Source organism: Papio anubis, unplaced genomic scaffold (assembly GCF_008728515.1).
Source record: "Papio anubis isolate 15944 unplaced genomic scaffold, Panubis1.0 scaffold202, whole genome shotgun sequence".
Taxonomy (NCBI): Eukaryota; Metazoa; Chordata; class Mammalia; order Primates; family Cercopithecidae; genus Papio; species Papio anubis.
In genome coordinates this window covers 1-144179 of record NW_022162044.1, presented here as the reverse complement: position 1 = coordinate 144179, position 144179 = coordinate 1, and the positions used below count along the sequence as shown (strand labels likewise).

Below are 144179 nucleotides of genomic sequence, written 5' to 3'. Positions count from 1 at the left end.
GCAACTCAAGAAAACTACACAGAAAGCTGAGAAAGTACTGGAGCATCAAGGCCAGGCAAAAACCCCTGATTTCATGTTCTTGGCCATGTTAGCCATAATGTCCTGTGCAGTATGTTTTTCCTGTGCAGAGGGAAACATATTGGGCATACGTTCCTGATCCCCCAGTAGTACAACCTGTACTTTGGAGTGACACTACCCCTGAGATCTATCATGATCAAGGAGTATGGGCTCCAGGACCCCTATCTCCCCCTGACATAGAACAATTAGACTCTCAGAACAATGTCATTAGTTTTACCACCCCACTGGAAGGACTCCCCTTGTGTATCACTACAAATATGTCGCTCAACTGTAGCTGTCTTATAATTCAAGCTCAAGAATGGTTGAGTCACTATGGAAAAGTCATGTACCTTTTAAGTCTTGGTTGTATTAATGTAACTGGTATGCTAACCAACCATTCCCGGTCCAATTGCCCCAATAGTGCTGACTATATGAAATGGATTCCCTTTGATAGTTTCTACCCTGCTCCGTGGAACCAGTGTCTTGGCCCACTGCCTAGAAAACAATCTATGTTAACTGGAGACATTGTGGATTGGGGACCTAATGGTCAACTATATGGAAAAAATGAAAATCAGAAATCATGGTACAAACTTCACTGGCATTGGTGGCAAACTTTTAATGCATGCATCTTTATACTACATCGGGATCCAATCCCAGTCTGCTGCCCAGATTGCTTGGCATGGAGAAGGCTTTAGCCCGCTTCTTCCTCAGTGGCATTATCTAGGGAGGAAAGGACCAGTTCAAGAGATATAATGGAAGGCAGCACTCCCATTTATGAATGGCAGCATCTGGGTTAGGATACTATCCAATAATAGCAATAGTAAGCAACACAGTCTTAACCTTACATTTGTAAAGAGTATCACCACTCAATTTATGATTTTTGTTTTTAATCCTTATGTCTTTTTGGCAGCTAAGAAGGACCAGCTCCAGGTAAACAATACCCAATTGAACTATAAATCTTGCCAGTTATATCTCTGCATTAATCTTAGCACATTGCAAACACATAATATCTCTACTTTGATAATTTTGGGTTGCATCCCTGAGCTATGGATTCCAATTAATCTGTCCAAGACTTGGGCTGCCACCCCTGCTTTGCACTTCATGAAACAACTTCTAACTCAGCTTTCTCATCATGCCCGTAGAGCCTTAGGAATGATAATATTTGCTATTGTTTCCTTGTTCACACTAATAACTTCTGTTGTGATGTCCTCTTGTAGCTTTGCATAGTTCTGCTTAAACGGCTCAGTACATTAGAGAACTGGACACATACAGCCAACCAAGCATGGCTACTTCAGAATAAAATTAACACTGAGTTACAAACTGAAATGGCTATGTTGAAATCCACAGTTCGATGGTTAGGAGAACAAGTACAAACCTTACAATTGCAACAACAATTGTGCTGTCATTTTAATCACACTCAAATTTGTGTAACCAACTTAGAATATAACAAAAGTAAGTATCCATGGGACCTTGTGAAAGCCCATTTGCAGGGAGCTTTCACATCCAACATCATCCTTGATATTGGCAAATTACAAAACAGAATTCCTTATTTAAATAAGCAAACTCAAGAGTTTAAGCCTTCTTTAGAAGACTGGATAGAATTCCAGCAAAGACTGGAGAGCCTTAATCCTTGGACCTATATAAAGCACCACATTAACATCTCATATGTAGTTCTTGGAAAAATGCTGTTCTGTCTCTGTTTTCTGTTCGTAGTCTGTAAAATCAGATGGACTGCCAATCATAAAATGAGAGCTGTCCAGCCTGGCCTTACATTCATTCAATTAATACATAAACAGAAAGGGGGAAATGTAAGGAGCTGAAGACCTGTGGGTCATGATCAACTCATTGTTCCACTGGAGGCAAAATGATCAAACAGCAAACTGTTTATCACTAATGAAGGATGTAGGCAAACTCATGACTATTCCTGCCACCAGAAGGTATGCTGAGTGCAATCACTCCCTGGAGCCATGCTCCTTCAGGTTATCTACTGGAATATCTGGAGACTACTGTTCAGAGAATGAGCCATGCAAGCCTGCACTGAATCAAGCAGCTGTCTGACAACCATCCCCTTCTCCCTATCTCCTTTACCCAATAGATACGAAGGGAGTAAAAGCTCAGGGCCCTTGTTCACTAGAAGCAAGGAACCCCCTGATCTCTTCTTCCAAATATATTCTTTTGTCTTTTATCAGGAGAACCCACTCCTGATGTTTAACATGGGTTCTTTTCTATTTCCCAAGTGTCTCAGCTGGGTTGAGAAATAAAGGGAAAGAGCACAAGAGAGAGAAATTTAAAGCTGAGTGTCCGGGGGAGACATCATATGTCGGCAGGATCCGTGATGTTCCCCGAGCCGTAAAACCAGCAAATTTTTATTAGCGATTCTCAAAAGGGGAGAAGGGAGTGCACGAATAAGGTGTGGGTCACAGAGATCATGTACTTCACAAGGTAATACAATATCACAAAAGCAAATGGAGGCAGGGCAAGATCACATGACCACCAGATGAGGTGAAATTAAAATTGCTAATAAGTTTCAGGCACGCATTGTCATTGATAACATCTTATCAGGAAACAGCCTCTGAGAACAGATAACCTGTCTGACCAAAATTTATTAGGTGGGAATTTTTGTCCACCTGATAAGCCTGGGAGCGCTATAGGAGACCGGGACTTATTTCATGCCTTCGGCTTTGACCATAAAAGATGGGACGCCTTAAAAAGGGGCCATCTATAAGCCTACCTTCAGGGCACATTCTCTTTCTCAGGGATGTGATAAGTGTCCATGAAATTTTCACAATTCATGTTCAGAGGTTACAGTAAAGACAGGCATAAGAAATTATAAAAGTATTAATTTGGGGAACTAATAAACGTCCATGAAATCTTCACAATTTATGTTCTTCTGCTGTGCCTTCAGCCGGTCCCTCCATTCGGGGTCCCTGACTTCCCACAACAGTCTTTAACTTTATTCCCGCATTTGCCCACTTTGTTCAGTGCAACAGGGATTGGGTCCACATGATGTCTCTTTAATATACTGATTTTCTTTCTTTTGGATATATACCAGCAGTGGAATTGCTGGATTATAAGGTAACTCTATTTTTAGCTTTTTGAAGAATCTCTTTACTGTTCTCTATAGTAAGATACATTCCTACCAACAGTATATAAGGGTTCCTCGTTCTCCACATCTTCACCAGCATCTGTTATTACCTGTCTCTTAGATAACAGCCAGTTTAACTGGGGTGAGATGATATCTTATTATAGTTTTGATTTTCATTTCTCTGATGATTAGTAACGTTGAGGACTTTTTAATATACTACTTGATCACTTGTATATCTTCCCTTAATAAATGTTTATTCAGACCTACTTCAAATTATACTACAAAGCTATACTAATCATAACAGCATGGTAACATAAAAACAGACACATGAACAGAATAAAGAACCCCGAAATCTATGCATTTACAGTGAACTTATTTGTGACAAAAGTGCCAAGAAGGCCAGGTGCAGTGTCTCACACCTGTAATCAGCACTTTGGAAAGCCAAGGTGGGCAGATCAGGAGATTAGGAGTTTGAGACCAGCCTGATCAACATGGTGAAACTCTGTCTCTACTAAAAAATATAAAAGTGATGGGCGTGATGGTACACGCCTATAATCCCAGCTACTCAGAAGTCTGAGTCGGAAGAATAGCTTGAACCCAGGAGGTGAAGGTTGCAGTGAGCCGAGATTGGGCCATTGTACTCCAGCCTGGGTGACAGAGTTAGATTCTTTAAAAAAACAAAAAAAGTCCAAGAAAATTCACTGGGGAAAGTGTGTCCAGAATTGGTGGATTCTTGGTCTTGCTGACTTCAAGAATGAAGCCACTGACCCTCGCAGTGAATGTTACAGTTTTTAAAGATGGTGTGTCCGGAGTTTGTTTTCTCAGATATTCAGATATGTCTGGAGTTTCTTCCTTCTGGTGGGTTCGTGGTCTCGCTGGCTTCAAGAGTGAAGCTGCATACCTTAACAGTGAGTGTTGCAGCTCTTAAGGCCGCACCTCTGGAGTTGTTCGTTCCTCCCGTGTGGAGTCGTTTGTCCCTCCCAGTATGTTCATGGTCTCGCTGGCTTCAGGAGTGAAGCTGCAGACCTTCGCAGTGAGTGTTACAGCTCATAAAGGTGGCACGGGCCCAAAGAGTGAGCAGCAGCAAGATTTATTGCTAAGAGGGAAAGAACAAAGCTTCCACAGCGTGGAAAGGGACCCTAGTGGGTTGCCACTGCTGGCTGGGGCAGCCTGCTTTTATTCCCTCATCTGACCCCATCCACATCCTCCTGCTAGGTCCATTTTACAGAGAGCTGATTGTTCCATTTTACAGAGAGCTTATTGGTCTGTTTTGAAAGGGTGCTGACTGGTGCATTTACAAACCTTGAGCTAGACACAGAGCACTGATTGGTGCATTTACAATCCTTTAGCTAGACATAAAAGTTCTCCAAGTCCCCACCTGACTCAGGAGCCTAGCTGGCTTCACCTAGTGTATCCCACACTGGGGCTGCGGGCAGAGCTGCCTGCCAGTCCCGCACCACCCGCCTGCAATCCTCAACCCTTGGGTGGTCAATGGGACTGGGTGAGGCAGAGCAGGGGGATGCTTAGGCTACGTGGGAGCCCATCGGGGTTGGGGGTGCTCAGGCATGGCAGGCTGTAGGTCCCGAGTCCTGCCCTGTGGGGAGGCGGCTGAGACATGGCAAGAATTCGAGCACAGCGCAGGCAGGCCAGCAGTGCTGGGGAACCTGGTGCACCCTTCACCTGGTGCTAAATCCCTCCCTGCCTGGGGCCAGTGGCACCAGCCACTGGCTCCAAGCACGGGCCGCTGAGCCTGAACCCACCCAGAACTCGTGCTGGCCCACAAGAGCCACACGCAGCCCCAGTTCCTGCCTGCGCCTCTCCCTCCACACCTCCCTGCAAGCAGAGGGAGTGGGCTTTGGCCTCGGTCAGCCCAGAGAGGGGCTCCCACAGTGCAGTGGCAGGCTGAAGGGCTCCTCAAGCATGTCCAGAGTGGACACTAAGGCTGAGGAGGCGCTGAGAGCAAATGAGGGCTGCCAACACATTGTCGCCTCTCAAGAGGACAGTCTCTTCCACAAATTTTTCTGGGAAAACTGTCTATCCTTATGCAGAAGAATGAAACTAGAATCCTATGTCACGCCATGTAAAAAGGTCAAAGCAAAATAAATTAAAGAGTTAAATCCAAGGATTGAACTTATGAAAACACTAGATGAAAACTTTGTAGAAACACTACAGGACATTGGTCTTTGCAAAGATTTCTTGAGTAAGATCTCAAAAGCTCATGCAAGCAAAGGAAAAATGGACAAATGAAATTATATCAAGCTAAAAACCTTCTGCATAACAAAGGAATAAAAACAAAAAAGCAAAGAGACAGCTCACAAGGTGGAAGAAGTTATTTTCAAACCATCCATCTTATATATCAAGCTAAAAACCTTCTGCATAACAAAAGAATAAAAACAAAAAAGCAAAGAGACAGCTCACAAGGTGGAAGAAGTTATTTCAAACCATCCATCTTATAAAAGATTAATAATCAGAATATATAAGAAGTTCAAACAACTGAACAGAAAAAAAAAAAAAAACAATTAAAAAATGGGCAAAATATCTCATTTTTTTCCTTTTTTATGGATCACGCTGCATTTGGAATCATGTTTAAGAACTCAATGCCCAGCCTCAGATTTCAAAGATAATCTTCCATCACATTATTTCTAGACCTGTGGGCCTGAAGGGAACCCAGTGCCCTGAAGGATGAGTCCCAGGCCAAGTAGAATTCACCGCAAGCTGACTGAAGAGTCTTTGGGCCTTAGAGGAATATTGGCAGTAGTCTCATAGTACTCTCTGTGGGTCTGTGACACAGAGAGTACTCTGTGGCTAAGGGGTGAGGCTTCTCTGCCTTTCAAAAGGGGAGGAAAGTGTGGGAAGGACTCTGTCTTGTGGTTTTAGTGACAGCTCACCCATAGTATAATTGAACATCAAGGAGACGTCTATGGATATAGACTATACTCATTGGCTCCATGACAGCACCTCTGGACCTGCTCAGTTCCTTGGGGAGCTCACTGCCCTAAATGGAAGGACACAGGCCTGGCTGGCTTTACAACCTGCAAAGATTGTAGAGCCCCAGGGCGTTGAATAAACATAAGCAGTAACCAGAAAGTGGTTACAGCAGGCCTTGGACAAGACCCAGTGCTGTGCTGGCTTTAGATCTAACCAAGTGAAATTCTACTGCAGGTGGCCACAGGGATGCTTGTGTTACTCTAGCTCCAGTTTCAGGTGACTCAGAACAGAGAGAGAGAGGCTCTGTTTGGAAAAAAGTAAGAGAAGGAACAAAGGTCTTTGCCTGGTAATCCATATAATTCTTCTGGATCTTTTTCAAGGCCATCAAGGCAGGACTTCTATGAATTGGCAAGAACCACAGTATTACTAGGCATAGGTTAAACCCTAAAACAGATAGAGCTTAGAATACAACTCTCAAGTCAATTTGAATATCTGAAAAGCCTTCCCAAGAATGACCAATACAAACAAACCCAGATTGAGAAAAATAAAATAAATGTCTAACTCTTCAACGATGAGAAACAGACAAACATCTGTAAGTATCAAGACCATCAAAGGAAACAAGACTTCATCAAATGGACTAAATAAGGCACCAGAGGGAGAAGCTGAGATATGTAACCTTCCATACAGAGATTTCAAAATAGCTGTTTGGAGGAAATTCAAATAAATTCAAAATAACACAGAGAAAGAATTTAGAACTAAATCAGACAAATTTAACAAGAAATTGAAATAATTAAAAATAATCAAACAGATATTCTGTGGCTGAAAAGTGCAACTGGGATACTAAAGAATATATCATAGTCTTTTAACAGCAGAACTGATCAAGCAGAAGAAAGAATTATTGAGTTTGAAGACAGGCTACTTGAAAATACAATATCAGAGGAGACAAAATAAAAAAAGATTAAAAATGAAGCACATCTATAGCATAGACAATGCCTTAAAAGGGCAAATCTAAGTTATTGGTGTTAAAGAGGAGGTAGAGAGATAGGGGCAGAAAGTTTATTCAATGGGATAATAAGAGAGAACTCCCCAAACCTAGAACAAGATACCAATGTTTAAGTACAAATAGGTTATAGAACACCAAGCAGATTTAACCCAAGAAGACAGCCTCAAGGCATTTGATAATCAAACTCCCAAAGGTAAAAGATTAAAAAGGGATCCAAGAAGCAGCAAGGGAATGGAGTTCCAATACTTCTGACAGCAGATTTTCCATAGAAGAAAACCTAACAGGCCAAGAAAGAATGACATGACATATTTAAAATGCTAAAGGAAAACAAATTAAAAGCTCACCCTTGAATAATATATCAGGCAAAAATGTGCTTCAAACATGAAGGAGAATAAGGGCTTTCCCAGAAAAACAAAAGGTGAGAGATTTAATCAACACCAGACCTGTTCAACTAGATATTCTCAAGAGAGTACTTCAATCAGAAAGGAAAGGACATTAATGAGCAATAAATAAATCATCTGAAACTCACTGCTAATAGTAAGTATGCAGAAAATACAGAATATTATAACACTGTAACTGTGGTGTGTAAACTAATCTTAAGAAGAAAGACTAAAAGAACAGTTCTAAAATAATAGCTACCATCATTTTTCAAGACATAGACCATAAAATAAGATATAAATAGAAACAACAAAAAGTTAAAAAAAGTGAAGGATAAAATTAAGATGTAGAGCCTATTAGTTTTCTTCTTGCTTGTTTGTATGCTTGTTAGTATATACAAAATATTTTCAGCTGTAATAAGCTTAAAATAATGAGTTATAACATAGTATTTGCAATCCTCATTTTAACCTCTAACCAAAAAACATATAGCAGGTACACAAAAAAATAAAAAGCAAGAAACTAAATCGTATCACCAGGGAAAATCAACTTTAGTAAAAGACAGAAAGAAAAGAAAGGAGGAAGAGAAGGCCAGAAAATGAATAACAAAATGACAGGAATAAGTTCTTACTTATCAATAAAATAGCAGGGATAAGTTTTTACTTATCAATAATAAAAGTTCTTACTTATTAAGTTTATTATTAATACATTTAATAATAATTTAATAAGTAAAATGTAAATGGACTAAACTGACCAATCAAAAGACATAGTGTGACTCAATGGATGAAAAAAGAAGACCCAATAATCTGTTGCCTACAATAAATATACTTCACTAAGGAACACATAGACTGAAAATAAGATGAAAAAGATATTCCATACCAATGTAAACCATAAAAGAGCAGGAATAGTTATACTTATGTCGGAGAAAGTGGATTTCAAGACAAAAAGTAAAAGAAAAGGAAAAGAAGGTCACTGTATGATATAGTTTGGATGTGTGACCCCACTCAAATCTCATATTGAAATATAATCCCTAATATTGGAGGTAAGGCCTGGTAGGAGGTGAGTGGATCATGGGGGCAGATTTTTCTGAATGGGTTAGCACCATTTATCTTGGTACTGTCTTGGCAATAGAGAGTGTGTTCTCATGAGATCTGGTCATCTCAAAGTGTATAGCATGTATCCCCTTGCTCTCTTGCACCTGCTCTGGCCATGTGACATGCCTGCTTCCTCTTTGCATTTGCTATGATTGTAAGTTTCTTAAGGCCTTTCCAGAAGCCAAGTAGATGTCAGTATCATGCTTCCTATGCAGCTTGCAAAATGGTTAGCCCACTAACCCCCCATTCTTTATAAGTTACCCAGTCTCAGGTATTTCTCTATAGCAATGCAAGAATAGCCTAACACAGTATATAATGATAAAGAGGTCAATTAAGCAATAGGATAATAACAATCATAAATATATATACACCCAACACTGGAGCACCCAGATATATAAAGCAAATATTATCAGAACTGAAGAGAGAGATAGGCCCCAATATCATGATAGCTGGAGACTTCAACACCCCACTTTCTACAATGGACATATCTTTCCAACAGAAAATCAACAAAAAAAATTGGATTTAATCTTCACTATAGACCAAATAAACCTGATATTTACAAAACGTTTCATCCAATGGCTGTAGAATACACATTCTTTTCCTCATCACATGGATCATTCTCAAGGATAGACCACATGTTAGGTCACAAAGCAAGTCATAAAACATTCAAAAAATTAAATAATATTGATCATCTACACTGACCACAATGAAAATCAATAACAAGAATAATTTTGGAAGCTATACAAATTCATAGAAGTTATACAATGTGGTTCTGGATGACCAGTGGGTCATTGAAGAAATTAAGAAAGAGATTGAAAAGTTTCTTCTAACAAGTGATTATGAAAATGCAACAAACTAAAACCTATGAGATACAGCAAAGAAATAGTACTAAGAGGGGTGTATAGTCACAAATGCCTACATCAAAACAAACAAACAAACAAACAAAAAACTTCAAAGAACCAATCAACTTATGTGTCCGAAGGAACTAGAAAAGCAAGAGGAAACCAAACCAAAATTAGTAGAAGAAAAGGCATAATTAAGATCAGAGGATAAATAAATAAAATTGAAGAAAAACAATACAAAAGATAAATGAAACAAAAAGTTGGTTTATTTCAAAAGTTAAACAAAATAGACAAGCTTTTAGCCAGACTAAGGAAAAAAAATACAGAAGATTAAAATAAATAAAATCTGAGATGAAAAAGGAGACATTACAACTGATACTGCAGAAGCTCAAAGGATCATTAGTGAATACTATGAACAACTATATGCCAATAAATTGAGAAAAAAAAAATAGAAGGAAATGAACAAATTGCTGTATACACACAACCTACCAAGATGGAACCAAGAAGAAATCTAAATTCTGAACAGACCAATAACAAGTAACAAGATCAAAGCCATAATACAAAATTTCCCACTAAAGAAAAGCCTGGGTCCCAGTGACTTCACTTCTGAATTCTACCAAATATTTAACTAATAACATCCTACTTAATCTATTCCAAAAAATAGAGAAGGGAACACTTTCAAACTGATTCTATGAGGCCCTGACACCAAAACCAAAACAAACAAAAAGATAAGAAAAGAAAAGAAAACTACAGGCCAATATCCCTAGTGAATATTGATGCAAAAATCTTCAACAAAATGCTAGCAAACCAAACCAAATTCAACAATATATTAAAAATACCATTCATTATGACCAAGTAGAATTTATTCCTGGTTTGCAAGGATTCTTCAACATACGCAAATCATCAATGTGATACATCATATCAACAGAATGAAGGACAGAAACAATATAATCACTTCAACCGATGTTGAAAAAGCATATAATAAAATTCAACATATTTTTATGATAAAAACTCTCTAAAACTGGATATAGAAAAAATATATCTCAGCGTAATAAAAGTCACATATGACAGACCCACAACTAGTGTAAAACTGAATGGGGAAAAACTGAAACCCCTTTCTCTAAGATCTGGAATATGTCAAGGATGCCAACTTTCACCACCGTTACTCAATGTACTACTGGAAATACTAGCTAGAGCAATCAGATGAGAGAAATGAATAGACAGCATTCAAATTGGAAACGAAGAAGTCAAATTATCCTTGCTTGCAGGGATATATTTGGAAAAATCTTGATTCCACAAAAGAACCATTAGTACTAATAAACAAGTTGAGTAGTTGTGGGATACAAAAGCAACATTCCAAAAATCAGTTGCATTTCTATAAGCCAATAGTGAACAATCTGGAAAAGAAATAATAAAAAAGCAATCCCACTCACAATAGCCACATATAATATTAAATACCTAGTAATCAACCAAAAAAGTAAAAGAACCCTATAAAAAAAACTATAAAACACTGATGAAAGAAATTGAAAAGGACAACAAAAAATAAAAAGATATTCCATGTTTATGGATTGGAAGAATCAATATTATTAAAATGTTCATGCTATCCAAAGCATTCTACAGATTCAGTGCAGTCCCTATCAAAATGCCAATGATATTCTTCACAGAAATAGGAAAAAAAATCTAAAATTTATATGGAAACACAAAAGACCCAGAATAGGCAAAACTGTAGGAATCATGTTAGCTGACTTCAAATTATACTACAGCGATATAGTAACCAAAATAGTATGGTACTGGCATAAAAACAGACACATAAACCAATAGAACAGAATAGCGAATCCAGAAACAAATCCACACACCTACAGTTACCCCACCTTCAACAAAGTTTCCAAGAACGTACATACAATGTAAAAAAAAAACCAGTCTCTTTAATAAATGGTACTGGAAAAACTGAATATTTCTATGTAGAAGAATGAAACTAGAACTCTATCTCTTTCTGTATGCAAAAATCAAATTAAAATGGATAAAAGGCTTAAATTCAAGAACCCAAACTGTATAACTACTATCAGAATATATTGAGGAAACTCTCCAGGACATTGGTCTGGGCAAACATTTCTTGATCAGTACCTCACAAGCACAGGTAACCAAAGCAAAAATGGACAAATCAAGTTAAACAAGATCACATCAAGTTAAACAAGACTGCACAGCAAAGAGAAACAGTCAACAAAGTGATGAGACAACCCATGGAATGAGATAAAATATTTGCAAACTACCCATCTCACAAGGGATTAATAACCCAAATATATAAGGAGCTCAAACTCCAACAGGAAATATTAATAGTTAGATTTTAAAAATCAGTAAAATATTTCAATAGTTATTTCTCAAAAGAAGACATACAAATGACAGGTATATGAAAAGACATTCAACATCATTGGTCATCAGAGAAATGTAAATCAAAACAATGAGATATAATCTTATTCCAGTTAAAATGGTTTATATCCAAAAGACAGGTAACAAATGCTGGTGAAGATGTGGGGGAAAAGGAGCCCTCAAACACTGTTGGTGGGAATGTAAATTAGGACTACCACTATGGAGAACAATTTGGAGATTCCTCAAAGAAACTAAAAGTAGGACTACCACAGGATCCAGCAATTTCACTGCGGTGTATATACCAAAAAGAAAGGAAACCAGTATGTTGAAGAGACATCTGCACTTTCATGTTTGTTGTAGCATTGTTAACAATAGCTAAGATTTGGAAGCAACCTAAGTGTCCATCAGAGATAAATGGATAAAGAAATTGTAGTACTTATACACAATGGAATACTGTTCAACCATAAAAATGAATGAGATCCTGTCATTTGCAACAAGATGATTGGAACTGGAGGTCATTATGCCAAGTAAAATAAGTCAGGCACAGAAAGACAAACATTGCATGTTATCACTTATTTGTGGGATCTAAAATTCAAAACAATTGAACTCATAGAAATAGGGAGTAGAAAGGTAGTTATCAGAGACTAAGAAGAATAGTGAGGTGATGATGGAGAGATGGAGATGGTTAATGGATAGAAAAAAATAGTTGAAAAGAATGAGTAAGACCAATTTAATATCACATTAGGGTGACCATAGTCAACAATAATTATAGGTTTCAAAATAAGTAAAAGAGTATAATTGGATTATTTATAACACAAAAGATAAATGCTTGGAGGGGATGAATACCCCGTTTTACATGATGTGATTATTATGTATCGTATGCTTGTAATCAAAGTTTGCAGGTACTTCATAGATATAGAAGCCTACTATGTACCCACCAAAATTAAAATTTGAAAAAATGAAAACAAAAATATAAATGATAAGTTTCTTTTTTTCTTGTTTTACAGTTTTATATTTCATATTTTAGTCAATCATCCAGGAAGAGTTAATTTTGTATAAGATATGAGATTTAGCACAAGTTTTATTTATTTATTTGCAATTGTTGGGCTATCTTCCTCAATTGGATTTCTTTTGTGCCTTTATCAGAAATGTATTGGGCATATTTGTGTCTATTTCTGAGTTCTCTATTCTATTCCATTGATCTATTTGTCTAGTCTGCCAATACCACACACAATGTTGATTACTATAGCTATAGAAGTCTTGCAAACAGAAAGAGCAGTTGTTCCACTTTATTCTTCTTTTTTCAAAATTGTTTCAGCTATTCTAGTTGCTTTGGTTTTCAATACACATTTTAAAGTAATCTTGTACACACCTGCAAAAAAATCTTGCTTGAATTTTTATAGGAACTCAATTAAACTTATATATCATTTTTTTTTTTTTTGGAGAATTGGGAACTTTATTGATACTTCAATATATGACCACAGTATTTCTCTTCATTTTTATAAATAACCTTTGACTTTTTCCATCAGTGTCATGTAGTTTTCAGCTTGCAAGTCCTGTACATGTTTTGTTATGTTTACACATAAATATTTTATTTTTAGCAGTTATAAATGGTACTGTATTTTCAATTCTGATGTCTATGTGTTTATTGCTAGTATACAGCAATAGATTGCTGTATGTTAATCGTGTATCCTTCAACCATGTTGAATGCATTTATTAGTTCAAAATTTTTTACTTTTTATTTTTGCAGATGCCTTTGGGATTTCTACATAGACAACCATCTTATCTGCAAATAGGAATGGTTTTATTTCCCCTTTTACAATCTCTGTCTTTTTGTATCTCTGTATTCTCTTTTCTTGTAAGGACTCCAGTCATCTTGGATAAGAGTCCACCTTAATCATGTATAAACTCAATTTAACTTGAATTCATCTGCAAAGACAATATATCCAAATAAGAGCACATTGTGAGGTTCCAAGTAGACATAACTATTTGGGAATCACTATTTGTTCTGTTACACTTGGGTTTTCTTTCTGCATCATATACTCCAAACTTGGAGTTGAAGAAGCAACCCAGAAATGCCAACAGACATGGACATAAAAAGTCTAAACAAAAGCTTATTCTCTCTACCTACAGGACCAGAAAAGGAGAAGCCTAGCAAGGCCAAAAATTTTTACATAGTAACTGCACTACTCCAACTGAAAACGTGTGGTGCCACCTTATTGAAATCAAGAAAGAATCAGTGAGGATCACACACTTCCATCCTTGTGAGGCTGTAAAAAAGCTCCCTACATCCCTGCAAGGATGATAGCAGAGAAAGCAATTGAAGATGCTGAGACTTTCATTTCCACTGTTGGCAGTGAGCTCTTCCCTCTGTTATCAATAGAAACCAGTGGGAAGTCTAAACTTTTGCCCCTAGTTGGCAGGAAAGTAACAAGACATCCCCTTGTCTCTACTGGAGTGGTGGCAGAGGCCCGTTAGGAAGTCAAGACTTTTACCATTGCCCAGGAGTAATCAGGTTACTCCCGCTGTGGTGTTAATGGAGACTTGGTGGGGAAAGCCAAACCTCATCCGTGCGGTAAGGACCCCCACTTGACTGATCTGCCTTTTTCTTTTGACTTTTCAGAATCTACTTATGTTTGTTTTATATACTGAGTCCAGGGTTTTTCAATAGTACTTCATGGGAGGAATAGGGGAATTATATCTACTCTATCTTCCTAGTGGCAGAAGTCACCGTAAATTTTATCTTAAGAAGAGTTTTAAAAGGCTTTCTTCTTTATCCAACTTCCCCTCCAACATGTTCAATAAATCTTTAAAGGGGACATAGTAAAAAATAAAATGTAGTGAACTGAATGTAACATCCTTTCTAGATCAGCACAGGTGGTTGTGTGAGACATGATTCCAGTCCAAAGGCACAATCCTCAGAGACAGCCCTTGAAGCTCAGTGTCTCAGAGTCTAGGAGCAGTCAGTTTACATACTGTGCTGTTGTCTGTATTCTTATGTTCTTGGACAGCCCAGCCCTCCGGGATGATGGTAAGGACAGAAAGAGTAGTCTGAGCAGTTGTCTCTAGATTGCTTCAAACCCTTATACAGGAATCCAGGAAAGTGAGCGTCTCTCTGCTTTATTTCAGGGCTGAGCTCCAGATTTCAGAGGCTTCTTTATAAACATCAGTAATTTTTTGAGTTTGACAAGATCACAGCAGTGCCATGAAGCCATCTGAAGCATCGAGGCTCAGGTTACCCCTTGGGCATGTAAGTCAGATGTTCTCCTTCATGATGTTGTTATTTGCCTCTGACACAAATTTTTTCCACATTCCTCTTCAGACATTTAATGTGGAGCGATCTCAACCAGGGATGAGCCATCCTCAAATTATTAATAACTTCTTTTGCAAAATATGTTTTCTTTATGATGCCGTTGTATAAGATCAAACCAGACAGGAGACTCTAAATACAGGTGAGCTGTGATAAAGACTTTACTTTGACAGCAACTTCACTTGGTTCTTGACTCCCTTCATTATTCTGGTTGAAAGAGTGTAAGCTATCCCATAATATAGCCTGTTTTACCTTTTTGTTGTTTCAAGTACTTCTCATGAGATCTGACTCCCTTTCCATAATAACTGGCTGATCTGCCCAATTTCTACTGGATTTATTAATCTATCTCTTACAACTTCTGCTTTTCTTTTGGAAAACAAATTTCTTCTCTGATCAATATTTCTTTTCTTTCTTTCTTTTTTTTTTTTTTTTTTGAGACAGAGTCTGGCTCTGTTGCCCAGGCTGGAGTGCAGTGGCTGGATCTCAGCTCACTACAAGCTCCGCCTCCCGGGTTCACGCCATTCTCCTGCCTCAGCCTCCCGAGTAGCTGGGACTACAGGCGCCCGCCACCTTGCCCGGCTAATTTTTTTTTGTATTTTAGTAGAGACGGGGTTTCACCGTGTTAGCCAGGATGGTCTCGATCTGCTGACCTCGTGATCCGCCCGTCTCGGCCTCCCAAAGTGCGGGGATTACAGGCTTGAGCCACCGCGCCCGGCCAATATTTCTTAATATTTACCCTCTTTTGCTTTTTTTTTTTTTTTTTAATATTAGTCCTCTGTTTTAGGGCTCAAATGCCTAGAAGGACCAATCAAAATAGAGCGAACCAAATATAAGCAAAACAACAGCGAGTACAGGAGGACACAGCATGTTACAGAGTGCATGCCCCTATCTAACAGATGCGGTGGGCACTTTTCATTTTATCAGATTCTCCAGATTTTCAAGAGAAGCCAGAAAGTCAGGCTTTCAGAGGTTTGCATCTAATTAAAAAGTTAAAAATATAAAAGCTGTATGTGACCAAACAACATAGATCTGGAGCCAGATTTGGCTCTTTAGTCATCAATTAAGGACTTATACTATATTACAATCCCTTTAATGATTTCTACAAAGGGTTCTAGGGGTTTTCATGCAAATCATTCTCCTGTGGCTTATAGTAATATCCCTTAGTGGCTTTGAAAATTAGAACAATTTAAGGCCAACTTATGATGGAATCATGTCTCATGTATTTTTTCAGCTCCATCTGGTAAACAGCTCCCCCGGCTCAAATAATCATTGTCCAGCTGACTGCTGGCCATAGGGCATGACTCTCTCAAAGAATAGGACATGGGATATCTGCCCAAATCACTCTGTCTTGGGGATAAGTCTGTCTATACTGAATAGTTTATTATGCCACAAGCTGGTATATAGCTGTGCAGCTGCCTCTGCAGTGGCAGCTGAGTGCATCTGTCATACAGAATCTGCAGACATTAATACTATTGCTATATTGGGCACTGGGATTTTATTTTCCACAATATTTTATTTATTTCATTAAACAATATTGAATTTTCTTCTGCCCAAGTTGAGTTGTGAGACTAAATTATCAACAGATGCTTTAAATTGTTCTGTTGATGATAGCTTGTTTCTCTTTCTGGTATTGTTTTATCTGTGAAGTACTGCTTTGGGTTTTCAATTTTGGTGAACAGACCTATGTTTCTCTTCACTGCTGAACTTTAAGGAAGTCTCTAAGGCATGTCTTACTATTTTATTTCTTGTTCCTAATGTGTCAGTCCAGGTTGGGCAGCAGCCTGCAGGAGCTGCAGTCTGTTTAACAGAAAGTTTCAGAACTACACTACAGAACTTTTTGGTGTGGTGAGACTAAGAGGAAAAAATTCTTATAGCAATACTCCCCCGCCCCCCCAAAAAAAGGAAATTCGAAATTCTACTCAGACTTTTTGTCTACCATGATTTTTTTCCACTAGATTCATGATGTAATCATGATCTTCCCTTTCTTCATGCACTTTCTCTCTCTCACTGCCATTCAGATGGAAATTTTCTACATAACTTGGGGGGTCTCAAATTGAAGATCATTTACCCACAGACACCTTCCTGGGCTCCTAATGAACATTAGAGCCATTGCCGTAAATTGCCTCATGTCCTTATATGTGTTATATCATAAGTGTTATATTGAGGCTATGTGTTATATGATAATTCATTATTATTCTTGTTATTGTTATTATCGATGTTGTTGTTATTACTGATATTTTATTTCATTAACACCTGGCTTACTTTTTTTATTTCTTATTCAATGTCTTCTTCAACTTTCGTTTTAATTTGAGGGGTACATATACAGGATACGCAGGTTTGTTACATAGGTAAACGCATGCCAGTATGGTTTGCTGCACAGATCATCCCATCACCTAGATATCAAGACCTGCATCCATTAGATATTCTTCCTGATGCTCTCCCTTCCTCAACCCCTCACCCAGATAGACCCCAGTGTGTGTTGTTCCCCCACATGTGTCCATATGTTCTCATTATTCAGCTCCCATTTATAAGTGAAAACATGTGTGTATTAATGCATTTTTCATGTTGCTGATAAAAACACACCTGGGACTGGGCAATTTACAAAAAAAAAAAAAAAAAAAAAAAAGAGGTTTACTGGACTTACAGTTCCACATGGCTGAGGAAGCCTCACAATCATGGTGGGAAGTGAAAGGCACATCTCACATGGTGGCAGACAAGAGAAGAGGGCTTGTGCAGGGAAATTCCCATTTTTATATAGCCATCAGATCTCATGAGACTTATTCACTATCACAAGAACAGCATGGAAAAGTCCTGCCTCAATGATTCAATTACCTCTCACCAAGTTTCTCCCATGACACATGGGGATTGTGGGAGTTACAATTTAAGATGAGATTTGGGTGTGGACACACAAAACATATCAATGTGGTATTTGATTTTCTGTTCCTGTGATAGTTTGCTTAGGATAATGGTTTCCAACTCCATCCATGTCCCAGCAAAGGACATGGTGTTGCTCTTTGTATGGCTGCATAGTATTCCATGGTGTATATGAACCACATTTCCTTTATCTAGTTAATCACTGATGGGCAATGAGGTTGATTTCATTTCCTTGTTATTGTAAATACTGACACAGTCAATATATATATGCACATATCTTTATAACAGAATACTTTGAATTCTTTTGGATATATATCCAGCAATTGGATTGCTGAGCCAAATGATATTTCTGCCTCTAGGTCTTTGAGGAATTGCCACACTGTCTTCCACAATGGTTGAGCTAATTTACACTCCCACCGACAGTGTAAGAGCACACCTTTTTCTCTACAACCTCACCAACATCTGTTGTTTTTTGAATTTTTAATAATAGCCATTCTCACTGATGTGAGTTTTTATCTTATTGTGGTTTTGATTTGTATTTCTCTAATGATCAATGATGTTGAACCTTTTAAAAAATATATATTTGTTGGCTCCATGTATGTCTTATTTTGAGAAGTGTTTACTCATGTCCTTTGCTAACTTTTAATGCTTTTTTTTCTTGTAAATTTATTTAAGTTCCTTGTAGGCTCTGGATATTAGACCTTTGTCAGATGGATAGATTGCAAACATTGTCTCCCATTCTGTAGTTTGTCTTTTCACTCTGCTCTGATGACACTTTCTTTTGCTGTGCTGAAGGTCTTTAGTTTAAACTCAATTTCTCAATTTTTGCTTTTGTTGCAATTGCTTTTGAAGTTTTTGTCATGAAGTTTTTACTTGTGCCTATGTCCTAAATAGTATTGCCTTGATTTTCTTCTAGAGCTTTTATAGTTTTGGGTTTTATATTTAATTCTTTAATCCATTTTGAGCTAACTATTGTATATAGTGTAAAGAAGGAGTCCAGCTTCAATTTTTTGCATATGGTTAGCCAGCTATCACAGCACCATTGATTAATTAGAAAGTCTTTTCCCCATTGCTTTTGTCAGGTTTATCAAAGATCAGATGGTTGTAGTTGTGCATTCTTATTTCTGAGTTCTCTATTTTGTTCCATTGGTCTATGTATATGCTCTTGTACTAGTACCATGCTGTTTTGGTTACCGTAGCCTTGTAGTATAGGCTATAGCATGATGCCTCCAACTTTATTATTTTTGTTCAGGATTGTCTTGACTACATGAACTCTGTATGCTTATATATGAATTTTAGATAGTTTCTTCTAATTCTGTGAAGAATATTAATGGAAGTTTAATGGTAATAGCGTTGAAAGTATAAATTACTTTGAGTAGTATGGCCATTTTCACAATATTGATTCTTCCTATTCATGAGCATAGAAAGTTTCTTCATTTGTTTGTGTCCTCTCTGATGTTTCTGAGCAGTGGTTTGTTGTTCTCCTTGAAGAAGTCCTTCAATTCCCTTCTTAGCTATATTCTTAGGTATTTTATTATTTTTGTAGTAATTGTATATGGGAGTTCATTAATGATTTGGCTCTCTGCTTGCCTGTTGTTGCTGTATAAGAATGCTAGCAATTTTTGTACATTGATTTTGCATCCTGATGCTTTGCTGAAGTTGCTTCTCAGCTTAAAAGCTTTTTTTGGGGGCGGAGCAAGATGGCGAATAAGACGCTCCTGTCTCCAACTCCAGTCTGTGACACAGAAGACCGGTGATTTGGCATTTTCAACTGAGGTACTGGGTTCATCTCACTGGGGAGTGCCAGGCGATTGGTACTGGTCAGCTGCTGCAGCCCGACCAGCGAGCTAAAGCAGGCGAGCATTGCCTCACCTGGGGAGGCGCAAGGGAAGGGAATCCCTTTTTCTACAGGGGAACTGAGACACACACAACACCTGGAGGAGATGCGAGATTGCTCCACCCGATACTGGCTTTGAGCAATCAGGCACACCGGGAGATCATATCCCACACACGGCGGGAGGTCCCACACACCCGCAGACTCCCTCATTGCTAGCACAGCAGTCTGTGATCTACCAGCAAGGCAGCAGCCAGGCTGGAGGAGAGCGCCCGCCATTGCTGAGAGCTTAAGTAGGTAAACAAAGCTGCTGTAGGCTCGAACTGGGTGGAGCTGCAGCAGCTCAAGGGAAACCTGCTACTCAGCCTCTGTAGACTCTCCACCTCTGGGGCAGGGCACAGTAAGCAATAACAAAGCAGCAGACACCTCTGCAGGCATACTTGACTCTGTCTGACAGCTTTGAAGAGAGCAGTGGATCTCCCAACCATGAGTTGAGATCTGAAGGGACAGACTCCTGCTCAAGTGGGTCCCTGACCCCTGAGTAGCTAACTGGGAGACATCCCCACTAGGGGCAGTCTGACACCCCACACCTCTGAGGTGGAGTACACCCCTGAGAAGAAGCTTCCAAAGCAGAATCAGACAAGGTACACTAAGCTGTTCAGAAATATTCTATCTTCCTGCAGCCTCTGCTGCTGATGAGCAAACAGGGTCTGGAGTGGACCCTCAAGCAATCTCAACAGACCTACAGCTGTGGTCCTGACTGTTAGAAGGAAAACTATCAAACAGGAAGGACACTACCTAAAACCCCATCAATTTTATCCTGCATCATCAAAGACCAGGAGGCAGATAAAACACAAAGATGGGAAAAAGCAGGGCAGAAAAGCTGGAAATTCAAAAAAGCATCTCCCGGCAAAAGGGCGCTTATCCTCGCCAACAACGGATCAAAGCTGAATGAGGAGAATGACTTTGTGAATGAGAGAAAGCAAGTCCATCAAATTTCTCAGAGCTAAAGGAGGAATTACGTGCCAGTATAAAGAAACTAAAAATCTTGAAAAAAAGTGGAAGAATTGATGGCTAGAGTAACTAGTAAGAGAAGGTCATAAGCGATGAAAAGTGAAAACCATGACGAAAATCGTGACAAATGCAAAACTTCAGTAACCGACTTGATCAACTGGAGAGAAAAGAGTATCAGCGATTGAGGATCAAATGAATGAAATGAAGCAGAAGAGAAACCAAAAGAACAAAGAAGAAAAAGAAATGAACAAAGCCGCAAGAGGTATGGGATTCATGTAAAAGACCAAATCGTCGTTGGTGCCTGAAAGTGGGGAAAATGGAATAGGTGGGAAAACACTCTTAGGATATCATCCAGAGAGAACTTCCCAACCTAAAATGGGCAGGCCAACATTCAAATCCATGAAATACAGAGAAGCATACAGATACTCCTTGAGAAGAGCAACTCCAAGACACATAATTGCCAGATTCACCAAAGTTGAAATGAAGGAAAAATCTTAAAGAGGGCAGCCAGAGAGAAAGGTCGGGTTACCCACAAAGGAAACCCATCTGAACTCTACCGCCAGATCTCTAGAAACTCTACAAGCCAGAAGAGAGTGGGGCCAATATTCAACATTCTTAAAGAAAAGAATTTTCAGCAGAAATTTCATACCCAGCCAAACTAAGTTTCATAAGTGAAGGAGAAATAAAAATCCTTCTGAATGAAAAGCAGAAATGCTTAGAGATTTTGTCACCACTAGGCCTGCCTTACAAGAGAGACCCTGAAGGAAGCACTCAACATGGAAAAGGAACAACCGGTACAGCCATCTCAAAACATGCCAAAATGTAAAATACATCGAGGCTAGGAAGAAACTGCATCAACTAGCGAGCAAAATAACCAGTTAATATCATAATGGCGGGATCAAGTTCACACATAACAATAATAACCTTAAATGTAAATGGACTAAATGCTCCAATGAAAAGACACAGACTGGCAAACTGGATAAAGGTCAAAGCCCATCAGTCTGCTGTATTCAGAGAGACCCATCTCACAGAGAGACATACATAGGCTCAAAATAAAGGGATGGGAGGAAGATTTACCAAGCAAATGGAGAACAAAAAAGTGGGATTTGCAATACTAGTCTCTGATAAAACAGACTTTTAAACCATCAAAGATCAAAAGAGACAAAGGCCATTACATAATGAGTAGGGATCAATTCAACAGGAAGAGCTAACTATCCTAAATATATATGCACCCAATACAGAAGCACCCAGATTCATAAAGCAAGTCCTTAGGAACTTACAAAGAGACAGAACTCCCATACAATAATAATGGGAGACTTCCAACACTCCACACTGTCAACATTAGACAGATCATGAGACAGAAAGGATTAACAAGGATATCCAGGAATTGAACTCATCTCTGCAGCAAGCAGACCCTAATGAACATCTATAGAACTCTCCACCCCAAATCAACAGAATATACATTCTTCTCAGCACCACATCGTACTTACTCCAAAATTGACCACGTGGTGGAAGTAAAAGCACTCTCAGCAAATGTACAGAACAGAAATTATAACAAACTGCCTCTCAGACCACAGTGCAATCAGAAGCTAGAACTCAGGACTAAAAACTCAATCAGCAAGCCAACTACACTTGGAAACTGAACAACCTGCTCTGAATGACTATGGGTACATAACTTGAAATGAAGGCAGAAATAAAGATGTTCTTTGAAACCAATAAGAACAAAGATGCAACATACCGAATCTCTGGGACACATTTAAAAGCAGTGTAGAGAATTTATAGCACTAAATGCCCACAAGAAAGCAGGAAAAGATCTAAAATTGACACTCTAACATACTTAATTAAAAAGAACTAGAGAAGCAAACAAACACATTAGAAAGCTAATAGAGAAGGCAAAGAAATAACTAAGATCAGAGCAGAACTGAAGAGGGAGATAGAGACACAAAAAACCCTCAAAAAATCAATGAATGAGTTGGTTTTGAAAAGATCAACAAAATTGACAGACCACTAGCAAGACTAATAAAAGAAGAAAAGAGAGAAAAAGAATCAAATGCGGCCATAATTAAAATGATAAGGGTATATCACCACCGACCCACAAATACAAACTACCATCAGAGAATACTATAAACACCTCTCACGCCAAAATAAACTGGAAAATCTAGAAAAGTGGATAATTTCCTGGACACTTACACTCTTCAAGACTAACCCAGGAAGAAGTTGAATCCCTGAATAGACAACAGGCAAAATTAGAGCAGGACAGATGGATTCCATAAAGATCTTAGAGGTAAAGGAAGGTCGTTATTATGAAACAATTGTTCATCATCCTGATACAGAAGCCTGGCAGAGATACAACAAAAAAGAAATTTTTAGACCAATATCCATGATGAACATCGATGCAAAAATCCTCAATAAAATGCAGCAGAAGCGGATTCAACAACACATCAAAAAGCTTATCCTGATCAAGTGGGCTTCATCCCTGGGATGCAAGGCTGAACAACATTAGCAAATCAATAAACATAATCCAGCATATAAACAGAACCAAGACAAAAGAACCACATGATTATCTCAATAGATGCAGAAAAGGCTTTTGACAAAATTCAACAGCCCTTCATGCTAAAAGCGCTCAATAAATTAGGTATTGATGGAGCGTGCCTCAATAATAAGAGCTATTTATGACAATACAGCCAATATCATACTGAATGGGCAAAAACTGGAAAAATTCCTTTGAAAACCCAGCACAAGACAGGGATGCCCTCTCTCACCACTCCCTATTCAACATAGTGTTGGAAGTTCTGGCTAGGGCAATCAGGCAAGAAAGAAAGAAATCAAGAATTATTCAGTTAGGAAAAAGAAAGTCAAATTGTCCTCTTTGCAGATGACATGATTGTATATTTAGAAAACCCCATTGTCATTTAAAATCACCTTAAGCTGATAAGCAACTTCAGCAAAGTCTCAGGATACAAATTAATGTGCAAAATCACAAGCATTCTTATGCACCGGTAACAGACAAACAGAGAGCCAAATCGGAATGAACTTCCATTCACAATTGCTTCAAAGAGAATAAAATACCTGGGAATCCAACACAAAGGGATGTAAGGACTTGCCTCTTCAAGAGAACTACAAACCACTGCTCAGTGAAATAAAGAGGACACAAACAAATGGAAGAACATACCATGCTCATGGATAGGAAGAATCCAATATCATTGAAAATGGTATACTGCCCAAGGTAATTTATAGATTCAATGCCATCCCCATCAAGCTACCAATGAGTTTCTTCTGGGAATTGGAAAAAACCTTTTAAAGTTCATATGGAACCAAAAAGAGCCATCTCAAGACAATCCTAAGTCAAGAACAAAGCTGGAGCATCCGCTACCTGACTTCAAACTATACTACAAGGCTACAGTAGCAAAACAGCATGGTACTGGTACCAAAACAGAGATATAGACCAATGGAGACAGAACAGAGTCCTCCCAGAAATAATACCACACATCTACAGCCATCTGATCTTTGACAAACCTAGAAACAGAAATGGGGAGAAAAGGATTCCCTATTTAATAAATAGTGCTGGAAAATTGGCATTTAGCCATAAGTAGAAAGCTGAAACTGGATCCTTTCCTTACTCCTTATCTGAAAAATTAATTCCAAGATGGATTAGAGACTTAAATGTTAGACCCTAATACCATAGCAAAATCCTGAGGAAAACCTAGGTAGTACCATTCAGGACGCCAGGCGTAGACCAAAGACTTCATGTCTAAAAACACCAAAACAACGACAGCAAAAGCCAAAAGAATGACAAATGGGATCTCGGTAAACTAAAGAGCTTCTGCACAGCAAAAGAAACTACCATCAGAGTGAACAGGCAACCTAGAGGATGGGAGAACATTTTGTAATCTACTCATCTGACGAAGACTAATATCAGAACCACCACAAAGAACTCAAACAAATTTACAAGAAAAAAACAAACAACCCCATCAAAAGTGGGCAAAGGGATATGGTGGACATTTCTCAAAGAAGACATTCATACAGCCAACAAACACATGAAAAATGCTCATCATCACTGGCCATCAGAGAAATGCAAATCAAAACCACAATGAGATGCATACACCAGTTAGAATGGCAATCATTAAAAGTCAAGGAAACAACAGGTGCTGGAGAGGATGTGGAGAAATGGGAACACTTTGCACTGTTGGTGGGATTGTAAACTAGTTCAGCCATTATGGAAAACAGTATGGCGATTCCTCAAGGATCTAGAACTAGATGTACCATATGACCCAGCCATCCCATTACTGAGTATATACCCAAGAGTTATAAATTATGCTGCTATAAAAGACTTACATACACCGCGTATGTTTATTGCAGCACCTGCTATTCTAATAGCAAAGACTGGAATCAACCCAAATGTCCATCAGTGACAGATTGGATTAAGAAAATGTGGCACATATACCATGGAATACTATGCAGCCATAAAAAGGATGAGTTTGTGTCCTTTGCTTAGGGACCCATGGAATGCAGCTGGAATCCATCATTCTTAGCAAACTATCGCAGAGCGAAAACCAAACACCGCATGTTCTCACTCATAGGTGGGAACTGAACAATGAATCACTTGGACTGGGAAGGGAACATCACACACGGGGCCTATCGTAGGGGAGGGGGGAGGGATTGCGCAGGAGTTATACCTGATGTAAATGGCGAGTTGATGGGTGCAGCACACACCAACAGGGCACGAGTGTACATATGTAACAAACCTGCACGTTATGCATGTGCCTACAACTTACAGTATAAAATAATAAATAAATTAAAAAAAAGAAGCTTTTGGGATGAGATGATGAGGTTTTCCAGATATAGGATCATGTCATTCTCAAACAGGGATAGTTTGACTTCCTCTCTTCCTATTTGAATACAATTTATTTATTTATCTTGCCTAATTGTCCTGGCCAGAACTTCCAATACTATGTTAAATAGGCTTTGTCTTGTGCCAATTTTCAAGGGGAATGGTTCCAAATTTGTTCACTCAGTATGATATTGGCTGTGGGTTTTCATAAATGGCTCTTATATTTTCAGGTATGTTTCTTTAATACCTAGTTTATTGAGAGTTTTTAACAGAAAGATATGTTGAATTTTATCGAACGCCTTTTTTTCATCTATTAAGATGAAAATTAAGATGCGGTTTTTGTCTTTAGTTCGGTTTAAGTGATGAATCACATTTATTGGTTTGTGTATGTTAAACCAACCCTGTATCCTGGGAATGAATTCAACTTAATCGTGATGGACAAGCTTTGGGATCTGCTGCTGGATTTGGTTTGCAAGTAGTTTTTTGAGGATTTTGCATGGATGTTCATCAAGGATATTGGCCTGAAGTTTTCTTTTTTGTTGTTGTTGTATCTCTGCCAGGTTTTAGTATCAGGATTATGCTGGCCTCATAGAATAAGTTAGAGAAGAGTCCCTCCTTTTCAATTTTTTAGTATAGTTTTAGTAGAAAGGTCATCAGCTCTTCTTTGTACCTCTGGTAAAATTCAACTGTAAATCTATCTTATCCTGGGCCTTTTTTTGGTTCATAGGCTATTTATTACTGCTACAATCTCAGAACTTGTATTGGTATATGCAGGGATTCAACCCCTTCCTAGTTCAGCTTTGGGAGAGGGTACATGTCCAGAAATTTATCCATTTCTTCTAGATTTTCTAGTGTATGTTGATAGAGGTATTTATAGTATTCTCTGATGGTTGTTTGTATTTCTGTGGGGTCAATGGTGATACCCCTCTTATCATTTCTGATTGTTTACTTGACTCTTCTTTCTTTTCTTCTTTATTAATCTAGCTAGCAGTCTATTAATTTTATTAATTTTTCCCAAAAAACTACTTCTATATTCATTGATATTTTGGAATGATTTTCCATGTCTCTATCTCCTTCATTTCAGCTCTGATTTTGGTCATTTCTTGTCTTCTGCTAGCTTTGGGATTTATTTGTTCTTGGTTCTCTAGTTCTTTTAGTTGTGATGTTAGGTTGCTAAGTTGAGATCTTTCTAGCTTTTTAATGTGGGCATTTACTGCTATAGATTTCCCTCTTAACACTACCTTTGCTGTGTCCCAGAGGTTCTGTTATATTGTATCTTTGTTCTCATTAGTTTCAAAGAACTTCTTGATTCCTGCCTTAATTTTATTGTTTATCCAAAAGTCATTCAGGAGCAGGTTGTTAAATTTCCAGATAATTGTGTGATTTTGAGTGAATTTCTTAATTTTGAGTTCTAAGATTGTTCTTAGATTGCTCTGTGTTTATTATTATTTCCGTTCTTTTGCATTTGCTAAGGAGTGTTTTACTTATAATTTTGTGATCAATTTTACAATAAGTTACATGTGCCAATGAGAAGAATGAATATTTTATTGTGTTGGGGTGGAAAGTTCTGCAGATATCTGTCAGGTCCACTTGATCCAGAGCTGAGTTCAGGTCCTAAATATCTTTGTTAATTTTCTGTCTCGGTTATCTAATATTGACAGTGGGGTGTTAAAATCTCCCACTATTCTTGTGTGGGGGTCTAAGTCTCTTTGTAGGTCTCTAAGAACTTCCTTCATAAATCAGGGTGCTTTGCTGTTGGGTGTATATATTTTCAGGATATTTAGGTCTTCTTGTTGAATTAAACCCTTTACCATTATTTATTGTCCTTGTTTGTCTTTATTTTTATATTTGGTGGTTTAAAGTCTGTTATGTCAGAAACTAGAATTGCAATCCCTGCATTTTTCTGTTTTTCATTCCTTGGCAAATTTTCCTCTATTCCTTTGTTTTCAGCCTATATGTATCTTTGCAATGTGTGACTGATCTCTTGAAGAGAGCATATTGATGGGTCTTGGCACTTTATTCAGCTTGCCATTCTCTGTCTTTTAATTGGGGGATTTAGCCCATTTACATTTAAGGTTAGTATTGTTATGTGTGAATTTGATCCTGTCATCATGATGTTAGCTTGTTACTTTGTAAACTTGTTTATTTGGTTGCTTCCTAGTGTCACTGATCTGTGTATTTCAGTGTATTTTGGTAGTGGCTGGTAATGGTATTTTCTTTCCATATTTAGTGATTCCTTCAGGAGCTCTTGCAAGACCAGCCTGGTGGTGACAAATTCCCTAAGCATTTGCTTGTCTGAAAATGATCTTATTTCCCCTTCACTTATGGAGCTTAGTTTGGCCAGATACGAAATTCTGGGTTAGAAATTCTATTATTTAAGATTATTGAATATTTGCCCCCGAGTCTCTCCTGGCTTGCAGAGTTTCTGCTGAGAGGTCTGCTGTTAGTCTAATGGGTTTTCCTTTGTAGGTTACCTGGCCTTTCTCTCTGGCTCCCCTTAACATTTTTTCTTTCATTTTGACATTGGAGAATCTGATGATTATATGTGTTGGAGGTGATCTTCTCATGGAATATTTTACTGGGGATCTCTGCATTTACTGAATTAGAATGTTGGCCTGTCTTACTAGGTTGGGAAGTTCTGCTGGATGATATTCTGAAGTATGTTTTCCAACATGGTTTTATTCTTCCCATCTCTTTCAGGTACCCCCATCAGTGGTAGGTTCAGTCTGTTTACATAATCTCATATTTCTTGGAGGTTTAGTTCATTTCTTTCCTTCTTTTTTTCTATATTCTTGTCTGCCTATCTTATTTCAGAAAGATAGTCTTCGAGCTCTGAAATTCTTTTCTCCACTCGGTCTATCCTGCTATTGATACTTGTGATTGCATTATGAAGTTCTCGTTTTGTGTTTTTCAGCTCCATCAGGTCAGTTAGGTTTCTTTCTAAACTGGCTATTCTGGCTATCAGTTCCTGTATTGTTTTATTATGATTCTTAGTTTTTTTTGCATTGGGTTACAACATACTCCTTTAGCTCAGTGATGTTTGTTATTAACCACCTTCTAAAACCTACTTCTGTTAATTCAGCTAACTCAGCCTTAGTTCAGTTCTGTGCCCTTGCTGGAGAAGTGTTGTAGTCATTTGGAAGAGAAGAGACATTCTGCTTTCTTGAGTTTTCAGCATTTTTTGTGTTGATTCTTTCTCATCTTTGTGAGCTTTTCTACCTTTAATTATTGAGGTTGCTGATCTTTAAGCAAATATTTTGTGGGGTCCTTTTTGTTGAGGTTATTGTTTTATGTTTGTTTGCTTTTCTTTTAACAGTCAGGTCACTCTATCGTAGGGCTTCTGTGGTTTGCTGAGTATCCACTCCAGATCCTAATTTCCTTGGGTTTTCCCATATCTGTAGGTATCACGGTGAAGGCTTCAAAACAGCAAAGATGCCAGCTCCTTCCTCTGGAAGTTCCATTCCAGGGGTTACTTACCTGTTGCTGGCCTGAATACACCTGTAGAAGATGCCTGGAGACCGCTGTTGGTAGGTCACACCCAATCAGGAGGAACGGGATTAGGGACCCAATTAAATAAGCAGTCTGTCTGCTTTTGGGTAGAACAGGTGTGCTGCATTGGGTGGGGTCGTGGGGGTTGGGAGCTTTCCTTGTCTGGACTGTTTGTATTCTCCAGAGCTGACAGACTGGAAAGACGGAGTCAACTGAACTACAGAGGTGGTGGTCATTCCTTCCCACCAGGAGCTACATCCCAAGGAGTGATTAGATCTCTGTCTGTAGAACCCTGGCTGGTCTGGCCCAGTGAGGAGGAATAGATTGAGGTCCCATTTAAAGAAGCAGTCTGGCCACAATCTGGTAAGGCAGCTCTACTCTTTTGTGGGGGACCCTCCCTCGTTCAAGCTATTTGTATTCTCCAAAGCTGGCAGGTTGGAACGGCTGAGTCTACTGAACGGCAAAGATGGCGGCAGTCCTACTTCCAGGAAAGTGGAACCCTCTCAAGCAGATTTCAGCCTGTTGCAGTTGGCTGGCTGGAGTTTCAAGCCAGTGGGTCTTAACTTGTGACATACAATACAAGTGGGGTCTGCAGAATAGCCCTGCTTGGCTCCCTGGATTCAGTCCCCTTCTTAGGGATATGTATTGGCAGATTTCCTCCCATGCCAGAGAACCCAGGGGCAGAGTATGTACAACTCCTGGGTCTCTGTGTGTGCCCAAGGGGCTGTATGCCAAGATTCCACCCAGCTCTGTGTATTGGACCCAAAGCACTGGTGATGTGGGCTCATGAGGGGATCTCCTGATCTGTGGGTTGCAAAGATCCTTAGAAGAAGCATGGTTTCCAGAGTGGGGTCACACTATTACTCACCACTTCCCTTGGCTTGGGGTGGTGGTTCCTTGGGCTCTGTGCCACTCCTAGGTTGTTTGTCACCCCCCCCTCCTTTTCTTTATTTTCCATGGGTCAAGTTGTTCGCCTAGTTATTCCCAATGCAAGAACATGGATATTTCCATTGAAGGTGTTGAATTCACTCACCCCTTTTCATTTCTCTTTGTGAGTGCTGCAGACTGCAGCTGCTTCTAATCAGCCATCTTTGTTCCTATGTCTGGCCTATCTTTGAAGTCTCAAAGGTGAGGAATTAGGTCGGTCTCATCCACCACCGGATATCCAAAAAAAGAAGTAAAAAAGCATGTCTTAGCTACATCCATACACTTTTATGCACTCTTATGCCTATTTTATTTTTAATCTCATATACTTCATTAACATTTAGCACCTGTTTGTCAATCACCATTTTATAGTTGCACAGAGCAAAACAATCCACTTTACTCTCCAAATTTAATGATTGTTAGTCACCTTTTTCTTTCCTGCTGCATGTGTTTCCTCTCCTCATATTCCAAGAAATAAGAATAGGGGACATAACTGGTTCACTGGTTACTAGCTTAATTCTGAGCGATACACACTGAAAGCAAAATCTCTTGTTTAATGCATCTGGAATGTGAGATCCAAAACCTTTAAGTTCCTAGCAATTTAATAAAACTCTCTATTTTCTAAGAATGTAGGATTATTGCTTAATACTAATACATCTTTTATCTACTCAAACAATATTTACTTAATACCTAGTTTTCTAGGCCTGCTGTAACAAAGTACCACAAACTGAGGCACTTATACAACAGAAACTTGTGTGTTTTTTTTTTTTGTTTTTTGTTTTTTGTTTTTTTTTTGAGACAGAGTCTCGCTCTGTGGCCCAGGCTGGAGTGCAGTGGCCTGATCTCAGCTCACTGCAAGCTCCGCCTCCCGGGTTTACGCCATTGTCCTGCCTCAGCCTCCCAAGTAGCTGGGACTACAGGTGCCCGCCACCTCGCCCGTCTAGTTTTTTGTATTTTTAGTAGAGACGGGGTTTCACCGTGTTAGCCAGGATGGTCTCGATCTCCTGACCTCGTGATCCGTCCGTCTCGGCCTCCCAAAGTGCTGGGATTACGGGCTTGAGCCACCGCGCCCAGCTGAAACTTGTGTTCTTACACTTCTAGAGGATAGAAGTTGACACTTGAGATATTGACAGGCTTGGTTCCTTCTGAGAGCTGTGGGAGGAGGATCTGTTCCAGGCCTCTCTCCTTGTTTGTAAATGAGTGTCTTCTTCCTGTGTCTCTTCACATAGTTTTCCCTCTATGTGTATCTGCCTCTGTGTCCAAAGTTCCTTTTCATAAGGACTTCAGCCATAATGGATTAGGGCTCACAATTATTACTTTGTTTTAACTTGGTTATCTCTTTAAAGACCTTGTGTCCAAATAAAATACATATGAGATACTGGGATTAAGACTTGGATATATGAAATTTTGTAGGATACAACTCAACCCTCAACATACCTATTATATAATTAGAAGTGATTTTTAAGCTGTGAAGGATGCACATTTGTACTCGTTCTGGGTAGACTAAACTAACATTCATTAAAGAGCAGTATATGACACAAACAGCTATGCGACCAAGGGCTGAAATTAAGTGGACTTCATGTTTGTACTGTAGGAGTTCAAAAATAAAAATAACAATATGCATTGGAGTAATCAGAAAACATTGGAGGCTTCAATAAACATAAAGGTTTAATAGAAATAAAGTTGAATAATAAAAATAGAATTTTGATAAGTATAAAAAAATTTTAAAAAAGCATTTAAGTTAGAGGATATGAGTGAGAGCACAGAACTAAAATGGAAGGCATATTCATGTCAGAGTGAACAGATGCTCTGACTCAGGGAGGAGAAACACATTGAGGAGAAATAGAAAAGAAGATTAAAAAGAAGAAAAGCTTAGGCCAGAAAGAAGCAGTTTTTGTATATTAAATAAGTAAAAGTTCTTTGAGTATGAGATTGACAGAGATTATGATAGAATCCAGATATCATCACAATCTTTCACTCCTTCCTATATTCATGCATTTTGCAATGTAACTTTTCAGCTCCTCCCATTCAGAGGTAGAGATTATTATTTCTTTTTTTCTAGTGAACATGATAGCCTGTGACTTGCTTTTCCAATAGAAAGTCTCCTAATTAACAGCGAAGCAGTTTTGACCCTTTTCCTCAAATGAATGGCTGTGTACGTGTCTCCTTATCTTTCTCTCTCTTCCTTTCTCTCTTTACCCATTGTGATACCATTTGAAGAGATGTGGTCTAGCATGCTGCCATGTGAAGGAAACCCACACAGGCAAGGTCATTCTTTATTGCCAGACTCCAGTTGGCCAACCAATTGCCAGCAAACACATGAACAAGCCAAAGCAAGATCAATCTAGTCTAGTTCAGGCCAGAACAGCCTCCCAACCATCACAAAGACTTAATATTTAAACCACAAAGTTTTTCAGTTGTTCGTTAGGTAGCATTATTGTGGTAGAAAAGAAAACAAACTGTAACATTTTGTTACAGTAGGTAGATAATCAGGCATGAGAAGAGAGCAGGAGAGGGCTCCTCCCTCACCAGCCTCCTCCATCCAACCAGTCACACACACACCAGGAATGTCAGTGGACCATTAGGTGATGCTCAGGCAGTTGTTAAACTGTCTCTCTAAAGTAATAATTAGTCGCAGCTGGTGCCAGGGAACGGCAGTCTCCCAGTTGATAAGAAACACTTGAAACTGTTTATCAGCACCTTCCCAATAAGATCTCAGGAATTGGGCATGTTGACACAAGCATGTGCACTAAGAGGCAAAAGAGTGAAGTTTAATTGGTCTATGACCTTCCTCTAGGAATGGTAACTGGTAAGGGAAGAATGCTTCAAGTGAGTATGCACACAACTCCAGTAAACAAATTGTTCATGTTGCCCCTCCCAAGTGCTAACAGGCCACTGTGTTTGTGGACAGCCCACCCCAAGGGAAGAATCAGGCGAGAAGGGACACAAGACCCCAGAAGCATACCAACATATAAAACCCTAAGTCAAAGGTCAAAGTGTGCACAAGTCACCCACTTGTCCTTGTTCACCATTTTACAGTTGCACAGAGCAAAACAATCCACTTTACTCTCCAAATTTAATGATTGTTAGTCATTTTTTTCTTTCCTGCTGCATGTGTTTCCTCTCCTCATATTTCAAGAAATAAGAATAGGGGACATAACTGGTTCACTGGTTACTAGCTTAATTCTGAGTGATACACACTGAAAGCAAAATCTCTTGTTGTTGCTTTCAAGTGTACTTTACTTCCTTTCAGTCCTACTCTAAAGTTTGTTAATAAACTTTCACTCATGTTGTGAAAGATGCCTTGGTCTCTCCTTCTGCCTTCTGCCCCTCAGTCAAACTCTTTTCACTGAGGACCAAGAATTGAAGTTGCTGCAGGCCTATATGGGTTTGCTGCCAGTAACAATCTGAGTAATTAAAGGAAAATAGATCTGACAGCAACAGTGGTGTGCATTGAAGTATTTGTGAGCCTATTTGGAAGTGAAAGTGATGATTAAAATAAGGAAGAATATTTGGGAAATTGATTTAAGAATGAACTCAGACTAGATTACTAATAATTTAGTTTTACAATGAAAGAGTCATAAAAGTATTATGAAGAGAAAACTGAAAGACCTTGCAAATAAAAAAAGGAGATGGGGAAAATTAAGAAATTATTTGGCTTTTTGTCAAGTATTATAGCCAACCTTTTGCAACTTTCTTTTAAAATATTTCTAAAGTGATTTGTATGGTTCAAATAAGCATTTTTTTAAACCCATTCCTTTCATCAGTTTGTTAGTCATTTGTGGTGCTAAGAATGGGAAGTTTGAGAAACATTTCTGTAAACTGTGTGGTCACTTTTGAAATATCAGAAAAAATGAAAAGGCTTTGCTCTGAATGATTGGTTAAAATGTGAATAACAAAGCACCTTAGATTTTTGATAAGAACTTGCATTTAGATGACTTTGGTCTTTCAGTTAGTAAGATTTTCTACTTGCTCTAGTTCCATGGTATATCAAGGACAAAGTCAAATTGAATATTTTCCTGTCCTGCTCCTTGACTTTCTACCAGACTCATAGTGCTTCATTACACCTATCCTCTATTTTAAACTAAATTCTTCCCACATTGTTTTACAGGATGTGCCATCTGAGCAGGGAAGGATCTTTAAAATGAGTGTAAAAGGCACACCCATATATATAAAAACTATGAAAATATGGATAAATATACCAAGTGTAATTTTTGTTTTACTTTGTTATGAGTACCAAGAATAAGATAAAATTTTGAATATTCGAGTAAATTAATGGTCATGGGTATATGTTTGTTAAGAATAGAATAGGCCGGGTTCAGTGGCTCACGTCCGTAATCCTAGCACTTTGGGAGGCCGAGGCAGGTGGATCTCAAGGTCAAGAGATCGAGGACCTCCCGGCCAACATGGTGAAACCCCATTGTATCTACTAAAAATACAAAAAAAATAGCTGGGCGTGGTGATGCGTGCCTGTAGTCCCAGCTACTCTGGAGGCTGAGGCAAGAGAATCACTTGAACCTGGGAGATGAAGGTTGCAATGAACCAAGATCGCACCACTGCACTCCAGCCTGGGCAACAAGAGTAAAACTCCATCAAAAAAAAAAAAAAAAAAAAAAAGAGTAGGAGAATAGTAATCTTAGGTCATTTTTAAAACAATTCTCATCAGTAATCAAGTAATTTTCTTTTAGGTCTATATTCATGTATATAATGCAGCTTTCACTAAATTTTCTTGGAAGAAAAATCTATTTTGCTCACAGATAAGCAAAGCATCCATTAAAACAGAATACGTTAATTTTAGGTAGAAATTAGTGAGTAAAGAAGAAAATAGAAAATATGAATGGTGTCTACCTTTTCTCTGTTGGGCTCTTTAGTTGTGATTCTTCAAAGATCTGTACATCTGCACATCATTTTCCCTTTGTTACACAAATGTGTTACTTAAAGACAACGTAGAGACTTCAGTAATACTAATGCTTCTGATGACAAGGCATATAATTTTGATACAGATTTGTATTACTGTGGACGATTCTTGCTGGGAAGGCTTGCATAGTAACTGATGCAGTATATGATACTAACCTACCACTGAGCCTGCCTCCAGCTGCTCTATTTGAATGAAGTTAACTAGAATTAGCCTGAAGATTCTCTGTTTTTAGTTTTTTATTTAACGATTCATCTCTTCTTTTATGTTACAAATGAGAATTTAATATGGAAATAACTAATTTCCATGACAAGGCTAGGGTATTTGCGTAGCTTGTTCCCAGTGACTTCAAATGATTTTTAAAAAAAATACAAAAGGAAGCAACATTTGTCTTCAATATATGCAAAATCACTTATGAAACTCAAAGTTTCCTAGACTTTTAGATTTTTTTTGCACTGAAAAGCACATTACAAATAGCATCTCATGTCATTAAATTTACTAAACCTGATTTTTTAACAACTTTATTATTCAAGCTACAAATGTACCTAACCTTTTTGTAAACCAATGTCATAATAGCACACATTTCTATTCTTTTCATTTTTAACTGGTATTGGATAGACAATTGCAATGAACATATTTTAGGTAAAATCTATCTACATGCAATAGGGTCATACAATTCAACTAGCATCACAATGCCAAATTGCACTGTACTTAAACATAGGAGACCAGAGTGAACCAACTTGGACAGAGGCAGAATAGGAAGGAATGTCACTCAGGTGGCCTTACTCAACAATGTAATGTGTTTGACATCTATTCCTTTGGCCAGTGTTTTCTAGATTAAGTAACTGATCATTCTAATGAGTACAACTAATATCTTCTGAAATAAAATACAATACTATAAAATGGAATATTACATACCATGGTGAATCACAATCAATATATTTGAAAATATTATTTCAATTTTGTGTGGAGTGCCTATAGATAAGAGAAAGAGTGAAGGAGTGGTTGTGAAACGTATGTTTTACACATGGTAAAACAGAATAAGTGAAAGTCAGTGTGGTAGGTGATAGGAAGCCATTGAGGAATTTCATATGTGGGAGTGAACTGTGTGTGGAAGTTAGATTTGGAAATAAGGAAAGTAAAAAATATCACATAGCAAGCCTTTTAAAATTGTTTAGTGAACAATCATCACTACACAAACTTGGACAGTGCTGTAACTGCCGAATGGCTTCTTCTCACCTGCTGCCTGGATAGAGCTGATTTATCAAGACAGGGGAATGGCAACAAAGAAAGAGAGTTTAATACATGTAGAGCTGGCTAAAAGGGAGACTAGAGTTGTATTATTACTCAAATCAGCCTTCCCAAAAATTTGGAGGCTAGAGCTTTTCTAAGATAGTTTGGCAGGCAGAGGGCTAGGGTATGAGTCCTGCTGATTGGTTGAAAAATGAAATCGTAGTGGTGTGGAAATGGTCCTTGTGCGCTGAGTCCCTTCTGTGTGAGTGTCACAGAGAAGTCACTGGCCCTCTTGGGACCATCTGGTCATCAGAAATGCAAAAACTTGAAAATACATCTCAAAAGGTCAGTCTTAGGTTCTACAGTAGTGATGTTATTTACAGAAGGAATTAGAGAAGTTACAAATCTCTGAAGTGACCTCCAGAATAATGGCTAGTAATCATTTTATTATGCCTGTATCTTGGGCAGATATCAGGCCCTTCTCACCCTCCTAATCTAGTGATCTTTAATGAGTTTTACAAAGGTGGTTTAGTTTTCGGAAGTACTATTATTAAACTGTAGACTAACTTCCTTCCAAAGTTAGCTTGACTAGTGCCCAAGAATGACCAAAGGCAGTTTGGAGGCTAAAGGCAAGATGGAGTTGACTAGGTCAAATTTCTTTCACTCTTATAATTTTCTCACTGTTATTTTAGCAAAGGTGATTTCAGTGGTAATGAAAATAAAGGTGAAGGAACAAGTCTGAAAGATATATAAGTATAATTGACAGAAATGGATGACTGATTTGAAAGAACAGCAAGCAACTGATAATTACTCCAAATGTCTTTGGCTCAGGCAAAAGAGTGGATGGTAGTGCCATTAAGTGAGATAAGGAGCACAGGAAGGGGGAGCAGATTCTGACATGATAAATTGTCATCTCTGAAAATATGCATATTGGATTAGGTAAATATTTTATTATTTGTGATATCAAAAACTTTTAAAAGAGTTCAGAAGATAATTTAAATTACAGTAGATTAAAAAGTAAATCTTGTGTAAGAAAGTAGAGACTGGGTGCAGTGACTCATACCTATAATCCCAGTACTTTGGGAGGCCAAGGCAGAAGGATGGCTTGAGAACAGAAGTTGAAGACCAGTCATTGTCAACATAGCAAGACTCCCATCTCTATTAAAAAAGAAAAAAAAAAAACAGTTAGTGGCTATAATGCTCTGATCTTTTTCAAACCAGATAATTTTATTCCTATAAATTATTCATAATTATGCCCAAGGCTTACAGTCTATTTAGCTATTCCTTCTGTGCTAGTGTTTACTTAGGAAAATTTTAACATTAGCAGACAGAAATATATAACTAAATTTTAGCAATTAATTACTCTATAAATGTACCTCTTCTACGGTTGATAAGGTACACAAACTTTTATTTATATGAGGCAAACAACTGGCCTGAAACATTGTAAGTATGTATTGTTTAAGTAATTGCAAGTTATTTTCATATGTAATTTCTACAATAGTAAATGAGATACAATGGAAGATACAAAGTCAAGCAATAGAGTTATTCCAGATATCATTTATTTCACTGAGACTTGTTGGCTTTTCAGATTTTAGTAAAAGTAAGATTTCTATGTTGTTATAAGTTCTTAAAGGCTAGGTAACTATTTTAAGATGTGTCTGGTGAATGACCCTGGGATATTTGTAAATTTTTTAAAAAGTAATTTTAAAAATTTTATTTATGGCCAGGCGTGGTGGCTCATGCCCGTAATCCCAGCAGTTTGGGAGGCCGAGGTGGGCAGATCATCTGAAGTTGGGAGTTCTAGACCAGACTGACCAACATAGAGAAACCCTGTCTCTGCTAAAAATACAAAATTAGCCATGTGTGATGGCACATGCCTATAATCCCAGCTTCTCCGGAGTCTGAGGCAGGAGAATGGCTTCAACCTGGGAGGCGGAGGTTGCAGAGAGCCAAGATCACACCATTGCACTCCAGCCTGGGCAACAAGAGAGAAACTCCATCTCAAAACAAAACAACAACAAAAAAGATTTATACTTCTTTCTTCATTTTAAGTAATGCATGTATGGTTACTGTAATACAAATTTTTCTTATCACCCACTTAAATATCTTCAACAATCTCTTGGCACTTGGTCTTCATTATCTGACTCATCTCACAGATTCATTCAATATAGATAGAATATCTAGTAGGTAGATTCTGAAAAATCTGCCAACATTGTCATTCTCAACACGACTTCCATTGTGACTTTGTCCTACTTAAGAACTAACATTCATTCTTCATTATATGTTGCATACTATCCAGACTCTTTTGTGTGATTTTAAGCCATTACAACCCAACCGTAAATACAGATCTTGGCAATCCATCACCTGTGTCCATTCACTGACAGCTATTTCATCAAAGTTCTTGTCCTTTTCATATGCTATCCCTGCTTATGCTTCTGGAATACTTTCATGGATTTCCTATTCGAAGTGATCTTCTTTTTCTCCTCCACACTCACTCATCTAAACCCTACAAATACTTGGGGACCTACCATCATCTTTACAATGTACACTTACAAACTGACTGTTATTCCTTTTCCAGTTCTGTGAATCTCTGTATAGTCAGAAACTTGATAATAAGCTTTCCTTTTAGATGGGATGGATGCATCTCTTCCATTAGGCTGTTATTAAGGATATAGTATAGACAACTTATGACATAATTATTTTGTGAACTTCTTTCTAGTAGAAACCTGGACACATCACAATGCTAAATCATATAATTGATCATTGATTAATTGAGGAATAAGTGACTACCATATTTTCAGGCATTGACATTCCATTATTCCATGATTTGAAACCCATTGAATATATTTTTAGAAAATATTTACATGAAAATTGTGAGAGACTTTCAAGAATTTAATCCGAAATCTACAATGAAAACTTAATTTGCCCTAGTTACATTGTTTTTTTACTTTTAGTTAAACAGATAATACTTTAAGGGTTGGTGTTATTATTATCATTTTTTTTTTCATTCTTATTTCTTTCACTAGTGTGTTAGTCCATTTTCATATTGATATGAAGAAACATGAAAGACTGGGTAATTTATTAAAAAAAAAAGTTTAATGGACTCACAGTTCCGTATGGCTGCAGAGGCATCACAATCATGGTGGAAAGCAAAGGAGGAGCAAAGGCACATCTTACATGATGACACACCAAAAAAAAAAAAAAAAAAAAAGAAAAATATGTGTGCAGGGGAACTGTCATTTGTAAGACCATCGGATCTCATGAGACTTATTTACTATTATGAGAAGAGCAGGGGAAAAACCCACTTGCATGATTCAATACCTCTTGCCAGTTTCCTCCCACAACATGTGAGGATTACGGGAACTACAATTTAAGATGAGATTTGGGTGGGGATATAGCCAAACAATATCATTCTGTCCTTTTCCCCTCCCAAATCTCATGTTTTCACATTTTAAAACCAATTAAGTTCTCCCAACAGTCCTCCAAAATCTTAGCTCCTTTTCGCTCTAACTTGAAAGTCTATAATCAAAAATCTCATCTGAGAATAGGCAAATCTGTTCCACCTATGAGCCTGTAAAATCAAAAATAGGTGAGTTACTTCCTAGATTCAATGAGGCACAAGAATTGAGTAAATACACTCATTCCAAATGAGATTTGTGTTGGAACACAGCCATACCACATCATTCCACCACTGGCCCCTCCCAAATCTCATGTCCTCTCATTTCAAAACCAATCATGCCTTCCCAACAGTCTCCCAAAGCCTTAACTCATTCAGCATTAACCCAAAAGTCCACAGTCCAAAGTCTCATCTGAGAATAGGCAAGTCCCTTGTTGCCTATGTCTGTAAAATCAAAAGCAAGTTAGTTACTTCCTAGATACAATGAGAGTACAGGCATTGGGTAAATACAGCCATTCCGGCCAGGCCTGAGGTCTCACACACTTTGGGAGTCTGAGACAGGTGGATCACAAGGTTAGGAGTTTGAGACTAGACTGGCCAATAAGGTAAAACACCGTCTCTACTGAAAATACAAAAATTAGCTGGGTGTGGTCGTGTGCACCTATAGTTCCAGCTACTTGGGAGGCTGAGGCAGGAGAATCGCTTGAACCCAGGAGGTGGAGGTTGCAGTGAGTTGAGATTGTGCCACTGCACTCCAGCCTGAGTGACAGAGTGAGACACCATCTCAATAAATAAATAAATAAAATAACTAACAGATAAAGCTATTTCAATGGGAGAAATTGGCCAAAGGGACTATAGGTCCCATGCAAATCTGAAATCCAGCAGGGCAGTCAAATCTTAAAGTTTTAAAATGATCTCCTTTGACTTTGTGTCTCACATCCAGGTCACACTGATGCAAGAAGTGGGCTCCCATGGTCTTGGGAAGCTCCAACCCTGTGACTTTGTAGAGTATAACCCCTCTCCTGACTTCTTTCATGGGCTGACGTTGAGTGTCTGCAGTTTTTCTAAGCACACAGTGCAAGCTGTCGGTAGATCTACCATTCTGGGGTTTGGAGGACAGTGGCCCTCTTCTCATAGCTCCATTAGGTGGTGCCCCAGTAGGGACTCTGCATGGGGGACTCTGACCCCATATTCCCTTTCTACAGTGCCCTAGCAAAGGTTCTCCATGAAGGCCCCACCCCTGCAGTGAACTTCTGCCTGGGCATCTAGGAGTTCCCATACATCTTCTGAAACCTAGGCAGACATTCCCAAACCTCAATTATTGACTTCTGTGCACTTGCAGGCTCAATACCACATAGAAGCTGTCAAGGCTTGGGGCTTGTACCCTCTGAAGCCAAGGCCCAGTCTCTACATTGACCCCTTTCAGCCACAGCTGGAGCAGCTGGCTCTCAGAGCACCAAATCCCTAAGCTGCACACAGAATGGTGACCTTGGGACTGACCCACAAAACCGTTTTTCCTGCTTGGCCTCTGGGCTTGTGATGGGAGGGGCTGCCATGAAGATCTTTGACCTGCCCTGGAGACATTTTCCCCATTGTTTTGGGGATTAATTTTCCTCTCCTTGTTACTTATGCAAATTTCTGCAGCTGGAATTTCTCCTCAGAAAAGGGTTTTCATTTTCTATTACATTGTCAGTTTGCAAATTTCCTGAATTTTTATGCTATGCTTCCCTTATAAAACTGAATGCTTTTAAAAGCACTCAAGTTACCTCTTGAATGCTTGTTGCTTAGAAATTTCTTCTGCCAGACACCCTAAATCATCTCTCTCAAGTTCAAAGTCTCACAAATCTCTAGGGCAGGGACAAAATGCCACCAGTCTCTTTGCTAAAACATAACAAGAGTCACCTTTGCTTCAGTTCCCAACGAGTTCCTCATTTCCATCTGAGACCATATCAGCATTTTGCTCAAAACCATTCAACAAGTCTCTAGGAAGTTTCAAACTTTCCCACAATTTCCTGTCTTCTTCTGAGCCCTGTAAACTGTTCCAGCCTCTGCCCGTTACCTAGTTCCAAAGCTGCTTCCACATTTTCAGGTATCATTTCAGCAGTGCCCAGTTCACTGGTACCAAGGTACTATATTAGTCTGTTTTTACCATACTGATAGAGACCTTCCCTAGACTGAGCAATGTACAAAAGAAAGAGGTTTAATTGGACTTACAGTTTCACGTGGCTGGGGAAGCCTCACAATCATGGTGGAAGGCAAGGAGGAACAAGTCACATCTTACATGGATGGTGGCCGGCAAAAATGAGAGAGCTTGTTCAGGGGAACACCTCTTTTTAAAACCATCCGTTCTCATAAGACTTATTCACTATCATAAGAACAGCATTTGAATGACTTGCTGCCATGATTCAATTGCCTCCCATCAAGTTCCCACACAAGAAGTGGGAATTCAAGATGAGATTTAGATGGGGACCCAGTCAAACTGTATCCCCGTGGTTTTGTTTAGCTCATACCTATAGTATTATAGACAGAACTACCATTATAATGTTATTGTAAAATAAATCACAGTTACTATAGCATGAAGCATTTCTGAAATTATTTCAAAATGTGGTTTTAGGACAGAGTTAACAGTGGATTTGTAAATTTTTTTTTCTATTGTTTTATTTTTACCCTGAACCATCTCCTTCTAAATATTGACAGATGGATTTATTAGATGAATAGGGAATGAGGATTCTGTATGGGTTGCTATGTACAGCTTACTGAACTTGGAATGGCTTAAGCAGGATATTTTTCCTTAAAAAACTTTCTGTAAATAATTCTGCAATCTATGGATCTCTTGGCTGCAGCTGTACTGAGCAATGGTTAATCACACAGCCAGTACAGGGATATGAAACTAGCGAAGTACCAAAGTTGAGAGACCCCCAAGACCTATTAAAATCATCCTCTGGCAAGTGAAACACATTTTGGTAGATATAGAAAAAGAAGATTTGATAAGCCATGTCTCATGAATTCAGACTTACTGGATATTAAAATGTTTTAGGCTGCTGTTCTTTTTTTGGTATCTTTTGCAAATCATTTGTAAAGCTTGTATATAAATCTCTTTGATGATTTGGTCCTCTGTGATCATGCAATTTGCATAATATTTACTTTGTTAAAATGAAATCTTTATAAAAGTTCTATGATACTTGGTAGCACAGGTGTTACTAGCTACATTTTAGAAAGGGATTTATACTGTGGTGATAATAGTGGCAGAAAGAAATCTAGAGCAGCAGCAATTTCTTTATAGCTGATATATGCCTGATATTGTTAGGTAACTCATATGTTTTGCAGCTATCCAGCATGACACCGTCTATTTAACATGAAATTCATAAAGCTTAAGCTCCAGGACACTTCTTTTACATGGGCTCCATTTAAGACCCTGGGAGGTCTCCTAGAAATATGTTTACGTGGTCATATTATTAGTAATATTTGCTAAAGTAAGATTGACCATGATTAGTTAAGAACGTTGTTTTACCACTGCAACTACTCTTTGTCATTTCACCTTTTGTTAGGTAGAGTGGAAGGGGCCAGCGAGGAGAAAATTCAAATATAGATTCATTTATTTGGGGGTTGTATATTATATTTACATGAGGGGGTATAATTATACAACCTGTCATTATTTTTGTATATTAATGCTGGCAATTCTAGTGTAAACGACTTTCTGGAATAACCCTGTCATCCACTGATACAGTTGGGATATGTGTCCACACTCAAATCTCATGTTGAATTGTAATCTGCAATGTTGGAGCTGGGGCCTGGTGTGGTGTAATTAGACCTGGGGGTGGATCCTTCACGAAGAGTTTAACGGCATCCTCTTGGTGCTGTTTTTGTGACAGTGAGTTCTTATGAGATATGGTTATGTAAAAGTGTGTGGCACCTCCCCCATCACTGTCTTTATGCACCGCTTCCAGCCATGTGAGATGCCTCACTCTCACGTTGCCTTCTGCCATGATTGGAAGCTTCCTGAGGCTTTCCCAGAAGTAGAAACTGCTATTCTCCTGTACAGCCCGCAGAATCATGAGCCAATTAAACCTATTTTCTTTATAAATTACTCAGTTTCAGGTGTTTCTTTATAGCAGTGGTGGAATGAACTAATTATATGTCATGATGACCACAAAGAGGACTGAGTTTGTACCTTGGCATGCATGTGTTTTATGGTGCCCAGAATATAAAATCTATAGGCAGCGGAGGAGAAACAAGATTTGAAATATACAGAATCAGAAGCTAGTCTGTGGAAATTTCTCACAAATTTTGTAGTGCATGTGAAATATATGTAATAGAGATTTTGCTACATTTTTAAATAATCTAAAAATTTTATGATACTTAACGACATGACACAGAAATATTTCTAAGGTATCAATAAGAAACATTTTTTCACCTTGCAGGTTAAGAGTATCTTACTCTACAGGAAGTTAAATTATGAAATCTCTTATAAAGAGGCACTTGATTGCAGCCAAAAATATAATATAAAAACTCACAGAAGTGTTTCAGAAAGATAGAAACATTGTTTTCCCAGATTTCCTGGTATTATTATGTGTCAACTTTTTAATAAAATTAATAATTTGTTGTCCTATCTTTATTCATTATAGTCACTTCTGTACTTTGTGTTTGTAATTTTATTTCTTAAAGACAGTTAGATCAAATTTCCTGTGCACTAAGTCCATGATTTACCCTGCCTTCAAGGTCTATACTATTTTTTGTATTTTTCATATGAATAACTTATACCTGCTGGGGCTAGTATTAAAATGTCATCTAATAGTTTTTTTCTATTCTGATGAGCTTTCTTTTGTCTAGACTAAATTAATCATAAGGGACAGAAAAAAGTCTGATGTCCTACAGAAGACTATATCCATATATGGGAAGAATATAAAAGCAAAGCCATTCAATTATCTATTCATTCTGTTGAGTGCCAAATTAAAGGTTTTTGTTTTTGTTTTAAATGGATAACACTGCATCCCTGAGGCAGGCTAATATGCAAAATATTTTGTTATTGCTATACTTTCACTAAAGTAAATTTTCCAATGTATACAATCCTTCTATTCCATGATACAAAAATTGTATGTATGTTTTAGATAATTAAAAAGTTCTGAATGTATGACTAATTTTGAAACAAAAACACTTTTGACACTTTGTAAAATACTTAATTACAAAAATATCTCTTTGAAATTTTAAGTATAATCTACTTTTATTTTATAAATTTAGTATTACCATGTTCTTTTTACTATTTTACGCATGTGGGGGATTTAGACAACTTATCTCTGAATGGTAATATGTTTGTTCAGAAGTGTAAAACTATTCTAATCTGGATGGTCAAGAAAGAATCAAAAGCTTTATCTGCAATTGAGAATAATTTGGAAGCTATTTAAGAAAGAAAATGACCAATCCAGGTAGCCAAGACTTGAGTTTATTTATTGGATTCATATCTCCCTTCTTAAAAGGACATTTACAAACTCGATTTCAAAAATAAAAGAAATTCTTTATGACAAATTTCACGTTTTAATTTCAATATTACAGGTATGTTCTTTTGTGATAAATTATCAGTTGAAACTGTTCCAGTGAAATCTGGTATCAATTAATTTAACACTTTATATAAGAAATAATAAAACATTTATTTTCAAGTCTTACATATATTACTTAAAATAGATACAAAATTCAGTTTTTAATTTTTAAATTGTATTGCTATTTCAAGCTACCTTAAAGTAAATACCTTAGTGGGAAAAAAGGTTTAGATTTTCCTGAATAAGTATGACTTAAAACAAATACTCTTAATAACAGTCCACCATATGTTATTTACTTAGCAATTAGGTAGGTCAAATGATTTATAAAATTATCTTGAAAGGAAAAAAGTAATATTTGTCGGGCAAGTAAAATAATTTTCGAGACTGTTATAATATGCAACTTAGAATCAAATTCGAGAACTTGATTGATAAGAAAATCTAACATTGCACAAATTCATAAATAATTGCTTAATTTCCATCTTTAATATTAACCTGCATTATTGAAGCACACTGAAAACAATGAGATGAGATAAGGTAGAAAAAAATTATACATATGATCGTTTGCTTGACGGAAGCATTGATTTGTTAATATACTTTCTTACACACATTTCCCTGTCCAAAAGTATAAACTTGCTTGTTTTCCATATATACAAGTATCCTGTGAAATCCTGGATTCTGAGAAGAACAAGTTTGAGGTATAGCCTTGAATAAAGCATCAAAATGCGTAATATTTTTGGCTGAGATTCAGCAAAATGACTGTCGGCAGAGAAGAGCTGATCGGAGTGTGCTTCCAAAAGTCTTCCAGATTTTTGCCCTCTGAGAATTTTGTTGGCGACATCAAATAATTGAACTCTTCAACATCAATATATACAAAGGCATTTTATTATTAACCAAAGAGAGGGGCTTAGAGTCATCAGAAATTACAACTTTATTTTTTCATAATACATATATTTATTGCCATCAGAGTTCTGCAATTCTCATAAAATTAGAGTCAGATGGAATTCCGGGACATGTGCAAGTTTTGGAAATGGACACAGGTAACAGTATAGAACTGTACACAAAATAATTACAATTTATTAAACACACTGTTTTAGCACATCCTGGATGGATGAGAATGAGCACCATATTTTTTATGAATATATATTTTTCTCGTTTTGTTTTCTACAGCACCAAAGAAATTCAGATAGGAAAAGGAGAGATGAGAATTGGGAATGAAGAATCAGCCCTGTTTCCATCTTAGCCACACTAACTTATATCTTTACGATTTTCAAAGCTTTTGTCATGTGATTCTGCCCCCACAAGGGCATCGGTATCTCCTAAATGGTACCTGCATATGTAGCAAGTTGTTTTCTATACCATCCTTATTCAAAACTTGCATGTGGCACAAAATGGGTTGGTGGCACCAAGGTATATTTTCTGTTGATTTCATGTGTTCTTTGTCCTAATCTTAGCCAAGAAAACAAACGGGACCAACTTCAAATCCGAACTTCTGATTCTGATCACCGAAGTCATTGATCATGACATCAACAATAGGTACTTGATCAATTTTTGGTGTATTGATTTCAATGACAGTCTTTTCATAGCCTTTTCTGGACTGTAAAATAAAGCAGAAATAAAAAGTTACACAATCATTTAATATTTTTAAGTGCATCTTAATTTTTCTTAGGCTTCTAGTGGAGGTAAGAAGCTGAGAGAGAAGAGAATAGAAAAACAAATTTTCTATTATCTATGTAATAATTCTTATTACTGAAATAGTTCTAAATTTTGAACATTGATTACTACATTTAATATTTAGCTATAATTACTTAACTATGATACAGCTATATATTTCATAGTTAAAAAGAATCTTGAGTTAATAAACACAATATGAAAATTGATGTTGGTATTGAATCCTCATATATATATATATACACATATATATATATATTTTTTTCTTTTTCTTTTTTGAGATGGAGTTTTGCTCTGTTGCTCAGGCTGGAGTGGAGTGGTGCAATCTCAGCTCACTGCAACCTCTGACTCCCAGGTTTGAGCCATTCTTCTGCCTCAGTCTCCCAAGTAGCTGGGTCTACAGGCATGTGCCACCATGCCTGGCTAATTTTTGTACTTTTAGTAGATGAGGTTTCACTATGTTGCCCAGGCTGGTCTTGAACTCCTGACCTCAGGTCATCTGCCCACCACGGCCTCCCAAAGTTCTGGGATTACAGGGGTAAGCCACAATATCCAGCCCCTCCTGTATAAATAATACATCTTTACCATTATAGTTAAGATATACATGGTCAAATTCTGTTACAGAAAAATTTGAATACAGGTTCAGAACTATAATGCAGAAAATCAAAAGTCAAAAAATTTCTTCTGCTATATGTTAATTTTATGAATATTAAACAATAAACTATATTGGAGAAGCTTTTCCCAACTCTTTCTCCATTCATTTGCTTTATTCTCTCTTCTTTATTCTACTTGCACTACACTCATTTTGAGGAAAACATGAACTTATTTATCTATAATTGTGACTTCTCTTTAGTCATCAATATTTCGCTAAAGCAATGAGCTTTTTAGGGCACCTATTTATTATTTTCTTATATAAAATCTTATGTATGTGAAAAAGGTACTTCTATAAGATAGAGATAACAATAATGATAGTGGATCTCAAACTGATATAGTACAAATTAACAAGTTTCTTATAAAAAAAATATAGGGCTAAAAATTACTGATATTATAAATGGTGTAATGGTGATTCCTTTATCTGTCATTTTAAAATCACCAGTAAGGAGGCAAATGACATAAGGTTTTTTATTTTCTTTTTCATTTTAGGAATAACTGGCTGTGATATGATTCAAATGTCAGGATTAATAAAATAACATAATCCAAGATTACCTTCTATTATGCCTTTAAAAATGTTTCAGAGTGTCTATGCGTGTAACTGTGTGTGTGTTAAGATTACTGGTTTCTCACATACCATAGTTTAACATGTCAGGATTAAGCATCAAATGTTAATAACAACTGACATCCATTTCATGAGAAAAATCTGGCTTAGGACCAATTGAAACGGTGACATATTGCCTCTCATCTCTGTGAAGGCAGACAAGCAGAACTTATACTCACCGCACAGCCATCATACAGTGCTTTGATGAAAGGGTTATTGTCATAGGACATCTCCTCATCATTCGATCCCAGGAACCTAAGGGCTTTGTCATAATTTCCTGATGACACATCATACCAGGCTGCTGACTGATGACAGTGGTAGGTGAAATTTTGCCGAGCAGAGGCAGTCAGAAGTTTCAGGAATGTCATTTGCACCATATTGATGGAATTTCCTTCAACATCTAAATATGAAAGCTAGGAATAAAGGAATAAAAAGGCACCTAATGACTCTTTTCCTCCTTTATGCTACCAAGAATAACATCATCGTCGACAGTGAACTGTGATGCCAGAAGCATGTAGATGAATCAAAAGTCCCATGTTAACCTAATTGAAAAAAGTGTACACTGAGGGTCAGAAGACCCAGAGACAGGATTTTATGAATTGTATCCCACCTAAGTTACTGTAGCCGCTGCTTACCTTTGAAACAATCATGTTATCTCTATGTCTTAGTTTCCTAAACAGTCAACTCTATAAAAAATGCTTTAGTTTCCAAGAAATGTTTCAGTATATTTGTGCATCTTTTCGAAAAACAAATTGGTAAAATAATGAAACAATGAAAACCAAGGAATCTCAGAGTAATGCGAAGATTATCTGGTTTTATGATGTTTGATTTTGACTATTCCTTTCAAACATTTCAAAATGCATCAGCTTTATCCAAATCTGTAAACATGTTCTTGCACTTTTCATTTTTGGGGCAATAATTCTCAAAGGTTATTAATATTTTCAGAAATGCCTGTTCGTCTATTTTTAGATGATGTTTGTACTCAACATTGTATTGCTAGCATCAAGCATAATGTGCAAGACAAGTTAATACTTGTTGAGTCAATACTTATTCTGTGCTTATAGCAGTAAAGTAGTCTTAGCTGTAAATTATTAACAACTGTCTCCTATCATCTTTATAAATTGTCTTAGTTTTGGTAATTAAAATATCTGAGTTCAGCTGAAACATATACACTTAAATTTGAAAAAAAAATTTGAGATGTTCACCTAGATTACAGATGAGGTTAATGTAAAGGCAGTTATCTGTTACTTTCTTCCTTAAAACAGATTGTACTTAGTTCTTATTGAATAGCAGATCAGATGATGAGTATTTTTGTAGTTTTGAAGAAAAAAAATCTACTGGGAAAATTTAATCCACAAAGATAGAGTTCTATCTGTATATATTTTAAACTTATACAAAGATAATAATGTAATATGGATGTTTAATATGCAACTGGAAGACTATAATAGATAATTATAACTCCAGTGGAGAGCGTCAATGCAAGTGGTTAATATGCATGAGTTTGTATAGAAATAATAACTATATAGTCATAAATGGAAAATAATAGCTTTTCAAAGAACATTAAACAACTGAATAATTATCTGCATAATTGGAAAACACTTTAAATTCAATAAATTCTAAATAAAATACTTTAAACACATGTATATGTTTAAACACCTTTTAAATACGAATTTAACTTTGACATCTAATCTTAAAATATCTTTAGAAAATTATTGAAATGAACTGGTAATTGTACAGAAATCTTTAAATTTGTGCCAGAACAATCAGAAGAAGTTGCACATTCCAACTTACTGAAATGAAGAACAAAGAAGGAATTAGGTTTCAAGTAGGTAGAAAATGAAATAATAGGAAGATACTAAGTAGATATTATATTCCTTATACCTGACATTTCTAACATAATCAATTTTTATGATGTCTATCTCAGGTACTTAATAAATTGCATGATTTGATCCTTGTTTTCAGTAAATTTAGCATATTTCCATTTACTTTTATACAAAAATGTTAGGTTGCTTTAAGATACCACAGTGCTCTAAGAGATATTAGGTGGAACAAACTAGAGACCACAGGGAATCCTCCTTTAGCATAATTTAGACTTTCACTGTTAAGGTCCAGAAATACATAATTAGAACTTCACTTCTTGAGTTTGTGAAAAACCATTTCATGTTGAGGTAATAACATACCAGTTTTCCCCTCTTAAATTCACTAAACCAACTTCCTGGTTTCTCCTTTGGCCATGATGAAATTCTTACCTGTTGTAAAGGAATAGAAAAGTTAGTAAGTAGGTGAAAATTTACAGTATAAACAGCATTTTTATAGACATATAATTCATTTTTAGTAAGACTGAGAAAATAAGGAGTTCTTAAAATCATTTTAAAATGATACAAATTAGATTATACAAAATGAGATAAAGAGAAAAATTTGAGATAGATCCTGTAAATTCTATGCAGTGAAGATTGAGCCATTTCCTTTTTGTTCTCTTCATCGGCTCTAAAGGAAAAGGGGAAAGACGACCTGGTAAAGGCATACTAAGGGTTGCAGGGGACATTGGTGGAACACTCAGAAACCCTTTACAAAGGAAATCCTCCAACTGTCAGTCAGTGTCATCAAGCAAGGCAGGTACCGTCTTCACTCCATAGCCAAGGAACATGTTTGAAAGTATTTAGACAGTAGCTAAGGAGAGATGCTATGTGAAAGGCATTGACTGGAAACAACCCGAATCATTCCCTGCTGGTTAGAATATTTAGAATCTTTTATAGATTTGCATTTATTATTCTGCTTTGTGAAGAACAGCAAAGGGTATATAAGTCCTCACAATAGGGAACTTGAGTTATCTGTGTAAGAAACGGCATTTTCTATTTTTCCACATTTCTCTGGAGGCTAGGGTAGCTTTACTGTGCTTCATCACATGCCAAGTAGGGTTGGGAGATGGAAGTTGTTTTTTCTCCTGCCCTTACTACCCACTCTTTCCTCAGAAACTTAATTTTTCTCCCAAAACCATTAGTCACACATAAAGCTACTTGTTTTGCCTTAAGGAGTTTCTATGCCTCTATTGTCCACATCATTTACTAGGAAGAATGAGATTTATTACATGAATACCAATAAAGACAAAATGTCCCACTGATAAAATGTTTGGAGAATATTGTTATGCTTGTGAATAAACTTTCTTTACATTAATGATTTGCATTTAGCTTTGAAGATAGAACTCAGTATACTGCTAATACTGTTAGGTAAAAATTAAATAATTTGTTTAAAGGAGCTAAATATTTAAAAAATATGTAAGTGCAGAAAAGACTTTTGTTGTATATAAAAGATTAATTCTTTATAAAATTAGATATTTTGGGTGTAATATGCAGCTGTGAGGTCTATGATGTGGTAATTGGGCAGAAGAACACTATACAGGCACTAAAATTTGAGATTCAGCTGTGCTGTGTCATGGAAAGCCATAGAATTTTTGAGAGCAAGCAGGTGCAGAAAGAATACATCTGGGTAAAAAATAAAGAAGAGAAGTATTTGCTAACTCTCTGCATCAATTTGGTGCTTATTCATATTTATGCAAATGAAGTGCTCTAATTATTCTGTAAGAAAAGCAGATAAATGAAAATATGACAGTATAATTTTCCTGTTTAGTTCAATATTGCAAAACATGGCAGGAACTGTCAACATTCACCACCAAAACAGATTGGTACTTACTCCCTCAGATTTTTTGTCTGGATAAATGCAAGTCTCACCACCAGATGTGAAATTACAGTAAACTTTGAAGGAATCTCCTGAGCAACCTTGGTTAGGATCAATCCAATATTCACCTAGAAAGTAGCAAAAAATATGTCATATAAAAATGCATTGACATCATTGTTGAATGCATTAGATATCAAATTTTGTTAGAAAGAGAAATAGGAAAAATACATGTTAATAGATCTTTTCCCTTTTAAGCTTTTGGGCATATTGGGGTATGTTTTTTAATAGACAGTGATACTTTCTCTTGTCTGCCTCAAAGCTTTGCAGATGCCCCATATATTCTACCTGGAATACCTTTTTAAAATTCTTATCATGCCTATCACTTTTTGGTTTCAGCTTAAATATCATCTCCTCAAATATTAACATTCCATTTATCCCTGTGTAATAAATTGTATGCATATTGAAATAAGACATACTTGACTCCAAATCTCATAAGTATTATTTACTACTTAAATAATCTGAGTAGTATAATCAATATATTTTCTTCCTAGTTTATTCATTTGTAACAATGGAGGTGATGTCGGATCTACTTAGCCTCAGGGATCAAACCTCTGCCTTATTTTATATATATAAAAAAAAACTTCTTGCAATAAATGTACTCTCTCTTTGAAGGGGGTCCTAAGAAGAACTACTTTATATATTTTAATGCAGCCTGCTATTAACGCTATTGCTGAAGTGTTGCAGAACACATTTTATCATGTGAATAATCATCACCATTCATTTGGTGTTACGTGAGTAAGCATTGAAAATAGTGGGAGTAGCAAAGTTATTCTTTAGATAACTGACAATATGGTTTTAGTTAACAAGAGTTACTAGGAGTGAAAAGTGATATACATGTAAACATTACTTTGCTTCCCTCTGTTGGTGCTCAGAAAATGATACCCCAAAGTGAAAGCCTATGAAGCAGTTTTTCTCTGACCTCTGCCCTCCTGTCTCTCATCCCTCATTCTCCCCTGAGGCAAGTTATAGAAATTAGAATCCCTCCTCCCCAAAGTGGGTCATAGAAACCAGAACCCCTTTTCTGCAAAGCCAGCTATAAAACCTAAACACATTACTCTAACTGTTACAGTAGGTAGTCAGTCAGACATAAACAGGGAGGGAGAGTCCCGCCAACCCCACCAGGAATGTCAGGCGACCATCAGATGAAGGTCAGGCGGTTGTTAAACTGTCTCGCTAAAATAATAATTGGTTGCAGTTGGTGCCAGGGAATGGCCGTCTCCCTTTCCCTCATAGAAAACACCTGAAACTGGTGACCAGCAGCTTCTTTATATGATCTCAGGAGGTAGGCTAGTGGGCTCAAGCATGCGCAGTAAGACGCAAATGGTTGGCGTTTGACTGGTAGATAACCTTCCTCTGGGAACACTCAACAGGTAAGGGAAAAATGCCTCAAGTGAGCATGCGCACAACTCCAGTGAACACAAGGTACGTGTGGCCCCTCCAAAGTACTGACAGCCCACTGCCCTTGCAGACAGCGCACCCCAAGGGAAAATCAGGGGAAAAGAGATGCAAACCTCAGAAACATACCAATATAGAAAACCCCAAGTCAAAGGTCAAACCACACACTTGAATCCCTCAAGACGACCGCTTGACCCTCTTCCAAGTGCACTTTCTTTCATTCCTGTTCTAAAACTTTCTAATAAACTTTCACTCCTACAACCCTTAGTATGGCATATGGATTTGCCACTGCTAACATAACTTTCACCCACTTTTCTATGTAACAGTTGGCCGTAAAGTAATTAAAACCTTTATTCCAGAGGGGTTCTACCCTGTACTTGGGAGGATGAAATGCTACAATACAGAGGCCAGGGAGAATCTGAACAGAAGGCCTTACTAGGTTTCCCTACTCAGATTAGTACCATTAGCTCATACCCTTTTTTAATCCAATATTATATTGCATTTCTACACAGCTGTCCCTGCCTTATCGAACCTAAGCATAAAATCAGACAGCTTCCTCTGTATCTTTGCAGCTTGAATCTGAAGACTCCTATGTCATGTTAAACTATAATCAAATGCATTTTTAATACTTTTCTCTTGTTAATCTCTTTTTTTCTTATATAGGGGTGGCAGCTTTGACCTTTATACTGAGAAGGAAAGGAATCAAATTATTTCTACCTTTATACTTCCAACTGTTTTTCATCCTGCCACTTCATTTTAAATATTTGAATTACATAAGTCCACTGGCTATGAACTTTTAATATTTTAAAAGCTCAAATTGCTTATCTTGGTGCTGGAACTCTAAAAAATGCAGTATCAACCTGCTTTATCTTCTGCTACTACTTGTATATAAACAGGAAAAGTATTCTAACAGTCACATAGCTTTAATATGTTTTTTAACAAAAACATCTACATTTTTTTCAGATTACACCATTAATATACTCATGTCTGAAACAAATTAGAATTCTCAGGAAAAAAAAAATACAAGGAAATAAAAAAATCATCTAAGATTTTACCAAGTAGAGATAACCACTGTAAATCTTTGATATTTCTTATATGGTTTTTAGGAGTATATAACATTGAATTATCTAAATCATCTAAATCCTTTGCTTAAATACTACCAGTTAAAAGTAAATCTCCTTATAAATCACTAAACTAAATGTATCTTTTTCAGATAAACATATTATAAACATGAAGATGTCAGATACCAGTTTGTATAGGAATACTAATAATTACCTGTGTTTTACCTTTAACAGGTGTGCTTAAGATTAGAAGATTTTTGTGACATCCTTTTTTTATGCCGGCTGTTTTTGAACTACACTGAATTTTTCTATCTGCATTGAGTTACTTAGATCACAGTTATAACTGTCATTATATGACTGGTAGTGCAAAACGATATTTTCTGCTGAGTAAAGGGGAGACAAAATAGTTCAACATAAAGTGGGAAATTTAAAAATCAGATGAAGATCTGCCCCTTGCTACTTTAATAATTCTATAAGTTTAGTCAACTAACTTAGCATACCTGAAACTCTTTCTTTCTCTGACCAATAGGTATATAAAGGTTTTGTCAAAGAGTTGGTATGATAAATTATCCTAATTGTTATTAGTGAGTAAGAATTCACAGTTGTTTGGAATATCTGTGGATGAGTTAAAGATACATTTTTGCTCCAAGCTATCCAAATTCTTAAATATTCGGTGTACCAAATCATTGCTAAACCGATAGATCAAATATACATCAGTTATGCTATTTACATATATCCATATTATTCATACTAATCTAAAATACTAATCATATTAATGTATTCACATTAACATGAAGTTAGTAATCATATTACAATATACACATGTGTGTATACACAATATCTATTCTGTGATAGTTATTACAAGCAAAGTACATTTGTGTTAGCTCTAAACATCCAACAATGATCTTGTCATAGTTTAATAAAACTTTATTTAACAGACAAGGATTTTCCAAAGCAACTCTTGATTTATACAGTATAAATGATTTTTTTCTGGCTAGAAGAGAATTAACTTTTCGTTTTATTTAGAGACTGTATTAAACATTTAACTAGAATAAACGAGCTGACAATGCACCTCAGAAACTCAGAGGCTCGGTACATTTGCTTTGTCATGTATTATTAACATACCATCTGGGAAGTCAGGATGGCTGAGTTGCAGGTCTTTACAAGTTCGGGCTGGATTGGTCTGAGTACCCATAGGAAATTTCATATGCTCGATGTCTTGTTTCAGGGAATTGAGGGAACCAAATATTTCTTCCATTCCATCTGAGTAATCAAGAATATTATCATCTGCATCTGCTTGCATGCCTTCAGTATGTCTTCTCGTTTTTTTGGAGGACAAGATTGGTAAAGGCTGAATGACTTCTCCAGGTGGACCCTGTAAAGAAGAAAATATAAGTGCAATTGTTTCATAAGGTGGAATATTCTGCAGATATTAATTAATACTGGTTATGTTTTTGTTATAAGAAATTAAAGTTGGTTTAACTTTTCAGTAGCTACAAAATTTATGCTATAGGATAAGTTTATAAATATATAAATGTCATAGATTCTTCTATGATGAACTTGGTGGAAATACTGAGGTAGGTGAATAAGTTAGATGACTTCTCGCCCTTTATGTACACAATAATATAGCACAGATTTGTGTAGATATGTTATATATGTTAGTTTCTTGTTTATTAGTCATCATTTATATGCCCTAACTCTACAACTAGATTGTAAAGTCTCTGAGGATTAGAACAGCACTTTAAAGCTATTGCGCTCTTAACTATTATATTTGATAATTTATATTATAAAACATTAAACATTAAAAAATAGGTACACATTAGTTTGCTTCAAATACGTGTGACTTAAATCATTATAAATGAACAAACTTAAAATAAATGCAACCAGACTTTAATTCACATTGCGAGCAGAGCTATAGCAAATAGTTATCATATTGTCATGGGTTGAATTGGATCCCACGACAATTTGTAATGTTGAAGTCCTAATTCTCAGTATCTCAGAATGTAATCCCATTTGGAAATACAGTCATTGAAAATATAATTAGCTACCATAATGTCACTAGAGTGGGCCCTAATCCAATGTAAGCGATATTCTTATAAAAAGGAGAAGTTTAAACACAGATACACCCAAAGAGGGAAGATAATGTGAAGAGACAGGGAAAAGACAGCCATCACAAGCCAAGAAGAGAAGTGCAGAACAGATCCTTCCGCCATGGACCTCAGAAGGAACCAACGCTGTCGACACCTTGATCTAGGAGTTCTAGCTTCCAACACTGGGAGATAATACATTTCTGTTGTTTGAGCCACCAACTCTGTGGTACTTTGCTATGGTAGCCCTAGCAAACTAGTATACATATAGTTGGAAAGATTTTAGCTCAAGAAAGAAGAATAACGTTTCTTTCACATGGATCTATATTTTAATTCTACCATTCAATTAGTTATGTGAAGCCTAGAACATTTTAGTATTAATAAGTGGTAGCTATTACTATTGCTTTTATTAGTATCCTTATATATGCACTAGGAAAAAATGTGAAGCATCTGAATTTTTGTCATTATTCCTAGAGTCAAGCATAAATGTATCTTTATGGCATAAAATAAGTTGGTTTCAGTAATGTGACAAAATAGTATATGAATCTCTTGAAAAATTAATAAAAACAAGGCTATAATATATAATTAGGGTATTTATATTTGAACAGTGAAATCAATTAAAATTTAAGTCTTGGCATGTAGACTTGATTATGTAAATGATATAATGTTTCCTATAAAATCAGCACTTTTGACAGAATGTGCTTTTTGTCTATCTTATAAATTCAGAGAAATCATTGGCAGCTTCCAGATGCGAATTATCAGAATATCACTCTTGTTAACATGTACTTACCGGAGGCCCAGGAGGCCCTGGAAGACCACTGTCACCTTTCTGGCCAGCGGGTCCCTGTTAGAAAGAAGAGAGAGGACATAAATAAAGAAGAGTCAATTAAATAGGTTTCAATGAAAAATTAAATTGTCAAAGGGAAAAGTACTTACAGTAGAGCCTTTGTTACCCTTTGGGCCTTGAGGACCCTAGAAAATGCAAAGGCAAAAGCACAGATAAAAATCTGGAGCATTTGTGTCTCTTTGTTATATTTGTAACTTAACCCTACCTTATAAGGTTATTTTGTCTTGTACTTACTGGCAAGCCTGGAGGACCAGGTGGACCTAATGGACCAGCAGGACCAGGAATTCCCTAGAGAGAGAATCAGCCAATGTAAAGGGATTTCCTCAGCTATTTCATTTTCATGTTTTCATAACTTTTTAACATTTTCGTAACAGCATACACTATAAAATTTAGAGTATGCAAAAATATTTATGAATGGCTTAAACATTTTTCCATGTTGAATCTAAAAATTAACTTGTGCAAAATAATCGGAATTTTTCCTATGTTGCTACAATATCAATGAGGTTTTTCTTTTAAATCTATGTGTGTATATGTGTATATTCCTTTATCCCTCAGAATATGATTTACAGGTGATGGGAATTTAGTACATGTTGGTTTAAATAATACTCAACTGTAATTTTTATGGTTTCTAACTTAAATATTGTAAAATTTATTTACCCTAGGGCTGAATACAAATATCTTTTTAAGAACATTACTGACTTAAACAAATTAGAATTAAGACACTCTAAATTCTTTCTTTGATCATACTTAAAGGACTGTGTGTGTGTGTGTGTGTGTCTGTGTGTGTGTATATTATTGGAAATGAGTAGAAAAAATAACCTGTATTTTTACTCACCCCATCCCCTTTTGCTCCTGGAGATCCTTGAGTTCCAGGGAGCCCTCGGTCACCTTTTTCCCCTTGTTCTCCTGGAGGACCAATCAGGCCAATTAAACCAGGATGTCCCTTTGAAAAGCAGAGAAAAAAGTTATAACATGTGCATTACTATCTTCATAAAATTTTAGTTATAAAATATTTGCACATTACATTTCTAAAGCATAAAAATGAACAATGCTGATAAAACAACATTAAAATAACCCTTCTGAATGAAATATACAGTTAAAAATCTCCTTCTCATCACCTAACTGGATCTTTTACTGCTTACTTTAAGTGCGGGCTTTATTAAGCATTGGAAATAATACAAAACAAAATGCTTTCTAAAAATATCATTTTAAGTACTCCATTTGAGGAATCTCTCAACCAAAAATGACCATCTATAATTTTAGTTGAATAAATAACAGAAAACTCATTATTTTAATAAGTATCTCATTTAATATGAAATAATTTCTATTCTTCAGAGACTCTGCAGTCTTTAAAAGGCATTTGAAGATTTAAAAATAATCCAAACAATAATAATACCATTTTTAAAAAGGCTCATTTCTCTAAGTACTTGGTGCAACTCAGCATAAATTATAGGAGAGCAAATTAGTATTTGAAAGATATTTCTAGTTTAAAATTTTTATTTTCACATTTAAAAACATAAAAATAGATATTTTGTTATTCAGCCTGTTTATTTTCTGAATAGTTATTTTAGTATAACCATATGCTTTCTCCATATGGTTGCTATAATGGAATCTTGAGAAGATATAGCACTGAATTCTGGCACATTTTTCACTATTTGCATATTTTCTCCCCTCTAAATACATCTGGGAAACTAAGGATTGAAGCTTTTTTCAGGGTTAGAATGATGAAGATATTGGTTGACATTTTTTTTAAATGATTTTAATCTGCAAAAGCAAGGCTATTAGTATATAAAAGCATATTCTTTTATCAATAACACATTCTTTCATTCTCACCTTTTCACCCTTGGAGCCAGGGTCACCTTTGAGACCAGGTAAGCCAGGAGGTCCCTAAATAATAAAAAAAATAAATAAATAAAAATAAAATAGAATAGGTATGAATTAAAGAATCCTATGACTAGTCACAGACCTAGTTTGGTTTTGAAAAGACGGAGTTGAAAATAATAATGATTAATGTTGCTTTATTTTTAAGGCTTCTAAGTAAATTTACATATTTAAAATGCTATGGTTTAATTTGTAACCATAATATTCATAATTTTGATTAAATGAATGTGAAGTTAGAAATAGAACATGGTTATATGGGTTTTCAGTTAAGAAGAAAGTGTCAGTTTTTAAGTACACTAGTTTCAGAAGGGATTTCCAAATTATATATCCAGTCAGTCAAACATTTTTATGTTACACAAATTTAAAAGGTTATAATATTTTTAGTACAATTTTTGAAAAACTCAATAAACTTTTGACAGTCAATAGATCTTTGATCACCACAGGAAAAAAATTAGACAAAATTTTAATACACTGTTTGGTTTGTATTTAAGTAATAACCTCTATTTGTATATGTTAGAATGGTTGCCTAATAATATTCTATAGAATAAGAAGATAATTCCTATATACACTAAATTAAAACATGGAACTCTGTAATTCTTCTAGACCATGGCCAATTTTCTGAATTCTGATCTCAATTCTTATTCTTTGTTCTCTTGAAATTAGATGTCTTTCACTGTGATTACTGGAGAGAGACATATACTAAGAACACTTAATAATTCCAATAAAATATTGCATGTATATTACTCATGAAGAAGTTAGAGACCATGACTATTAATTTCTCTAAGTTAAACTATACAACGTTACAAACTACATCAAGATGGTACTTTCAGCTGCAATTTCTAAATTGTACCTCATATCTAAATGATTTATGAAATTAATAAAGAAATTTATTTTTTATATAAATATACTTCTATTTCAATAATTTAACTTTTTAAATAGTCCCAGACTAAGACATTTATCTTTTTGACTTATATTTCTATGAAAATTATGGCATGACTTTAGCAACTAACTCTTTGTCCTGCCTCCCAACCAAAAAATTCTTCATACTGATGATTTTCGAACAAACTGCTTTATCTACAAATTGTTGTACTCTAGCCCAGGCACAATGGCTTACACCTGTAATCCTAGCAGTTTGAGAGCCTGAGGTGGGAGGATCGCTTGAACCTAGGAGTTTGCAACCAGCCTGGGTAACATAGCGAGACATTTTGTCTCCAAAAAAAAAAAAAGCAAAAACTAGAATTGGTGGTGTACACCTGCTGTCCTAGCTAATTGAGAGGCTAAGGCAGGAGGGTCACTTGAACCCATGAGTTTGAGTCTTCAGTGAGCTATGATCACACCACTGCACTCCAGCATGGATGACAGAGAACACGCTGTTGCTAGAAAAAGTAAACAAATTGTGTTTACAAACCACACTAACAAACCAAATTGTTGTACTACAATTTTGAAGACAACACAAAATACAGTCCTTGTTGTGAAAGTATACAAGTGAAACTACGCAGGCAACAGATGCTGTTGGAAGTGAAACTGAGGCTAAAAAAACGATTTATATGTGACTCGTGAAATTAGGGCCACGATTATGTCACTACTGCTTGCCACAAGTAAGGCACCCAGCAACAAAAGCAAACTGTTCATACGGTTTCTCTATGAATTAGAATTGTTTTGATAGAATTGAATTTTCTCGATTATAATTTCAGTAATAATTTTTATCATGGCTCTATGGCAGCAAATTGTTTTAACTTTTTACCAGCGTACATCATGGGTCACCACTACTGTATCTTCTACAAGGCTACCATGAGTAATATTTTCCTCTATCTGGAAACACTCTATTTCTTCAGTGTAAAAAAGCACATTATATCCTGGTCCATAATTTTTGTGAATTTAAAGCATTAAGAACTATGGATCTGATCCAAGCAGTGTGATGCACTAGGAAAAGTATGGGTTCAGAATAGGATAGGTCTGGCATAGAAACCAAACTCTCTTCTTAGCTACTTAAATTAATTGGACAAATAGAGCTTCAGTATTCTCATCTACAAGCTGGGGACTACAAGTCCTGTCTCATAGAGCTGCTACATGAATCAGGATGGGCCTCCCTATTCCTTCGTTTCTGAAGCCTGCTTCTCAAACTGAAACTGTGAACATCAGGAAAGGGCAAGAATAGTGTTAATATAAATTAGCGCTTGTGTAACAATGGTATTTTGGACTATTATTAGATATATTTATGTTTTCGGCCGGGCGCGGTGGCTCAAGCCCGTAATCCCAGCACTTTGGGAGGCCGAGACGGGCGGATCACAAGGTCAGGAGATCGAGACCATCCTGGCTAACACAGTGAAACCCCGTCTCTACTAAAAAATACAAAAAAACTAGCCGGGCGGGTTGGCGGGCGCCTGTAGTCCCAGCTATTCGGGAGGCTGAGGCAGGAGAATGGTGTAAACCCGGGAGGCGGAGCTTGCAGTGAGCTGAGATCCGGCCACTGCACCCCAGCCTGGGCGACAGAGCAAGACTCCGTCTCAAAAAAAAAAAAAAAAAGATATATTTATGTTTTCAAATTCAGTTAATTCTCTACGTATTAAAATGGACAATTTCCCTATATTATTCAATTAACAACAGACAAAAGTTATTTTCAAACAAGCATATGCAGTTTTAAGTGTGGATATACTTAATAATAATCTTCTAATAAGGAGAAAAATACTAATCCTCAGAGTCAAATTTATATGAGTTTAGTTACATTCTCTTTTATATAAGAATAAACAATCATCCCGCCCTGGTAAATCTCAGACAAAAAGATCACAAGGAAACTAGCAAATTCACTTGTGAGTAATAGTGATCTCCCCATTATCTGGTGCTTTGCTTGCCACAGTAAAAACTGTATAAACAGTGAAGCATAATACAAATTTGAATTATTATCATTAGTTTTAGATATGCTACAGATAAATACCTATCAACTTTTTCATCCCATTCTAATAGAAAAAACTAAAATGGCAAAAAAAGAACTACTAGTGATTCTAATTGCTCAAGCTTAATGAAAAATATATTAGACATTATTTGTGTTTTCAATGCATTAAAAATCTTTTCCATAAATATTATTCATGAAGAAGTTAGAGAAAATGAGTACTAATTTCTCTAAGCTAATAATCTCTCATAACATTACAAACTACATCTAAAGATGAATTTGCCAAATAAAATCAGTTTTTATTCTCATCAGCTGGAAACAGAAATTGGTATGATATTGAGAGCAGTTATAAATAACCCTCTGAACCTGAAACAGATCAAAAACATCAACTCTGCATATAAAAATGTTATTCTGACTATACATATTTTCTATTTTTCTCTTTCGGATATTGTAAATTGAAAACCCCCAGGGAAATACATAATTCATAAGTAATAAAGTGAAAAGGAAAACAGGGATGATACATTCTTAAGTGTCTAGAATACACAAGCAAACATTTTCCCCTGCAGTATTATGCTTTCTGGAATATTTGCTTTGATCTGCATTTCAAAACTCTACTTCATTGAAATTTAAAGAAACTGCAGATCCTACACTTTATTTAAAAGACGAAATTGTGGAATAATATTTAATCTGGTGAAAACCAAATGCTTTGTTTAAACCTTTTTAATCATTATGGAATGCTACCCATATCACCCTTGTCTACAGATAACTTAAATGTAGCATTAAAGAAATAAACTCTAATTCAGTATCCTATCCTATCTTTTAAGTTTTTATTGTTTAAAAAATAATGCTATCAGATATTTATCATTTTATTATCAAAAGCAGAAATGTGTGATAATACTAAATAATCTTGTTTGAACATAAATGCTAAATAATTTTTCAGCTGCATTAAAACAAATAGAATCTTAAGAGAGTATGAAATAAAATAAAATAAAAGCTTAAAACTAAGACAGATGTTAATTCTGACTTCAAAAAATCAAATACATTTTAATTTTTAAAGTAACTAAATTATTTCAATTTTGACTTTGTATCAGAGGGTAGAATTTAGACATCATCATTCTTCTCTTTAAAACACTCAATTGGTGAGGCGTGGTGGCTCAAGCCTGTAATCCCGCACTTTGGGAGACAAGAGGGGCATGGATCACTTGAGCAAAGGAGTTCAAGACCAGCCTGGGCAACTGTTAAAAACCTATTTGTACTAAAAATGCCAAAAATTAGCCTGGTGTAGTGGCACAAGCCTGTAGTCCCAGCTAATCAGGAGGCTGAGGTGGGAGGATCACCTAAGCCTAGACCAAGGTTGTAGTGACTCGTGAATGTGCCATGGCACTCCAGCCCCAGTGACAGAGTGAGACTCTGTCTCAATAAAATAACTAACTAACTAACTAAATAAATAAATGAAACATTCAGTCTTATTCCCATTTAATGTTGGTTGACTACTAAAATAGCAGTATAATTCAACCAATACAAAATTCTATTGAAATTTTGAAAAATCCTTTAAGAAACCCTAATATAATTATACTGACTCTAACAGAGTTCCACTTAAAAAAATAAACTCGAATAGAATTCTTTATATAGGCTCATCACCATCCTTAGCTTTTGATTAGCTTCCATATGTGCTATTTATCTTTTTTGTTTGCTGGAGTGCAATGATATGATCTTGGCTCACTGCAACCTCCACCTCCCGGGTTCAAGCTATTCTCCCACCTCAGCCTCCCAAGTAGCTGGAATTACAGGCGTGAGCCACCATGCCCAGCCCATCTGTGCTATTTGTCAAACTTCAATTCCATACGGTGATCTAAGTACACATTTGTTGTGTGTGTGTGTGTGTGTGTATGCCTATACACATATACAAATGTAAATCTGTTGAATTCATGTTCATAAACAAGTTTTTTACCATGTGAAATATGTACTTTTTAAAGTAAAAAATAAATACTATATCATATCTGACTCTAGGAGAGCTGATAGCATAGTGTGGGCAGACACCAAGCAGAAATCATTTTAAGAGTCTAAAAAATTAGTTTGTTGTACTCTATTCCAAAGAATTTCATATCCAGAAACTTCCTATAAAATTGTTAAACTTATCTATGTGGGTAATGGATGCTCTGTTAGCTATTTCAATTGTCTAAATAGGCAGCTGCCAATCTGGAGAGATGAAAGTAGGTAAGTTGTACTTACTGAACAGCTAAGTTGTATTTAAAAGTTGGGGAAAAGGGGAATGTCTTGGTAGCTTTATCTCACCAGTAGAAACAATACAGTAGGTAGTTACAGGCAGCTTCTAGAAGGGGAAAAGAGACCCAATAGGTACTTGTGGAAATCCAGAGATAAGCAAATTGAAGCCTGTGTAGATTTGGATATGGATGTGAATATATGTTATAATGAGGAAAAAAATCATCATGGAGAAAGTATTATTATTATAGCTTTCACACAGATTAATTCAGAGATTAATAGAAACCTCTATGAATTTCCAAATCTCTGTTAGTCTCACAGCCACTGTGTTATCCACACTTAAACCTCTCTGTTCCTTCTTTAATAATCACATCATGTTTCTAAACAGGGAAGGGTCCCTAGAGGAAATGACATTTAAGTGGTCCGACTCTGTGTATATCTAGTATCCTCTGCTTGAGTCTATCATAGTACTTAATATGTTAACACTCTAACTTTTGTACAAAAATACAAGGTATTTTTGTATAACTATAATTGTATTTGATCTCTTCCATTTGCTTTAATAGTCAACAACTTTTGCATAAGGTTTATTGATGATACACATCATGAATGAGGTCGAATTTAGTTACTTTCCACTAAGAATATAAAATTGATTGTTTTTCAAAATATTTATCATTATTTCATTATTTCATTAATCATTATATCATTATTTCATTCATTTAGTGATTCTTGATTTGGTGCTACTCGTGCTAATTGGTGATATAAAAGTGATTTACAAGCAATTCATTTAATTAACCTAAGAACCCCATGGGGTAGAAGATATCCATATCCCAATTTAACTCATTTAAACTTTAGAAATATCATCGGATAGAGGCTAGCAATATTCCCATTTTATAAATGGGAATATATAGATGAAGAATATATAAATATATAATATATATTTAAATATATGTTTACATATATTATATATTTATATATATAAATGAATAATATATATAATTATATATATATATATGAGAAGAACTTAAAGCTAAAAAAAAAAAAAATAATAATGTTCCTAAAGTCATCCACCAAGTAAGTGGTAGTGCTTGTTTCTGAACCCGAGAGTTTGGCTCTAGAGTCGATAACCTTAACTAGTAACCATAATAAGCTACTTCTCATTCTGATTTTAAAATTACCTACTAAAATAGATCTTAGTTGAGTTGAAAGGCTCATTGAATTGCCATAAACGGCATTTTGAAGATGATTTCTCTGCCCATCCTCACCTCATGAAGAGTAAGTAGCATTTTCATTGAGATTAGATATCACACATCAAGACTAACTAAAGCTACGAGAAAAAACTACACATTATATTCACATCGTAAGTACTCTCCATAAAACAAGCAGTCAGAATGGAATGTGCCCATGCAGCCCACTTCTGATGCTTATCATTCCGCTTTACCTAAAGGATTTGGAAATTATTCTGTCCTCTTGCACTGTAAACTCACATTTATTTAAGAGTCAAAAATGCAAAAGTTTGTATGCCGAATCAGGTGGTATGTCAGAAGGTTTTATTTTTAATATTAGCTGAAGGAAATCTCCAGCATGGTGCTTTTTATTTCATCTGCAGAAAGGTCAAAATATTTACTGGAAAATCTGAAATAACAAGAAAAAAAATCCCTGGCAAATTTTAGAGTGACATTAAGGCAAGGCATTTTTTTCCTTCCAGGCTCTGACTCTGGGCAGTTATGAGTTTATCATATCTAAGGAGAATATTCCTAAGTAATGATACAGATGTGGAGCTGATCCTGCTTCAATCAGTGCCCTTTTCCTAAGCTGGAGGTAATGGGCAGCACTGATCATCTCCTGCTTGAAATCTACCAAAATTTGATAACTTTTATCTAATTACTAAATAAATGATCTTTAAATTCTTCAGTGAAAGTTTAAATAATCCCTTTAAACTTATGAAATATTTGGTAGGTATGCTAGAGGAAATTGCTGTGGCATCTTTGTTGAAAGGAATAACCAAAATTCTTCCTGAATGAATTTTGAATCCCAGTTGTGATGGCTTTGTGCGTATGTTTCTATCTCTGAGATAATTAATATATTTATGATAAGAGGCATTTGAATACATTTTAAAATATATAGAAGGACTTGACTAAATTAATACTCATCACACTTACAGAGTGCTATATGTATCATTTGCCATTTTGATTAATCACTTCACACTTAACTATTACTGGATAATGACACTCAAAAATCTCTACCATAAGAAATCTATATGTAAAGCAAATAAGTCACCTAGTAAGGAATTATTTTAAAGGGCAAGTCTTTTATTCTCACTTTCTGCCCACATTTGTATCAAGAATAGCTTTGGATCCTATAATAAACTCCATCTATGAATAATATCCTAGTCAACAAAATTCTTTATTGCATTTCTCAAGCATGTTGTCTGCACACAGACTTAATGATAGTGACCAAGCTTCACTGTTACAGTAGCCATATCTTTTATTCACTGAGATTTATTGTTTTATATTTCAGCCTGTATGACTCACGAAGAGAACAACTTATTTTGTCAAAGAATCACTGTATACTGGTGCCAGCATACTTTTTAAAGTTAAATGCCAGGAAAATAAGTGTAACTGCAAGTGTTTTAGGGAACTATCCAGACTAGGAAAAGCACTGGCTGGATCATTAGTGGCATTTCATTCAGAGTGGAAATATTTTTTTTTCATCCAACGTGCATAAGAAAGAAACAAATCTTCTGATCAAGTGGTGTATTTTCCATCTACCTATCAGTTAGGATTACTTTCCTCTGAGACAAAATAATATACTTCTTGGAATATTAGAAAAAATACAAACCTATTTATAAGCTAAAGTGTCAAAAATTCTAGCTAATAGACAGTTTTGTTTTAGAAATTCTCACTATTTGAATGACTGAAAAGACCTTACTCACCATAGGACCAGGTGGTCCATCTTGGCCTGCAGCTCCAGGGAGACCTTGTTCTCCCTAGAGAAAATAAAAATGATTGATTTTTAAAATTAATAAAAGAATACATATTTATTTCTTTCTTTAAAATTTTAGAAATATGAGAAGAAAACAAAGCAAATATCACCCATAATTTCTGCCATATGGAAGACATCTACAAATATTATAAATAATTTTGTTCCTTTACTATGCATATATGTCTATATTCACATACACACAAATATATATATAGGTGTATATATAAACATTTCAAATCATTGAAATTTTAAAATTTAGTTTTCTATTTTCTCTTTATAAGTTAGTGTTTCACCATGAACTTATTAAATAAGTGATATACTTAAATATATAGTATCTGACTTTTTTACATTATATGTATAGAATTCCCGCAAAATTATCCACATGATAACTTATGGACTAATGCTAAGATAAGCACCTTCATTCACAATTATTTTAAAATAAAAATGTTATTTTCAAAAAAGCATATTTTTAACACAGATGCTCACCACAGGGCCAGGGATGCCCCGAAGACCTTCTGGACCAGGCTTTCCTGCAGGTCCCTGAGGACCGACTGGGCCGGTTTTTCCAGGAGGACCTTCGGCACCTGCTTCTCCCTGTTAGGGAATAAAATATGGGAGCACATTAATGATGAGAAAAGACTTTTATCATTTTACTAAATGTACTGAAAAAAAGTTGATCAGTTTATGCATCAAATTTTCAAATATAATGCCTATTATATATAATATATATTATATATATGTATATATTATATATATGTATATATTATTATTATTTTTTTACCTTTGCGCCTTTTTCACCTTGTCTTCCCTCTGCACCTGCAGCTCCAGGAGGACCCTATAGATATAAGGTTTAATGTAAAGTATGTATCACATATAAAAGCAAAGTTAATGAGCACTTGTTTACAAACACTAAAGTTTAATTTGTAACAGATGAATAAATTACAGTTTTCTATCACTATTTGGTTTAAAACATAATAATGAAAATCAAAACCCATTTTATGTACAAACTTCGTCTTAAAATACTGAAAAACAGCACAGATTAAGTATACTACAGATAATCACTTCACATCAATATAAGAAAGCAGTAAAAATAAATTTTTTAAAGAACTGCTGATAAATTAAAATCAACACCCTGAATGTGTTAAATACTGATATATCATTTATGTTTAGTATTAGAAATTAATTTAATGTATCTATTTGTATTCTATTTGTATTCTCATACGTGTTTTAAGAATGGCCCCTTTCTTAATCTTAGAATATGTATATGTTCATGCATTCTTACAGGATCACATAACAACTAAAGAAACACAATATTTTAAATTATGATGGTCAACAGACACAGTATTTTCATTTTTGAGAACTATGCAATTCACATAAATAGGTAAAATGAAAGTGAATATCACTTTGTAAATCCTAATATTGGAAGTAAAATTGAAAAAAAATTACACTTCAGATGTCATCCAAAAGTATGAGTACAGAACGACTGAAAAAGAAACTTAACGATCTCCAATAAACTGCTTTTCATTTTTTCCCCTAAGACTCTGTTATTTTTCCATTAATTTACTTTAATTTTCATAATAAATTGTGCTCAAAATCATTAACTGAGATTGGGGTGGTGGTTGCAGAGAGTAGTCATGGTGGTGTTAATTGGTGAGAATAAGGCGAGACAGGAGGATGCCATATTAATATTCTAATGGTGACTATATCCCAGCCTTTTATATCGTATTTTAAACTGTATATCAATAGCGGTGGATGATGACAGGTTGCTTGAAGGGTACAACATGCATTGCTTCAGTGTTGGATGCACTGAAGGCTCAGGCTTCATCACAATGCAATAACAGTATAGCAAAATTACACTTGTACCCCATGAATATATACAAAAAGTAAAGACGAATAAAATGAATATCAAGCACTTCATCGATTCCATGAACTCCATGGAATTCCATGAACTCATTTTATCTCAGAAAGAGTCAATGATGACATCATTAGTAATTATTTTCTCAATATCATTCCTATAACTTTATCTATTATTAGACATTCAATGCACCTCAACCCAAAGATAAGAAATGTATAAATTCTATGGGTAATATCTTGAGGTGGAATCAACATGCTAATAATAATATATACATTAAAACTTCAAAGAACATCTTTCAAATTTCGTATTTATGCAAAAGGAATTCTGTATTGAACCATGAATTTCAAATTTGTTCTATTGTTAAAATGTTGAGTCAGAAATTATTTTGGTGTGATATTTAAAATAATAACATGCAAAGTAGATACAACAATAATAATGACTATTATTTTGGAAATAGACATGATGCTATCCAATGAAATAATAGCTTTTCCTTATTCAATGATAGTTTTTTCTTAGACTAGTAGCATAATGATATGTGGGCTTAACCTCAAAAGATTGCATTTACAAACATGAAGCTTATAGTAGAAAAGACTTATCAATGCATGGCTTTTTAAAAAGCAAGCCATCTATTGTCTAAAATTAGAAGGAAAATATCACCTTTATGTGAAAGGAGAAAGAAAATCAGAATTAGAAGAGCCTAGAGAATTTCATCATAACTAAACGAAAACACAGCAACTAAATCGTGATTAAAATAAAGGGCTTCTCTTCCCTACATAATTTCTTCCCTCTGTGAACAAATATCTCTCATAGTAATTTTTTTTTTATTAAATGACTTTGTTCTGTTCTTTTTCTCATTTTTCTCAATTTTATTTATTCCTTATATTTTTTCCAGATGACAACAAAATTAAGAAAAATGAGGATGAAAGCAGATATACTTTCCTGAGAAAGTAGTAAGTATCCTTTAGAGAAAAACTCATGTGTTCCCCAAAAAGCATAGGCTAAAAACTTAATCCTCAACACAGTGTTGAGAAGTGGGACCTAATAGGAGGTGTTTAGGTCATGAGGGCTCATGAACTGATTAGTAATAAATATAAAAAGGCTGAGGCAGCCAGGCACAGCAGCTCATGCCTGTAATCCCAGCACTTTGGGAGATCAAGGCGGGCGGATCGCCTGAGGTCAGGAGCTTGAGACTAGGTGGACCAACATAGTGAAACCCCGTCTCTACTAAAAATACAAAAAAATTAGCTGGGCATGGTGGTAGGTGCCTGTAATCCCAGCTACTCGGGAGGCTGAGGCAGAAGAATCGCTTGAACCCAGGAGGTAGAAGTTGCAGTGAGCCGAGATCGCACCATTGCGCTCCAGCCGGGGAAACAAAAGCAAAACTCCATTTCAAAAAAAAAAAAAAAAGGCTGAGGCTGTGATTTTGATGTCTTGCTCTTTCTTGTCTGCTCTTTGTCCTTCCACCATGCCATGGCATCACACTACAACAAGGCCCTTGCAAAACGTGGCCACTCAATCTTGGACGTCCCATCCTTCAGCCAATAAATCTGTGCTTATTATACATTACAGAGTCTGTATTATTCCGTTATAGTAGTACAAAACAAAGACAATGCCTATGGGCAAATTCTTGTCCCAATAATTTATTCCTCATATGTTTGCATAAACGAAGGGGCAGAAACTTAATCTGGTGAGCTCTTGCTGTACTTTCATGAAGTAATGAGTGTTCTTATTGAAAAATACCTCATAAAAACATAACACACTAAAATAGGGTCTAGTTAATCTCCACCAGTGGTTATTGTTATAACAGATTTTTCTACTCATGAGAACGATTCTTCACATAAAGCATCTAATATAATCTTCTTTCCACTATTCAAGTTTTACAGTATGATTCTGTAATTTAATAATTTTTCCACTCATGTCACAAACATTTAAATAGCGCTTATATTCCAGAATGTGCTATGCATATAAATAACAAGTAAAATCAAATCTGTAAGGAATTCTCAGAATTTAGTTACAAACACAGATACAAAGATTAACAAATAGAACACTGTAAAATAAACAAAGATGAGATCAGTGTATGAAATAGGTACAATGATCCAGTTTGGCAGTATAGAGGATTTTCCTAAAAACCTGGTCTCTGATCTGAATCTTACAGGATGGGTAGATGAGAGAGGGATGGCTTCTTCTAACACTTTCTTTACCTTCTGATCACTCACATGCATGCTCAAAGGAGTAAGAATGGAAAGTACACGATACTCTTTACGGACCTGCTAAGAGTTCACTTAGGCTAGCAGCTAAGCATTTATGCATTTGTCTTGCTATGAGGCAGAATATTAGGGTGCATGACTATGTGGTGACTTGAGAGTTAGGGAGGAAAAAAGAGAATTGGAGAAAGGCAGAGACTTGGTATATGGAGATCTTGATTTTTTAATATTAGCAAATAAACTGCCAAGTTTAGTATAAAATTAGCTATTTGAATAAACAAACATTTTTGAACATGTTAAATGAACAAGAATTTTTGTTTCCCACATTAAAAAATTAGAACAATTTTCCCAAAAATATTAAAAACATTAATATTTAAAATAGTTTAAAAATAAATACATTTGATTCAAAATTTTCAGAACCTTTAATACTCCTCTTGAACTATGAATCTCCTAGAAGGGAATTATGAATCTCCTAGAAGCAGTGGTTCCCAAATTAAATGCAGACCTTTTTTTCATAATGACCTTACTTGGAAGGCACAGTTTTGTACCACACAGAAATTTTAAGTGGATTTACAATTTATTTTATTATTACAATGTACTTTCTACCTATACATTTATATAAGAATTTTTCAAGGATTTTGTAAAAAAAAAAGTCTGAATTTGAAATTTGAATTAATTCTATATATATTATAATACTTCATATACGTGTGCATATATATACACATACACACATGGTACATGCATATACAAGGTACACACACACATATATATATAGTTTGTGTGTGCATAGTAAGTTAAAACCTCATCTGTCATTATAACCAATTAATAACAAGAGTTACCATTTTAATTTTTTATTGTGAACTTCCCTTTGGCAATATGAGCTGAATTCCATTTAATATGTGCATTTTGAGGTTATAATGCTTAAATTATTTTAGTCAGCTCTAGATTTTTTTTTTCAGTAAAAGGACATGGGACTAGTTAAAATGATAAATTTAGTATTAGAAGTCCATGGCTTATTGAAACAAGCTGTACAAATCTTCCAGTTCCTTAAGGAAATATACATTCATTCTCAAGTATTACAAATGAATGACAGAAAGTACATGTACTACGAATGATAATGTAATTCTCCTATTTGTTTAATAACCATTAGAATTTTCTTTCTCAGTATCACTGCCACTTGCAACATTGTGATCAATATTCTGTTAGGAAGTTTTATTATCATTCATGCGTAAGATTCAATCACAGAAAAAAAGTGGTAATACTTTTGAACACATTTCTTGTCATTGCTACTTCTGACATAAGATATTATGGAAAAAAATGTGACTTTTGTTATTGTTTCCACAGTGGGAAAGTAAGGATTTGAGAAATGTTAATTTCCACAAAATATACACAAAGCTAATTTAAGATTAACATTTCTAGATGGACTAAAGGGACACAGATTGTACGGCAATTCTGTATTCAGCCAAACCACGAGCCTGTTGAACAGATATTATCCTACTGCATAGAAATATGTTCTTGCTATTTTCACAAAAGTGGTATTAAATTGATTGCTGCATCAGATATTGCTGTCTGCTGACTGAACCCAAAGGTTTGTGGTGACAGTATTCTCAAATCAGTTTCAATTCATAGAATTCACTCTGCATTATATCCCTCTATTATTAGATGCTTTGTGTTCACCCGTGGTATAGACAAAGTGACCTCACATATGTACAGTGTATAAACAGAGTGATCTCACTTATGTAGTGTTTTCCTCTTTTTGACACAGTGTCTCACTCAGTTGCTCAGGTTGAAGAGCAGTGGAGTGATCTCGGCTCACTGCAGCCTCAAACTCCTGGGCTCAAGCTATCCTCCCACCTCAGCCTCTGAGTAGCTGGGACTACAGGCTCATGCCATCATACCTGGCTAATTTCTGTATTTTATTGTAGAGATAGGGTTTCACCATGTTGCCCAGGCTGGTCTCCTACTCCTGAACTCAAGTGATCCTCTTGCCTCAGTCTCTCAAAGTGCTGGGATCATGGGCATAACCAAATACCTCTTACTCGGTTGACTCATAGTTTAATAACTTTATTTTTTCTTAAACCAGTCTTAAATATCTACTGTTTGACAAAAACATTTTATTAAAAAATATATGCAGTTGTCATGAATTTAAATGCTTCTATTTTTGGTAATTGTTATCATAGGAAATACTTTAACATATATGTCACATGAATTTGCACCAAGGGATAACCAATTTATATTAGTAGTATAAGTATAAATTTCTTTAAAATTACAATATCATATACTTTGAAAGTGTATATATATAGAACATATCCTTTTTCTATGTGTATCACCCAGTTAGTTCTGTATTGGTCACCGCTGAACTCAAACACCAAAGCAAAATCAACAATAAACAAAACTAAGTTTACCGTGGATTTATTGCTAATGATCTGTCCTTCCATGTATACAACGAGGACATTAGAAGAAAATATTTTACTCCTTTTTATCTTTATATTCTTTTTAATAATAGGTTTATTGAGTTTATAAATAATACTAAAATTTGAAACCCTTATTCAATGCTTAATAATAACATCCACTGTTTGAGATCCTGATAAATTCAGGCATTAGGCTTTGTGCTTTAAATATACATTTTCTTAATTTCATTTACTCCTCACTTCAGTATTGTAAATTAGTTACTATGCCTACTTTATAAATGAGAAAACTGAGACTCAAATAAATTAACTTATGCCAAGTCACATTTTTAGGTAGCAAGAATTTGCAACAAGTTCTGTCTGATTCTGATGCAACAGCATTCTGGTCTACTTTTTAGTGAAATTAAGATAAAAGGAGTGTCAGTTTATAGGTTGCAAATGATGTTAGTAAATAATTTCAGCTTCAATTTCTGGGTTTGCTTTTTTTTTTTTTTTTTTTGTTTTGTTTTGTTTTGTTTGTTTGTTTTTTTTGAGAGAGAGTCTCCCTCTGTTGCTCAGTTTGGAGTACAGTAGAACAGTCATGACTCACTGCAGCCTGGACCTCCCAGGCTCATCCAATCCTCCCACCTCAGCCTCCCAAGTAGCTGGAACTACAGGCATGTGCCACCACACCTGGGTAATTTTTTAAAGTTTTTGTGAAGACGGGGGTCTCACTATGTTGTCTCAAACTCCTGGGCTTAAGTAATACTCCTGCCTAAGTCTCTCAAAGTGCTGGGATTACAGGTGTCAGCCACTGCACGTGACCTGTGTTTCCATTTTTTCTTTTTCTTTCTTTTTTTTTTTTTTCAAGCTAAGCCACCTATTTGTTTATGTTGAGGTAGAGCTATTGACTAAATTAATTAGTGTTGTAGGCTGTACATTAATGGTGCAAGCATTAATTGCTAGTGTTAAACCAGAACAAATCATAGTTTTGGTAATAAGATTGTTGACATAAGAGTAATTTTTTACACCATTGAAATATATTTTACTCTGGTGAAGAAAATAGATTATTATGTAAAACAGACAGAAGCAATTAAGCATGCCAGTTTATCCAAACCTAATATAGAAAACAATTTAACATATTGTGTTAAATGGTTTTCAGTTTCAATTCATTGTTGCCATATTTTAAAAGAGAAAACCCTGCATATTATTGCTCGATTGGACTGACCTAAGGTTGATTTTTCTGTTATATCAAAATGAATGTGAATAGCTTTGTAAGCAATGCATCGTCACCACCGTTCTCATGTTATTATTAATTTATGAATACAAAGCCTTCTAATTTTTTTACAAAGTGATGAGAATGCATTAAAATAGCTCATCCTCTTTCTATAAATTGTAATTTAAAAAGAGAGGATAGAAGAGTGCTAAAATTTTTATGAGGTTAATTTAAAAATCAAAGGGAACTCAACTAATGTACTTTCTCATAATGCTATAGAGCACATGCTAGAATGACTCAATATTATATAATTTTAGTCTTTCAACATAAAAATGCATTACATATACAGTACAGTATCATTAACTTAGAAGCTTCCTACATACCACTTGTAACAATTGCAATCCATTTTTATTCCACAGAAGTAACTACTATCCTAAATTTTTGTTAATCATTGGCTTACATTTCTTTATCATATTTACCACTTATGTTTAAATGCTGAACATGTCCTTAACAATGTTGCATATTATATAAATGAAATAATGTAATCTATCTTTTCCACATAAACATTATATACACATACACACACAAGACATATGTATAAACACACACATATTTATTCTGCTTAATATTTAACAATAGATTTTGACATTCATCTATGTTATGCATGCATCTGTAGTGCATTCACTTTTATGGCCATACAAAATTTTAGTTTATGAATATACCTAAATTAACTTATCTTGTCTACAGTTATTATTAACAAGGATAACAAAACATTATTCCTCGAGTCTTTTGGAGCAAAATGTCATCTAGGATATGTGCTTAGAAATGGAATTACCAGATGACAGAAAAAGTTCATGTTACATTCTATTAGGTAACGTAGAACTATTTGCCTAAAGCAGCAGTACCCAGTAACTCATAACAGCCGTGCATAATAATCTTCACTGTTTTTTGAAAACATTCTTCCCAATACTTGGTTTGTCAAAATACATTTTTGTTAATTGGTGGATGTGATATAGTATCTCAATGTAATTTCTAGTACACACTTTCCTAATTCCTACAAATATTTTCTTTTTTCAGGGGGTATTTGTGTCAAATACTTTTTCATGCCATTGGCATATTTTTTTCTACTGTTTTTTCTTGCTACTATAATTTGTAAGACATACTTAGATATCCTAACAAATTATTCTATGCATGTTTCCTGTATGTTAGAAATATTTTCTCCTAATTAGATCTTTTTGTTCCACTGTCTTCTAAGTACTTTGGGTAAATAGGAAATTGTAATAGCAACTTGATACATCAATCTATTCCTTTCTGATTACACCTGTGTGATCAGAATTTATGACTGGATGTCAAAAATTATTCTCAAATAATTTTTGCTAAAATATTTCAAAGTATACCTTTGACATTTATGATTATAAATCAACTGGAATTGAATTCTGTGAAATGAGCTAGATGAGGTATATTTAATCTTTTTGCATATAGAAAATCACTTCTCTCAGCAGAATTTTTTCAATAGCCTATCCACTTTCCATTGATGTATAATGTCCAATTACAAATAAGGTTTACATATACTCATGGGTCTTTTCTGGGCATTTTCTTCAATGGACCATTGCCTATACATCTATATTAAAAAACAAGCATAACTTTGCAAATAAATTATCTTAGGGTCTTATTTTCTACTCATCAATCCACTTAACCATAATTTTATTTTTTTAAGGATTGTTTTATTCCTTTTAATCAGGGGAATTAACCAGGTTGTCTAGTTAGAAATATTGGCAGGAATGAGAGTAACATAATTTTTCTATTTTGTAATTGTATTTGATATTTATATCTAAAGAAAAATTTACCAATTGCTTATAATTTCAGAATATCATGTAATCTTTAATGCTGAATGAGAAAATAATTATTGATTATTGCTATAATTTGGATATTTCTCCCCCCCCCATCCTCATGTTGAAATTTGATTCCAAATCTTGGTGGTAGAATCCAATGGGAGGTGTCTGAGTCATGGGAATGGATTTCTTATGAATAGATTAATACCCTTCCTTGATGGGGGTGAGTGGTTTCTCACTCTGTTAGTTGCTGAAAGAGTTGGTTGTTAAAAAGCGCCTGGCACCTCTGCTGCCCCTTCTTGCTTCCTTTGTCACCTTGTGATCTCAGCACACACCTGCTCTGCTTCTCCTTCCATGAGTGGGAGCAGCCCGAGGCCCTCACCAGAAGCAGATGTTGGCATCACGCTTCCTGTAGAGCCTGCAGAACTGTGAGCTAGATAAACCTCTTTTCTTTATAAATTACCCAGCCTCAAGTATTCCTTTACAGCAACACTAAATGTACTAAAAAAGGATGCTTCATATTCTTAAAGCAACAAGTAACTAAATATGTTTGCACATTTCCATTAATATACTACTGTATTTTTATTATAACTGATTATTTCTAATATATGAAAATGCATCCTTCATTATAAGAGACAGGAATTAAGAATCAGCAATTAATTCATGTTTTAAAATTATATCTCATTTAACTAGAAATTGTGAGGTCCAACTTAGATGTAAATGAATAAGAACGTAAATACATGGACTTTCTCTTACTTAAAACTACTTCAGTGTTGTAGAACAAATGTATAATCTAAACCTCTGAATATGTACTGACTTTTCTATGATATTTTCTCAATTCTAGAATTGGGGGGAGGTCTTCCTAGAAGTCTGACTTATTCACTAAAATTATAATTGTCGATCATTACCCATTCCAAAGTAATAAACACAAATATATTTTAAAAACATGTTATAATAAAGAATAAAAATTTGTTGTATTATATTATCATGATTTTTAAATTAGTAAATATGACTGAAAATATTTGAAAGTTTATAATAATGTCAACATTGTTATATCAAAATACTTTCATACAACAGCTTAATAGTTTTAACATATAATATTTTTATGTGATAGTTATAGATTTATATATAAGTTTTGGGTCATATTATTATACTAAAAGGGGGGCATGAGACTTACTCGTTCACACATACATGTCTCTTTTTTATGTTTCCATTAATACTCTTTAATAAGTTATTTTATCATTTACTTAAAACATTTTTCAAAAATATTCAGCTGTTTTCAAAATAAATAATTCATGTGACCCACCACTGAATGGCTAAAGAAAGGAATTCATTCTAAAACTCTGTTACCACATTAAGAGAATTCATCTCAAATATCAAATGGTAATTAGTTAAATTTATAAAAAAAAGAAATAAATAATCTTTTGACATATTTTAAAATGAAACTAGACTAGATAGCACTTGCTAAGAGTTTGACTTGAGTAATAAAATGAGCTGAGAAGCTGCCAATATATAATAGAATATTCAAAATCAATTTTGATACAGTCTCTCCTTTTCTACTTGCTACATTTTGAAGCAAGGTTTAATTTCCTCTGTATCAAAAGCATCATGCTTTATACTTGTATGACGATTATCCTTGCGCTCAGAAGTTTTTAATAACTATGCCATAACTCAGAGGTAACACAGCAACAGTTATGAGGTGAATATATTTTTTTTATTGTGTTACGTGAGTTATCTTATGTTCAACCCAACCGTAGTGTGGGTGTTAGGTCCCCTGAGAAACAGAGAATACACAATTTGCCAAACATAATACAGGTAATAACTGGTGAAGCTCAGTTGAAAGCCAGCTATTATAACTGCATTGTTCTACCAACCACATTATATAGCATCCCACCATCTGAGGCCAGAAGGAAGAAGAAAAAAATGATTTACTGTTGTTTCAAGAAGTATTTCAATACATTCTCAAGGACATTTTATATAATTATTCTTCCAAAAGGTCTGAAATAGTATAATAGACAGCTATGCATCACAGTTTTATGAACAGCTGGACTTAAAGCAGAAAGAGGCAATGGATATCAAAAAATCATGCAACACTTTCTAATTACTTTCTAAGAATAAGAGCCCCATGGTTGTTTGGGGGATAAATCTACTTATACTGAGACCATGCTTTGGGGTTGCGGACACAATAATAACAAGAGAAAATGTAAAAAAAAAAAATAAATAAATAAATAAATAGTACTTGGCCAATGAAGAGCAAATTGTTTTCAGAGACAAGTTTTATTATAAATTAAGTATATTTTTGGCAAAGAGAAATGTTTGTAAATATGGATTCAAATTTGTATTGCTGAGAGACAAAAGTAAAACCCATTCACATTCTATGTTTACTGTAAGGATATTCAATATCAAAAATTCCCCTAAACTAAAGATACCATTAGAAAACAGCAGTGGCACTAATTGCCTTGCTGTAATCCAGTAACTTTGGATTACTGAAGGGGGAATCAGCCTGATAAATATATTTTGATGTTTATCACATATTTTACTTATGTGCCGGTTTGAAAATAGACTGAAGGAGGTACAGAAGAACGCTCTAAAGTGAAACAGCTGCTGCAAGAGGCAAGTCTGCAGAGATTGCTTTATTATGAAAAGAATGCACCAGTGAGAAAAGGACAGGAAAGTAAACCTCCTAGGGTCTACTATGGCCAATAATTTCAGCAATATCTATTTATTTATATTGTGCTATAGCACATCATTAAAATACTGTTTCTGAGTCAGAGAAGTTTGACACTGTAAAGCAATTTAACATTATATACTGATTCCTGAGCTCATTCCATTGATGCATTCAGGTTTTTACAATGTTTTAAGCTAGCACTGGACTTTTGACAGCTCATCCCCATGTATTACAACAGGAGTTAATGTTCAGGATACCACCAAAGTCTTTTATAATAATCTACTACATTTGTACAAAGGGGAGATCTAAGCACAGAGGAGTGGAAAACTCCTTAAGTAGAAGTTGTTTTTCTCATTTTTATTGTGACAGTGAAATAGTTAGAATATGTTATATTTTAGTTATTATTTGGCACATTTACAAATTGTTTTTAGGATTTATGATATTTCTCATTATTCTTATAACATGCTGCCTGCAGCTTGCATATTGTATAAATTTATACATGGTGACTAATGAACATATGTTTCAAATAAAGAATTAAAGAAACTTACTCTTTTTCCAGGAGGACCTGGTGGGCCAGCCTCACCAGATGGACCAGGAGGACCCTATAAAATGTGAAAAAATACCTTTAACAAAATTGGATATTATTTTGTGGCCTATATAAAATTTCAAAATCTGGATGGAAACCCACCCTCTTTCTTCATTTCCAGATGTCAATATTTCCTGGAAAATCTCGGCCCTATTTCAGATACTTAAACTTCCTCTAGATATTTATACTTAGAGCTGGTAAATTTATATGGTAAAATGATTTATGGTTAGAACAAAATGAATCAAACTCTTTTTATGTAAAACTGTGTCCTATTAAAAAGTGCTAATTTATATCTGGCAGGCATTAAACAGGCATGCTAATTAATATAATCATATGGTTCATAATTCCGCTCATATCACATAAACATGTGAAATCATAATACTATGACTTCTAAATTTCTTTTTGTACAACACTAACATTCTATGCCAAGGTGTATATATCGTGTTGATATGGTTTGGCTGTGTCCCCACCCAAATCTCATCTTGAATTGTAGTTCCTATAATCCCCATGTATCGTGAGAGGGACCCAGTGGGAGGCAATTGAGTGATGGGGGTGGTTACTCAAATGGTGTTCTTGTGATAGTGAGTGAGTTCTCACAAGATCTGATGGTTTAATAAGTGGTTTTTCACCCTTCACTTGGCACTCCTCTCTCCTACTGCCTTGTGAAAAAGGACATGCTTGCTTCACCTTCCACCATATTGTAAGTTTCCTGAGGCCTTCTCAGCCATGCAGAATTGTGAGTCAATTAAACCTCTCTGCTTTATAAATTACTCATTCTTGTGTACTTCACAGGAGCATGAGAATGGACTAATATACAGGCTGAGATATGACCCACAAGTCTTATCTATGCAGAATAAGCCTGTATCTGTGATAGCAAAGCATCTAGTGGGAGTGGCCCCAGAGACAAAATTGTGTTGAGGGACCATTGTCTTTGATTTCTAAAGTGAGTGCCCTCCCTTACTTTCACCCTAAATAACTATATGTGTCCAAAGTACCCTCGTGTATCATTCATAAGTTTTTTTTAAAAAGGCCTATACTATGTTGAGAGTTCATTTAGGTTCACAATTAAAATAATTAATGCTAATGATGGGATAATAACTTTGTTAATGATGAGATAACTTTTCTTTTAGTATTATTGTGTTTTTAATTTTTTAACACAATGGATAACTGAATTTGATATAGTGATATTATATATGATACTAATCATATCATTAGTATGATATGATTACATTTTTCATTATAAAGACTGTTTATTAATTTACATCAAATAAGAAACACTCCATGTAAGATTGACTTTTAACTGGAATTCAAAAATTTTTTTGATAATTCTTTCAGAAAAGTGCATATACAGAGAGCTATGTTTTTCAAAGGCTGATTACTTCTGATTGTCTCATTAAAATGCCTTGAAACTATGTAAAGACTTAAAAAAAAAAATAGTGTATTTACTCACCGGTTGGCCAGGATCTCCATCTTCACCCTTGTCACCACCAACACCATCTTGACCCTATAAGAGGAAATAAAATATGAAGCAAGATGTATCTCAGTATCAATAAACCACACTACTTATCAGGAAAAAGGTATGTTAGGCCACCCCTTGAGAAAAATTATCAGATGGACAACTAAAATCACTATATTCTTTTATCCTTTTTAAAAAAGATTGTGGTACCTCTCACTCTCCCTACAAAATTTTGTAAAACTGCTACTATTAATATATCAAATTTAAAATCCAGCATGCTCTTTATATAAGGAAGAAAGAAGATGTCATTAGTATACAATGCCAGTGAATTCTTTCACCATGAACAAATATGGTATAGTTTGAAATAGGATTTATATTATAGAATAGAAACAGAAAACAAAGATCCTGTAACTTTGAAATAACAATAATGATACTACTCAGATAATTTGTTTTTACAACCCATCAAAGACTAGGAACCTAATCCAACTGTTGCACCTACGTTGCACGAAGAGCTTAATCACTCAATGTTGGTGAAACAGTCTCCAACTATATGGATTTTCCTGCATTTGCAATTACTTTTTATGTTTTCTTTTTCTTTCTGTTTTTGGGAGTTCACTTGGTAATTAGATTTTTTCTTTATTAACAATACAGAAACTGGAAACATTCCCACCAAAATAATTTCTTAATTTTTCCCTGATACTTACTGCAGGGCCAGGTTCCCCAGGAGGACCAGGATCTCCAGGAAAACCAACAGGGCCCTAGAATGACGTTTTGAAAGAAAAAGAAATAAATGAAAAATAAATTTTTATAAAGTTATGACATTCTGGAGGTTAAGAGGTTAAAATCATGGCAAAACCTGCTGAGAATATTTCTCTTCTCCCGCCAAAAATATTCTGAAGAATTAATTCAATTGAGAATGCTTATGAATATATGAAATGATGAAAAGTCAGATTTACCAACTACGGTCCAGAGCCTCAGGATTTCTAATTTTTCTAAGAAAAGCTCCAAGGTGAGTTTGGCATAAATGCCACATTAGAGGGGATTAAACTCACTTACCGGGTTACCCTTAGGGCCATCATCACCTGGTGGCCCCTTGGCACCAGGAGGTCCAGCAGCTCCAGGTGGACCAGCTTCTCCTTTCTCTCCTCTTTCTCCTTTGGGACCCTATGCAATGTTTTTTTTTTTTTTTTTTTTTTAAGAAAAAAAAAAAAAGAAGGAAAGAAGAGTTATCTTACAAATTTTGCATAAAAGTTTATTAATCTTGGCACATTGGGCCAGATAATTTTTTTTTTTTTAAGACAGAGTCTCACTTTGTCGCCAGGTTGGAGTGTAGTGGCACAATCTGAGCTCACTGCAACCTCTGCCTCCCGAGTTCAAGAGATTCTCCTGCCTCAACCTCCCTAGTAGCTGGGACTACAGGCATGTGCTACCATGCCCAGCTAATTTTTGTACTTTTTAGTAGAGACGGGGTTTCACCATGTTGGGCCAGACAATTTTTGCTGTGGAGATCTGTTCTCTGCCCTTTAAGAAGTCCAGTGGTATCCCTGGCCTTTACTAACTGGGTACCAACCCTCCACGTTTGAAGACCAAAAGTGTCTCCAGATATTGTCAAATATTTCCTGGTGGGCAAATTTACTCCTGGTTTAAGCTAATTAGAATAATATAGTCCTAATACGATTGATACATGTTTATTTAAGGCAGCAGGACTTTTTTGCTTATTCCTTTTATGGACAGTTCATCAAAGGGAATGTATACAGTAAACAGCCCATAGTTTTAATGTTCTAACTTCAGCAAATATGATCTTTTTTTCAATTTGTTTATGAATCCACATATGCAGAGGACATCCAAAGTTATTAAGCAAGGTTTTATATTTGTGATTATCCCTAACGGGTTGGAAAGGGAAAGTAAAAAGTTGAATCACAGCTAAGAGTTAAGTTACATGTTTGTAATGCTGTAAAAGAAATTCTCATACCAAAAATACACTGTGTTAGCAATAACACAGTACTTACGCCTACGCCTGCTTCCCCAGGAGGTCCTGGGTTTCCTGCTTCTCCAGGTTCACCCTATATAGAGAAGATGAAATTAGTATTAGAATACAGACATGATATTCTACATTTGTAAAATTCAAATGTTATCATATAATTTTAGATTGGCCTTTTTATATATTATTTAAAAGGCATTGAAAAACTTTAATAACAGAAATAACTTTTTCTATTAGTGACTCCAGTGCTTTTATTTCTCAGGTAAGTAGGCAGAAATACATAGGCTTGATGCTATAGTTCTCACTGGTTAGTTAATAGTCAGCATATTAATCCAGATTACCACAAAACCATCACCAGACATGCATGTTTCCTAAAATATTATGTATTTGCACTGTGTCAATATTCAAATTACAATCAAGTTTATTGAGTGAACAATTTCAAATTGTTTGCTAAAATACAAATTTATTTCTCTTAACTACAACAAATTAACAGATGACTTGATGGTACATATGTTGATATTTTATAGGATTTGTTTAGTAGGAATCTAAAGAACTTAGAGGAAAGACAATAATTATAATATATGTAAAGGTTCTTAGACATTAATTAAAACTGCTCCATTTGAGTATACACATAAATGTGATAGCCTTTATTATCTCCCTGTTTAGATATGAATGGCTTTTTTTCTAGCCCAGTGGACTAATAAATAAATCTCTTTAACTAGTAGGTTTTACCTATGAAAGTCTGTTGCTAATGCCTCATACTTTAAAATGCACAAAAAATATAACATCTTGTTCAAGTAATCATTTAAGTAAAACAGTACATTCATTTACCATGTTTCCACTCAAAATTAGTCACACTAGTGGTCTTCGCAATTGTGAGGTGGTAATTGTTCTTTTAAATTGAAAAAGAAGTGAGGCCTATATTTCCCTTACTTTTTAACTCTAATATTTCCAATATTCCTGACACAAATCCACTGTTCTTAAGTAAATGTGTCATATTACATACAAACACAATTTCAGGGCAGAGACTATTTTTGTGTACATAGTTTCTTACTCTGAGAACATACACATATTTTAAATTCTTAAATTGCCCACTTAATGGTGGAGATATCAAGTACTTTTCAAGAGTTTATTATTAGTAGTGTGATGTGTACATTACTTCATCTCTCAAGATGAACAGCAAATACTTCCAGAATTTTTGGATAAATCTTACAAGAAAAATATTGCATTTATATTATTTATAAAGACAGGTATCATTCATCTATCTCAGTATAATGGAATGATATGTTAGTGATATTTCCAAGAGCTAATATTCATATCTTAAAAATGAAGCAAGTACTTTGGCATTGAAATCAATTGTAAAATGTCCATATTAAAATATTTATTTAGAAATATGATAAATCTATTGAGCATGTACATTGTACATGTCATTTTTCATATAAATAGAAAAAAATCCTAAAATTCACATGAACTCACAAAAAGAGCCTTATTGACAAAGCAATCTTAAGCAAAAAGAACAAAACTGGAGGCATCACACTGCATATTTACAGCAAACTAATCTTTGACAAAGTTGACAAAAACAAAAAGGAAAAGATCCTGTTTTCAATAAATGGTGCTGAGAAATCTGATTTGCCTTAAGCAGAATTAAACTAGACTCCTATCTCTTACCATATACAAAAACCAACTGAAGAAGGATTCAAGAATTTAAACATAAGACCTGAAACTATAAAAATACTAAAATAAAACATAGGCAAAACTCTTCTGCACATTGGTCTAGGCAAATAATTCATGACTTAAGACCTCAAAAGCACAGGCAAAAGAAACCCCCAAACTAGACAAATGAGATTTAATTAAACTAAAAACCTTCCACACAGCAAAAGAAATAACCAAAACGTTTTCTTATGTACCACATTAATTCACGGTAACATCACAGAAAGTTAGAACTACAGAAGAAATAGTTGAAATATTTTTAGTAACCCTCTGTAAGTTTTGTTGTTCTCTTTTCATTCTTATCAACTATAAAGTTAAATTTATGGATATTGTGAAAAGATTATTTTCTTTTTATTAAATGAGTGAAATGATATGCAGTGAAAAGATAGGTTTAAATAATCTTAGAATTTAAGTATGTGCTTTCTAGTGATAAATGCTTGAGGTGATAAAAAAATTAAAACATTAGAAAAATTTAAAAAGTATGAGCTTTTTACTACAAAGTCTCTTCATTTTAAGAAAAATATATTAATATTCATTTGTCCAAAATATAAGAAAACTACCATTTTGGATGTTAGATCCAAGTGTGCACATTGTAAAATGACAATTAGTTAAAATGAAATTTATAATTTAACTAAAATGTTTTATTTAAAATATTTTAAGGAAGGTGGAACAAAATCACAAGTCAATAAACCATGGCAATAAGACTAATATTATATAAATTAAGTCTATATATCTAGTATCGCAATGCTACACACCATTCTGAAGAATAATATTTAATATAAGTTTTATGATAGAGCACTGGTATATGAAGGAGATGTTAGGTTATGAAGTCATCATTACTTATTGTGTAACTATTTACCTCATTACATAACACAGGTATTTAGGTACATATCCTTTTAGAAAAAACAACAAATTACTCTGTATGTACAAAGTTATAAAATATGTATAAACCTTAAGAAAATATCCTGACATATTTCCAAGTATTGACAAAATTACTGAAGTGCCAAAGCTACTTATAGCAATTATACAGTACATGAAGAACAGGTTAAATATATTTAAACAAAATGCAACATGACTAAAATATACTTTTTTTATTCTTCATTGTCAGTGACTGGAAATAAATTTTTCAATATAGAAATGGGTATACATTCAGCCAGAATCAAAGCTGATGTTAGAAATTTGTAATCTATTAGAAATTATATTATCCTTGATTAAAAAACAACAACAAAAAAACGAAGGTTAGAATTCTGCTTCTATCCTGTTCTCTGTCACATTAAAAAAATGCAAAAGAAAGGAGCAAAATTAAAACTGTTTTTTATTGTAACACATTTTGACTCGGATTGATTCAAAACGATTCAGATTGACTGAATTATTCTCATAAGAGTCAAAGTTGGCAAAGTATTACTATAATATACATAGGCTTTAAATTAAATGGAAACAATGTGGAAGGAAGTTTCTCAGAACTCTAAACATCTGGCATTCATGCCTATTTTCAAGAGTATCACTGAAATAATGACAGCTTTCCCTCTGCATTCAAAATCTTTAGGAAACAAGTCAGTAAAAGCTAGTAATCCTAGAGACTAGCTCCCACAACAATTGAGTCAGCATTAGAGCCGAAAGGAGATGATGCAAAGAGAAGAGGAAAAGGTGTGTGCCTTGGGGTCTTTTGTCTACCATGATGATATCCTCAGAGACCAGTAGTCTCCCATAGGAACCTGAGCACCATGAAAAATGTTTTCTAGGACAACTGAATGGAATAAAAAATGTGTTTTCAATTTCAACACCAACTACCGGAACAGTTTCAACACACAACTTTAAATATAAGAATATTAAAAAAAGGCAGTCAATCAAAGAATGCAGTAAGAATTAGATAATGAGTTAAAAATTATCTTAATCAAATAACATTGATTATAATTAAAATACTAGAATACAAGCGTTGAGCTGAAGTAAACATCAAAATATAGTAACATAATCTAATCATATTATATTTTTTCTGAGAATTAAATGCTTTAATTAAAAGAAATCAATTTAAGTATAATATAAAATATATGAAAAAACTTGAGACCAAGAAGGGAATCATTTTTAAGAATAGGGTAAGTCTACACTACGGATATCCTTTAATAACTAGCAAATTAAGGAAATCTTTAGTGTTTTCACTGCATAATATGTGATGTTATAAATATAATTCTTTCCTTTCTGAAAATGGGTAGTTTATTTTTTAAAACAAGCAAATACCAATAATTTTCTTGAAAATTCTATTAACAAGTGAGCATGAATGCTTAAACAAGAAATCAATGGATCATTTTGACATTTTTATAAAAGGAAGAGCAGATTTTTTAAACAAAATCATGTTCACAAGAAAAAAAAAAAAAGCTATTCTGAGCCCAGATATTGTGGCTCATGCCAACTATTTTGAAAAGTGACAAAGATAGGTCAGAGTATTAGTAATGAAAATATAACTCAAAATGTAACAAAATGAATGATTAATTCCTTTGCTGTTTGAAAGATTCCTTTTTCCCTTTAAGTCAGTTACATCAACCAATCTCTTCTATTTTGAGTACTGAGTATGACTAGACATTCGTGGACTGCAGTGTATCCTAGCTTAGTCACCTTCTAAGGAAAAACTTTGATGAAATTACAGGAATCCTCTAGGGCTCAGCTTTCTCAGCTTATAAATGTAGATAATAATGACACCATAATTATGAGGTTCCTGCTTAGATTAAAGAAAATAATATCTGTACTCATTCAATATAATAACTGGCAATCAAAATATATTTCAAAATCATGTTAACTTTAGTTTTTGAAACTACTAGATGATATGTGAATCATATAACTATGTAAAAGGCTTAGAAACACTCATACTAGAAGCACTTAAACTACTACCCAATATTATTAAAGTTCTTAATTAATGCTGTTTCAAACTGTGTGTCACTAATAGATTTACCTTTTCTCCAACACCACCAACTGAACCAACAGATCCTGGGGGTCCTTGTGGTCCCTGCAGTGTAGAAAAAGGAATGCAATTATCCATATTCTTATTAAAATAATGCATTTGTAAACATGTATCTAGTTGTTCTCAAAAAAGAGAGAAATAGATGCATGAGTATTCTTAGTCATTTAAAGAATGAGACTAAATGATACTTAATAGAGTTGTCAAATTTGCTGGATAGCAAATAATTTAATATATTACACTGATTTTCAAATTCACTATAATTTTGAAGATAAAGCAGGAGACTTTCACACTCTGGTTCATTCCTGAAGCATAATTTCAATCTCTTTGCCAACAGAATAGTTAGATTGGTTTTAGGCAGTGATTTCGTAGTGAATCAAAATTATGATCCTGGTTAAGAATTACATAATCCAGGCAAGAAACAAACCCCTTATAACATCTTTTAGCTTTTAAATTACCTAAGAAGAATTAAAATCTACAAACTCTTTTAGTTCCTCCATTTCTAGTCTATTTTTTTTCTCAGTTCTGGCCTGCCAGAATTTAAAGCAGGTATTAAAGAAGAATGAAGAAAATGAAGACCAGAGACATGAAGAAAACATAGATTTCATTGTGAAAAGTTGGCCAGAAGGAAAAATACTGTCAAAGTCATAGATCCGTTAATGGTAACAGTAAGATAAATATGGCATTATATTTCAAAATCTTATAACACTAAAATAATTTTTAAGCTTGGAAAATATCATCTTTATACAATTAAAACATTTTACATGATAAAGGGTGCATGTGCTGCTGTAACGTTATATAGACTGAAAATACAAAATGCAAAGCTTTTAGATGAAAGGCAGTGTTAACAAGGGCATAAGAGTTATCATATGCAAGGCACAGTTTAAGTATGTTGGTTTGAATATGGTATTATAATTACCATGATGTGGTAATTATAATATACACAACATTATAACATTTCACAGTCACAGTAAATATATATTGAATGGAAAATGTGTACCTATGTTATATTTACCATGATTTGGTCACTATAAATTCCATTTATTGTGTTACATAATGAAGTGGAGTGAATAGGTGACCCTTGAGTTCTTAACCACTTAATATTAAACAATAGTGTGATTATCTGCATTATAACTCACAGAGAGCACCTGCTATAAAATAACAATATCTATATAACTTCAAAGTAATTAACATATATTTCAGAGTTCTTACGTCAGCTCCATTGGGACCCTGAGGGCCTCTTGGGCCTGGAGGACCAGGTGGACCCTATAAGAGAGAAATATTGAGGTTTACAAAGACCAAATTCAAATGTGTTTCCAACATTTTCATATTATGACTAAAAAACTAAAAGAAGTTTAAGCCTGTAAAAACTATAGTTAGTGAAGCATATCAGGGTTATAAGTCATCCCTGATGGATACAACATCATGTTAGCAAATGAGCCTTTACACATAGCTATGAGGAAATCAGGATTTCAGGAGAAATAATTTGATTAGAAAATGGGTCAAGAAAGTCTATTGCTACTGTCTGGTATAATATGTTCACAATATAATTAGATATATTTCATTCTAGAATATGTTACAACATAAAGAGAATGTAAAGTTGGAAAAAGAAATGGTGCTTGAGTAGATTTAGAATGCATTAACTCAATAGAAGTATTTTTTGTGGATACGTATTTTTAGCTTTTTCTATGTCAACTCCTAGGTTCTATATGCTAGAATTAGAAATAAGAATAATTATTTAATTTCATTGTAAAACAAAGATTCTTTCTCCAGACAGTGCAGTCAAATTAACTTGGAACACTTTATATAAAATACTGATGACAGAACCTCCTACCTCAAGGTTGTGATTGAAATAGTCTATAGCAAGTGTGTTTCACTGCACATTAGTGCATTTCACAGGACATTAGTATTTTTAAAAGATTTCAGTTTATTCTAATGCCATGGTTGAAAAGCTTTTCTGTTATTATCTATTACTATGTAATCAGGAATAATATATCAATGATTCACAGAACCATGGTAACCATATCTGGAAAGTATCTGATACCGCTTGGAACTATTAACCAGTTATTTGAATCAGCAAAGTTTTTTTAGGCATTTCTTATATCTAATTTTATTAATGATGATACAGATCATTTCAAAGAATATAATAGATTTGAGTGTAATTCCTAAGGAGAATAAAACCTAACAGACAAGTGTTAAAATTTCAAAATGTGTATTCTGAAGGAAGTGAAAACTGGGGGCAATGTTGAAGGAAAGGGACACTTAAGACATGCAGTCATCACATTTCATTATGGATTTCAATTACCTTTGCTAATTATTTTCTTATCTAAGGTAGTGTTACATAAACAATTATATGCATTTCAAATTTTCAATTCAGGTCTTAGAGAGCCAGAATCAATAAATGCAAATAATTATAAGTCACAGCATTCTAATTAAGACATAATTGCTTATTAAGAATTTATTTCAAAGTACAGTTAATTTTTGATTCTGTATAAATTGCTAATTATCTAAATCTTGAGTGAATATCACCTATTCTTTACCTGCTCCAAATAAAAATCCTGAGCTACAGACTAAGAAATAACTAAAGCATGGCAGTTGTTTACATACACCTCAATAATATATACATAGTAATGAAAGAACACATAATAATTTACAAAGCAGTGACTGCCATACATCTGACACATACCCATCAAACATCAAAAAATAAAAACTTACCATGGGACCAACATCCCCATTTTCACCTTTTTCACCAGGTGGGCCTGGCAGACCCTAAGAAAATATAATAGAAAAATAATAAAAATCACTCAAGTATTTAAAAAGACACGTTTGATCAATTTCTAAGATAAAATCAAGTATAAAGTTCAATAAGTACATGGAAATGAAGATTCAGATACTAACATCTGTTAAAATACCTACTATACGAGTGTTGACCACATGTAATAAAATCTTACACCTACATTTACAAATAACATTTATTTTTTGTATAATATTATATTGTTTATTTTTAGTTACAATAACTAAATATATAATTTGATCTGGGAATTTATGAATGCCCAACCATTTGCTCAGTCCTGTACAAATAATATACAGAACTTCTCTGGTACAGATTTCTGGAAACTCTTGGCCCAAAATATTTTAGAACACGAGGTTTTTATAGTTAGGTACCAGTTTGGTAAAATAAATATTCTAATATATTTCAAAGGTTATAAATATCTTCTGAATTCTTGAAACTGTTAATTCAATTTCTGAATCTCACAAATCATTGAGCTCATGAAACCTACTATATTATACTTTTAAAAACTCTTTCGGGTCGGGAGCGGTGGCTCACGCCTGTAATCCCAGCATGTTGGGAGGCTGAGGCGGGCGGATCACGAGGTCAGGAGATTGAGACCATCCTGGCTAACACCAGTGAAACCCCATCTCGACTAAAAATACAGGAAAAAAAAAAAAAATAGCCGGGCGTAGTGTCAGGCACCTGTAGTCCCAGCTACTAGGGAGGATGAGACAGGAGAATGCTGTGAACCCGGGAGGCAGAACTTGCAGTGAGCCGAGATTGTGCCACTGCACTCCAGCCTGGGCGACAGGACAAAAAAAAAAAAAAAAAAAAATATTTCAAATCTATTTCCATTGTATTCAATTGCACTGTAACTGCTATTTAGGAGAAGCTCTGTGTTATGGTATAAAGGAAGACAGAAAGATTGCACTCAAATTTCTATTTCTTTATGGAAAAATCTATCTATTTCTTTATGGAAAAATTATTCTACTTCTTGACTACTTACTTGATCATTCCAAGAATTATTCCAAAAAAGAATTATTCCATGAAGATTATTTTTATTTCCTCTTTCATGTCACAACAATACTTGGTAAGTACATCAATTTTACATTTATAAATTTTCTTATGTCACTTTTGTGTATATTTACAGTCATGAACTACTTTGGGGCACGCATTCATCAGTGATCTTTTAGGTGTCAACTGTTTAGGAACTAGCAGAGGAGCAATCAAAAATTAAAATGTTTGTTGAATGAATGAATTCTAAGAAAATAACCTAACAAGGATAGCTACATTCAATAAAATATTTCTTGCTAATAGTAACTATGATAGTAAAAATTCTGTCATTCCAGAAGTTTAATCTTAGAAAAAAGAACTAAAGAAATTCAATTATATAAAGTAGTGGAATGTTATGTGACTATTAATGTGATACTAATACTCTAAACATGAATAATATATACAGTAAATAAAAAATAAAAATGAATATGGATGGTATAACTTTAACTGTAAAATATGTATCTAGAATAGGCATGCTAATTATCAGAAATAGCAAACATAGTAATCATTTCTAATATTGTAGGATTATGGATTTTTTTCATTTTTTAATGTTTTAAGAGTATAATTATATATTAATACATCTCACATATGCAATACATAATTTTTAATGTTTATATAATAATATTTTAGGTGTAATCTATTTTAGACAAAAAAATATAAACCATGTAAAAGTTCTAAATAACTGCTAGTACTTTAGTGATATTACTGACTTCTTGACACTGCACTGCAATTGCTGAATATTATTTGACTATGAGCTACTGTGAAAAATACATTTTACTTAATGCTCCCTAACCATGCACATGTAAAGTAGCTGAAACATGAGTTTCAAAAAGCAGTACTTAGCCTTTTGCGCACAGATGATAGCCTTTGATATTTTCATTCTATTTTACTTTATTCTGTTCTATTTAATTTTTTAATGTTGGTAATGTACAAAATTGTTTTTATAACCTACTATATCCACGTGATTTTCAGTTTTTAAAGAGGGTACTTTACTGGATGTATTTATATATTTGTTTAATTGTGGCATATATTCATTTTTATAAAGAAATCTTAGTTACGAATTTGTAACAAAAAATATGTACCAGAATTTCATTTATTTTTTCTCAAATGTCAGTAAGATGTCTAAGAAAAGAGACTGCTATATGTACTCCCCAAACTGTTACTATCATCTGATGATTGTTTCTAGAATTATAAGTGAAGTTTCTCGAAGAAAAAGACAGGTAGTATTTCTCAGATCCTATTGACCTAAAAATTACTTGTAGGTGATTGCAAAAAATTTTAGGTTCTAAGTCAGTCTATTTCAGAAATTCAAATTCTTAATTTGATGAAACACATAAACTTAAATTCTTAAACATGCATGCATATTTTAACACAGTTGAAATAAATATTTCACTTTAACACCATTTTCTTAAATAGTACATACCACAACTTAAACATAATTAAGTTTCCAAAAACACAATAAATTAAAAATCACATTCCTTATTTTCTATCCTGGTTTTCACACCCTTTAGGATAGGGTTCATCTAATTTAGTATCCCCAAATTAAAAGGTATGTCAATATTAGTTCACAGTTTTATTTTTATTACAAACTCAGTTGTACATTTTCATCTTTTTAATGCATATAATTATTCCAATTAATTCAATAAAAATATCACAATAGAAAAAAAATTATTTCTTTTTAATTAAGTTAGATCATAGTTTATATTGATTAAGACAGAAAATTATCATTATTACAATCAGTGGAGACATAATGAGTCAAAATCTCTTGTTGCATGGAACTAAACACGCTGAAAGGCACTCTAGGGTTAATCAGTTCTCATGAAATGTCCTACCTTTCTCCAAGGAGGTAATTTATGCATAGAGAGTTTCTGTTTCAAGGTCTGTCAATTTAAAATCATTGCCACTTAAATGATGAGTCGAAAATGAAGTTAGACCAAGAACGCACACTCTCTCTCCCTCCATATATATGTATGTGTGTATATCCTTCATATGCAGATGATAGTAAACATCAAATTGAAAAATCCAGACATTTAATCTGAATGTTAGGTTATTTTATGTCTATTATAATTGCTAATATCTATTCTGCCATGAAGACTCAATTAAAGGAGGCAGATGCAATTGTGAACATGTTAATTACATTAGCATCATCCAATTTCCTGATTTAAAGAAGTAGCTGTGGGAAAATATAATCACAATTGTAATGAATTGATTTCTTGAGTCACCCTCATCAAAAAGCACATTTCTTACTTTGTGGAAATGAAGATGATAATTGTATTGAATATTTTATAAATATAATCTACAAGACACCTTCTTTAATCATGAGAACTGTTTCTAAATTACCGTTTTATAAGATTCAGACTAATTAGTCAAATGCAAAAAAAGAAAATAAATATCCATTGGCAATCTAATTTTAATGTCCTGCTGTTTTCAAATACGTGTGCTTCTTACACATATTGATATGTGGTACTTATCACTGTTTATGTATAATTGTCTAACAAGTATAACTGAGTTAAACATGACAAGTATGAAAGTAAAATTTTTTCACTTTCCAAGTTTAAAAAGAATTATTTTGACCTTAAAATAAAATGAGACAATTAAAAAATCATGTTATCTGATAAATATCCATTGAGTGTTTTAACAGTAATAGTTCATTATACTGTGTTTATAATGTAATTTGTGTAATTATGCATATAATAAGCTATCTAATATCAAAAAACAGTAATTGTATAATTATATTTATAAAAATAAAGATATAAACTGTTTATATAAATTCAATTTACATATACTTTTCTACAACTTCACAAATTTCTAGGTTCAGTGAACTAGATGACTTAATTTACCATTTCTAATACTAATAATATACCATAAGTTATCCTCATGAGGTTCCTCAATATCATTTAAGACAAAATGTTACAACCTTTGCGTGGATCACTAGGAAGAGATAGAATAAGCAAGAGGAAGAAAAAAGCTCAATGCCTCCAAAGTTCGTAGGAAGCAGTGAACATCACGTGCAAAGTAAAAAACAACCTAGAATAGAAGATGTCCGCTCTGGAACATTTTGTCTAAGAGTCCAATTGTAAGATATATTTGAACAGAATTCTCTCAGCCTTTAGTGTTCTACAATTTAATACTTCTTTTCCTGGATATGCTTCATAAAGTTTAAATTATAATTTTAAAATAATAATAATTTATCTTAAATGATCGACTGTTAATTTGTTTACCTATTATTGTTTAACATGTGCTGTTGGCAGTTGCTATTGGCAGGATCCCATTTCTTTGAGAAATGCTTCTAATTTTTTTTAGCCATCTTGAAAGTAAGAGTCATAGGTCGAATTTCTCCAGGGATCCATCCCTGTCTCCCTAGGAATTTGTGTGCCTCCTATTGCTATCAGTCTGAAATACTAACTTATCTTCTTATGAGTCGTATGAAAGAACCCTAATACCTTACTTTTAAGTATCAGACTTAGGTAAAGCTGTAGTTCATTTTCCAAACAAAATAGGAGTGAAGAAAGGAGGTGTAATAATTAAAGTGGGGCTAAAAATACTCCAGAATTAGGAACCAGCCCTGATACACGTTCAGGAGAATTAATCAAACATGATAACAAGGATTTCAAGTTCAGTTACACATTTAAATAAAATAATCTTTATGAATAAACATTATTCTCAAGTTCTTATGTAGAACAAAGAAAAAAAATATTTTGTTTTACATCCATCAGAAAGCCTGGTGAGAAGTAGGTAGAAATGATGGAGTAAACAATGACAGGGGCATCTTACCTGAAGACCTATTGGACCAGGAGGTCCAGGGAAGCCTCTGGCACCCTCATCACCTTTTTGCCCAAACATCCCCTGCTGTCCTCTAGGACCTGGTTCACCATCACCTCCCTAGAGAAGAGAAAGAAAAATTGTCCCAAACTAGAAAAAAATCATTATTATATGGGTCATTACAAAAAATGTGACCATTTCCAATTTAACCAAAGCAGATGTATTTAAGAATAACCAAGTAAAAAGTAGACTAAATTCCCATTATCTGCTTCAATATGTTATTGTTTGTTTTGCTTGCTTGCTTTGCTTCTGGATTATGACTGATTTTGATTTGATCCTGTATACCAAGAGAAGCAAAAGCTGTCTCATAATGGAAATAATTTTCTGAATTATTACATATTAAGGAATTCTCAACAAATTATTACTTATTTTCAAATGAAGTTACAATATGTTTTGTTTCTAAGAATCAGCTTGGCTAGCTATATTTGATCATTTAAATTCGATTTAATGTGAAACATACAAACAAAACTTATTACCCCAAAAAATTGACTGGTTATGGGACAGTATATAAATTTAACCAGGGAGCTGTAAGGATTTAGATTTATGGAACAATGTGGAATACTTACAGCAATTCCAGGGGCACCAACTGGTCCTTGAAGACCTGGGGGACCAGGAGGACCCTGCAGTGAGATAAAAATAAGTAATTTATAAAGTGAAGCCAGAAGAGCCTCAGCTATATGAAACAGAACATTTAGCCTACCAAGATCAAATATTTCTGCACTCCTTTGGAAAAAAAAGAAGCATCGCATAGAACTCTTTTGCATTTAGTGCAATCATTATTTATTTTACTTCTTGATACTCAAACTTTCACATTTGAAATCAATTTTAAGTTGACATATATTGAAAGCACTCTTATCTGTAATATTCAAGATAGATTTCTATGCTAACAGAAATCAAGTTGTAAGATTCACATTTGAAAATTTTCAAAGTATCAGATTTCTTTAATGAGATAAATATGATTAGGAAAGAGTTCATGAAAAATTTGTATACTATCTTCTGAGTAAACATGAGAATTCTGAAGGTTCTATACAGATAGAATGTAGTGATATATGAAAATTTGGAATTTTCACATATGCATACACATGTAAACTAATTGTTACATATTAAGTACACCAGGACCTCTTATTTTGAGCAGTAGTTTTCAAAAGGCATTATGAGTCTTACATGCGTAGCTATTTCTTCAGTGTCGCATTTTCTTACATTAGTAACTGGTCAGGTAATAGAAAAAGCTCAGGCATTAAAGAAATAAAAGTATCATTGAACTGTTTTGTTCTGTATCATAACTACTACTTGTGGGGAAACTATTAAAGCAAGATTCTGAAAATCTGGTTCATGGGCCACTGGGAGTTCTTCATATCCTTTTAGGATTCTGCTAGTTCATAACTCTTCTCATAACAACAGTAAGGCATTATTTGTCCTTTATACTATATAGACTTTTACATTAATGATGTAAAAATCTGTGGTGAATAAAATTGCTGGTAACTCAGTGCTAATCATGTTGGTAGCTACCATTTGTAAAAGTATTAATTGCGTTTTATCATGATATACTCTCAGTCAACATAAAAATGGCTGTTCCGCCCAAGAATGTTATGGATGTAATTGTATTGATGAGGCTTTGGTAGTTATCAATATTATTACATATTGACCTTGAATATGTGTCTTTTCATATTTGTTTGACAAATTGAAGACATACATAAATTATTTTTGCCTCATACTGCAGTACAGTGTTTGTCTCAAAGGAAAAAAAAAAAAACACTTGGATTATAGTTTGAAATGCCGGCGGAACTTTTACATGGAACACTAAATTTTACATGGAGCACTATTTTTACTTGAAAGAGCAGCTGACAGAAAAACTATGATTATTTATAATCACAGTTATAAATAATAAATGTGATTATAATCAGTTATAAATAATAACTGCGATTATAAATAATAAGTATGATTTTGGCAGATGTTATTCAATATAAAGGAAGCCTTGGATTTCAAAGAAAACAACTGACAGTATTGACCATCAATAACATTTAAACTTTAAAACAAAAATTAGAATTTTGGAAATCTTTCATCTGCCATTGCAGGCTTTACATCTTCCCAATCTGAAAGTATTTTCCTATGATATTGATATTGCATAAAGAATTGTGTCAATACTTTGAGGATCGTACCCAGGAAACTAATAATTTCCAAATTATCAATGAAGGGTATTACAAAATTATGTATGAAACATAGTCATCAATGTGCAAGATAGAGCAGTGGAATATAAAGTAATAGCACAAAAAGTTCACTGTTTTTGTTTCAAATTCTGTTTTGCAATTGACCTTTAAGAAAAACTACCACTTATAAAATTCCTATGTAAAATCAAAGAATATTCAAAATTACCTGAAAAGTTACTGAAAATGCTCCTCCCTTTTATAACTACATAATTTATGTGAGCCTAGATTTTCTTCATGCTTTCAACCAAAACATGTCACCACAGGCTGAACTAGATATGAGAATATAGCTTCTTCTATTAAGCTAGACAAAAAAAATGTAACAATGCTACTCTTGGGACTATATATTTTTATTTGGAAAAATATAGCTTTTTTATTAAAAGTGCTTTGGGCTTCTTATTCTTAATTTTAAATAAATCAATCACTAAATATTTTAAATATATCAGTTTTCATTCATATTATAGTAACCCATATAAACAAAAGCTTTTTGGGCTCCTCAAAAACCTTTCAGAGTATGCAAAGGGCCTGAGGAAAACTATTTGAGATTTGCTGGCCCAAATAATGGTCATTCAGTCATTTTAGCATAGCTTTTAAGGAGTAAATAAAACTTTTAAAAATGTGGCTTCTGTCAAGTGTATAAGGTAGTCTAATTAAATCAATAGTATTTATTTATCATTAAGAAATCTAAATGGAATCTAAAGTAATTTACTGCTATCATTTGCATATGGTTTGTCCCCACTGAACCTCATGTTGAAATCTAATTCCCAATGTTGAAGGTAGAGTCTAATGGGAGGGGTTTGGGTTCTTAAGGTGGATCCATAAGGAATAGCTGCATAGTGATTGAGTTCTTGCTCTAGGGAGATTGAATTGGTACTTGAAGGAATGAATTAGTTCCCATGAAAGAGGGTTGTTTTAAAGTCAGTATTCCTGAGGGGTTTGGTCTGTCTTTGTTCAGGCCTGCTTCCCCTTTTAAGTTCTCTGCCATGTTTTGACACAGTACAAAAGCCTGCTCACCATAAGCCAACCAGATGCCAGCCCCAGGCTTCTTTGTACAACCTGCTGAACTGTAAGCCAAATAACCTTATTTTACTTTTAAATTATCCAGCCTTGGGTATTCCTTTATAGCAACACAAAACAGACTAAGGCAGACACCAAAATACATTTTGTAAATTTACAGTCAATACTAACTGCACCAAACATATGCAGCCGGTTTTCTGTACACAATTTCTTGTCATAATTTTACAGTACGGATCCAGAGTATCAGTGCTATCACCTATTTGTTGATGTTTTGTTATACTGCATATAAAAATGAATCCAGAGCCTATTATGCATTAAATACTACATTTATTACTGCAAGATTTTTCTCTTTTAATTCTAGAGTTTTCTTTTTAGTTAGAAAAATTCGTCTCATAGGATTTCAGTAACTCTTCAGTTTGGGATTCAATCAATTCTAATAAAAACTTCTTTCAGTTATGTATTAACGTAGGCAGTAATTCCAACCCTAAAAGCATCAGACTGATGGATCACAAAATGGAACCAGACTGGTCTGTTAGAATAAAATTGCTGGTGATAATGTATAAACTTCTATACTAGGTGAAAAAAAAATACTTGAAGGACGTATCTCTGTACTCTCCCAATTTATGTTTCTATTGGAGAGCAAATATATGAACACTTAAAGGGGGAAAAAAGTGAAAATAAAGAACTTAGAAAATAATGTCCACAGATATTCTTTAGAAAGTATAAATTAGTAAGGAAGTGCTGAAGCACGTGACAGTATCATCATCCAATATAGTTCATTTAAGAAGTAGGAACATGTTTAAATACATACTTTAAAGAGAATGTAAACTGGTAATGACCAAAGAAAAACATCATAAAGACAAGAGTGAACATACCATTTGAATGAGCAACCAAATTATTTTGAAGTTTTATGATTTAAAGGAAAAATTTTAAAATAAGTGCTTCTAATATATTGGAATGAGCTACCAATTTGTATACATGTAAAACATAATAATGCTATTAATTTTGGTAAATATATGTATATATAATTTCTCATAATCTTACAAAAAAGACTATTTCATTATGTTACTCTTTCATTAGTTATAGCAGAGTTATAAATAATGGCCTACAATCATCATACTTTACTTAATCACAGAAATAGAAAACATCACAAATATATAAAATTATAGAATTGTGTAACTGCAGAGGTAATGTAGTATTGGTATTATAAGTTTTGGCTAGGAAAGTAAGTAGTATGATATAAAAATATCAATGGTAAATAGGAAAAGGTGTTAAATAAATAATGTTCTCTCAATAAAAAGTAGGAAACTCACATTTTCTCCTTTGTCACCCTTGCTGCCTTTTTGTCCCGGTTCACCAATTTCACCCTGAAATTGAAAGATTTGATTTACAGTGTATCTCTAACATGCTATTTCATTGTCTTAATTATCATCAGTTAAGTTTTGCCTTTAATATAATGACATGCTAGTGTGTACTGTCACTGTTTAAAATGGAAAATCTTGGGTTCCCTCTGCTTCTACCTTTCTAGTGTTGACTAATGTTAACAGACAAGTCAATTTAACTTCAAAGAATACTACAACTGAATTTATAACTTAAAAATTCAATGTGTCTCAAATATTACCTGTATAAACTGATAATGGAAGTACACTGATTTATAAAATCTATAATTACACATTAATCAAAAATTACTTTACTAGCCAGGTGCTAGGTCTCATGCCTGTAATCCCAGGGTTTTGGGAGGTTGAGGTGAAAGATTTGGCCGAGGAGTTTGAGACCAGCCTGGGAAGCAGAGTGAGACCCTGTCCAAAAATAAATGTTTTAAAAAAGTTAGCTGCACATGGTGAAGCATGCTTATAGTCTCAGCTACTTGGGAAGCTGAGGTGGAAGGATCACTTGAGCCCAGGAGTTGGAGGCTGCAGTAAGCCCTGTTGCGCCACTGCACTTCAGCCTGGGCGACAAAGCAAGACTCCGTCTCTCAAAAAAGTAAAAAATAAAAATAAAAACAAAATAACAGCAAAACTACTTCTGCTAATTTTCCAAATGCTAAAATGATGCACATTATCAGAGTGCCGGTTTACAAATTTTTAAATAATATTTTAAAATAATATAATAATATATTCAATCGAAACATTTAACACACAGCCATACATTTGGAATTAGGAGCTTAGAGTCTGTACTCACATGTTGGTACATGATAACAGGATTATCAAGTAAATACATAGCTCATTCTTCAGTCTTATTGTGCAATATGCAAGACATGAGGGCTAATCATATACATGTAATTAATGTTTTTATTTTATATTCATTTCAGAAAGATATTCTTAAAAATAAATAAATTTTGGCATCTACTATTTTTTCTCACTACCACTGTTCTTTTAATTGATTTTTCTGTTTATATATCACATACTCTTTTATGGAACAGATACTAATTCTGAACCTCTTAAATAAAACTTTTGAGCATATGAAAATGTGTGTGAAACTTTGAAAAAGGTAACCATCCACCTGGAGCCTAATCATAAAGATTAGAATTATCTAGAATTCTTGACAAAAATTAAGCTTTTTCACAGGATCTACTAACATGGATAACGAATACCAACCTTGTCTCCGTCTTCCCCAGGAGAGCCGGCAGGACCAGCTGGCCCTGGGAGACCAACAGGACCTTGAACTCCATCTCTCCCTGCAGGCCCTTGGGGACCTTTTTCTCCCTGTATTGAATATCCAAAGATCATTAGTTTTACAGTTTTGAAGTACAGCTACAGGAGTAATAATCTAGCTTCTATATTTGACAAGGATATTGTTTAATGTTTTTTAGAAGAACGTTTTAAAGAATAAATGATACATGATTCCTACCTTTATTTGTGACTAAGAATACTATTCTTTTAAAATCACTTATAAATCTTAGGCTATGATCCACAAAAATAATTAGGACCCAACTTAGAATTTTTCTTTCAAACATGCAATTATTACATATTGACAAATGAGATTCCTTACGTTTGTAAAACTTTGTTGAGCCTCTACTCCCCTTCCTTTGTGCCACTGACATAGCTGTGCAATGGGTATTAGGCTTTAGAAATCAAAAAATGCACTTGCTCATATGTCCAACTTTGCCATATGCTTTACATGTTTCATATGTAACTTTCTTACTTTTAAGTGTTTGTTTTGGTTCTCCTGGTTTTTGAAAATGGCATTATTTTCATGTTTAAATTGACCTATATGGTGCAATCTTTTAAAAAGTGCCTTGATAATGAACTCAACTTCTGTTTCCAATAAAACACATTTCTATAGTTGAAAATAAATTATTTTCTAAAAGTCAAAATTTCATCAGTTTTGCACAAGACAATGTTCTTGATTGCATTCAGAGGTCCTTTCTGTCCTTCTGTTATATAAGCTGGGAATCTACAAGTCATTAGGATTTTGCCTTTTCACAACCCCACTTTCCCTCACTTCTCCTAACATCTCCTGTTCCTTTAAAATGACTTAGTTTTGTACATTTTATCTCCTAATTGTCTCTTGAATATATTCACTTTATCTCCACCACTGACACCTTATTCTAAAATACTGGTATCCTTGTTCTGAGCTACTGAAAAAAAACTCTTGTCTTTCCCCATATGTATTCTTACTTCCTTCCAATCTATTCATCACACTGCATCCAGAAAGCCAATCAGATCATGTTACCTACATTTTTAGGTAAATTTACTTGTTTACTTTTCCTCAGATAAAGACTTCACGGCTTAGTACAGCCTACCATGATCTAGTTCCTGCTACCTGCCCAAACACATCTAGCCTCCCCCAAGCCTTGCTCTCTGCATTCCAACCCTTCTAGACATTTTTCTCAGCCCCTTAAATCTGATGCCGTGTCCTTTCCTGTGACATTGCCTGAGCACATTTTGTTCCTCTGACCTGGAATGCGCCTATGAGAACTCTTTGCACAGTTAATTCCTTCTCATCTTTTACATCTCACCATCAATGCCTTGTCCCAGAAAAGGCCCCAATTCTAGCAGGTCTCTCTAGTATAATCAGACATACACCATTACACTCCCTTCATATCAGTAACCTGAGTTTGTCATTATATATGTATTTAGTGATTCTTTGCATATTATCAAATTGCCCTATCAGATAGTAAACTATGTGAGGGTAGGAACTGTGTCTGATTTTGCATTCTCTTGTATATCTCTGGCCTGTGGACCAGAGTAGTCACTTAAGGAACTGTTGCTACATTACTTAATTAATGACAACAAAAGTAACACTATCTATAAGGCAAAATTAAATTGTTAACTAATTTATTACTTGCCTGAGTTCCACATGTTCTTATTTTCTAAAAAGGTGCCATAATTATTATGTGAGGGATACCCCTGATGTCACTCTGGAGACCTTTTATCTTCTTCAAACAAATATGATATTTCAAATCTATCAGTACTCAAAGGATGTGCTGTGCTATTCACAGTAAACTTCACTATATTAAATACAATAGTTGATTCAGATAGCTCCCCTTAATTTGAATTTCCTTGCTAGCCTTAAACTCTAAAAGTCAATCCTTTTGTATAAGGTTTCCTGTAAATAAGGCAGATATATTCTCTTCTGCCTTCGTTATAGTACACATAATCTCTAGCCAGGAATCACCTGCCATTCATTTCTTCTGACCTGGTCTGTGTGGTGTTGGGAGAAATTCAACAGATCTATAGCACTCTAAATTTATAATAGCTATTTATAATAACTCTTCCTCCATTATGTATCTCTTGACCCGCAGTCTACACAACTACTGGAAACATTCATCTCCCCTTGTAGCCGGTCTTTATTTCACCACTTCTAACATTCCATTTACATTAATAACTAAATCTTCCCTTAAAAATTGATAGAATTAGCTAAACATCCCCATGTCCTTTGTTTGATTTGGCATGGTCTTATATTTAACCTATACTCCCACCCACAACTTTTATTACAATACACAAAATCCATCACTCCTTCCTCAACAGCTCATTTATGTATTTATTAGCAGTTTATTATTTCATCCTTTTTTATGGCACTCTGGTTCACACACTGATGGTAATGATAATACTACTACTAATAGTAATGATTATTCTGAACACTTATCACAATTATGAAAAATGATTGAGAACTGTGATTTTATCTAGTCCTCACAAAATACTGTGATTATCTTCTTTTCAGAGACGGCCATCTTCTTTTCAGAGATGAGAAAACAGAGGTTTTGATGTCAAATAACTTAACCGAAATCATGAACTAAATAAATGATAGGGCTAGCTCCCAACCCACTTCTGGTTGTCTTCAAGCAGGCAACTTGAGTCTACTCTCATTTCCTTAACTCCTTAACTTTTCCACCAACTATTTTCTTATTATTGATCAAGTAGATAAATATATACACCACACAATAATAATAATAATGAGGCAATGTATTCAATCTTACTAGTACTTCCACCTACTGTTCATTTTTCTATGGGTTCCATTGCCTTGCTTGAGGTGATTTACACTCCTATATAGCCCATTTTTTTTCTTTTTGAATCAATTTAGAATTAACCTAAAGCTATAAATGTCCAGCAGGTAAAATCCCAGACTCTTTATTTCTTTGTCTTTCAGATTTCTGTATTCTCGATCTTTTACAACATCCCACAAAAGGGAACTCGTTTATCTCTTGTTCTGTTTGATGGCATGCCTCTGGAGATACACACACACACACACACACACACACACACACACACGAAAGAAAGAAAAAAAAAAAACCTCGTGGACTATTTCTCTCTCTTATTAGATGCTTTGGAAACTGACACCCATTATAATTCTCCATTAAGACTGAGTCCAGACTTCTGCTCTCCCTCAACATTAAATCACATAGTAATCCAAAACTATGCCTTTAAACATCACTCTTATTTTAAATGACTCCCAGACTTACATTTCTGGCACTAATTATTTTCTCTGCAATTATACACAGACACACATGCTAGAAATTGTAAATAAGTATTTGGAGAATATTTTTCCTAAAATCTCAAGACCCACCTCCCAGAGTTTCTAATGTAACTGATTAATATAGGGATGTTACTTAGGACATTTCTCCATTCCAGGAAGCAAGGTTGATAGGTAGGTGGACCAAGGGCTTGTCTGCCACAGGCCCCCTCTTGTCTTTTTTTTTTTTTTTTTTAATGCAAGTATAAACCTGCTGATAATTGCATAACATTTTGATAACACAAGCTACTCAGCAGAGGTAAGATCTAAAATTTGTTTGGAAAAAGGAAGAAGTAAAGGCTAGATATAACATTTTGCCAAACATTTTCATCAGTTTTTACTAAACCTCTGAATATATATCTATAACTCCTTTCACTGAACACTATTGTTACCACTTCATGCTACTGTTCCTAAGCAGACAGCTCCTTCAAAAGTATAATGCTAGCAATACAGTGCCTACCCCTTAGTTATTCTAAATAGCTAATTTTGGCTAATAGAAAATGGAATGAACATCCTGGAGTTGTTGTCCTTGGCTGGGATAACTGAAAGAGAATGGGTAAGTAAGGCATTCCCTTTTCCCTTCCCTAGTTATGATATCACTAATTACCAACAAAACTCAGGCATGAATCCTGGCTCTTACAAAGGCTAATGTCAATAATTTTTCATCTATCTCACCTAATTAATTTCTTATCAATTTCAATGCTTTTCCATATTCTGATCTTTATTTCAATAATTTACTTATTCATCATAAAGCTAAGGTAATTATCCACTTTAAAACCTACCATTCAATATATTATCTTCACAGAAATATTGACTTATCTAATTAGTATATTCTCAATTTGTATAAAAAGCAATTTATGCCTATTTTCTCCATATGCATTATTTAGTGTATTATGCAAAATATGTGTTCCCTATATTTTTAAATTAACTTGTACTAAAGGACCTGAATCTATTTTCTATCTTCTCCCGGTACACAGTACACTATGAAATATATTTTCTCAGCATATTAAAAGTGCTTTTTCTGTCACCTAAAAGTTCTATCCACAGGTGGCATGGCCCATTCCAACACTCTAACTCTTTCTGAAAGGTAATGGATTACAGGAAACAATTTTTTTAAAAAATTTTTAAACTGCTACAGTTTTAATGTGTCACCAAAAAAACATCTTTTGGAAACTTAATTCCCTATGCAACAGTGCAGGGGAATGGGGCCTAATGATTAGGCCATGAGGGCAAAGTGAAATTAATTAATGCCGTTATTGCATTAGTGGGTTCATTACAACAAAGGGAATTTGTTTTCTTTTTACTCTCTCTCTCTCTCTCGCCCTCTCTTTGTCCTTCTACGATGGGATGATGTGTCAAGAAGTTCGTTACCAGATGTGATCCCACTAGCTTGGACTTTCCATCCACCAGAACCATGAGCCAATATATTTTTGTTCATTATAAATTACCCAGTCTGTAGTGTTCTGTTAAAACTGCACAAAATGGTCTCAAACAGAAACACTGGAATAATATCACAGAATAATCAGAGAAAATGCATAGATAACAAAAGCAAATCAAATTGATAAAACTGAAGTCTTAGTGATAGAGGAGTATTTTTGAATATAAGCTTAAGCTTAATTTTATATCTCAACACTTACCAGTATATAAAAATATTAAACTTATATTTTTGTGTATCAGAGCCAGTACTTTTTATCTACATTTACTGAAAGAGTTTGCATTTTAATCTTGTAGAAAGAGAGAATTATTTTTTAAAAATACAATCACATCAAAACCAGGAACAAAAATAGAGAAGAAATCTTAACAAAGAAACCTAAATCTAATAAGTGGAATAGAGTCCATAGTCATGTAAATATAAAATGTTAAAATCCAATAAATATTAGATGAAATAATTGGTCAGATGTTCCCCGTCTCATTCACTGGTGATCAGAGCTCAAATTACATGAGAAGGGCAGCTACTTTCTATGAGTTTCATATACAGACTATGGAAATGCTTGAAGTTGAATTTGTATTACAAGAGGTATAAAAAGTTCACACTTTTCTAATGTAAAGCAGCAAGGTATAGCTTTAATCAAAAACTCACAACTTTTTTTATTTTTTATTTTTTAAAGCAAAATGAGAAGCCTTTTACATTAATAATATCCAACTCCCTTACAGGTATTATGGTTTCATAAAGTGTGGGAAAATGTCATCTCATTTAATTGAATTTGAAATTTTCTCTATTATATATATACAAGCCAGTGTATTTATATGCCAGACACATATACAGAGAGAATACAGTGGTGTATGAAAAGCTAATATTATTGAATAAAAAGTAATAACGTGTACAGGGTAGCAGTGTAGTATATTTTCTTCTAGACATTACTTACAGGAGCACCTTTCTCTCCAGCTGGACCAGGAGGACCCTGAGGTCCCGGGCGCCCTGGTAAACCAATTGGGCCAGCTGTACCTGCTGACCCACGTTCTCCTGGTGAGCCCTAGTACACAAGAAAAGAAGTATTTTGTTATTAAAGAAAGCAATACTGGCTTAAGAATCGCTTATTTAACAATAGTTTCTTACAGTCTAATAAATTATGTTAAAGTAACATTTAGAGTTTAGATAATTTTAGGATCCCAAAGAGAAACAGTTGTACCCACCATTTGAGATACTAATTTCCAGGCCCAATATTAAGCATAGATGTTGGCGTTAGAAAATATTGATGAGATGAAAAAATACTTCAAAATTAGATGTATTTAATGTTTACTTAGTTATCTGTTTTTATTTAAGTGTTCATAATTGGGCACAATGCTTTATAAATAATAACTTCCTACACAAATTTCTCACTGTATTATAATGAAATGGCAGAATACAATCCCTAGACTAGTGTTTCTTGAAGTTATCTCTGGGCTTTACTTCAAATGTGCTGAAGCAAGATTTCAAAATAAAAAGAAAAAAAAATGAGTTCAGAAATTCTTTGCATTAGGATACACACATAATTTTTTACAAAATAACATTTGATAATCACGATCCCAAAGTTTGGACATTTTCTCATAGAATAAGCCCTTAAATTTAACTTAGAGTTCTATAAGAACATGGGATCTTATGAACACTGATGAGATAATTTGAATCTGATTAGGATTTTTTTTTAACTGAATTTCAAAAAAGATGTTATGTTTTTAACTAGTTTGCTTTTTAAAAAAACCCTCATATATATAGATTTTTGAAAATAACCACATGGATACTGCCTTTATAGTAGTTATCTGTACCTACAATTTAAGAAAACATTATTAAAACAAGAATAAAATAAATGCAGACATACGTACTAAGTACTGTAAAGCTCAAATATAATCTATTACTACTTCCAATTTTGGGTAGTAAAAGATAACAAAAAAATTGTCTTTGGATTCTCAGAGGGGTGATTAAATTACAATTTATCTTTTTATTTTATGATTCAACTATAAAATATTAGAAAATATAATTGCTAGTATTTTTTCTTAATAATTAACATACTTAGATAATAGCATCATCATTTCAAAATTCAGATGGAAAATTATTTATAAAAGTTGGAAAAGACATTACTTCATGTTTTCTACTATTATACTTACCATATTTTAGAAATCAGTTTATTATACAAATATGCATTATTTACCTTGTTCTAATTTGTATTTTTATTAACTAGGAAATTAATTACATGTGATAAAAATGATAATCATACAAACAACTTGTATTAACATAGTACTTTACAATTTACCAATCAGTTTAAGTTTCATCTTATCATTTTATTCTCACAACAATTCCAGGTAGTTGATAGAGCTATTGTAGCATCTGTTTTAAAAATGAGGAATCTCTGGCTCAGAGAAGTTAACCGTCCTTCCTGTAATCATATAACTAGTTAAGAGAACCCTGAGCTTGGACTCTACTCTGATTTCTTGACAAAGCCACCTTTGGTTCTTTCTAATGAGGACAGCAATGTTTGTAATTATTGGGTATCTTAAACTTAGGTGATATAGTTTGGAGAGACATTGCCAAAAATATAGTTAAAGAAATTGTGAAATTTGACCTTGATATAAACAAAAGTGGCATTTTTGAGCTGTAAGTAAGTAGATGTTCAAAAACGAATCTAGGGAATATTTTTATATGGCATAATAAACGAGTTGTATGTAAACTCTATTTTTACCAATGAAGTATTCCAAATACTAAAGAGGAGGCTATAGTTACAAGAGAAAATTGCAGTTAGTACTTTTTAGATAATAAACATATACTCTTTTGTCAATGTATTTTTTTTAATTTAATAATATTAAAATATTTTATGAATAAAATAGTCAACCACAAGTTGTATTACTGTTAACCAAGTAACAGACTCCTGGTGAATGATTCTAGAAGTCAGTGCAGAAGAAAAAATAATAAAATCCTCTTAGTGTTGTACATTCAAAATGAGCAACCCTAAGAGTAAAAAGAACACAAATATTTGCCTCCAATTCTTTGAGAGGGAGGTCAGGAAGGAAGAAAAAAGCACAGGAAGTGGATAAGGAGAAGAGCAAGAAGAACAAGGGCTATGAATTGAGAGGAATGCAAAGGTGTCTCTTGAATTACTAAAAATAGAGGAAAGAAAAAAAATCAGTAATAAAAGTTCTCCTTTTTTGGCAACAGAAACACATCAACAGAAGACAATACATGATGCAACTAGGGTTATTCTATTCAAGTTAAAATTAATACCACTAAAGATAAATCTCCACTAATCTGAAAAGCTGATTTATTGAGGATCAATGTACATACAAGGTGACTATATTACATTTTTGTTTAGTATTTCACTTCTAACCCTCACAAAATGATTGCTACCCATTAGTTTTATCAAACGTAGAATAAGCATTTGATTTAACTCCTGCAGTATTTCATTTGTAACTGGCTATTCAAAAAGAGGTGCAATTTTAATTTGTCAGGCCGTAAAAATTTTCTCTCTTTAATCCTATTTAAACTCTGACTGTTCAAAGACTACCCTAGGAAGATATCATACTAGGCTATGGTAAAGCTGATGGTTACTAGACTAGAATGAAAAACGGGATAATCAGCAAAAGTTGGAAATCCATTCTAAGAGAATTAACTAATCTCCAATTATTATGCCTACTAATTAACAATTATTGTGCTAAGTACTTTGCATACATAATATAATTTTATTGCTGTATGACTTGTATATTTTTAAGTTAAAGACCATAGACTCAAGGTCTCTGTGCCTTAATTCACTACCAAGTTTTTTCCTACAATACTTAGCAGTTTATAAATGGTGAGAACAAAATTTCCTTGACTCGTTGTACCCATAAAACTCATGGGTACAATGAATTGTGTTAAATTTTAATAAGTGGAAGAAATATAGCCATTTAAGAGCTACTTCTACCAGAACAAGCTCATATTGGTTGAATATTCTCTAAAACAAACAAAGAAAAAACTTAAAGGAATTGATGAAAATGCTTATCTCCTTTATCCAAATAGCCATTCTCCATCATTCATTTAGTTCATTTGACCTTTGCTACACAAGTCATTAGAATCTCTGCTCTTGGCCGGGCACTGTGTTTCATGCCTGTAATCTCGGCACTTTGGGAGGCCAAGGTGGGCAGATTGCTTGAGGCCAGGAGTTCGAGACCTGGACAACATGGTGAAACTCCTCTCTAATAAAAATACAAAAATTATTTGGTTGTAGGTCCATACACCTGTAGTTTCAGCTATTCAGGACAGGAGGGTCACCTGAGCCCAGGGAGGTCAAGGCTGCAGTGAGCTGTGATCATACTGCTGCACTCCAGTCTGGGTGACAGAGCAGGACTCTGTCTCAAAAGAAAAAAATAAAAAGAATCTCTGCTCTTTGTCACCACTGTTTATAAGTTCATTTGAAATTTTCAAAAACAAAGAACTGTTTTCACTTTTGGTAACTTTTCAACACATTTCACTGGAGACACCATAGTACTGTTTCACTAGGCTTCCCTCCTGATTTCAGAGTTCACCTATGCTGAACTCTGAAATAGTGTGGTTTAATGCATCTTTTTGACATATTTATCCTCAGTCATCCTAGAAAAATACTCAACTCACATACTTAGATTTTTCTTTACTTTATATTTTAGCATTTTACCTTGAACATTATTTTTTCCTAAAAATATTACATCTATCACTGCCCCTCTAACACAATATGTCCACTTTTACCTCTGAATATTTGGTCACGTCTTCTGACATGGAAAATCTCTGGTATTTTCCTATACTACTAAAATTCCAGCTTTTTGTTTTGTTTTGTTTTGACCCAGGTCAATAACCATCTGACATGGTTAGGCTTTGTGTCCCCACCCAAATCTCATCCTGCTTTGTAACCCCCATAATCCTCATAATCCCCATAATCAAGGGAGAAATTAGGTTATGACAATTGAATCATGGGGGCAGTTTCCCCCATGTTGTTCTCGTGACAATGAGTGAGTTCTCATGAGATCTGATGGTTTATAAGGGGCTCTTCCCCCTTTGCTCAGCACTTCTTCCTGCTTGTGAAGAAGGTGCCTTGCTTCCCCTTTGCCTTCCACCATGATTGTAAGTTTCACAAGGCTTCCCCAGCCACGCTGCACTGTAAGTCAATTAAACCCCTTTCCTTTATAAATTACCTAGTCTTGGGCAGTTCTTTATAGCAGTATGAAAATGGACTAATATACTATCTTACCAAAAAATTGTATTTTCCTGAGAATAAGAAGCATGAGATCCTTCAAAGTATTCCTTACACACTCTCTTACAGTACCTAGGAGCTCTACCATTTTTTTTTTGGAGTGAATTAATGCAGCCCTTGGCACTACATTCTGAGTAGTAAATATCTCCATGCTCTCTTAATTCATATTAACAAAGAATAACATGTTGATTGTATGCATTAAATAACTATAGTGCATTTGTGTTTTTACTATATATGCAAACACGTTGAACGTGTTAAAAATTTAGGCTTCAGGCCGGGCACGGTAGCTCACGCCTGTAATCCCAGCACTTTGGGAGACCGAAGTGGGCGGATCACGAGGTCAGGAGATCGAGACCATCCTGGCTAACATGGTGAAACCCCGTCTCTACTAAAAACACAAAAAATTAGCCGGGCACGGTAGTGGGCAGCTGCAGTACCAGCTACTCAGGAGGCTAAGGCAGGAGAGTAGTGTGGACTCGGTAGGCAGAACTTAAAAGTGAGCCCGTATCACGCCACTGCACTCTAGAGCCTGGGCAACAGAGAGAGACTCCATCTCAAAAACAAAAACAAAAACAAAAAAAAACAAAAAAAAAATTAGGCTTCAAATATACACATATGTAATCAAGAGAAAATTTTCAAATTTGCAGGAAAAAAGCAATTGAATGTATATCTTCCCCATAAGAAATGGTTTCAAAATGAAAAAAAAAATTACCTTAACTGGATGCATTATGATTGATATGTTATATGAAAATAAGCCATGACTTTTACTTATGAAAATAATGGTTATTAAATTTATACTTAAGTATGTTTATTAATTGAAATATTTTAATAATTATTTTAGTGTATCTCAAGAAGAGACAGAGTGCTGATTTGACTCTATGGCAATGTGTATAGTTTGTAGATACTGTATACTTTTTTTTTTTTTTTGAGATGGAGTCTCGCTCTGTCACCAAGCTGGAGTGCAGTGGCGCAATCTCAGCTCACTGCAACCTCCAACTCCCAGGTTCAAATGATTCTCCGGCCTCAGCCTCTCGAAGAGCTGGAATTACAGGTTCACGCCACCATGCCCAGCTAATTTTTGTATTTTTAGTAGAGATATAGTTTCACCATGTTTGCCAGGATGGTCTCGATCTCTTGACCTCGTGATCCGCCTGCCTCGGCCTCCCAAAGTGCTGAGATTACAGCCAACAACCACCGCACCCAGCCAGACACTGTATACTATTTTTTTATTACAAAGTTTAACTGTTGCAATTTCTCCCTTGGAGCATTCATAAGATTAAATTTCAAATTGCCATCTTGCTTGTGGAACCTGCATTAAAATTAGTGTTGAGAATATATTACTTCTCTGTAGTTAAAATATTGCTCATGATCTTGTCACAGCTCATAAACTTTGAAACAACAAATGAAAACAAGAGGAGACTTTTGGCATGTATATCCATGCCCTAAAGTACAACTGCAATTTCTTTTTCTATTAGTTATTTCAAACACTCTCTAAGCCTAGATGTTTGTAATAACAGCATGCTCTGCTATAATTTTATTTTATACATCTATAAATGAAAAGTGAAAATCTCTGATGGTATCTACCAATCAAGCAAATGACATAGCAAACTTGCAAATCTTATTCAAATATTCCCAGGTCAACTTTAAAAGAATAAACTTATGAATCCTTTAATCTCAACAGAATCACTGGAGAAGTTCTATTTTTTTAAACAAAAATTTAAACCCAATATGAAAAGAAGGTCCCATTTACACATTCAGCTAAAAACTCTATATTCATCACTAGTGAGAATCTATTCTCTTGTGACACTTGACTGTGAATATGAAATGCTTTATGGCAGGAAGAAGCCCTTGAGAAACTCACATTGTGTATACACTTTTTATTTGTTTCTATAAAGAGTAGGCATGTATAGTGAGACATTTTTGTATTGCTCTACAGCTGGCTAAAGAACAAGGGGCTTTATAATTGTCAGATAAATAAACTATTATATCTAAACTGAAGATTGTCTTTCAGCATAGGTAAAATAGATAATGATTAACTTCACAAAGGTAGAGGTTTTTTTCTTTTTTTCAATGATCCCCAGCAGTTTGAGTAGTTACTGGCACATAGTACACCATAAATAAATGTGTCAATTAAGTGTATGATCTTTCCCTTTCTAGCACTGGAACCACTAGCTTTCTGATCTTATGCAAACTCTCTATGGGTCACTTTTGTTGATATAGATGGAGAGAAATAGTTTGTTGTCAGGTTTTTGTGATGCTTATTATGATACATCTGAAGTTATTTGGACAATGCCTGTCATAATAGAGACAGAAAGTTTGTCATCAGGTTTTTATCATGTTTAATATGATATAGCTAAAGTTCTTTGAACAATGCCTGTCAAAAAGTATAAATGTTAATATATGTTAGAGAACTGTACATGAACAGTTACATATTTCAGAAATAGATGTAAAATCTCAAATAATTGTAGAAGTAAAATTTTACAGAGAAGTAAACTAAGATCCAGAAAATTATATGGCATATTTAATACTTTAATAAATTAATATCAAAACAATAGGTATAAAATACCCTGTTAAAAGAAGGGTAGGGCTTTTCCCACATAATATAGTATTGTTAATCCTAACTTTAACTATTTGTATACTTGTCTCTCTGCAAGAAGGATAGATATTTTACACATCAAAAGTGCCTAGATAGAACGCAAAGGAGGAACTAAAAATTATAGAAATAACATTTTCTTAGTATGTGATTTAAATGACAATAAAATCATGTTTCCCAAAGGCAATAATATCTGTTTAATTTCATGAATTATAATGACTATAATATCATAAGTATTCTGTTATTTCAGTATTAAATGTTAACAACTATGGAAAACATGCCATTTTTCTCTCGTTTTGAACTGAAAAGTGAACATTTACATGCTTTTAAAAAGGAAGAATTTACATTTCTCTACTTAGTTACCTTTCTTTACTTGTGTATTAGCTTTACCCCCTTCTGCAGCCCTTGCCCTAAATCCTACTGCACCTTCATCTAAACCTTACGATGATAATGAAACAAGAAGCAATAGCATTGGTCTATACTCCTGGAACAACGGAAATAGGAAGTAGTTCCCTAATCCTTCACACAGATGAGAACACCAAAATAAACATTTTATCAGTTATTTTCACTGGGTGTTTCATATTCCGAGGAGCATTTATAAAGTAAATGAAAGTGATAGACAAATCACCTCATCAGCATTCAGTTAAGAGGCAGCCCACTAGAGAGAAGAATAGAAGTATAAACACATAAAGCTCTTATGAACCAGAGCTATACAACTAGAAGGCAAAAGCATGTCTGCTTTGTCTTTTTAAGTTGACCTTCTGCCAGGCACCTTGGCTCACTCCTGTAATCCCAACACTTTGGGAGGCCGAGGTGGGTGATCACTTGAGGTCAGGAGTCTGAGACCAGCCTGGCCAACACGGTGAAACCCCTTCTTTATTAGAAATACAAAAGTTATCTGGGTTGGTGGCAGTTGCCTGCAATCTCAGCTACTCAGGAGGATGAGACAGGAGAATCACTTGAACCTAGGAGGCGGAGGTTGCAGTGAGTTGAGATTGCGCCACTGCACTCCAGCCTGAGCAACAAGAACAAAACTCTCTCTAAAAAATAAATAAATAAATAAAATAAAATAAAATAAAAAATACAAAAAAAAGAAGTTGACCTTCATGTCAAAACTTTCACTCTCTACATGATATACATTTTAGATTATGTGAACTAAAAATTTAGATGAACTATAAAGCATTATCAGAATTTAAAGCATAAACTCTGAATGATCAAAGTCAAATCAAATGCCTCAGATTTTGATCACTGGTCCCCATCACTATTACTACACTTATCTCATCCCTAGTTGGATGTAATCATCTTACACTAAGGTCTACCTGGGTCACAATGGAGAAAATGTGCTTTATCTAAAAATGTATAGAGTCTGACTTGGCATGTCAGTATATGCCATCCTTCTAAACCTTGGTTATTCCCTTGCTTGAAGAATAAGTAAAAACCAAGGAAAAGAAGGTTCTCAGAAATAGGATGAAGAGCAACAAAATAAGAGAAATAGGAATTATGATAGGAAGAGAATGAGAACTCTTAAAGAAGCAATGAGAAGAAGAAGAAATAATAAATAGAGAAGGAAAATAAAGTCAGAATCAATGGAGGGATGGTCAAATAAGAGTAGTCACAGAAAAAGAGCAAAGACTGCAACACCGCACAATTTTGAAATACTGGACGTATACCCTGTACCAGTTATTTGACTCCTCTCATATACTTTTTGCATATTAACTCCCACAGCTCCTGGGAATAAAATATACATGTGATTGTAAAGATAAAAGGCTTTTTACTAAACACACTACTATATTTGTTTTAATCTCATTTTTAGATAAATAACTGTTGTTAATGAGATTGTTCTCTACCGTGAAGAATATCTGGAGGAGAGATTATTTAAGGAAAATATCTTTTCCTTAAATATTATTTTTCTTGATTTTGTTTTATAAAAATATATGCAGTAGGTGAAAGCTGAGAATTTGTTGCATGATATATTTACATATATGTGTTTACATACATAGAAAACATTTACCCAGTTTACGTTCATCAAGCAGAAAAGTGCTGCACTGCCTTTCTCTCTTGATGTTCAGTCTCTTGCTACTTTCTGTCTTGCGTGTGCATCAAGACATCCACTTAGTGACTACATCCCTTGAGATCAGAAGACATGCCCTGGATTTGATTGGCATCTGTTACCAGTTCTTGGATACAACATCATTTATACAGCGAATAGTTTGTTTTCATAGACTTTAAAATCCCAACATCACAGCACCCTATTGGTATAATTTTGTCATAAGTGGTAGCACGACAGAACGTTCCTCAATATACAATAACTCCTAGGACCAAAACCTTTAGAGAACCCTAACCTTGAAATACTGGTTCATTACTAAGAGGATAAAAAGTGTTGAGCAGTTCAAGACTAAATTTTGCACACAGAAAGGCTGCTTTTCATAGATAAAACTGGTTTTTATTTACAACTTCCATTCAAACATAATTTCCTTAGGCAAAAAGCATTGTTCTCACCCTTGTGTTTTCTGTTCTTTTAATATATTTCATATTATTTACTATGTTATTTTATCTGCTCTTTATCTGTCCTCTTCAGTAAACCATAAGCTCTTTGCAGCAAGGTCCATTTTATGAATCAATATAACTTCAGTTTAATAGATTGTCTGATAGTTTCAGGTATTTATTTCTTTATGGTACTTTCACAGAAAAAGACTTATAGCAGCTTAAATAGTATGCATAAAGTATTAGACAATATAAATTTAAAAACAGGAAAACAGGTAAGCAAATAACTTTTTATTGAAGTAAAATGGAGCCAGCAATATTAGTAAACTAAAGATGCATACCAAGACCAAGGATTTTTCTAGCTGTAGATTACGATCAATGAGTAGGTTATAAGATAAATTTCATGGGTCTTGTCGAGTATTTAAAAAGTATTAACTATAACAAAATGTAATAGACAATGTTAAAGTACATCATAGGTACTTTTTATAGTAAGTTGTGTTTAAAAAGTTTTTAAAATAGTTATAACACATTATCTTCTGTACCGTCTCTATTTTGACTCCATTATTTCTGTAAGCCAAAGCAAAAAGAATTCTAAGTTTTGTAATTCAAATTGACTAAAGAAATAAACAAGTCAGTTAACTGTTCAAGAAATAACAAGAAATAATTTAAAATATTCTACAAAAAGAATACTTGAAAAAAATAAATTGCAAGTATTTTTAAAGCTGTGGTTAGCAAGAGATTTCTTCCAAGGATATTCATAAAGAGGACCCTGTATAAAGCAATATCCCATATCTTCAAACAGATCTTTTTAGTTTATTTGTTTTACGAATAAAGTTTCTCTAAATATAAGTCAATGGCATACACCTAGACCCACCCTAGTACAATAAATCCACTTCTATGGAGTGTCATAATAATGACCTATGCTTCACACTAAATGGATTACAAATAAAGAGAATAGGTACTAAATATACTTATAAATGAATAGATAGAATGACATTTGAATGGATGCATGAGAATTAAATATTATATTTGTTCTTTTCTCGGATTAGAGCATATAGTAAGAATATAGTGCATAAGCTACATAATTGGGACACATGAAAACTTTGCAAATATCACTGTGAGTGATAAGGTTAGCTGATTAAAGCTCTGCTTAGGACTTTTAGTTTTAGTTCATTAGTATCCTATGCAATGAGGTAATTTATTATTTCCCTAGCAATCCAGAAATACACAGCACAACTACATTCCTTATGAGTTGTATTATAGGAGAAAGAAACTAAGAATTCAATGGTATTCTGAAAAATATCTAGTCATTAAAAAATCAATCTGTATATTAGTTTAATCAGTTTCATCTTTGATTCATTCAAAATAAGCAATAGTTACAGAGAATAGTAATATTAAAGCCCAGGTAGTTGAAATATTAACTCTTCTCACTCTCTTTCGACAAAATTGTTCACAGAGATTTAGAAGGATCAAGATGACTTGAAAATGAGTTTATGTAAAGTGCTATCATGGATTTTTGCCCAGATAATTTGGGAAAGCTCTATACTTCTTCAAGCCTCAGATCTTTTATCTTTAAAAATGGAATGATAAAATAGAAAAAAAAATTACCATTCCAAATTGCAAGAATAAGAATAAAAGATATAAATCACAGATACAAAATATCTAGCATAAGAATTGAAAGAATACACACTCAGTATTATTTCATTTCCCTTTTCTATTTCCTTTAGACTTCACATTCTCTTCCTTAGAACTCATCACTTTGCTTTTTCCTTAATACAAACAACTGCTGAATACCCATCACTGTTTCTGTGAATTCCTGTCTTGCACTTACCATTACTTGGTCAATATCCTAAAGGTAAAGTTAACATGAGATTGATATAAACTCAGACATATCCATTATAAAAGCAAATTTTAGAAGATGTTCTTATGTCTTTATTCCTTATGACTCAGAATTTTATCATTATTCACCAACTGATCAAATACTTACCTTTAATATTTTGCCATCACCTTTTCTATTACCATTGCAAAGCAGAACTTGCTACCTTTTAAATAAATCTCTACTCCTCATTCTTTTTTTTCCAATATTAATTGCAAGAGAACCTAATAGTAAGTTTTGAACCCCAAAAGATAAGAATTAACATGAATTAATTTTCTAGATAAATTATACTTCACATTTAGAAAACCATCCAGTTTTTGTTTTGTCTGTCATTTGGAATAAAAAAAAAATCAAAATCAAATTTTATGTGATGTAATCACTTTAAATGGAGTAAACTAAGGCTTGTTATGAACTGGGTCATCATCATGCACCTCTTCACTATATTCTGCAGCAATTAAAACAATAGTGTTAGGAACTAATAAATATGTATGGTGTCTTCCTTTTAGTGAATCACTTTCCAACAACTTTAAGGAATAATTTTAATTGGTTGATGTTTGCATATTTGATTTGTGAATATAAGAATGGGTATTAATTTCAAATAAACACAGTGAGCATCTATGAAGCACATCTATTAGCAAAGTAGATAATCAAAAATTACAAAGGTAATTTGTAATTTTTTTTGACTGCCAAGAGGTTTTAAGTTTTTTGTGTGTGTGAATATTTCTGGTTTTTGTTTGTTGTTGTTCTTGATGAGGTAAAACTGCTCTAGGCACGGAAGACATCACCAAACTGTCATTCTCTCAAGGACATAAGCTTGAGGTCATTGTTCAGTTTTCATTTGTCCTCACTGCCCATATCAAATATTAGTCTTAAATCTTACTATCTTGCCCCCTCCATGTTTGCTACATCAGCACTGTCCTTGGATTCCACACTGCCCTAGTCATCAGCTCACTGCAATGTTGACACTGGTCAATGGCCTTTTGTGATCTATTCTCTCCTATCTCTGTTATATACTAAACACTAACGACAGATTTGTTTTCTCAAAACTTCAATTTGTTTACTCCACTTGCTCTGTTCATTTCAAATATTCAAATGACTACATCTTGCAATTTTAGAGCTTCAGTAATTACATTACATGTTGCATTAGTGATTTACTTTTTTTATTATGTAAAATAGCAGAGTGCTTGGATGCTAGCAATAATTCAACAAATGTTAGACCGTCTCCCAAATTTTGTCCCACTTGGGCAAAAACAGACACTAATTAAACATCATATCCCTTTCCTAATATTTTCTTTCTTTTCAGTGATTTTTGTAATGTTCTGCACTCTGTGAAGCCAAGTTCAAGGGTCATCTTTTCCACATGGCCCTTCCCCTTATTTTTATTATCTTTCTACCTCACTCATAGAATTAACATTTATTGTTTGCATGTCATTAGGCATTTAATTACCAACCAACTTACAGTGATATTTAGTCTTTGGTATATTTCTGTTCAAAATTGTTTATCCTATCTTATCTCAAGGAATATCTACTGTGATGTTCAGTTTCATATAACAAAGTAAGTAATAATTGTCAAATACACAATTTAAGCCAAATAAATAAAAGTACATTTGATTTTTATATCATATTTAATGTTATTCTACATGTAGCGATACATTTTTCAATTAATATCTTGAAAATTCTATCCCCTGGACATAGTATGCAGCCTACAAGTACACTGGTTTCAACTGTTCCCAACCCCTGAGACAGCTTCAGTGCTTGGTCCCTGAAAAACAACTTAAAATAATTTAATCCTTGTAGTCACAGCTTAGATAATTAGTTCAGTGTGCATTGCTCTTAAAGCATCATTTATTCCTACAGTATATCTTTAGAATCTGAAGGTCTGGTTAAATGGATCTCATTTTACTGAAATTTAGAAGATTCTATACCCAAATACGAACTTTTGTCTTATTAAGTTGTTGTTTCTGCTAATGCTACTGCCACTAACTTTTGAGGATATTAGAAAATGTTCATAATTTTATGAACTCCAGTGGAAGTCTAATACAGTTTTCAAGATATATTTTCTTTAAAAAATATCTTTACCACATTTCCATAATTATCTCAATGGTTGTGATATGATGTGAGGGAAGTAAAGTAAGTATCATGTGAATCAATCTGAAAAATGATATACTTGTTGTATTCCCAGTATTAAGTAATTCTATATAAACTTTATTCCAATATTAGGATTCATAATAATTCAAATGAGTAGGTGTGAGATGATTACTGTGCTTCAGGCACCATATTGTGAGTAACCAAAATAATACAGGTAACTCACAGCCTGATGCGAGAGACGACCAACTATATTCCAATGTAATCTCTAAACATGGAGATATAATAAAGGGCAGTGGGTGTGTGTGTGGGGGGGGTGGGGATTTTTACCAATACATGAAATGGAGGTAAATTATCCAAAGACAACTTTACAGAGATTTAACATTTAAGAGTTATCTTTATGGATGAGTAGGATGTTCCTCAAGCAGAGAGAGAAAAACTGGAGTTTCCTGGAGGAAGGGGAAAAGTATACAGTATACTCTTTTCAAAATTGAAAAGGTCATGGTTTTGAGAAGCAAGACAACATTCAATGCATTAAATTGGGTAGAATTGAAGTGGGGAGCATGAAGAAAAAAAAAAAAAGACTATAGAAATTGGGGTTGAACTTTGAAGATGACTTGCTGGCTAGGATAAAGAGCTTGGTTTCCGAAGGCAGCGTGGAGCTGTAGGATGGGTATGATAGAGGAATGCCATAGTTAAGGATGTATGCTAAACTAGTATTCTATAGGTGAAACAGACTGCAGAGGATAAGAAAATGAATCCAAAGATAAGATGTTATTAGTCAAAGAGAAAGGAAGAGGAAAGAGTCTGAACAAAGACGGTGGCGGTAGAAATGAAGAAAAGGGGAAAAATTAGTAAAATATTTTGGAAGCAGAACTAATAAATATTGTGTGAGAGGAAGTTGAGAGGGCCTTTAAGGCAACTTTCAGCATTTTTAGGTTGGTGAAATAAGAAAATGAGAAGAAAACACTAAATACAGCAGTTTGGCTGTTATAGTGAAATTTCAGTGTACAGATAAGAATAAAGGTGAATTTATTAAAAAATGAAGCATACATTCAATTGTTTTCTGAGGGATTGATATGTATCTCAAGAAAAAAGATGAGGCAAAAATCTGATATTTACTCATTTGCCAATTATTTCATAATGTTTTGATTAAATAAATATGGATAATATATAAGATTATGCTTACGGGTTTTATGCTTTTATGCTTATGTCTTTTGTATCATTGAAAAATTCAAGTCTCATCAAGTACTTATAAACAAATTAAATATGTTTTATAATAAATGAATGATAGAATATAATTTATAAGAAATCAAATCTTATTTTGTAAGTAATTTTAAAATAATAGATGTAAATGAAGTAAAAATTTCAAACTACAGCCTCTCCAGGCCTTCCGTGACTATAAGCTTCTATTACTCATAATGAGGATTTATTTCCTTGGGAACCGTAAGAAGCGAGATATCTCCTTTTACCTCCTGACAGCAGCAGAAGCAAATATTTCCAATCATCTAAACCCTTCTGTTTCTGCATTCATTAGTGTATGCAATTAGTGGGAACTAGGCATTGACTGATTTGATTGACATGTGTTTATTTTCTCTCCCATACACTGTGGAATCACAGCATGAGAGTAATGAAAGAAGAGCTGTAATTCTCAACCATGATTGTCTGGCTATTTATTATCATCCTACTTACAACTGGACCTGGTGGGCCCTGGGGACCTTCCCCTCCTTTCAGTCCAGGTGCACCCTGGGAAAAGTGAAAAAATAAAGCAAATGAATCTCTATGAATTGAATACCAATAGGAAGAGATATCTGATTAATAAAATAAGGATGCCAGATAATGTTTTTAGACATAACTACATATATACACACATATATAACAATAATCAAATGCATATGTTTACATATATTCCCTTAATTACTCATCGCTCTTTAAGTTCTGGGAAAAAATGCTTCTAATAAACAATTTGAATCACTTGCTTTATCTATATAGATATTGATTATACCTGAGCTCCAGGAAGACCTCTTTCCCCTGGGAAACCACGTAATCCTGCTGGTCCATCTTTCCCTGAGATACCTTGAGGACCTGGATCACCCTAAAGAATATAATAAACATCCATCAAGACAGATTAATTTCTACACATATTTCTACAAACAAAATTGTGATTACTTCTAAACTACTGTAAGTAAAATTTGAATCTTATTTAATGATGAGAATATTGGGTGGATTGCCATATGCATTAAAATGAAGTTCCCACTACCTACATTTAAGGGTATATGTATATTAAAGATTTTATGGTCAATGGAGCTAACAGTCTTATGTAAATGTTGGGCAATATCTTGGAGTATAATAAACGCACACTAAATATTTCCCTGACACATCTTCTGACACTCATTTAAATGGAATCTGTAGACAAGTGGTGAGTATAGTGAAATATAAATTAAAGTTTTCGGCCAAAAAAATTTCTGAAGCATGTTGTACCTTTGCACCTTCTTTTCCTGCAGCACCAGGAAGACCTTGCTCACCAGGAGGGCCAGGAGGGCCAGGATGCCCACGTTCCCCTATTGGACCAGTCTCGCCGGTTGGTCCCTAAATTAGATAAGCAAAACCACTTTAGATTGCTCTTTTATTTTTGGCAAAGATAACACAAACTCAAAAACAGTATTATTCCCATTTACAAAAGTGTATCATCCTCATTTACTCTCATGACATCCTACAAAACACTTTATATAAAGCACTGAAAGTAGTATATCAAGTAAGAGTCTAAAAAGATTTTATATAATCTTGGTTAGAATCTGAGTGTAAAAGGAAAGCACATAAATAAAGACCAAAAAGATGTTTTCTTTGCTTAATACAATAACTTCTGTAGAGTGGGGCAAGTCCAAGTATTATTAAAACTATGATTTTTAAATACAGTTTTATGCCATTCCTTCTTTTCATATGAGGTGTCAAATCAGCTTCATAAAGAGGCATAGAAACCACATTGGTAGCCACTCAATGAATCACTGTTTAAAAATAAACTTAGGGCCTTGAGAACCCAAAAAACCAGTGGTTCTCCTTGGAATTTCCAAAAGCTTAAAACTTCTCCACTATTAATCTATATTCATTTGACAAAGTCTAGGGAACGTGGCAGGGGATCCTGAAGGCAGTGAGTATGGGTCAGCAGTTCCTCCCGGCCAAAAGCTATAACAAATGCTCAGCTGCCTTAAATTGCAGCAAATGCCAAAGCGAAAAATATCAGGTCACTTATGTGTCCCTTGAGTGGTGCTGTTTTGTGGTGCTTGAGTATAACAAGCTTTCATGTATAAATAGAGGATAGTGATCAGCTACTCTCTATCTTAATAAAAAGCAAAATGAAGGATTTAAGTTAAATAAAGGGCAAATTTTTAGATGCTGATGTTGTTAAACAGTAGAACATGTTCCTGTACTTGCTTATGAAGTATATATATATTTTTTTTTCCTAAAAATGCAACGTATTCTTAACTGTTTATCTTGGATAAGGAATCTACCTGTCCCAATTTAGGTATACATTTCTAGGTTTAAACTCCTTTAATTATATGATGGCTGTAACTTTTCAATTTAACATTAACGTGCAAACATTTATCAAAAACATGATGTCTTCTTAACTATCTGAACACCAGAATCTGAACAGTAAGGAATACGGAATTAACCATAATTGAACAGCTATCACCACTGAGACAAAAATGATCAGAGATTCACATAACTGTTTAAAGAAAACAGTGGATATTCAGTATTGCAATCTATATCATTCCCATTAAACCAAATCTTTTGTCTTCACATGAAAGTATGGCTACATTTAAAATAGGCTATTGGATATTTTTTCTCTTAAAAAGGACCAATAAAAAATGTAATTTGGTGAAGGTGCATCTTCAGTAAAACACCCAGTATTTTTATGCCTTAATGTCAGCAGGGGAACAGAAAAAGAAACACAAGTCTCAGAAGTTTTAGATGACCACAGTGAACAGAACTGTATTTTTGAAAGATGTGAGGTCCTAAAATATTCAGTTATGCTCCATGATGTTTATATTTTAGTTAAGAATCTAATTCCATTTCTGTTTATGGATATTAAGTATAAGAGGAATTTTTTTCTGGTTAAATTTTCTCACAGAAAATAATTATAAAGTTGTTTTAAACAGAAAAAATAACAGTTTTTTGGAGGAAGCTTTCTAATTACGGAGAAAGTATATATAATGTTTTAACTAAAACTGATAAGCAGCTAAAAAGAAGCCTTTAGCACAAATAAGTATTCATGTTTACACACTCTATAAAATAACATAACATTTCCCTTGGTTCAGGGTTAACCTCTGAAATAAAATAATCAACAAATCCAATAATTCTTCATTTTTGCTTCTGTTACACATATTCCTAACAACAAAATGCAGTTTTTCTGTTTCTCTAGATGTGTGTGTGTCTGTGTGCGTGTGTGTGTGTGTGTGTGTGTTTGGATGTGCATGTGTGTGTGCGTGTGCACGTGTGGGCGTGTATGTGTGTGTTACAGTGTTGAGAACTATTTAGAGACAGAGAAAAGACTAAACCAATTAAATAACTAAAACATGTATTCACCTGCTTTTGCTCCTTTGTTATAATTTGTTATTAGTGGGGGGAAAATTCCAGCCCACTAAATTAAATGTGTTCTGCCCAGTCAATATGCTTTGCCAGGGAAGAAAAACATTATTTTCTATTACCATGAATTACTCTTTATAGTTATTTCATACTATAACTCAGGATACTGCACTAATTTTTGAGACTTCTTCTGCCACCTATCGTGAAAGAAATACTTGTCTCTTCCATTATTTTGTATATCCTCAAAGATAATTAATATTTATTTCTGATATAATTCATATTATGAAGGCAAAAATCTTAAGAAAGACCTAATATGCTACAAATATTAAAATTTTAGGATGTAAATTTCTAAATCTAATTTATACTCAAAAACATGAAGTCATTTTATAATTTAAAATTCTAGAAAAAGATGATGGCCCACCTATTTATAAGGAACTTTGTATTTTTATTAGTAGATGGTGTCATAGTCAGGCTTTAGTGTTAAATTCAGTGTGAACTTTCTGATTTATTTTCATTTATTTTATTCTTCTCTTTTATTCTTACAGGCAATTGAAAAGTTGCTTTAGTTAAGTAATAGTTTGTTGGTTTCATTTGATGTACGAAAGCTGCACATATTTAAATACAATCTGAAATAAAAAATACATCGTTTTGAATCATAATAAATTTAGAAGATTTTACACAACTTAGGAAGGTTAAAATATAAACAAAAATAAATAAATCTTGCTCAGGAAATAAAGCAAAGGAACATACCTGTGGTCCAACCACTCCCCCTGGCCCAGGAGGGCCGGTCTTGCCTTGAAATCCCTAAGAAGGCAAAGTATTATCTGTAAAAGCTACACACAACACAAAGCATAAATCAAAATTCTATGAGATAGCTGAATAAGTCACATTAAAAGAAAGTCACCCATTGACTAAAAATATTTATTTTCAAATGCTTAAATATAAGTTTAATATGTCAAACTTATTTCAGTTTTCATTAAAATTCAAAATTTGCCATTTCAACATTTCACATGCTAGGGCAACAATTACCTTTAATAAATTAACCTAGAGCAAAAAAATGTGTTCTTTGCCCTGTTCCACCAGGTCAAACAACATACAGAATTTTAACCCAGGAATGTTTATGGATGAAATAAATGATGATTTAGACATTCTTTGAAACAGTTTACTGATTGTTTATACAGAAATAAATTCACAGTGATATTAATACATTTCTCTCTATTGTATTTCTAAAATCTCGTAAAACAAGATATAAAAATAGACCTACTAAAATAATGCTTTGCACAGTAATTATTTTAGTATTTATCAACATTCTTTCTTGTAAGAAATTCAAGAGATATAGTTGTAAATGCATTTTGCAAATAATGCAGTCATTAAAATATCTGGTTGATTTGAGCAGAATATACTCACTAAATAAAACTTCTGGGCATATATTCTGGTATTTATATTTCTCTAGGCTGTGGGTTATTCATTCCACATAATTGTATTAAGATAGGTAAATTTCTTACTCATGAGAGTTAAGTTACTTTTAACAGCTGGAGAAGTAGATAGAAAATATTGGGAGAAGAAGTTTTCAAATAACTGAATATTTTATTTTCTATAACATCTAGTCAGACTGAAAGTAATAAGATTAGGAAAAAAATGGGTAGGAACTAGCGATCTCACGTTTGTATCACAATGCTCCTGATAACTACGAATGAATTATTTACAATAATAAAATTGTATAAGTAGGTAAAGATAAGAGTCTGTAATTATTGCAATTGATGCTACAGGGAAAGAAAATAGATTTGTTCTATTTTGAAAATCTATTAATTCAGACTTTCAGAGTTCTATTTGAGCTATCATTATCAATGGCAAAACCAATCAATTCTGAGGGGAAAGTCATAAAATTTATTTAGTATTTTATAATTATATTAGTCACTTAATTGTAATTTTTCAGTAACTAGTTGGTTTGGAAATCTGTTATCAGATTTACATACACACATACACAGATACATAAACACATTTATACACGTGCACATATATGTATATGTGTCCCTGGATTATCTCAACAACCTCCATGACCACAATTGCCATCTCTGTGCTGATGAATTCCTCCACTCCCAACTATTTATAAACCTCTAATCAGTATGAGCCCTAAAACTCGCATGGTAAGTGCCTACTAGAAATTTCCAATTGTATATCATGCTCTCTCTTCAACATTCCTAACATGGAACTTGCTGATTGTATCTTCTCTTTTGATTTTCCTTCTGTGTTCCCCGCCTTTATAATGGAGTGTTTTCATATCCCAGGCTTTTCTTCAGTGCCCATACTTAATCCGTTATTTCATCTGAATGCGTCACCTGAGAAGCTCCCTCAAATACAGCTTTTTCTCACTTATCCTAGTAGACCTGTCTTATTCAGACTAGAATCACCTCTTTCCTTCACCACTGGTGAGTTTTTCAAATAAGGTTTACTCACTTGTTTACATTAGCCAGAATCACCACCCACAAAACCAAACATAATAAATTCATTTTTAAACATACGGATAACAAAGTTCTAGCCAATAGGGGCCCAGTGTGTGAATTCAGTTACTTCCTTTGCTTTGAAAATGTATCCTAAATTCTAGCCATGCTGATCTTCCTACCTTTTTCTGAATAGCCACACACCCTATATTTGTATGACCTGTTTCCTCTGTCTGGGTTATTCTTCTTCCAATTTTTAATCACTAAATTGGACAGGAAGATATAAAGGCAATTCCAAACTTTTAAAAAAAGTGTTAGAAAGCTTTTTGTCTTAGTAACTGTGAGAGCAAGAATCACACACAAACAAAATACTGCAATAATGATTAATTAAATGTATTTGATTACAAATCAATATTTAATTGCAGAAAATCTGGACAAAACTACAACATAGACTTGCACTCATACATCTTAAGGGGAAAGAGGAAGTTTTGACTGCTAGACCATGTGTGTGAGTGATGGATTTGGGAAAGCTGGAAGACAGCGTTGCCCATATGTCTGCTCATTCAAAACATTCAGACCGTTTGCAACTATCTAAAACATTTGATCTTGGGGATCTTACAAACAAACTACACAGGAAAACTTTTACAGTTCACTATAAGGTGTGCTTGTTCAATATTGTCATGTAATAAGACTACACTTGCCACTTAATTTTAGAATAGCTAGTCCAATTATGTTTTTCAAAGTTGCTGAAAATGGAAATTAATTTGACATATTCATAGGTAGTTTGAAAAATGTGCTGTTAAGATCCATCAGAAATGTGACTCCAATTTTGATAATCTTTAAAAGACTAAGCCAATTCTAGGACCAATATAGGATTTGGCATTACGCTTCTGAGACAAATTTGGGTCACTTCAATATAATAGAAACCATTTCTGAAGCTGTTTAAGGCCACCGGGAAAAATTTGGAATAGTTTCTATTATACTGAAACAACCCAAATGAATGTAAGATGTCAGAACAAACATTTAATTAATGGATTTCTGCCTGGAGACAAATTTCAAATATCATTTAAAAATTTATCCATTGAAATAAAATAGTAAATATATGACAAAGAATGCCCACTTCAGATTGTGACTCTTGTACAAGGTAGTCCTTTGAATCTGGGTCAGCAGAGAACAAAGTGAGAAAGGTTTGGGGCTATAGGAGGATTCACTATTCCCTTAAAGTGGATGTGAAATCGGGAATATAGTTTTTCAGAAATAATCCTGGCTTTAATCTGTGAAAAACTACAAAACAGAAACATTCATTCTAGAAACATTATGCTATTTTTCTTCTATGTTTAAATCTCAATGTTATATGTGATATAAGTATTTTCATTATAAGTGGAAGCTCCAGATTAAATCATAGACATAAAGAATTTTATAACATTAATTCTCTAGATATCTTTTCCCCAGAAGACATTTTGGAATATTCTATAGTTATTCCCAGGAAGTTATACAATGATTTCATTAAAAATGATTTGGCTGAAAGATTTGAATGAGAATGCATTTGTAAATTCAGTGTTGATTCTCCTTTAGAAAGTTTATTTCTGCTCCTCATATAGATATCCTTCCCAAGAAGATACCCAAACAGTTTATTCTTTGGTCTCACTAAATCATATTTCAACTTTGCTTTAGAAGTCCAAGACTCCAAAGTTTCCCATCTGGCTAAAGCTAAGAAATAGTGAAACTAAGAATTGCCACATGGTAAGCAAGGCAAGAATTGGGTGGCTGCTGACAGATTGTTTCCTCCATAGCAGAAAAATCATAATCTTTTCAGATTTCAGATTTATTATAGGACACTGCTATGCAACTCCAATATGTATTCACGCTGGCCAAATACCCTAACATGATTTTCAACCGCATAGGCAAAGGTAGTCTGTATTTGTGGTTTCCTTGAGAAATCTGGATAAAAGTAATCATTGGTGAGAAGCAAGAACTGATTCCATGGAGACATGCTAACCCATGATGATTTCTGACCAGAATGACAATCCACTGGGATAGCCAGATGCCTGGTTTTTAACAGGAGCAAAATAAATGAGCTCACCAGGATCCTCAAACCATCACTGAGCTGCCTGTTTCCTCTCCGCCCAAATTGTTATACACATGGTAGGTTATTCGGTCAATTTGTTTACTTTTATATCATTTATAGTTTTTCAGTAAAATTTAGTCACCATTTTTGATTTACTTTTTCCTATTTCACATGAAAGGATGCTTTTGCCATAGTTCCCAACCAATTATAGCTAATGGGTCCAATATCAGCAAATATTTAATCTCTTAGTTCTAGATTTAAAAAATGTTGTATTCTGTGCATGGCTATTCGTAATCTGTTGCCTTTGGAGAGTGGAGAGATGATGAGTTTGAGTGGAATGTATCTGTAAACTGGCTTCAGTGAAAAGAGTCAGAGGGACAATCTTGAGGCAATGTCCAAAAAATAATGGTGTCTTCTCCATCAGCTGCTCATCCTTAAAATGCGGCTATTGACAATAAGAACAATCATATCAGCTAACATCCTACTTCCTGAAATATATTTCTTGGGTCTATTTACGAATTTATGTATATATTTCAACAAAAGGCTTAACGGAATTAATTTTTCCATTTTTCTCAACCTAGTAATTGAAATGTTCATAATAAAGTAGCTTTCTACGAACTGATGAGGTGCTAGAGATGGACATTTTTAATAAGAGTAACAAGGTCACTTACAGTCTCCCCACGTTGCCCAGGGTGTCCTGGCAGCCCATCCTTCCCAGGTGGTCCCTGAAATTACAAATATTAAATACCACATGTCATAAATATTTATTTAATTATTTTATAGTCTAAATGTGATATGTTAGAAAATTGTCTTTTCTTTTTATATTTTCATTAGATATTTTACTTTGCTCTTCTGTTGATTTTATATATGGTAATACGCACACATATCTCTTCAATGTAATTCTGTAGATATAACTAACTGCAACCAAAATAAAATAGTAGCACCCTTTTCTGAATATTTTACATTTAAATATATTTCATTTGCATCAATCATCTGTAAAAGAATATTTACAAAGGTTTATATTTTCATTTTGTGAAAAATATTACTTCTTTAATACTTCACAAATGAATATTTCCACCGTTTTGGTGATTTATTCCTAATTCTCGGTGCATCAAAACTTGGATAACAGAGAGAAATAGTGCCCTCTAGTGGTAATCCGAGCTTCTAACTAACAAGAATGCAAAAGAAGGCCGGGCCGGGTGGCTGACACCTCTAATCCCTGCACTTTGGGAGGCTGAGACGGGAGGAACAAGAGGTCAGAGGATCAAGACTATCCTGACCAACATGCTGAAACCCGGTCTCTACTAAAATACAAAAAATTAGCCGGGCTTGGTGGCATTGCCTGTAGTCCCAGCTACTTGGGAGGCTGAGGCGGGGGAATCGCTTGAACCTGGGAGGCAGAGGCTGCAGTGAGCCTAGATGGTGCCACTGCACTCCCGAGCTGAGACTCCGTCTCAAAACAAAACAAAACAAAACAAAAAAACCAAGAATGCAAAATAAATACAAACTCATACAAACAACGGCATTTTACCGCTCAAATTTTTTCAAAGTAAAGGAAACGATACGTTACACTCAATTCTAGAAGTTGTCAGGACAAATTTTTCCCAGTAGATTTTCTTAAATGTCCTCTTGAAAGAATAATGTTTGTGAAGTACCACAGAGCAAATCTGCTGCTATCACTTTCTATAAAGGATGCTGTCTTTGTCATGGTTTAAGAAATAAATGAAGCGAATAACTACAAACTTTAAGTGAGTAAGTCTGTGAGGGTCCTATATTTTAAATACTTAGTAGAAAGAGATTGCTTCTTTAGACTGCCTTATGGATTATTCATTCTACTCAGTAACCATTACATATCAAGTTTAAATTTCAAAACATGGTCAATGGGTAGAGACAGAAATATTCTCACCCTTCTAGATGAATGAAATGATTCTTTTAATAATGATATTTTTTAATGACAACAGGTACACCTTTCACTGTATGTTAATTATTTAAATAAAATTGGTTTTGAACATCTCTTTTTAAAATATGTTCTTATAGAGTGAGTATGAAAAACAGGCTTTGTTCCAAAATATCATTTTCTCAAATAGCTTTCTTCCAACTGAGTGAGACTTTTTCCAGGTTGGCAAGCTACTTCAGGAGAAAGGTTCTTAGCGGTGCCAGAACCATCTCTGTCCCTTAAGTCATCTGTATTGACATCCTGGTTGCCCTGTAAATTAACAACTCTAATTAAAAACCATTAAGCTACTTCACAACATCATGACTTGCTTAGTGACTTGTTCAGGTTTTCCAGGGCTACCACTGCCATCTTCTTCTTCAAAAAACAAAATTGGGGTGTTTTTAACCAAAGGTCCAAAACATTCTCGGATGTCATTTAACCATGGCTTCTTTAAAAAACATATATTACATGCCCTTGTATCAATCACTAGGTATATATTAATGCTAAGACTTAGTTTTGCCCTCAGTTTGGAGGTGACATACAGAAATAAGTAGTTAGTTAATTGGTAATGGACTTCATTGAGGTCTGGTTTTACAAAATAGCAAACAAAAAACTTCTGTGCCTCATCACTGGTTTGACACATTTGGCAATAAACTTGCTTTCAATTCTGGGCAATAATAAAAGTTTTACAGAGAGTATGACAGCTGAAGGATATCAAGTATGCCTGGCTTTTTTTCCACCATACTAAAGTGCTTCTTAAATGATGTACTTTGCCATTAATACAAGACTTAATTTTTTTTTTTAACAGAGCTGTAAATATAAGATTAAATATCTCTTATTTGCTGACATAGATAACACATTCATTGCAAAATATTATAATACTTTAAAATAGCAATCTTAGATCTAAGCAATCACATCCTGGGAAGAATGCAACATAATATTTAATGGCTCTCCTAGATAGTCTGAGGGAGTAGTGTTAATATACTGCATTAAAAATTGGTGTCATTATTGGCCGGGCGCGGTGGCTCACGCCTGTAATCCCAGTACTTTGGGAGGCCAAGGTGGGCAGATCACGAGGTCAGGAGATCGAGACCATCCTGGCTAACGTGGTGAAGCCTTGCCTCTATTAAAAATACAAAAAAATTAGCCAGGCATGGTGGCGAGTGCCTGTAGTCCCAGCTACTGAGGAGGCTGAGGCAGGAGAATGGTGTGAACCCAGGAGGCGGAGCTTGCAGTGAGCCGAGGTCGCGCCACTGCACTCCAGCCTGGGTGACAAAGTGAGACTCCGTCTCAAAAAATAAAAATAAAAATAAAAAAATAAAAAAAAGAATTGATGTCATTATCATATTTCCTGATTTAAGTATGTACTTTCAATGTCAAGCAATTAGTCCTAAATAACCATAATGGCCACCAACTACTAACCCATAAAATAAGCAGACTAATTACCAAATAATTTCATTGTATTTATGTAAAAGTAATAATTTTTTCATCAAAATAGGCTTCCCCTTTGATCTAGTTGGTACAGGACAGAGGGAACAGATTTGGCGAGGGAATCTGTGAAAACTTGTAAGTAATTGTTTAAGGATGTTTTCTCACTTCTCATTGGCACTGAGTTTTGACTTTTTCTATTCTAAATAGAACGTTTCTCATACTAGTCATGCTATAAATCTTAATCATTTCAAGTTAATATTTTTTTTTAAATGGATGCCTGCATATTCCCAAAATATGCTGATATGCGTATGAGACTAACAGAATCTGAAGGGAATATTTAGATCCATGTGTATATATGTCTGTGTGAATATACATCATATATATATATATATGATTTTTTCCTGATATGATGAAAGAGATGAACCAATTAATTTACAGGAAGAGGTTTTTCTATCTCTCCACCCCAGTTTCTTCTTTCTATATAAAACAGATGAAGCCATTTCTATCCCAAACAGCATAAAACAGCATACTAGAGAAATTAGGTATTTTTATTTCATGCTCTAATATCTCGTTTGTTAGAGGAACATAGTATAAAAATCATTTTGTTTATTAGTGAAAGCAATGCTCCTGTCTTGTCTCTCCTACTAGAATGCATGCTTCTCAAGTGTAGGCATTTATTATGCTTCTGATACCTCTTAGAGACAAAACACATGCACGATCAATGGCTCAAAACTTGTTGAAAGATACATAAGACAATGGGCTGAAAAAGTTCGAGAAAAAAATGAGTCAAATGGGTTTGTTTGACAATGGAACAGTATTACATGAGTCAAGCAGTTCTCAATAATGCATACAAACACAAATGGTACAATACTGAGGTTCTATACATCACTAAACTTTATGTTGCTAAACAATAATCTAACACACAGCTTAAAAATAATTATGAGAATGTTTATAAATAAATACATACAGTGACTTTTGAAACTGTTTTCATTTCTCTGTGAAACTTTGCAGAGTCTTCATGTTACATTTGGAGCAAAACTGACATAGTAGGTAAGCATTATATACAGGTAGTATCAAGATTACTTTATATTTAATATTAGCCATATATATAGATCTTTCTATAACGGTGCAATACAGATAACACTACTTTCCTAATATGTTTGCAGGAATAATGCAAAACTGTTCAGTGGTAAAATAATAATTTAAACAGTGTCTAAAATTATTGTAAAAAGTTAAAGATTGGCTTAATATTTGACATTTAATTATTTCAAAATAAATAATTCACCAATATGATTTGTGTGCACATTAAAGTGTGGGTAGTATTGTTCCTCTGGACTAGCACAGTAGTTCACACACTTTAACATGCATCAGAACTGTCTAGAGGGTTTTTTAAAAGATAGACTGGGCCCTTCCTTGCCCATCTCCAGAATTGTGATTTGGTCAGTGAGACAACATTTCTAACAATATACCAAGAGCTGTGGATGCTGCTGGGCCAGGAATTACATTTGAGAACCACTGTCCTAGACAGGTAGATAAGCTGACTCCGGCTGTCTTAAAGAAACTGAAGAGGTTGCAAAACAAACAATCAAACAAACAAACAAAAACAAAGAAGACCCCAGCATGTTCTATGTCTCCACAAATACTTAAATATGAAAACACAGTATTTCAATTAACTTTATGAAGATGCCTGATGAACATTCAAGTGTTGCTCTAAACATATTTAATAAAATGAATATGATTTAATGAGAATTCTCATTACATTTTCTAAAAAGAATAGATTATAGTGACAGACATGATACTAATATAATACATTTTAGCATGACTTAAGTAATATCAGAATGTTGGAGGGATTTAGGAAGTGATATTTGAAGAAGTTTATATTGATGATGGAAGATAAAGATAAATTCTAATATACCAAATATTTAAGAGTTGATAACAATTTGTAATGTCATCAATTATGTTCATTGCAGTAAAGGAGCAGCTGAGAGAATGATATTCATGTTTTTCTAGTCTTTGGTATACTATCAAAAAATACTTAATGAAAGATATTGAAATTATATTAAGAAACAATCTACGAACTTCATAAATTAAAAATGTCTACTTTCTTTGACATCAATTGTAATTTTCTAGAGATTTTATCAATATCCTATCTAACAAATATTTAAAATGTAAGCTGTGACTCTCAAAAATGTAAAAATATCAAATATAGGAGGAGAAAGAGAAGCTCTGACACTTACAGGAGGGCCTTTTGGTCCAGGGAATCCAACTGGACCCTGAGGTCCTTGAGGACCCTGAAAATAAAAAGCAGTGGGGAGAAGTTAACAATATGCCTTAGAAGATGAATCTTTATACTTTGAGGTTTATTTATATTGATAAAATACAATGTATCATACAGCTTCTTCACAGTGACAGAACTATGGTAATACAACATGATAGTAATTACTAATTTAAAAGTAAAATGGATAATTTTTCACACTATTTCTACTCAAAACTATACATCACATCAGTGTTACCTCAGGAACACTGTAAGTATTTAGAATTCATATGAATTAAAAGTGAATAGAACATATAAGTATTGAGAAGTTCTGCAGCGTCTTTACATTTAACATTGGCTAGAAACATTCATAGAAGGAAGATATTTTGATTCAATTCAATTCCACAGCCCCTCTTAAAAAAAAAAAAAAAAAAAAAAACGTTTTATAACTTATTCCATCCCTGTTCTGTATCTAGCCATATATTCTAACACTAAAAGAGAAAGTATGTGAAGTATGTGACTATCTCAAAAAGACCACAGAAGATGCCATTAACTATTCTCCATATCTAAAATATATTTATTTTGGGTGATGTCAATATATTTTTTACTGATGTATAAATTTCTTTTGTAGATAAGGTTAAAATAACTTTATTGTGTAGTTATTAACATTCAGTTCAAATAAAAAAATTATATCATTTTTGGCTTGATTTTTAATTAATTATATTACTCATCTCTCAAAGTTACCTATTTTTAAAGTGCATAGTAAGTCCCATCAGAGTGACTCCATTGTTGGCAAAAAAGTAATTGGTAAGAGATAATCCTCCATATGACCAGAACATAATAGTTACATTTATTTAAGAAGATTTATGAAAGATAACATAAATAAAATGTGTTAAGTAATACCTTTAGGGTAGGATTTATGTATTTTTCTAATCAAAAATAGTTTACTGAAGTTGATCTTCAACAGAATTTACTCTTTCTATTTATCAATCTAGGCTTCCCAAGAAAAATCTGATTACCATTCATAGCCAATGTTAGCTCAGAAATCATCACAAGTTTTTACTATTACCAGCATCTGATATTAAAAAAGTATCTTCAAAGTTATATATAAAATTATCAAAAATAGATGTCACATGAAACTACCAAAACTACTGGGCAAATTTTAGGAACTTACAAAATTTTAAACTCTTATTAAAGTGTTAAATGACGATTCTTAAAAACTCATTTTAAGTACAAATTTTTAAAAATAGCATTCTTGCGGTTATGTAGCAAATTCTGTTTATCTGATTTCTTAAAATGTCATGTTTTTGCTTTCTAAAATTTTGCTGCCTTTCAAATGCAATTTGAATTTAAATTATTTTAAGAAAGAAACATTTCAAAAACCATTACTTAAAATAAAAATGAAAAATTGAGTCTTCATAAAATTTCACAGCAAGCATTGGCATATTCTTTCTTTGTTGTTGTTTTTTGAGATGAAATCTTGCTCTGTTGCCCAGGCTGGAGTGCAGTGGTATGATCTCGGATCACTGCAACCTCTGCCTCCTGGGATCAAGCAATTCTCCTGCCTCAGCCTCCAGAGAAACTGGGATTACAGGCGCCCACCACCATGCCTGGCTAATTTTTGTATTTTTAATAGATACAGGGTTTCCCCATGTTGGCCAGGCTGGTCTCGAACTCCTGACCTCAGGTGATCCACCCGCCTCAGCCTCCCAAAGTGCTGGGATTACAGGTGTGAGCCACCGCACCTGGCTGGCATATTCTTTGTGTAATCATCAAAATCGTTTCCAGGTGGGATTTAAAAAATTCCATAATGACTCAGTGTACAGATGGTGTTGAAACCAGATCACCAGATAAAAAGTGCCTAAATTTGAGCTTTAAATAAATAATGAATTTTTAATATAGCCTAAATATCACGAGACCTAGTTATGACAAAAATGACTTATTCTTTATATCAAATTCAAATTTATCTAGTTGTCTTGGTTCTGTTGTTCCATTTTTGTTTTGTTTTCACTTAATTTGGTAACTTTATACCTAACTAAAAGCTATATTTAACCTTTAATAACCAGCATACATGATCTGCAAATTATGATTATGCAGGATTATATTTCATTTGTAGAATATCTTAATAAAAGTTTATGTATACATATATATATGCATGTCATATATAACTATATCATTAAATATAATGATAATTAGGGAGTCCTTTGAAATGGGCAAAAATAGGTATTTCATTTTCTAATCCAATAGTACTACAGAATTAATTCCCTGAACTTTCCCCAACTCATATATTTTGAAGAAAATATTTTATAGCATTACCTTTGCCATGTTTCCACTGTGCGCTTAAGACATGAACTAAATAGTTCAAGATAATTAAAAATTATTGGCAGAAAATGAAGGCATATTTGGGGTGAGATGTCTCATTAACTACAAGGAACATAGGAAATATGTTCTTCCTATATAGATATTGAAAACATATATGAATATTTATTGAAAATAAATTCACCTAGATTACTAAAACAGCAAAACAAAACAAAAATTCTCAAGAGGTACTTTTCTTACTCTCAAAGTGATTTTAAAAGTAATTGTACTGTTGGATGACAGTATTGTTGTTTTTCAAATTAAAATGCAGTATCAGCAAAAGCATATTCACTTGTAAGGAAATATTGTTGATCATAACATTTTGGAAGACAAAACCAAATGCATGAGAGAATCAGTGGTGCTCTAAAAACAAAACTCACAGTTGTGCTTTTTTTTGTTAAATTGTTCTACTCCATTTAATTATTTAGCCATTTTAAATAATTTAAATGTATCTTATTAAAATGACTTTGACCATAACATACTTCAAATGAGTGTATTATTTATGAGCTCAAAATTTACAAGATAGACCTAATTTGGGAACAGTTCATCAAGAGTGAGAAACATTTAGTGGAAAGTTAATTAAATATGAGCCAAATACTTAATGCAACTCTAATTAAATGTCTATTCTTGTGTGTTATCTACTCCCATTTTCGTCAAGAATAAAAACTCAAGTTTTGCTCATTGCTCCTACTCAAATAAAAATTACTCATTTTCAGTTTTAGGTTTTGCATTGCAAGGTGTTTCTGTCTTTTGTAAAACGCCTATTATACATTTCAAATAATAATATACAAAAATATATGAACCTGACTCCATACTACTGAAAATTATTATAGAATATGAAGAAATGATTCTAATTTTTTAAAGGAATACAGATTCTAATATTTAAACTTATATCAGGAGGATAGCCTTTTTAAAAATCTGGCTACAAAAATGCTATATTTTGCCAAAAAATCCAAACAAAGGGCATGCTTGTTCATATGATTTGGCTACCTCTTATATCAATTTAAAATCAATTTACCAAACAGTTTTTCTATTTACTGGAATAGATGTTTTATCTTGAGTTGAATGTATATTGATTCTGGCTTAATGGCTACTAGTAGCTTGTTTTTTTACCAGCATAATATCGCTGTCAGCTCTGTGAACAAAATGAGTATCAATATGGAAAGCAAGCTGAGTGGAGAAGAGAGCAAAGACGTTTTAAGAGTATTTAAAATTTTAAAAATATATATTTTTGTCTTGACTATAAGAGTGATATCTTAGTCCAGTTACACACATTTTTTTTCTCATTTCTATAACAAAATTAGTAGAACATATTGATTAAGCTTTTTTATTGGTGAAGAGGAATAAATTAAAAGATAAACATTTTTTTTTTTTTTTTTTTTTTTTTTAGACGGAGTCTCGCTCTGTCGCCCGGGCTGGAGTGCAGTGGCCGGATCTCAGCTCACTGCAAGCTCCGCCTCCCGGGTTCCCGCCATTCTCCTGCCTCAGCCTCCCGAGTAGCTGGGACTACAGGCGCCCGCCACCTCGCCCAAAGATAAACATTTTTAAATTCAGACTAGATTGTGTGGATAAACTTGCACATGTATTAGCAGATATACATCTTTTCTCTGAAATCTAAATACTTGCAGAAATACTAATTTTCGTTTTATATTATATGGCTGTATCATACGTACTCTTTCACCTGGAGGGCCAGGAGGGCCATCACCACCCGAAGTGCCCTGGCACCAAGAAAAGAAAAGAAAAATCAGTTTGAATTCCTTCTCATAGCATCTGCCTGGAAAAAACACCTGCAGTAACATCCAAATAGAAAAAGTGCAGGTGCTACCTTTGGCCCGGGTTTCCCAGTGGGACCTCTTGCACCTCTTGAACCTCGAGGACCCTGCAGATGAGAACAAAAGATGAACCCGAACTAGTGCCAGGCAAATCCAAAGGCACTAAATCAATTTTTATTTTTGAAAAATAAATTATCTTGAAACACTAAATTCAATATGAAAAATGTACATCATTTTAAATCAAGGCACTTACCGTTGGACCGCGCTGACCCCGAGGGCCTGGTTTGCCAGCTACTCCCTAGCAAAGACAGTTCAATTTCAATATGCAGTATATCACAGTAAATTATGACTCTGGTGCTGAGACTGAGTAGTCATGCAAGAACATCATTCATGCATTCATTCATTTATTCATTCATTCATTCAGAGACAGACTTGCTATGTTGCCCGGGTTGGCCTGGAACTCCTGGATTCAAGCAATCCTCCACCTGAGCCTCACAAATATCTGGGAATACAGGCACACATCACTATGCCCAGCTAAGAACATTTATACACACAGTTCAAAACATTATATTTATATATCATACCCGTGCACCTTTCTCTCCATTGGCACCTGGAAACCCAGGGAATCCAGTGGAACCCTACAGTAATAAAATTAAATAATGAACAAACATGGCAATTAATGTTTTCAGTCACAAGATGTAATTTATTTTGGAACAGAGTGATTTTCACACAGATGTTAATATTTAAATCAAAAATATAAATTTTAAGATACCATCGTAGTAATTAAAAATGAACTTACAATGACATCTGAAATCCTGGAAGCATTGAAAGCACAAATTGATAAAACATTTTAGTTTTTAACCTTCTGAGTAAATGAACTAATCAAGAATTATTTCATCTCTTGTTATAAAATAGTAATTATAGGACATTTTATAGAAAACGTATTGCAGTGTAAAATTCTTTGTATTTGCTTCAACTCTAAAGAAAAATTCTATTTTCACAAACAGGAATAGTCAAATATCAAAATAGGAATTTTGGAAAATGTTTTTCCTGAGTTAATATTATCATATGTCTATAGTTACCACTTTTGAGTTGAGTATTTTTACACTTTTAAAACTGGATCAATTCATAGACTAAAAACCTTCCTCCACGTTTTCTATTTGGTGTTTGAACACAACTATACCTAGCTGAAAGTCTGTTTCAGACAGCCAGGCATTACAATTCTATTTTTTAGAATTCTGGACATAATATTGAGATTTACGTTAGTTATGCATCTGCTAAATGGATCAGCTAAGTAAGTTTGGTATATTACTTATGCTCATCAAGTATAGATTTTTCTTCTGCAAAGTGAGGGCAATAATACACAACTTACAGGTAATTTGAAATTTGTGGGACTGAAAAAAAATAATGCTTGGTATAAAAATAACAATGATACATAATAAATAATAATGATACATAATAAATTATAATTATCTAAAAATGTAATAAGTTTATAAAAGCACTATTTCATTTACAAATGGCCACATTTTACAGATGGAATACAATATAATCCCCAATAACCAAATGTCCCATATGATCTTGTACATATACCTAAATTTGTATCTGCTTGTTTATTTGATCATGACTGTGATTAGCTTCCCTCATCACTGTATCATAAAACAGAGAAGATTAGTGTTCACATCCTTGCTGCTCAACTTGTTAATTATGAGACCCTGAAAGGAATGAGTGGAGGGTTTTCCTGTTTAAACCACTGTACGGATTAAGCGCAATAATACATAAAATGTTTAGCCTCTGCTAGAATACTAGACATCAAATTTTGCAAACTTCCCCATATATTAAGGGAAATATAACAAAGCCTTCTTAGACTTGAATACATTCCTTTCTTTTTTTAATCCACTCACTTGCATTGAAATACCCCTAAAAATAATGTTTCTCCAAGTGATACATGGCTCCTCTGTATCAGAATAATCTAGAGTAGTTGCTAAAAATATGGACTGCCAAGGCACACTCCACATCTACTGAAACTGAAACAGACTCTCTGGCAGTGAGGTCCAGGAATCTGCATTTTTAACAACTTCTCGGGGTCACATGAACTATGAAATCTGGGAAGTCTTGAAGCTGTATTCTCAGGCACGTACAGTTAGAATAGCCAGGTGTAGAGTATTACCCATTCACAGGAGGTAACTATTTAGCCCTATTCCCAATTTGAAAGTAGTCAATATTTCACACTTATCAGGAAGGTAAGATGCTATCAATTTGTATTTCCTACACCATGCTATTAAGGCAGGTAAATAAAATTGTAAGTGATGCCCTATGGCAGCTGATAGTCAAAAGAATAACCCGAAGGATGCACTGCTAAGCTGCTTTTTATACCATGTTTTCCTATATGTTTCAATACGTGCCTATATAGCTAACTTGTGATCAACCTGAGAACAATTGTTAGGATGTGTTAATATTCACATACTGGGGGGAAAAAAATCTCTGCACATTACATTTTGAAGAGCTTTCAAAATCTCTTTTCTTTCTCTACACAAAATCAGATAGTTACATCTAGCACAGTATTACTATGTGACTATTGCAGGAATTGGACAAATGAGTATAATACAGTATGAAAATAGAAATTTTGACAGGGGGGAGACAAATATTCAGTTCTGTCCTAACTAGAAGAGATAACTAAGCATATTTATAGATACTTCATTTAATCAAACAGATATTATGCACCAATTTTGTTTTTCATAAATGTATTTTCTTACCTAGAGTTTCTACTCTAGGAAATTGATAGAAAACACAGAAAATGACCAACCCACCAATTAATCAGTTGAATATATGGAAATGCTATTTTTTTTCCACATACAGAATTATCACCAAAGTATATAATTTCTATGAAAAAGTATTACCTGTTTTTATACAGAAACACACAAAGGCCATAAAGTCAAGTATTAATTGTGAAATTGTCTTGGTCAATAAATGTGAAACTAAAAACGTGAAATTTTTAAAATGCTGTCTGACATATAAAAATATCCTACTTTAAAATAGATGTCATTTTAGAAACAGCTATCATTTTATAGCACATGTGGTGCTACATCTTTTTAATACCTTTATGGTTTATATTGCTACTAAGAAATTAATATGATGTCAAATTACAGTCCTTAATCTGCTTGAAAGCTACTAAGAAATTAATATGATGTGAAATTACAGTCCTTAATCTGTTTGAAAGAGACTGGTAATGGCATTTCACTTTAGTAAAATAAAAATTTAAATTCATTCAAAATTCATCAGCTTACACATAGGAAAAAAACATGAAGCTATCTTTCATCTTTGATGTCCCAGTCAGTTTTTCATTTTAGAACAGAGAAACTTAAAAGCTTTTTTATCATAGAAATAATAAATGAGCTATGAAAAGAAGCAATATGAAGAAATAAAGAACAAAATTCCAGACATTTCAGTAAAAGGATTAAAAGATGTTAGATACCTCTAGGAGGAAGCATTTCTGTTTATTCTGTTGCATTTTGTTAATAAAAACAATTCAAAGAATACTGATCAGAGAACTTAGGAAAAACCAGAATTTTAAATAAGTTGATAAAATAAAATTCTACTCATTCATGTAATATTGTGACAGTTTCCTATGTTTTTAAATCAAAACAAAACAATTGCAATTTAACTTAATAAATAGATCTAGAATGCATGAAGTGATGTAAGGATAGCTTGAGGTCCTGGATTATACAGTAAATGGCTTTTCTTGCTCTTAATATTTGTGAAAATGCTTGACATTGAAAGGAAGCTAACTGAAAGACAGAGCAGTATGTTAGAGACAATATTTAAATGATAAAAAGTATTAATCAGTGTCCTGAGTACAGCCAGAAAATATTTAAATATGCCCATATTATTTTTAAATCACAGATGGCATAAATCTTATTTTAGAAGGGTTCAAAGGCATTATATTTATCCCCTGCTACTCAAGGAAGGAAATACTTTTTTTTGAAACTCAATGAAAAAAAATTGTAAGAAAAAGCTGTACAGCAAGTCTAAAAGAGTATTATCACGTGGCAACGAGGGAACACAAGGGCATGTGGTTTACATACTCATGGAGAAGGGCGTTTTTGTCTCCCATAATTATATGTGAAACTTATGAATAGATATATGTTTAAGAATGTTACAGAAGCAGGATTTGCCGTACCTATTGTGTCTGTTATACCTAAATGGGTCAAACTCAATTAACTGATAGATTGATATAATCTCATGTACATATAATTAAAAGAATGATATACCTGAAACTATCATCATTTCTCTGTCCCCCTCCTGTATCATAACCACTCTGTTATTAATAATCAACATTTACATATTAATTCACTTAAGCTTAATTTAACTACTCAATGCATCAAGGGCATCCTTGACAAAGTTTTATGGTAGGTTTGAGAAAAATTAGTATACTGAGGTAAATATGCATTTTTAAAACCATATTTTTTATACTTAAAATATGTATATTTCAAATAGCCACAAATGAGATGTGAGTGATACAGCGAATTGAGTGGTGGCTCCTCAAAAGTTATATACATATCCAAATCTATGGAACCTGTCAATGTTACCTTACTTAGAAAAAAAAGTCTTGCCAAAGGCTATTAAATCAAGGAAATGAGATCCTCCTGGATTGCCTAGGTGATCCCTAAATCCAATGGCAAGTGTCCTTATAAGAGACAGGAGAGAAGAAGACGCACAGAAAAAAGGCCAGATAAAGAAGTGAATAGAGATTGGAGTCATGAATCCACAAGCCAAGGAATGTCTGGGGCCACCAGAAGCTGGGAGAGGCAAGAACAGATTTTGTACTAGAAA

At 34.2% G+C, this 144179-nt stretch overlaps 1 protein-coding gene across 1 annotated transcript; it reads right to left on the bottom strand.

Annotated features, from left to right (window-relative positions):
• Nucleotides 1–44996: 44996 nt before the first annotated feature.
• LOC116272796 (collagen alpha-1(XI) chain-like) lies at nucleotides 44997–140187 on the bottom strand (the record flags this gene model as incomplete). Its single annotated transcript, XM_031661612.1, has 37 exons — nucleotides 44997–46700; nucleotides 48209–48442; nucleotides 50210–50278; nucleotides 51720–51832; nucleotides 55346–55595; nucleotides 57098–57151; nucleotides 57244–57279; nucleotides 57389–57442; nucleotides 57990–58097; nucleotides 58988–59041; nucleotides 67081–67134; nucleotides 67617–67724; nucleotides 67912–67965; nucleotides 79841–79894; nucleotides 81329–81382; nucleotides 82039–82092; nucleotides 82391–82498; nucleotides 83344–83397; nucleotides 87970–88023; nucleotides 89188–89241; nucleotides 90691–90744; nucleotides 95576–95683; nucleotides 96190–96243; nucleotides 100158–100211; nucleotides 101442–101549; nucleotides 107166–107273; nucleotides 122198–122251; nucleotides 122511–122600; nucleotides 122987–123094; nucleotides 125840–125893; nucleotides 130270–130323; nucleotides 135203–135256; nucleotides 139251–139295; nucleotides 139403–139456; nucleotides 139603–139647; nucleotides 139934–139987; nucleotides 140149–140187. Coding segments are annotated over 37 exons (2904 nt in total), but the record flags the coding sequence as incomplete, so codon positions are not given.
• Nucleotides 140188–144179: the final 3992 nt, after the last annotated feature.